Here is a 144,179-nt window from a genome sequence, read left to right as displayed (position 1 = left end):
TTGAGGTGTTAATTTGCGAGGGTGAATAGTGGTTGGTGGAGCAACAGAGTCAAGAGCAGAAGTAAGGGATGCATTGTATATGGAAGTGGCTTGTTCAGGGCATGAGAGAGAGAGAGAATAGGAGAGAGAAGTGAGTCAAACAGGGAGGAAAGGAATGTGGTGTCAATAGCCTCAATGTTACGCTTAGTGATGGTAGCCTTGGGAGGTAGAGATGGGGAATTCGAGAGAGATAGGTTAAAGGAGAGCAGGTGGTGGTCAGAGAGGGGAAAAGGGGAATTGGAAAAATCAGAAATATCACAGCGGTGAGTGAAGACCAGATCCAGTGAGCTCCCATTCACATGGGAGGGTGAGGAGGTCCACTGGGAGAGACCAAGTGAAGAGGTGAGGTTAAGGAGTTTAGAGGCAGGGGATTGTGTGGGGTTGTAAATAGGGATGTTGAAATCGCCTAGGATAATGGAAGGAATGTCAGAAGAGAGGAAGTGAGGAAGCCAGGAAGCAAAGTTGTCGATGAATTTGGAAGCAATGCCAGGGGGGGGCGGTAAATGACAGCTACTCTAAGATGGACTGGTTGGAAGAGGCGTAAAGTATGGACCTCAAATGTAGAGAATGTAAGGGATGGTTCTGGTGGTATGAGTTGGTAGGAATAACTAGAAGGTAAAAGGACCCCAACACCACCCCCATGGCGACCCCCAGGTCGGGGTGTGTGTGTGAATGTGAGGCCCCCAGCAGAGAGAGCAGCAGGAGAAGTAGTGTCAGATGGCGTAATCCAAGTTTCAGTAATGTCTAGTAGGTGTAGGGAGTTTGAAATGAAAAGGTCATGAGTGGGGACCAGTTTGTTACAAACAGATATGGCATTCCACAGGGCACAGGATAGGGGGTATGAGTTTGTGGGAGAGATGTAAATGAGATTATCAGGGTTGCTGTAGCGATGAGGAGAGATTAACTTTGAGGGCAGGGATGATGAGAGAGTAGTGATGGTGCGGGTGCCAGAGCTAGGAGGGGAAACTGCAGGAGGTGGGCAGGGAGGGAGGTCAGTGTGATGTGGATAAGGTTGTGGGGAGGTGACAGGGAAGGGAGAGAGGGAGCAGGGCTGAGTTGTGGAGTAGTAGGACCATGGGGCAGACGTGAGTGAAAGTGGGATAACAGGAAAGGAGGGGAAAGAATACAGAGATACTGATATACTGTACTTCAACTGCATCTTTGCCTCAACTGCTGATTCACTTCCCTACTCTGGGTAGGGACTAAGGGGGTAATTCAGACCTGATTGCTAGGCAGCTATTTTTGCTGCCCTGTGATCAGATAGTCGCCACCTACAGGGGGATGTAGAATTTTCCGTGCAAGTGTGCGCTCGGATTTGTAGCAGAGCAGCACAAAATGATTTTGTGCTGTTTCTGCTCAGCCCATGACTTACTCTGCCACTGCGGTTGTATCCTCCTGATCGGGACGTCAGACACCTTCCCTGAAAATGCCTTATCCCATCTGCATTTTTCAAGACACTCCTGTAAAATGGTCACTTGCCACCCACAAACAGCCTCTTCCTCTTAATCACCTTGCGAATGCCCGTGCGTTCAAATTTTTCGCACCTTCCCATCGCAGGGCGCCGATCCCCGTAGCAGTGGCCCGTTGCAACTGCACATTGCGGTGCATGCGCATGCACAGTTCAGATCTAATCTCACACTGTGCGAAAATGCACAGCAGCGATCAGGTCTGAATTGCCCCCTCAGTTCAATGTAGAGATGAGCGGGTTCGGTTTCTCTGAAACCGAACCCGCACGAACTTCATGTTTTTTTCACGGGTCCGAGCAGACTCGGATCCTCCCGCCTTGCTCGGTTAACCCGAGCGCGCCCGAACGTCATCATGACGCTGTCGGATTCTCGCGAGACTCGGATTCTATATAAGGAGCCGCGCGTCGCCGCCATTTTCACACGTGCATTGAGATTGATAGGGAGAGGACGTGGCTGGCGTCCTCTCCATTAGAATAGATTAGAAGAGAGAGAGATTGTGCAGACAGAGTTTACCACAGTGACCAGTGCAGTTGTTGTTAAGTTAACTTTTATTTAATATATCCGTTCTCTGCTATATCCGTTCTCTGCCTGAAAAAAACGATACACAGCAGTCACACAGTGTGACTCAGTCTGTGTGCACTCAGCTCAGCCCAGTGTGCTGCACATCAATGTATAAAAGCTTATAATAATTGTGGGGGAGACTGGGGAGCACTGCAGGTTGTTATAGCAGGAGCCAGGAGTACATAATATTATATTAATTTAAAATTAAACAGTGCACACTTTTGCTGCAGGAGTGCCACTGCCAGTGTGACTAGTGGTGACCAGTGCCTGACCACCAGTATAGTAGTATATTGTTGTATACTATCTCTTTATCAACCAGTCTATATTAGCAGCAGACACAGTACAGTGCGGTAGTTCACGGCTGTGGCTACCTCTGTGTCGGCAGTCGGCACTCGGCAGGCAGTCCGTCCATCCATAATTGTATTACAATATATACCACCTAACCGTGGTTTTTTTTTCATTCTTTATACCGTCATAGTCAGTCATACTAGTTGTTACGAGTATACTACTATCTCTTTATCAACCAGTGTACAGTGCGGTAGTTCACGGCTGTGGCTACCTCTGTGTCGGAACTCGGCAGGCAGTCCGTCCATCCATAATTGTATTATTATAATATATACCACCTAACCGTGGTTTTTTTTTCATTCTTTATACCGTCATAGTGTCATACTAGTTGTTACGAGTATACTACTATCTCTTTATCAACCAGTGTACAGTGCGGTTGTTCACGGCTGTGGCTACCTCTGTGTCGGCAGTCGGCAGGCAGTCCATCCATCCATAATTGTATTATAATATATACCACCTAACCGTGGTTTTTTTTTCATTCTTTATACCGTCATAGTCAGTCATACTAGTTGTTACGAGTATACTACTATCTCTTTATCAACCAGTGTACAGTGCGGTAGTTCACGGCTGTGGCTACCTCTGTGTCGGCAGTCGGCAGGCAGTCCGTCCATCCATAATTGTATTACAATATATACCACCTAACCGTGGTTTTTTTTTCATTCTTTATACCGTCATAGTCAGTCATACTAGTTGTTACGAGTATACTACTATCTCTTTATCAACCAGTGTACAGTGCGGTAGTTCACGGCTGTGGCTACCTCTGTGTCGGCAGTCGGCAGGCAGTCCGTCCATCCATAATTGTATTATAATATATACCACCTAACCGTGGTTTTTTTTTCATTCTTTATACCGTCATAGTCAGTCATACTAGTTGTTACGAGTATACTACTATCTCTTTATCAACCAGTATACAGTGCGGTAGTTCACGGCTGTGGCTACCTCTGTGTCGGAACTCGGCAGGCAGTCCGTCCATCCATAATTGTATTACAATATATACCACCTAACCGTGGTTTTTTTTTCATTCTTTATACCGTCATAGTCAGTCATACTAGTTGTTACGAGTATACTACTATCTCTTTATCAACCAGTGTACAGTGCGGTAGTTCACGGCTGTGGCTACCTCTGTGTCGGCACTCGGCAGGCAGTCCGTCCATCCATAATTGTATTACAATATATACCACCTAACCGTGGTTTTTTTATACCACCTAACCGTGGCAGTCCGTCCATAATTGTATACTAGTATCCAATCCATCCATCTCCATTGTTTACCTGAGGTGCCTTTTAGTTCTGCCTATAAAATATGGAGAACAAAAAAGTTGAGGTTCCAAAATTAGGGAAAAATCAAGATCCACTTCCACCTCGTGCTGAAGCTGCTGCCACTAGTCATGGCCGAGACGATGAAATGCCAGCAACGTCGTCTGCCAAGGCCGATGCCCAATGTCATAGTACAGAGCATGTCAAATCCAAAACACCAAATATCAGAAAAAAAAGGACTCCAAAACCTAAAATAAAATTGTCGGAGGAGAAGCGTAAACTTGCCAATATGCCATTTACCACACGGAGTGGCAAGGAACGGCTGAGGCCCTGGCCTATGTTCATGGCTAGTGGTTCAGCTTCACATGAGGATGGAAGCACTCAGCCTCTCGCTAGAAAACTGAAAAGACTCAAGCTGGCAAAAGCACCGCAAAGAACTGTGCGTTCTTTGAAATCCCAAATCCACAAGGAGAGTCCAATTGTGTCGGTTGCGATGCCTGACCTTCCCAACACTGGACGTGAAGAGCATGCGCCTTCCACTATTTGCATGCCCCCTGCAAGTGCTGGAAGGAGCACCCGCAGTCCAGTTCCTGATAGTCAGATTGAAGATGTCAGTGTTGAAGTACACCAGGATGAGGAGGATATGGGTGTTGCTGGCGCTGGGGAGGAAATTGACCAGAAGGATTCTGATGGTGAGGTGGTTTGTTTAAGTCAGGCACCCGGGGAGACACCTGTTGTCCGTGGGAGGAATATGGCCGTTGACATGCCAGGTGAAAATACCAAAAAAATCAGCTCTTCGGTGAGGAGGTATTTCACCAGAAATGCGGACAACAGGTGTCAAGCCGTGTGTTCCCTTTGTCAAGCTGTAATAAGTAGGGGTAAGGACGTTAACCACCTCGGAACATCCTCCCTTATACGTCACCTGCAGCGCATTCATAATAAGTCAGTGACAAGTTCAAAAACTTTGGGTGACAGCGGAAGCAGTCCACTGACCAGTAAATCCCTTCCTCTTGTAACCAAGCTCACGCAAACCACCCCACCAACTCCCTCAGTGTCAATTTCCTCCTTCCCCAGGAATGCCAATAGTCCTGCAGGCCATGTCACTGGCAAGTCTGACGAGTCCTCTCCTGCCTGGGATTACTCCGATGCATCCTTGCGTGTAACGCCTACTGCTGCTGGCGCTGCTGTTGTTGCCGCTGGGAGTCGATGGTCATCCCAGAGGGGAAGTCGTAAGCCCACTTGTACTACTTCCAGTAAGCAATTGACTGTTCAACAGTCCTTTGCGAGGAAGATGAAATATCACAGCAGTCATCCTACTGCAAAGCGGATAACTGAGTCCTTGACAACTATGTTGGTGTTAGACGTGCGTCCGGTATCCGCCGTTAGTTCACAGGGAACTAGACAATTTATTGAGGCAGTGTGCCCCCGTTACCAAATACCATCTAGGTTCCACTTCTCTAGGCAGGCGATACCGAGAATGTACACGGACGTCAGAAAAAGACTCACCAGTGTCCTAAAAAATGCAGTTGTACCCAATGTCCACTTAACCACGGACATGTGGACAAGTGGAGCAGGGCAGGGTCAGGACTATATGACTGTGACAGCCCACTGGGTAGATGTATGGACTCCCGCCGCAAGAACAGCAGCGGCGGCACCAGTAGCAGCATCTCGCAAACGCCAACTCTTTCCTAGGCAGGCTACGCTTTGTATCACCGCTTTCCAGAATACGCACACAGCTGAAAACCTCTTACGGCAACTGAGGAAGATCATCGCGGAATGGCTTACCCCAATTGGACTCTCCTGTGGATTTGTGGCATCGGACAACGCCAGCAATATTGTGTGTGCATTAAATAGGGGCAAATTCCAGCACGTCCCATGTTTTGCACATACCTTGAATTTGGTGGTGCAGAATTTTTAAAAAAACGACAGGGGCGTGCAAGAGATGCTGTCGGTGGCCAGAAAAATTGCGGGACACTTTCGGCGTACAGGCACCACGTACAGAAGACTGGAGCACCACCAAAAACTACTGAACCTGCCCTGCCATCATCTGAAGCAAGAAGTGGTAACGAGGTGGAATTCAACCCTCTATATGCTTCAGAGGTTGGAGGAGCAGCAAAAGGCCATTCAAGCCTATACAATTGAGCACGATATAGGAGATGGAATGCACCTGTCTCAAGTGCAGTGGAGAATGATTTCAACGTTGTGCAAGGTTCTGATGCCCTTTGAACTTGCCACACGTGAAGTCAGTTCAGACACTGCCAGCCTGAGTCAGGTCATTCCCCTCATCAGGCTTTTGCAGAAGAAGCTGGAGGCATTGAAGAAGGAGCTAACACGGAGCGATTCCGCTAGGCATGTGGGACTTGTGGATGCAGCCCTTAATTCGCTTAACAAGGATTCACGGGTGGTCAATCTGTTGAAATCAGAGCACTACATTTTGGCCACCGTGCTCGATCCTAGATTTAAAGCCTACCTTGGATCTCTCTTTCCGGCAGACACAGGTCTGCTGGGGTTGAAAGACCTGCTGGTGACAAAATTGTCAAGTCAAGCGGAACGCGACCTGTCAACATCTCCTCCTTCACATTCTCCCGCAACTGGGGGTGCGAGGAAAAGGCTCAGAATTCCGAGCCCACCCGCTGGCGGTGATGCAGGGCAGTCTGGAGCGACTGCTGATGCTGACATCTGGTCCGGACTGAAGGACCTGACAACGATTACGGACATGTCGTCTACTGTCACTGCATATGATTCTCTCAACATTGATAGAATGGTGGAGGATTATATGAGTGACCGCATCCAAGTAGGCACGTCACACAGTCCGTACTTATACTGGCAGGAAAAAGAGGCAATTTGGAGGCCCTTGCACAAACTGGCTTTATTCTACCTAAGTTGCCCTCCCACAAGTGTGTACTCCGAAAGAGTGTTTAGTGCCGCCGCTCACCTTGTCAGCAATCGGCGTACGAGGTTACATCCAGAAAATGTGGAGAAGATGATGTTCATTAAAATGAATTATAATCAATTCCTCCGCGGAGACATTGACCAGCAGCAATTGCCTCCACAAAGTACACAGGGAGCTGAGATGGTGGATTCCAGTGGGGACGAATTGATAATCTGTGAGGAGGGGGATGTACACGGTGATATATCGGAGGGTGAAGATGAGGTGGACATCTTGCCTCTGTAGAGCCAGTTTGTGCAAGGAGAGATTAATTGCTTCTTTTTTGGGGGGGGTCCAAACCAACCCGTCATATCAGTCACAGTCGTGTGGCAGACCCTGTCACTGAAATGATGGGTTGGTTAAAGTGTGCATGTCCTGTTTTGTTTATACAACATAAGGGTGGGTGGGAGGGCCCAAGGATAATTCCATCTTGCACCTCTTTTTTCTTTTCTTTTTCTTTGCATCATGTGCTGATTGGGGAGGGTTTTTTGGAAGGGACATCCTGCGTGACACTGCAGTGCCACTCCTAGATGGGCCCGGTGTTTGTGTCGGCCACTAGGGTCGCTAATCTTACTCACACAGCTACCTCATTGCGCCTCTTTTTTTCTTTGCGTCATGTGCTGTTTGGGGAGGGTTTTTTGGAAGGGACATCCTGCGTGACACTGCAGTGCCACTCCTAGATGTGCCCGGTGTTTGTGTCGGCCACTAGGGTCGCTAATCTTACTCACACAGTCAGCTACCTCATTGCGCCTCTTTTTTTCTTTGCGTCATGTGCTGTTTGGGGAGGGTTTTTTGGAAGGGCCATCCTGCGTGACACTGCAGTGCCACTCCTAGATGGGCCCGGTGTTTGTGTCGGCCACTAGGGTCGCTAATCTTACTCACACAGCTACCTCATTGCGCCTCTTTTTTTCTTTGCGTCATGTGCTGTTTGGGGAGGGTTTTTTGGAAGGGACATCCTGCGTGACACTGCAGTGCCACTCCTAAATGGGCCCGGTGTTTGTGTCGGCCACTAGGGTCGCTTATCTTTCTCACACAGCTACCTCATTGCGCCTCTTTTTTTCTTTGCGTCATGTGCTGTTTGGGGAGGGTTTTTTGGAAGGGACATCCTGCGTGACACTGCAGTGCCACTCCTAGATGGGCCCGGTGTTTGTGTCGGCCACTAGGGTCGCTTATCTTTCTCACACAGTCAGCTACCTCATTGCGCCTCTTTTTTTCTTTGCGTCATGTGCTGTTTGGGGAGGGTTTTTTGGAAGGGACATCCTGCGTGACACTGCAGTGCCACTCCTAGATGGGCCCGGTGTTTGTGTCGGCCACTAGGGTCGCTTATCTTTCTCACACAGTCAGCTACCTCATTGCGCCTCTTTTTTTCTTTGCGTCATGTGCTGTTTGGGGAGGGTTTTTTGGAAGGGACATCCTGCGTGACACTGCAGTGCCACTCCTAGATGGGCCCGGTGTTTGTGTCGGCCACTAGGGTCGCTAATCTTACTCACACAGCTACCTCATTGCGCCTCTTTTTTTCTTTGCGTCATGTGCTGTTTGGGGAGGGTTTTTTGGAAGGGACATCCTGCGTGACACTGCAGTGCCACTCCTAGATGGGCCCGGTGTTTGTGTCGGCCACTAGGGTCGCTTATCTTACTCACACAGCGACCTCGGTGCAAATTTTAGGACTAAAAATAATATTGTGAGGTGTGATGTGTTCAGAATAGGCTGAAAATGAGTGTAAATTATGTTTTTTGAGGTTAATAATACTTTGGGATCAAAATTACCCCCAAATTCTATGATTTAAGCTGTTTTTTAGGGTTTTTTGAAAAAAACACCCGAATCCAAAACACACCCGAATCCGACAAAAAAAATTCGGTGAGGTTTTGCCAAAACGCGGTCGAACCCAAAACACAGCCGCGGAACCGAACCCAAAACCAAAACACAAAACCCGAAAAATTTCCGGCGCTCATCTCTAGTTCAATGTCCACCAACTTCTAGTGGTGCTCTGCAACTTTCATATTGACAGTCCTATCTGTCCCATGTCCAGTCCAACTGGAACCTTTGACCCAGGGGAGAGCCTGCTGGATTTCTAGTGGTGCATCTTCTAAAGAACATATGAACATAGCAGTATGGGCATCCCTGCCTTATGACATTTAAGAACATGCACAAGGTTATAGAATACAAAAAAATCCTAAATCTACACATGGGACAAAATAAGTAATAATACACACAGTATCCAGTATCCAGTGAGCTAAAAATATTTCCTCAGTGCCTGATATCAACACACCTATCACAAGTAATTCACTAGTGGCAATAACCATCATCAAAATCATCCACTATTTTCACCTATCATTGACCACCCACAAAAAAAATATCTTTCTTAGGTGCAAAGGTGTCTTTGCCCCTACCTTAGAAACAGAATTTGACAGCCAATAAGAACCACCTGGCCCATTTAGTTTGCCCTAAACACAACATGCACACACTTACACACCACAGTTTTTAATTTTTTGTCAGGAACAAATTAACCTACCAGTGTATTGGATTGTGGGAGGATCTGGAATACTTGGCGGAAACACATGCAAGCACTGGGAAACTATACATACTCCACACAGTTAGGGCCGTGGTGGGAATCAACCCCATGACCTCAGTGCACTGAGGCAGCAATGCTAACCATTACACCATTTGTACTACCTTCATTGTGTGAAAACATATTTACTGTACTCAGTCTACATTATAATGCACAGAACGAAAGGTACATCAAAACAATTTGCATAATACTCCCTCAGCATCAAGCCCATTGTGTCCAACAGCCAAACAGAGATGGCAACAATTAGTACAGTTGTGTTCACTTGGCAACTGTACAGATGCGGAAACAGTTACGTTTAGTGGGACCAGCAAACAAGCCGAGATGTTAGAGTGTTATTAAAACTGCCAATGTAAGCACCTTACCAACAACAAAAGGAACAGTAGATGTTAGCATGACTATGGGACTATTGGAACACTATACTTAACAGATGGAATTACTACCTCTAAAGTGTCATATGTTATTTATAAAGTTGTACTAGTATATGTCATCAAATGTATCTTATTAATACAGTGCTTTTTACATTCAATGCAATGCCTGAAAACCAATCTCCTTATTGTTACTCTGGAAGGTCTTCAGTTCTGAACAATATTGCTTATTAGTTGAGAACAATAGTGATGGATTTTTGTTGTTCCACAAATTATTCTGATCTTGTACAGTGTTATTGGTAAAATGCCCAGAGTCACATTTGAAGAATATGCATGGCCTAGTGTATGAACTAACATTGCTATGCCAGGTTTGCAAATTAGAAAATAAAAGCACTATCCTACCAAATGGATAAAAGTGCTTGAAAAAAATGTCCGTTCTTTTAATTCTGTATGTTAAAAGTAATGACAATGTATGCCTCTAGGGCCTTGAAAAATGACGAATGAAATTGTATTGCTTCAATTTCAAAAGGTCTCTGTTAAATTTACCAACAAGGGATGTGTTATCACAGGGCAGCAGACGCAAATCAGTAAAATCCAACAAAGTAGTTTGCTACTGGAGTTTTTAATGAGGTCAGCCACCTAGTCCTGTAAAACAATTAATTTCTACAGCACCTTGCTGCATGTGTTTCAGCAGAGATGAATGTTCCTTTCTCCCCTCTGATTTACTAGTTCTTCATATTCATGTACGGACAAATTGTCGCAGTGTCGCATAGTGTGCCCATTTATCCCTGTTTTGCACTAATGAGGGCAATCTGTGTTTTTTCCCTGTGGAAATGATAGAGAATGGGAATGCTGGATTATGTGAAACAAACATATACAGTACTGTAAAACACCTGCAGACATAAATTTATATGTGTTGTATCTTAGGTATACTTGATGCCTATGGGAAAAAGAAACCATTATTTTTTTCTTTTCGAAAGAAATTGATGTATGGTATGAGCATAGAAAAGACCACAGAATCACCAGCATCGCACATCCACAAATGTGTATACACAACTACAATAGCACTATATGGGGAAGATAAATGTTCTTGCATTAATATTACATTTCCATTATTGTTTGAAAGCAAATTGTGCTACTTCCATATATTGTGCAGGTTTTGTTACAGTTTTATACTCTTTTCCACTTTCGTACACATTATTTACAGTATGTAGATGTTTTGGGTCATATTTACTAATTATTGCGTTTTAGACCTGACATTTAAAATGTATTATTACAGCTTTTCGCAGAAATAAGAAATTATTATTCAAATTAAAGTACTAACAATTACACGCAGGGAGAGTGCTCTGTAAAGATCCCGTCCTTGCAATATGAAAAGTCATGGGCCGTTCTGCGCACATGCGGTCTGCTGACCATCCATGTGCGGTAGCCATTGTTGGATAGGGTTTCTCTGGAACCCTCTCCCGGTAATTTTGGCAAAATAGTAGCCCATAGGCTACTATAGGGTAATGCTGTCAAGAGAGGGCATTATCATATCCGGTCAAGCTGTGCAATCAGTAGCAATCCGAAGCTTGGTAAATCCAGCAGAAACTTTTCAAATTTTTTGCCACTGGGATGACTTAGTTATTTTTTTCAGTTTGCAATATGCGATATTTGAAATAATTTTCTTATTTTCAAACAAGAAAACATTATAGGGGTTATTAAGAGACAGACGCAGATCTGCCTGCTGCAAGATCTTGCATCCACCTACTCACATGCTGGTGGCTGCTCAGCACAGGGAAGGCTGCCCAGCATGTGTGTGATGCTGTCTCGTGATGCATTTGCAATTTAATTGCAAATGCATTGATTAAAGGTTTACCACGGCCTGCTGGCGGTCTGGAGCCAGTTTTTTATATTGTAAAGAAATAATTAAAAGTTACGTTTTACAAATTTTCTTTGATGCCCCTACTTTCTAGACTGTAATCCTAAGGTATACAAGAGTGCCCAGATCCAGGAGAGTCTTTTCCCGTGTCTTTGTGGCTTTTTGTTTGCAGTTCTTCCCATAAATGTGTGTTAAAGTAAACATGTAAGAAATGTACTATTGTTCATTGGGACACCTGCTTGTGCTTATCCCCCAGGCTTATTATGCTTTCAAAGGAAAAATATTATTATTCCAAGTGTGTTTCATAAGTAAATTCAAATGTGTTGCATTTTTTTATGTATTTTATCATCTAAAATAATCTTTTTAACAAGTATTTGATCATTTTAATTATTCATATACAGTATGTGTTGATACCACATACAGATTAATGATAATTAAATGCATAAATCTGTGTCCAGCTCATTTTTATTTCAAGATTATAAAGAGGTTGGCATCAGAGTTTGCACTTACAGTATTTCATGTAAAACAGCATGTTTGGAAAATAATGTAAAACTTATGGCTTTTGATTTGCATAACATTTGCATTACATTGTAAACCTAATAAATGATAGAAAACTCTATTATTAACATTAACTGAGAAAAATAAACTTTTCTGTTTCAAAAAACTTTCATCTTACATTTCTATGGTATAGGTATCCGGACTATAGATCTACACTAAAAAGGTCTACAGTCAATAGTTCTACCACTAATGGTAGACATGCATTAGGTCAACAGGGTCAAATGTCAACAGGGTCAAAAGGTAGACTTGTAAAAGGTAGATACACATATGTGGGCAAGTTTTTTTAATTTTTTAATAATTTTTAAAGTTTTTAAAACTTTACCATCCACGGGGACTACAATCGGGAATAGTAACCTGCAGCGGTAGTAGAGCAAGGCACCTTGCCTGAAGCATGGCGAGCAAAGCTCGCCATGCGAGGGGACGCAGTACACAAATGGGGTTTGTTTGTGGCAGAAAAGTGACAAAACACCCCAAAAAACACCACTTTTTTGTGTCAAACATTTCCATGTCGACCTTTTGACCCTGTTGACCTTGTGACCCTGTCAACCTAATGTATGTCTACCATTAGTGGTATACCTATTGACTGTAGACCTTTTTAGTGCAAATCTAATAATCCACACCCATGGTATAGACGGAATCTTATACATTGGGGTACACTAGCCCTTGCATATGTGTTTGCTTATCCAATGGCAGCTTATACTGTATGCATGGATGACACTTAAGTCATAACCGCCTTTTTTACTATTATTAACAGTTTCTTATATAGCGCAGCATATTCCGTTGCACTTGCACCTGACCTATAGCTGGTTGTTTTTACATGAGTCACATTTACGGTAGATGAGAATAGTCTCACAGCACTAAGCCTACATCAGACATCCTATTCCCATTCCTATTCCTCACAAGACACAAGTGCCGGATACTCACAGGTCTATAATCACGCCTACTATATAGTATGCAAGCATTTTCTTTGTGAGCATATGCAGAGTGATGTGACGCAGGTTACGTTATGCACACTGCGGTAGTTCGCACTCTGCATTAGCCCCAAAGTCCTTAAAATGAGCTGACAAAATTAGATCCCCAGCAGCAAACTGATAAGTGCCAGACTTACTAAATATATAAAACTTTCTCCCAATGTTTGAATTGGGAGAAAGTTGTCTTAGGCAAGAGAGATACAATTTTAGCAGAGGTACCCAACATGTGGCCATCTTGTCTGTTGTGGAACTACACATCCCAGCATGCCCTGCCACCGTTTTGCTGCCATGGAGCGTATGCTTTGGGTATCAGCAAAAGTAATAGCGTTTATAAACAATTTTCTTGGTACAGATGTATTAATAGCTGCTAGATCTAATAATTAATTATTATTTATTTATTAACAGTTTCTTATATAGTACAGCATATTCCATTGCACCTTACAATTGGAACAACAGTAAAAGAACAAAACTTGGCAATAACAGACATAAGGGGCCCATTTATCAATGGTCGCATTTGCAATATTAGCGAGATATTAGCATCCTAGATTGCATTGCAGAATGTGATCACATCAGGTGACTGTATCACCTGGCCCAGACAGAGACAGTAGCTCCTAAAGCAGCCAGTCTATGTAATGTGCTGAGTGGGCATCTAGGCCTTCTACACATGCACAGTCAGCTCACCACCGCACACAGGGGCCTTTTTCGGCAGAGGAGTTCCTGAGGAACCCTGCCGGAACTACATTCAGCGATGTTTAGCCTATAGGCTAAAATGGGTAGCTGCAGGGGCCAATATATTGATACTTAAGGCAGCATCGCAATCCCCATAGAAACCTATGAGGGGTGTTGCTGCTGGTGGCAATGGAGGGGTCGCAGCAGGTGTCTGGTACCTGCTGCAATCCCACCTTTATACATTGCAGGGATACATAGTATTTGCGTCTAACCCGAGAAAAACAGGTGTTTTTGGGGACATACTGTAGCCGCAAATATTGTTTGATAAATGGTCCCCATAGAGGTAGAATGAAATGATGAAAAAACACAATAACACACAATAACACAATACATACAATACACATCTGTTTATATTAAATAAAAAAAGGATTCTGGATATTATTTGAATTACAAAACCATTTATATCATTTTCAACCTCTGAACATGCATAAAACATACAATTTGCAACTTATTTAATGCAGCAAAATGCTATGTCCATGATAGAAAAGAGAACCTAGACACCAATTAAGAAAAGAGGCTTTAAGTAAATACGTGGTAGTGCACTAGGCCATCCCTTACAATTTCTGACATTATTTGATCATTGCATAGGTGTGCCACTTGGAAATCCCTTTATCCATGATATAATTAAAATGGTTTGTGAAGTCTGCAAAATGTATTATTCAAGCTAAGTCTACAGTATGTGCTAACTTTAATCTCAGTCTTACTTCAATGCCTATCTCACTCCTACTAACTGCACAGTAGTATTGTATTGACAGACAATAGTTGTGGATAGGATGGCATCAAGTTTAGTTAAGCTGCACAGCATGAGCTAAGATAGATCCCTGCTTCCCCAGGTTAACTCAGGTTGTCTGGCAAAATCACGCTGCTGGGGAAAATGAAACTGTTAAACAAGTACTGTATTTTACTCAACAGTACAGCATGATGTACTAAAATACTGTGTTATTGTTTCTTATCCATAATTGATGTTATTTGAACTAAATCTCCAACCTTTTCTCCACCAAAACCACCCCAAATCATGACATGACCATCACCATGTTTAACTGTATGATTTTTACAATTATCTATCTTCGACAATTCTTTGAACATACTGATGTATCCTAGTTCCGAAAAGTTCAAATTTGGCCTCATCGGTCCAAAATACTTTTTTACACTGTTCCATTGTTGCATTTTTTAATATTGGTGTTCTTTGGTCCACTGGAAGTGTTTTACTTTATTTACAAAAAAATTTCTGCAAGCTACAGTATGCAACCATTTAGACCTCTTATATCTAAACTGATACTGGAGTTTGTCTAACTTTATTGAGTTCTTCTTTGATTACAGTTGCTGGGAGTTTTCAGTTTCGCTTACTCATTATTATAATGTATTTATCTTCATTTTTTATTGTACACCTGAATCTTTCAGAATTTTTTTTAGTCACGTTTGAACCTGTTTCTTTGCATTGAGCTAAAGTATACGTTACACTAGACCGTGGAATTTTTATTTTTTTAGCAATTTGTCATTGAGTATAGCCTTTTTGCAGAAAGAGTTTGAATGTTGCCACGCTATATATTCATGTCTTTTATTCATTTTTAAAAAGTTATGTTGGTATTGTTGATTTTAACACTGTAAAAAACAGAAATACAATTTTAAAAAGTAAGATAAAATATTTAATTAATAAAAATAAATTTTATACAAAAAATATTATTGAATTTAATTTATCAACATACATACCAGATTTATTTATGACCAGCTGTAAATGTCATATTTTAGCTTATCAATAAACTCTTGGGACTAAGATGAATAAATTCATCATGCCATGAGCAGTGGGAGCCAAGGCACAGGCCTACCTCTGACTTCTCCTTTTACTGTTGAGACATGACAGACAGGGAGGTTGCCAGACAAAAAGTATACAAGGCTCAGAATGACAGAGGATGGGGCATGGCAGGGACAGAGGGAGAAGTGGGACAGAGGAAGTAGAGGATGGGGAGAGAATGAAGACAGGAATGGGGATGGATCAGGAAAAGACACAAATAACTACCAGTGATATAACATGGAGATAATAAGGATTTTATTATATTTGGCAATGATGACGTAAGTTGAGGCAGTGCTAGTATAACATAGGAGTGGTACTTTGTAGTTGGGGTGTTGATGATTAATTGTTTCCATCTTTTAGGATGTCATTAATCACAATGCTGACAGAACTGAGTTACCCAAGAGTGAATAACATTTTAAAGTAACAATATTTACTTTTGGACATATGAAAGGACAGGATCAAGACAGGATGGGCCAAAGGACATGTGTCTTGAACAACCACATGCGAAGCCCCTGGTGTTCCATTGGTTGGTGTAGTCACAGACTAACTATGCCCACCATGTACAGCCACATCACGCTTTGAGTTACAGTAATATAAAACTGTATCCGCAAATGACATGATGCAGACCATATCAGTGTTAGCAGTCTGTGAATTTTACTGACACTTTGTACCTACTATAGCAGCTGCCACTCAGTGTCCCTCGGTTATCACACAGTGTCTCCCACAGTGTTTCCCAAATGCTCCCAGTCTCCCCCCACTCTTCAAAAATAATTGTTTCTAATAAATGAGACACTCATTCCTACTAGGAAGCTCCTATATATTGCTTGTGATAACCCGATTAATAAAGTGAAGTTAAAACATACACTATTGCTAGTGAAAACATAACTTTTCTCCAGCAAATAATCAGCCCCTGTTTTTAATATTGTGTACTCAAAGCGGGTGTGGATCATAGGGTCTACAGTAGCTAGGTTGACAGTCATTAGGTTGACCACTATTGGTCGACAGTGAATAGTTAGACACCTGAAATAGGTCGACATGGACATTAGGTTGTCATGGAATATGTCGACATGGAAAAAGGTCAACATGAGTTTTTTATTTAATTTTTTTAGTGTCCTTTTCTTCATAAAGTGTCAGAGAACCCCAATTAGTGCACCAGTTCGCTCGCCATGCTTCAGACAAGGTTACTTTTCCCAATCATAGTCCACGTGAATTGTAAAGTATGAAAAAGTTTAAAAAATGAAAAAAAAGTGAAAAACTCACGTCAACCTTTTTATTTGATGACCTTTGCCATGTCGACCCAGTGACCATGTTGACCTATTGACCATGTCAACCTAATGCATGTCGACCAATAGGTCAATACTCATTAGGTTGACCACTAAGTGCTGTCGACCTAAAGACCGGATCCTCTCAAAGCACTATATCCACACTGACACTTCACAATAACAGTTACAAGGAGTCACACCAAAAAATAAAATCGTTTTCTGTTTAGAGAACCAAATGTTAGGGGTGCACTCACTGGGTAGTTTATATAAATGAAGGGAACTTTAAGAATCTGCAGTTTGTGTTTTGAGAAAGGTTCTTATATTAGACTGAACCATCAGATCTTTGAAGTGACAGGTATCTTCACACCTGGAGAGTGCACTCAGTTTTTGTTCTCTAATAAGGAAATTCTCTCTTTTTCTTTCAGTATGTATGTAAATAGATACATAGATTGATTGACATCAGCCATCTCCAGCTTTCTCTATCTTACGTTGGCATCTGCTGTATTTTCCTATTAGCTGTCTCCTTTTTACAACCTATGTTGCTTTGTTCAGATTCAGATTAGTTGCTATAGCTTTGCTGAGCTCATTAATTCCCCAAGTGCCTGACAACATTTACTAGTTTTATAACCCTTCTAATAAAAAATATAAGAATAATATACTGTTCTGTACATCTGTCACTTCCTTCACAAATAGGTCATAAGGCATTATTTTAACATGTTATTCACTAATATTTCTTTATACTTAAACTTTGCAGTAAGACTAAAGTTTCAAGGGGTATACATAGGTTATTGTTAATATACCATGAGTGAGAAATGTAGGATTCCAGTATGATATACCTGCGGCCGGGATGCTGGCCGTCAGTATACCGACAGCAGTATCCCGACCGGCAGTATGCCGGAAGCGGGGTGAACTCAAAGATTCCGCCTGCGAGCTCACTGCGCTCGCCACTCTGTGTTCGCCACTCTGCACTCACCACTCTGCACTCGCCACTCTGCATTCACCATGCTGCAGACTCAGTGGCTTGCTGCACTCACCACAGGTTCTCTTACAACTGTACATGTGTTGTGGACACTCACGAGTAGGAATAGTCCTTGTGCGCTGGTATTCCGGCTGCCGGCATTGCCAGCTGTCGGTATCCTGGCGTCGGTATCCTGACCGACGGGATCCTGACAGCCATCAAATTAAACCTATACCATTAAATCAGTTTGAATTCTCTTTCTATAGAGAACAGGAAAATACAGCAGATGCCAGAGAGAAATTATAACAACAGAGTAAAAGCTGCAACAATGTAAGCACTCTCATATTCACAGATGAGAAGGCAACTATCAGCCTGGAGGACTAAAGTGATTGTGATTTTTATAATTCTCATGCCGAGCAGCTATAAATAAATACAACACCTATCAGTCCCATCTGCAAGGTAGAGACAATTTTTGAGAACTCTATTTAATACATAGATCATTCTAGTGACCGATATATAATATATAGAGGATTATAGTAATTGATATACAATACAGGGAAACTTCTAGTGAACTAAATAAAATACAGGGAGTATTGTAGCAATTTATACACAATACAGGGAGCATTCTAGAAACCGATATACCATTCTATTAAATGATATACAATAAAGGCAGCATTATATTAACCACTAAATAATAAAAACTACTCACTAAGGATTTATATATAATACGGAGACAATTAGTAACTGATATACAGTATAGAGAGTATTATTATGTAAGTAAACACTGCACAAGTCTACGGCACTGTAGAGAGGAGAGGGCCCATACAAAGTCTGCACTCAGGCTCACTCCTCTGCTTATCTGCCCCTGATCTCAGTGACCAATAAACAATACAGAGAACATACAACTAATTGTCATACAATATAGTGAGCTTCCCAGTGACCACCACACATTACATGTAGTATCCCAGTGACTTACGCACAATAAAGAGAGCATCCCAATGACCACAACACAATAAAGAGTACATTCCGGTGACTGCTATACAATACAGACAGCATCCTAGTGACTGCAATAATACAAAAAACATTGTGCCTGCTATCATAAACATATTTATCATTGCAATAAACCCCTTAAACATCATTCACCACTGTCTAATCATCAACACCCTCATCACCATTATTAATAAAACACCATATAATAATTTCCATTCATATTTATTAAACCCTTCATAAACTTCCTGAGGCTCATAAAAACTTGTTATGTGAGCCAACTGTAAGCATGAGCCTAGAGTTTATCCCCCAGGAAAATAATTCTTCTACCAAGTAATTAGTACCCAGCATTTCTCTACCTATATATTTATGTCCAGTGTGTCTCTCCATATAAATGTGTCCTCAGCATGTCTCTTCCTACAATTGTGAGACCAGAGTGTCTTTCTCTTTAAATATGTGCCCAGCATGTTTCCCCTTAAATGTGTGTCCAATGGCTCTGTCATTATAAAATTATGCACAGAGTGATATGCCTAATAAATGTGTGCCAAGGGTATTTTGATGATCTGTATGTGATATCGCCACATGGGATGCCAAATGTCATGATACCAATATTGTAATCCTGTGTGCCAGTATGCCGCTGGGGGAGGGGGGGAGTTCAGCGAAGCCCCTTGTTGTCTCGGTGGCGAGCTTTGCTCACCACAGGTTCTATTCTCCCACTATGAGTGTTGTGGACACCCATAGAGGGAGAATCACCTACCTCACCGGTATTTTGGCAGTAGGATAATACCCCAGTCGGGATCCCAGTATCGGTATTGTGACAGCCGGGATCCCAATGGGCAGTATGTTAACCCCATACCGTATTTTGTCCTATGATTTCTCAGCAAATTTTATTCTGTAAATTCAGTATTTGCCCAACAGATGTGTTCCTAGTCTCTTCCTACAAATGTGTGCCAGTGTCTCTCCCTATAAATGTACAGTATGTCCAATGTGTCTCCCCCTATAAACTCCCTACAAGTGTATGCCCAACGTGTCTCACCCCATAAATGTATACCCAGCGTTTTTCCCCTATACATGTGTGCCAGTGTCTCTCACTATAAATGTACAGTATGTCCAATGTGTCTCCCCCTACAAACTTCCTATAAGTGTATGCCCAGCGTGTCTCCCCCATAAATGTATACTCAGTGTTTTTGCCCTATACATGTGTGCCAGTGTCTCTCCCTATAAATGTACAGTATATCCAATGTGTCTCCCCCTATAAACTCCCTACAAGTGTATGCCCAACGTGTCTCACCCCATAAATGTATACCCAGCGTTTTTCCCATATACATGTGTGCCAGTGTCTTTCACTATAAATGTACAGTATGTCCAATGTATCTCCCCCAACAAACTCCCTACAAGTGTATGTCCAATATGTCTCACCCCATAAATGTATACTCAGCGTTTTTGCTCTATACATGTGTGCCAGTGTCTCTCCCTATAAATGTACAGCATGTCCATTGTGTCTCCCCCTACAAACTCCTACACATATAAGTGTATACACATATAAGTGAATGCCCAGCATGTCTCCCCCAAGAAATGTATACCCAGTGTTTTTCCCCTATAAATGTGTGCACAGTGTGTATTTTTTCGCTCTAATTTTTTTCACAGCATAATTCACCTTAGAAATGTTTGTCCAGCATGCTGCATCCTGTAAATTCAGTACAGTATGCACCCAGCATACTCTTCCTATGATGTCTCTCCCAATACAGTTTCTAAACATATAATCAAGCGGCCATGGTGAAGACAGTGGCCCTTATTCTGAGTTGATCGCTCACTGACGTTTTTCTCAGCGCAGTGATCAGGTTACTACTGCGCATGCGTATGCACCGCAATGCGCACGTGCATCGTACGGGTACAAACAGCATCGTCGTTGTGTAATCCATTTGCACAACCAATCGCAAGGAGATTGACAGGAAGAGGGCGTTTATGGGTGTCAACTGACCATATTCTGGGAGTGGTAGGGAAAACGCAGGCGTGTCCAGGTGTTTGCAGGGCGGGTGTCTGATGTCAATTCCGGGACCGGACAGGCTGAAGTGATCGCAAGGGCTGAGTAAGTTCAGACATACTCTGAAACTGCAAAAAACTTTTTCATACTGCTCGGCTACACATGCAATTGCACACTTGCAAAGCAAAAATACACTCCCCTGTTGGCGGCGACAATGCATTTGCACAGCTGCAAAAAGTAGCTAGCGAGCGATCAACTCGGAATGAGGGACAGTGTTTTAATAAAAAAACACCCTTTCCTTTTGTGAATCCATTCAAAGCCACAAAAAGCAAGGTTATTATAGAGATAGCCCAACAGTTCATGCCACAGAGTAAGGCAGGGTGAGGGGTTTCACCTTTACATTAGGAAGAAAGAAGCCACTAGATATTAGGTAGGGGCCTGTGCACCATAAAAATTGGCTGTGAAGCTCCTACCTTGAAAGGAAAAGAGTGGGATTTAAATATAGCCATGCCACCCCCTTCCACCAGATGAAAAAATAAAGTTGGTGTTTTTTTCAGCTTCAAAAGAAAATAACAGGCATTAGGAAGCATCTGGGTGGCACAATGAGACTGTTATTGAAAGCAATTTGACACAATTTAAGTTTTTATTAAATTAATTATATTATTAATGGCAAATTACTTTGCAAATACCTAGCCATAAAAACATATAAAAAATTAAAATTAAATAAATATATTGGGACAATAAGGGAATTGAACTGGTGGTGATAAGGTGATGAACAGGAGCCCTAACCATTAGGGTATAAGAGCCCCACTGTTTCTATGTGTTTCTGAATATATTTGTATTAAACTTGACAGGATGTTGGTATACATGTGATACCACGGATTTATAAGAATAAAAAAAAAACTTTTCTCTGTTAAGCAAATGAAACAAACTTCTGCTACATGGTTTATTTTTGTGTTTCCTTATGCACTGCTATTTGGCTATATTGTAGCACACTGGATAGTTTTGATGCTCATTTATATTGTCAAGTGCACCACCGATCATTATTTACGGGCTAAAATAAAAAATAAAAATTTAACTATGACTGTAATTTCCTGGATAATAGGGGAATCGAACTGGTGGTGCTGAGCCGCTGAATGGGAGCTCTAACCATTTCGGTATAGAAGCTCCACTTTCTCCATGTGCTTTTGAATATATGTATTAAATTTGACAGGATGTTGGTATACACGCGATACTATGGTAATAAAATATTATTTTTTTCTAATAAGTAAATGAAACAAGTTTTTTTGTAATTTATATCATATTTAAAATATTACTAACTATTGCTTTCTTGAAATGTGCTGATCAATTTAAATATATGCTTATACTTGTCTTTGTGTATATGTGTTTTATGCACCTGTTGATTAGAGCACACCTGTACCATATAATTAAATGGATAGTCCCATTAGAGGGTGTCATGCTTAAATAGAAGGATAGTGTCCTAGTGATTTAAACACCTTCTGAGGAATCCATCACACTCAAAGGAATGATAAAAGCATGAAGGGATTGTCACCCTGATCCTGCACCATAATTCATTCTGCGCTTGGATCCGCTGCCTTCCACCGGAAAACGCTCTCCCTCTGCATTACGGACTCTGCATGCCACTGCTGCTCAGCTGGGCTATCATTGATGTTCTCCACGGGATACCTCTCTTCCTGGTAAAAATGGACATTGCGCCACGCTTGGACCAGGTAGTTCATATCCGGCTATTTGCTGTAATACTAACCGGAGAACAAGCTATATGTGACCTGGCAGTGCTATTGTTTCATACCTACCGTATATAACGGACAGAGATTGGAGAACAACCCTATTTAGAGACATTGGGGGTATACTTGTTTGCAGCATCTAATTGAATAAGAGGTGGAGCACGGCACTGTCCTACATACCTGTTGGTGGATTAAGTTAATTAGTGGCAGTGATATACAATTCCTTTTTTAGGATATGCCTATATTGCTATATATCCATTGATCAGTTGGTAATATTGGTGCAGTACAAGGGTGCTTGTTTTATTATGTAAACATAATGTTACATCTTTTTAATTGGTATTATAATGTATAATAAAGTGTTCAACTGCTAAGCGCTCTCTTTATATATTTAATTTCCTGTGTAAACCATTTCAGATTATCTTTTGGGAGCAGCATACAGTTGGTAGTAAATGATCAGCACACATTTTAATATATATGTTTTTTTAATACTTTTATACTTTTGCGCCTGAATTTATTGGGAGGTTTTATAGGTGTGAGTGTGTAGGTGCCTTGATTTTATTGTCACTGCATACACATACATTTGAGTACCTTTGCATATTTTTTTAGCCATAAAAAAAATGGGAATGCATAGTTAAGATTTTAGAAATATCTGGAAAAACAGAAAAATCAGCAACACTTTCTTATTTATTTTAATGCTAGGAAAATCTTGCCCGAGGGAACAGTTGTGTTTACCGCATGTACCTTTTCCTTAAGTCCTACAGCTGGAAGTCCTCAGCTGTGTTTCCTACAGTCCATATGCTTGGATGGCTTGTTGTCTCTATGACAGAAGCTGACTGTAACTGTGATCCTTTATCAGTCCTGAGAAGCATTGATCTTTGTGAAGGCTATAGTAGTGATTTTGGTGGAGCTAAATGCATTGCATGCACCAGACAGTGGCCACATCAATTCTACACTGGGCTGCAGTGTGCAATATCATAAGCAGCAGTGCAGTTAATTTTTAGGTAACATTCAAACAAGTGGTGGTGTCCCAGTATTCCATCCTTAGGCAGTCCACATCCAGCCAAGGTAAGAGATGCCTCCTTTGCCCAATCTTATATCATTCTATATATGATTAGTTTAAACAGATTATATTCTGCCTTATATTATGCAAATAGACACAGCATATGATGTCATTTTAAGTATAATATCTAAGTGTAAGTGGTTGATAACAGCCATGCAACAGTGGTTTAAAGTCTGTACCAGTGCACGGAAAAAATCTCTATTAGAGAATTTTAAAATGCTTTTATCTATTTAAAAAAATTAAAAAAACACATTTTGTCCCAATATTGTTATGAATTAGACATTGGGCCTATTTCAGAGTTGATTGCAGCAGCAAATTTGTTAGCAGTTGGGCAAAACCATGTGCACTGCAGGGGTGGCAGATTTAACATGTGCAGAGAGAGTTAAATTTTGGTGTTCAAACTGAAATCTAAATTGCAGTGTAAAAATAAAGCAGCCAGTAATTACCCTTCACAGAAACAAAACAACCCACCCAAATCTAACTCTCTCTGCAAATGTTATATCTGCCCCCCCCTGCAGTGCACATGGTTTTGCCCAACTGCTAACAAATTTGCTGCTGCAATCAACTCTGAATTGCCCCCAATGTGCAAAATACGGCATGCCGCTTTTGTACCTGAGAGCACTGTGCTGCACATTTAGGGGGTAATTCCAAGTTGATCGCAGCAGGAATTTTGTTAGCAGTTGGGCAAAACCATGTGCACTGCAGGGGAGGCAGATTTAGCATGTGCAGAGAGAGTTAGATTTGGGTGTGGTGTGTTCAATCTACAATCTAATTTGCAGTGTAAAAATAAAGCAGCCAGTATTTACCCTGCACAGAAATAAAATAGTCCACCCAAATCTAACTCTTTCTGCACATGTTTTTAGTCCACATGTTTATTTACAAGATTCTGTTGCTTATTTTTATTTGCACTACTTTAACGTACTGTATAATATCTTCAAAAATGTTTGTGTTTTTGTTGCAATAAAGATAAATGAAAGCTGATAATGCATGGAAAATATCAATTTGAATCAGAAGCAACATTTCTACAATGTGCAGTGTCAGGGGAGGAGATTTTAAACTTGATCTCTTAATCCTCATAGTGGTAGGGAAATAAAAACGTTGAAGTGTACTGAAATGACTTTTATTTTGTAGGCACAGAGCCCATGCTATTTAATTTCATTACCAGTCGAAACTGAGCAGCCTAAAGGCCAGTACTCACCAGCCGATGTCAGAGAGATGTGTGCTGAGCGAACCGCTCAGCACACATCTCTCCCGGCGCTCAGCACAGCGCGATCTGTGCTGAGCGTGCGGGGGGAGACGGGGGGGCCGCTCACTTCACCCAGCGGGTGAAGTGAGCGACCCGCTAGATTGGCCTGCATGCAGGCCAATCTAGCAGCAGCGATAGCGATGCGCGGGGCTGCGCATCGCTATCGCTGAGGGGGCTACACACGGAGCAATCGTGCTTAAAATCTAAGCAATCTAGTCAGATTGCTTAGATTTTAAGCAACGATCGCTCCGTGAGTACCCCCCTTAAGATCTGCAAGTACTTCAGGCAATGCTAAAAGATGATAAGCATTTCATCATGGTGCTAAACACATTACATTTCTTGCTATAAATTGTATCAGCAACATTTTCTTGATACTAAGAAAAATTTTGTTCCAGTTCCTATTTGTTCTGTGGTATATAAGAGCACCTTACCAAAGTGGGTCAAGATTTTATAAATTCTTTGTAATTATATAATGGAAAATTCCACAACATTAGAAAAAATAAGGGAAAGACCTTATTCACAAAATATAGAGGGCACAGTCTAAATATGTGGTATATGGTGAAACAGGGAAACAAGGCAGCGCAGAGATGGAGCTTATGTCCAATATAGGATCAGGGTCATGCCCCACATAAAAGTAAATGGAATTCAGGGCACTTCAGATTACATGCACATTAAAATGGCATTTATCCCATTATAATAAGCTGCAGTATTTCAAGTCAATTAGATTCTTTTTCATCCATGTTTGAAAATGAGTCTGATCAGCTCAAAATGTCACAGCTTGAGCACACTTATAAAATAGTAATTGACTTGAATTATTGCAGCACATTTGCATGGAGTTTAGCGTGCACTGGGTTATGTTTATTCCTCTATATCTGTGTGTCAAGCATGGGTCTGTAATGTGAAGTACCAGGACCGGATCTAGACCATGTGGAGCCCTGTACGAAAAATTTCCTTTGGCACCCCTCCTCCTCCAACCCCATTTTACCATAACTCTAATCTATAATACAGAACACTGTACACCAGTCTACAGTACACACATTACAAACAGTATATAATCTAGTATACAGAGCACTGCACAGAGGTCTACAGTGCACAGTACATAATTAGAATACACTGTAATGCATACAAATCTGTAGTGCACAATATAGATCTATAATAAACTGATAGAATGCTATACAGTATACAGTACATATTAGGAATATAGTAAACTGCAGATTCTGCATGAGAAATACACACTTATCCTTTTATAATCCTATACTATATACTCCCTTCCCCTCCACCTCCCGGTCCTCACCTGTAAATTAATGAAGACTACTAGTCTGTCCTGGAGGTTGTAGCCAGGTGTGAGTGTCATACACACAACACACTGGTGTCAGTCACAGCAGCAACAGTCAAACTGACAGTCAGACCAGCCAACAGGGGCAGCTCTGAGCAGCCACTGGCACTGTGGCATGTGAGGCAGGCATGTAGCAGCCGCTGCTTGATCTCCTATCGACCAGGGCAACCTCTAATTGACAAATTTAAACAGTCCCCTATAGTGGCTGTAGTATAACTTGGTGGGGCCGGCACGCCAGATACTGAGGCATGATGACATCAAGCCCAACATTCTGGGAGAAGAGTCCTGACCCGACTTATATATCCTAGTGGCAGTGGGTGGGTGGGCGTGACCTTATCAGTCAATGATTAACTGGGATTGTGAGTGTTGCTGTACCCCCAGCCGCTAGACCAGATGTCACCAGTGGGGTGACTGTGCAGTATACTGCCAATGGTGCAATCTGTTATGTAACGGTCACAATGTTGTGCTATAATATGTACTAATCTTAGGACATTGCTGCATATTTCTCTTGGGTCTCTCCTTTATGGACATGGGGCCTCATACAATATACTGGTCATGCATCTTTGTAACATTAATGATTTTATATGCTGGCATTGGGGCAGGTACTATGTGTACATAGGCGGATCCAGGGAGGGGGCACTCGGGCCCATGCCCCCCTGTCGTTTCAGACTTTTTTTTTCAAAAGGAGAACAGCAGAACACTACTGCTATTTCCGTCACTCAGATTTGATAAAAGAGTTGGCAGGCACTAGGACCCGCCGCTGCTCTAACAGCAAGTCCGTGTGGTAACCAATGGGGATGCTGGAGCTGCAGCTACAGCCTCCCTCTGCTCACACGGCAACCTACCTCCCCCACTGCCAGCTGGCCAGAGTCCAGCCAGGCGCGGGGTTCAAATGCCAGCATGGAGTAAGATTGTTACTTATGATGGTGCAGAAGGCTTCATTAGCCCTCACTGCACTGCACAGTATCCCAGCGCTTCCTCCTCCACTTCCTTTACCACCATGCTAGGTGCAGTCACACTCAGCCTCAGCTTTGAGAAGGCGGCCTGTGTGATTGTGACAGGGCTGTCCTGCAGATGTCTTATGCTGCTTGTTGGAGATCCAGCTGGCTGCTTCTGCTAATCAAAGATGGGCAGTTCATGTCCTGCAGTCTGAGTCTCAGTGCAGAGCCCAAAACAAGGTATGCTGCACCTGCCACCACCAACTAAAAACTATAATAATTCTATTGTGCTGGGGAGGTGCCTTCCAGGCTCCCATAACTAATGGAACAGGTGACCAACATTTCAAGGCCCAATCAGCCTTTTCATCAGGGTGAAACATTGGCAATAAACCATGATGCGCTCCTACAGCCAATCATTACCTGATGGCGTATTCTGTGAGGCCACGCCCCCTGTGATACCACATCCCTTATCTGGGAGCACGTGTGCCTTAGGTGCATGTAAATACAACTATTACCGTTTCTCTATCATGGTGCCCCCCTTTCATTTTCATCTGGATCCGCCCCTGTATGTGTAGACCATGGTGCTGCTTATTGTAAACTAGTCATGGGGCACTCAAAAATACAAGTATATGTTTTTTATTAATAGGAGCTTAATGGGGCTTGGCACTATATTCTGGTCATGTAGCTGTGTTCCATATACCGGCCTTACCCATCTTGTGATGCTCATTTTGTGTAAGTCTGTAGGTACTGTAAACAACTATCATGCTTTACTTTTTACTTCTGGCAAGAAAAATATAACATTATTTTACTGTGCTTCACCTGCCTCTACTGATAATAAATATAGTTAAAATGGGGGCATAATAGTTGTAGCATAGTGGCAATATAATAAGATGCAAGGGTCATAGTAGTCACAATGTTTCAATAATGCATTAAATAATAATCACATGGTTTAATCACAGATTTTCTTGGTGTGACCAAAAATGATAATTACCATGATTACCTCAAAAATATTGCATTCAATACTACTCTGGAAACTATGGCTAATTGAATCACCCCATTAACAGTTTACAGGATTAATTCTGTGCTTAGTATGATAAGCAATCTTTTTCATTTTCTAACCAAACCTATTGAACCCCAGATTCATACAGGGAAGACTTCCTTCATATGCTATACTTTCTGCTTGCAAAGCTATTAGATCCTGGTTCTAATTGGTATTTTGACCTATACTCACTTTGGGGGTCATTCAGACCTAATTGCACGCTAGTTTTTTTTTGCTGCGCAGCGATCAGTCCTGAACTGCACATGCGTATGCACCGCAATGTGCAGGCGCGTCGTACGGGTATAAAGCGGATTGTTGCTGTGTGATGGGATTTACGAAGAATCCATTCACACAACCGATCACAAGGAGATTGACAGGAAGAAGGCGTTTGTGGGTGGCAACTGACCGTTTTCTGGGAGTGTTTGGAAAAATGCAGGTGTGTCCAAGCGTTTGCAGGGCGGGTGTCTGACGTCAATTCCGGCACATGACAGGCTGAAATGATCGCAAGGGTCAAGTAAGTTCTGAGCTACTCAGAAACTGCACAAATATTTTTTGTGCCGCCCAGCTGCATATGCGTTCGCACACTTTCAAAGCAAAAATACACTCACCTATGGGTGGCAACTATCTGCTTGCAGCAGAGCAAAAAAACCCTAGCGAGCGATCAGGTCTGAATTAGGCCCTTTATGTTACAACACCATGGCTCACTGCTTGTCTTCATGATCTCAAGTATGTGCACAAACTGCTTCTCAGGGCCTCATTCTGGCCCACACAGTAAACGGCTAGGCATATACAGTAGAAGGTCTATTGTCTGTATACAGAGATGCGATAACTACAACACTTGCCCTAATACAATAAACTGTTAGGCATACAGAAATTATTTTAACCCACTGGTAACATACCACCATCTGATTTATGCATTACACATACAGTATATCAATCATGATCCTATTACAATGTAAAAATCTGCATTGTACGACATTTCATTACATAGAACATAACCATATTGACTGTAACAATGTAAGAATATAAATACTATAATTACACATGATTATATAAAAAATATTAGTTACTTATAAGGTAATTTATGTTGGAAAAGTTCAGTTCAATAATGTCTTGGAAATAATGGTGAATGTGTATATCCAACCAATAAATGTCTGAAGTTCAATTTTCCCTAACAATGTAGAAGTAATTGTTTGCTAGGCCATCAGTCTTGTACAACTGTTATGTCTTCATACGCTCTTTCTATTTCTTATACAAGAAACTACTCTCTAACCATTATTATTATTATTATTATTATCCTTTATTTATATGATGCCACAAGGGTTCCGCAGCGCCCAATCTCAGGCATCTCAAATAAGTTCTCTCATCTCCTCTTTCAACCACCATAAATTTAACCAGCCTATTGGCTTAAGAAAAATAGACAGTTTGAGATAAAACATTACACAAAATCAAAATAAACAGTTCCTTATCCTAATGCTCTTCTGGGTGTGGTATACAAGATCTACATGGATTAGGTCTAAAATCGTAAGGTCGACTCCATATGATTAAAAGAAAACGTTGACACTGACAAAAAAGGTTGACATGGACAAATGGGTGACACTGGAAAAGATCGACATGGACAAAAGGTCAACACAGTCAAAAGGTCAACATGACAATGGTTGACACAAAATAGTCAACACACTTTTTTAATTTTGGGGTTAGTGCGGCTTGTTATTTCATCTGGGACCATAATTTGTTGAAATACGTCCCCTTGCGGGCTTGCTTTGCTCACCATGCTTCAGTCAAGGTGTCTTGCTCCGCTTCGCTCGCCACAAGGTTTCTAAAGGTTATGATTTGTGACATGGATAGTTAATTATAGAAAAATTCCAAACACATGAAAATCCCCCCAAACACATGTGTCAGCCATTGTCACTGGTAACATTCCTACCATAGAATGTGCTCCATTTACTACAACTATCTGTTTCCTATTCTGCAACCAAATTCTTATCAATTTAACTGATTTACAATCAAATTCCATGCTTTCGAGTTCATTTAGCAGTCTGTGATGTGGGACAGTGTCAAATGCCTTACTAAAGTCTAGATATGGTAAAGATATGGACCTCCCTTGATCTTTTATTTTAGTTTATTTTAGTTGTGGAGTCAAAAAAGTCAATAACATTTGTTTGGTATGATCTTCCCCAGTAAATACATTCCATTTGGGATCCTGTAAGATTTAAGTTATCCCATTACTCTGTATTTTAATAGTGTTTCTATTACTTTGCCTACTACTGAGAAACTTGCTTCTTCTTCCTTGCTTCCAATTTTGTGCAGTGGAAATGCATGCAATATTTTCCAGTCATCTGGAATTGCACCTGTATCTAGTGACTGGTTCAATAATTCTGTTGATGGTGCTGTCAGCACAGTGCAAACAAACTGATTAGGAATCCCATCGTAAATTTGTCTATTCTCTCTATTTCCAAACTCTGCATTGCTCTTGATAATAGCAACTCTTTGATCTGTTGTAATTCAATTATGTAATAATTCATAAATTCTGTGTCATTTTGAAGCATAATTAAAGACATCCATTACATGTATTTAAAAAGACTTCAGTCCGGTTATCAATTGACACTTTACTGCAGCTGCAGTTTGGTCAGGGTTAACCAAACTAACATTCCAATCTGACCATCTACCCCGTTAGACATATTTTCACAAATGATCACTGTTGCTAACAATGCAATTATCACCTTTGCATACACTGCTGCAAATTGAAAAATTTATACTAAATATCAACATTTCACCAAAATGATCAAACTTTAGTGCAATTTACTGAATGTCATTCTGCCAGCTACGCCAGTTGTAATCCTTCATCACTTTTTTTCTATGCCAATCAGTAAATATACTCTGAAAGTCAGTGTTATGTCAAAATATAGAAATACAGTTTATTGGTGCATATAAATGATGTTAACAAAACAGTATGGAATTCAAGAATGAAAAGGAATATTAGAATCACCCGACCAATCCTTTTTTAGTAATTGGCTGAGACTGTACATATACAGTATGCAACACCATTGTTATTATATAATATAAAATATTGTATAATTACTGTAGGACAAATAAATGTATACATGCATGTTGGACACATTTCACATCAAAATTGCAGGTGTATAAGTTAATATTGCATCCAACATGGCAAATATTGCATAGCATTGCTTCATGCCATGCATAACATGAGCATACGTGTTTGGCATGACAGTCAGTGCTAATGTGACATTACTGAATGTGTACACCAAATAATACTATAACCATGTGTCTAGACAGTGCTATTAATAAATTGGAAAGTCACATACATGTATACTATGTCAAATAAAAGTAAAAACTATCCATTATGATCTATTTAAAAATCTTAACAGGCTCAGTGTTAATGAAAATATCAATTACATAAGATGAATAGGTGGCCACAACTTCCTATAATATAGCAGCCACACAAGTGTTTTATTTATCAGTCGGAGTAGTCCACTCACAATCAATCAATCAGAAGTACTGTTGCTGCCTGCCAATCATCATCATCATCATCATCATCATCATCAGTCAGTATTTTCCACCAGAGTTCTAGCACTTGCAAGACATTCTCCTTCTGAAAGGTATTGCATTAAAAATACCTTACTGCCCTTGTCCTGTATTTACCTGTCCCTTTAACATCCTAATTCAGCCTCTCTAATTGTAGAGAGTCACAAGCTTTAAATACAGTATCAGTCTTTTTTGTATGTATATGCATTATGGAAATGTATACATACTGTACATCCAACTCTACATGAGCCTCATAATGTATATACACTGCTCAAAAAAATAAAGGGAACACTAAAATAACAAATCCTAGATCTGAGTGAATGAAATATTCTTATTAAATACTTTGTTCTTTACATAGTTGAATGTGCTGACAACAAAATCACACTAAAATTATCAATGGAAATCAAATTTATTAACCCATGGAGGTCTGGATTTGGAGTCACACTCAAAATTAAAGTGGAAAAACACACTACAGGCTGATCCAACTTTGATGTAATGTCCTTAAAACAAGTCAAAATGAGGCTCAGTAGTGTGTGTGGCCTCCACGTGCCTGTATGACCTCCCTACAATGCCTGGGCATGCTCCTGATGAGGTGGCGGATGGTCTCCTGAGGGATCTCCTCCCAGACCTGGACTAAAGCATCCGCCAACTCCTGGACAGACTGTGGTGCAACGTGGCGTTGGTGAATGGAGTGAGACATGATGTCCTCAATTGGATTCAGGTCTGGGGAACGGGCGGGCCAGTCCATAGCATTATTATTATTATTTTTTATTATTATTATTATTATTATTATTATTACCAGTTATTTATATAGCGCACACATATTCCGCAGCGCTTTACAGAGAATATTTGGCCATTCACATCAGTCCCTGCCCCAGTGGAGCTTACAATCTATATTCCCTATCACATGTACACGCACACACATTCATGCTAGGGTTAATTTTGTTGGGAGCCAATTAACCTACCAGTATATATTTTTTGGATTGTGGGAGGAAACCGGAGTACCCGGAGGAAACCCACGCAAGTATGGGGAGCATATACAAACTCCACACAGTTAGGGCCATGGTGGGAATTGAACCCATGACCTCAGTGCTGTGAGGCAGTAATGCTAACCATTACACCATCCGTACTGCCTTCGTCTTGCAGGACCTGCTGACACACTTCAGCCACATGAGGTCTATCATTGTCTTGCATTAGGAGGAACCCAGGGCCAACCGCACCAGCATATGGTCTAACAAGGGGTCTGAGGATCTCATCTCGGTACCTAATGGCAGTCAGGCTACCTCTGGCGAGCACATGGAGGGCTGTGCAGCCCCCCAAAGAAATGCCACCCCACACCATTACTGACCCACTGCCAAACCGGTCATGCTGGAGGATGTTGCAGGCAGCAGAACGTTCTCCTTGGCATCTCCAGACTCTGTCACATCTGTCACATGTGCTCAGTGAGAACCTGCTTTCATCTGTGAAGAGCACAGGGCGCCAGTGGCGAATTTGCCAATCTTGGTGTTCTCTGGCAAATGCCAAACGTCCTGCACGGTGTTGGGCTGTAAGCACAACCCCCACCTGTGGACGTCGGGCCCTCATACCACCCTCGTGGAGTCTGTTTCTGATCATTTTTGTAGACACATGCACATTTGTGGCTTGCTGGAGGTCATTTTGCAGGGCTCTGGCAGTGCTCCTCCTGTTCCTCCTTGCACAAAGGTGGAGGTAGCGGTCCTGCTGCTGGGTTGTTGCCCTCCTACGGCCTCCTCCACATCTCCTGATGTACTGGCCTGTCTCCTGGTAGCACCTCCATGCTCTGGACACTACGCTGACAGACACAGCAAACCTTCTTGCCACAGCTCGTATTGATTTGCCATCCTTGATGAGCTGCACTACCTGAGCCACTTGTGTGGGTTGTAGACTCCGTCTCATGCTACAACTATAGTGAAAGCACCGCCAGCTTTCAAAAGTGACCAAAACATCATCCAGAAAGCATAGGAGCTGAGAAGTGGTCTGTAGTCACCACCTGCAGAACAACTCCTTTATTGGAGGTGTCTTGCTAATTGCCTATAATTCCCACCTGTTGTCTATTCCATTTGCACAACAGTATGTGAAATTGATTGTCAATCAGTGTTGTTTCCTAAGTGGACAGTTTAATTTCACAGAAGTGTGATTGACTTGGAGTTACATTGTGTTGTTTAAGTGTTCCCTTTATTTTTTTTTTAGCAGTGTATATATACTGTAAGTGTAATTTGAAATTTACACAGTGAGCCCATTATTTGCAAGTGAATAATTAATGTGCATTCTGATTACATTTTTAGGATTACTTGGTGTACAGTATAGCAATATAAATGTTTTCTAAGTGCTGTTCTACCACCTGCATTAATTAACTACAAGTCATATTGATCACTGACTTTATGTTGTGATAAACTATTGCATGATTTGATAAATTACTGTGCAATTTTTATTAAGTGAAGCTTTCTGTCTGGTTCTCTTCTCTATTTGCATTAATTTATACAAATAGTGCAGCTGTATAAATATATTTTACTGCTTCCTGTAGCGTGAACAGTTAGGCAACTCTAGAAAAGGTTATTATCCGACTTATGAAGGCTTCAGGTAAATTACATTCTGTAGCTTAATTCAGTATCAGAGCCATAACTAGAGGTAAACGAATGGTGAACTGCCGCCCAATGGCATTTATTTCTGGCTTGTGATGTGCCTGGAAAGCCACTTTGCTGCCTGGAGAAGTGCCTGACATGTATTTAGGATGAACCCAGCATTTAGAACCCATACCCTCTTCTGTGATATCACCTACAGTCAGGGCCGGATTAACAATGGGGCGGATGGAGCTGCAGCTCCAGGCCTCCCATTGCAAATAGGCCGACAGGAGACTGACAGCATTGACAGAAAAAACCTTTTTCCTGTCACAGACTGCCAGTGGCCTCCTCTCTCCCATGTACCTGCTTCTCCTCTGGCTCCAGCACTGAGCAGCACACTCTCACCTGAGATCCATGCAGGCAGTGTGTCCAGTCTCTCCTTCACTCAGGGTCCTGAGGCTGTTGCTCAAAGGCCCAAGCTCCACCCCTGCGGGCATTATTATGAGTATAAGCGGTACTGCTACCGTGGGCATTATTATGTGTATAAGAGGCACTGATACCGTGGCCATTTCTTATGTATATAAGAGGCACTGCTACAGTGGGCATTATTATGTGTATAAAAGGCACTGATACCGTGACCATTCTTATGTGTATAAGAGGCACTGCTACAGTGGACATTATTATGTGTATAAGAGGCACTGATACCGTAGCCATTCTTATGTGTATAAGAGGCACTGCTCTACAGTGGGCATTGTTATGTATATAAGAGGCACTGATACTGTGGCCATTCATATGTATATAAGAGGCACTGATACTGATGGGATTATGGGTATAAGCGGCACTGCTACCAGGGGCATTATTATGTGTATAAGTGGAACTGCTACCGTTGGCATTATTATGTGTATAAGAGGCACTGCTACAGTGGGCATTGTTATGTGTTTAAGAGGCACTGATACTGTGGCCATTCTTATGTATATAAGCGGCACTGATACCGCTGTCATTATGGGTATAAGTGGCACTGCTACCATGGGCATTGTTATGTGTATAAGCAGCACTGCTACCGTTGGCATTAATATGTGTATAAGAGGCACTGCTACAGTGGACATTGTTATGTGTATAAGAGGCACTGATACCATGGCCATTCTTATATGTATAAGTGGCACAGATACCGCAGGCATTATTATGTGTATAAGTGGCACTGCTACCATGGTCATAATTATGTGTATAAGAGGCACTGCTACCGTGGGCATTATTATGTGTATAAGAGACAGTGCTACCGAGGCCATTCCTATGTGTATAAGAGGCACTGCTACAGTGGGCATTGTTATGTGTATAAGAGGCACTGATACCGTGGCTATTCTTATGTGTATAAGTAGAACTGATACTGTGGGCATTATTATGTGTATAAGCGGTACTGCAACAGTGGACATGATTATGTGTATAAGTGGCACTGCTACTGTGGTCATTATTATGTGTATAAGAGGCATTGCTACAGTGGGCATTGCTATGTCTATAAAAGGGACTGATAACATGGCCATTCTTATGTGTATAAGCAGCACTGCTACCGTGGACATTATAATGTGTATAAGAGGCACTGCTACAGTGGGCATTATTATGTGTATAAGAGGCACTGATACCATAGCCATTCTTATGTGTATAAGAGGCACTGCTCTACAGTGGCCATTATTATGTGTATAAGAAGCACTGATACCATGGCCATTCATATGTATATAAGAGGCACTGATACTGATGACATTATGGGTATAAGCGGCACTGCAACCGTGGGCATTATTATGTGTATAAGTGGAACTGCTACCGTTGGCATTATCATGTGTATAAGAGGCACTGCTACATTGGGCATTATAATGTGTATAAGAGGCACTAATACCATGCCCATTCTTATGTGTATAAGTGGCACTGATACCGTGGGCTTTATTATGTGTATAAGCGGTACTGCTACTGTGGGCATTATTATGTGTATAAGAGGCACTGATACCATGGCCATTTCTTATGTGTATAAGTAGCACTGCTACCGTGGGCATTTTTATGTGTATAAGCAGCACTGCTACCGTTGGCCTTATTATGTGTATAAGAGGCACTGCTACAGTGGACATTGTTATGTGTATAAGAGGCACTGATACCATGGCCATTCTTACATGTATAAGTGGCATGGATACCGCAGGCATTATTGTGGGTATAAGTGGCACTGCTACCTTTGTCATTATTATGTGTATAAGAGGCACTGCTACCGTGGGCATTATTATGTGTATAAGAGACACTGCTACAGTGGGCACTTTTATGTGTATTAGATGCAGTGATTCTGTGGCTATTCTTTTGTGGTAAAGTGGAACTGATACTGTGGGCATTATTATGGGTATAAGCGGTACTGCTACAGTGGACATTATTATGTGTATAAGAGGCACTGCTACTGTGGTCATTATTATGTGTATAAGAGGCATTGCTACAGTGGGAATTGCTATGTCTATAAAAGGGACTGATACCACGGCCATTCTTATGTGTATAAGTGGCACTGATACTGAGGCCATTATTATGGGTATAAGCTACCATGGACATTATTATGTGTATAAGAGGCACTGCTACAGTGGGTATTATTATGTGTATAAGAGGCACTGATACCGTAGCCATTTTTTTGTGTATAAGAGTCACTGCTCTACAGTGGGCATTGTTATGTGTATAAAAGGCACTGATACTGTGGCCATTCATATGTATATAAGAGGCACTGCAACCATGGGCATTATTATGTGTATAAGTGGAACTGCTACCATTTGCATTATTATATGTATAAAAGGCACTGCTACAGTGGGCATTATTATGTGTATAAGAGGCACTAATACCATTGCCATTCTTATATGTATAAGTTTCACTGATACCGCCATCTTTATTATGGGTATAAGCAGTACTGCTACTGTAGGCATTATTATGTGTATAAGAGGCACAGATACCATGGCCATTTCTTATGTGTATAAGAGGCACTGCTACAGTGGGCATTATTATGTGTATAAAAGGCAATGATACAGTGACCATTCTTATGTGTATAAGAGGCACTGCTACAGTGGGAATTGTTATGTGTATAAGAGGCACTGATACTGTGGCCATTCTTATGTATATAAGCAGCACTGTTACCACTGTCATTATGGGTGTAAGCGGCACTGCTACCGTGGGCATTGTTATGTGTATAAGCAGCACTGCTACCGTTGGCATTATTATGTGTATAAGAGGCACTGCTACAGTGGACTTTGTTATGTGTATAAGAGGCACTGATACCATGGCCATTCTTACATGTATAAGTGGCATGGATACCGCAGGCATTATTATGGGTATAAGTGGCACTGCTACCGTGGTCATTATTATATGTATAAAAGGCACTGCTACCATGGGCATTATTATGTGTATAAGAGACACTGCTACCGTGGCCATACTTATGTGTGTAAGAGGAACTGCTACAGTGGGCATTGTTATGTGTATAAGAGGCACTGATACTATGGACATTCTTATGTGTATAAGCAGCACTGATACTGATGGCATTATGGGTATAAGCGGCACTGGTACAGTGGGCATTATTATGTGTATAAGCAGCACTGCTACAGTGGGCATTGTTATGTGCTTAAGAGGCACTGATACAATGGCTATTCTTATGTGTATAAGTTGCACTGATACTGCTGGCATTACTATGGGTATAAGTGGTACTGCTTCCATAGACATTATTATGTGTATAAGCGGCACTGCTACCATGGTCATTATTATGTGTATAAGAGGCACTGCTACAGTGGGCATTATTATTTGTATAAGAGACACTGATACCGTGTCCATTCTTATGTGTATAAGAGACACTGCTGCAGTAGGCATTGTTATGTGTATAAGAGGCACTGTTACCATGGCCATTCTTACATGTATAAGTGGCACTGATACCACTGGCATTATGTGTATAAGCGGCACTGCTACCATGGTCATTATTATGTGTATAAGAGGCACTGCTACAGTGGGCATTATTATTTGTATAAGAGACACTGCTACCGTTTGCATTATTATGTGTATAAGAGGCACTGCTACAGTGGGCATTGTTATATGTTTAAGAGGCACTGATACCGTGGTCATTCTTAAATGTGTGTCATAGATACCGCAGGAATTATTATGGGTATAAGTGGTATTGCTACTTTGGGCATTATTATGTGTATAAGTGGCACTGCTACTGTGGACATTATTATGTGTATAAGAGGTACTGCTACAATGGGCATTATTATGTGTATAAGAGACACTGCTATCATGGCCATTCTTATGTTTATAAGAGGCACTTCTACAGTGGGTATTGTTACGTGTATAAGAGGCACTGCTACCGTGGCCATTCTTCTGTGTATAAGCACCACTGATTCTGATGACATTATGGGTATAAGTGGCACTACTACCATGGGCACTTTTATGTGTATAAGCGGCACTGCTACTATTGGCATTATTATGTGTATAAGAGGCACTGCTACAGTGGGCATTGTTATGTGTATAAGAGGCACTGATCCCGTGGCCATTCTTATTTGTATAAGTGGCACTGATACCGCGTGCATTATGGGTATAAGCGGTACTGCTACCATAGGCATTATTATGTATATAAGAGGCACTGCTACAGCGGGAATTGTTATGTGAATAAGAGGCACTGATCCCGTGGCCATTCTTATGTGTATAAGTGGCAATGATACCGTGGGCATTATTATGGGTATAAGCAGTACTGCTACCATGGGCATTATTATTTGTATAAGAGGCACTACTACAGTGGGCATTATTATGTGTACAAGAAGCACTGATACCGTGGGCATTATTATGTGTATAAGATGCAATGATACCATGGGCATTATTATGGGTATAAGCGGCACTGCTAACATGGCCATTATTATGTGTATAAGCAGCACTGACACTGCGGGCATTATTATGTGTGTAAGAGGCACTGAAACTGCGGCCATTATTGTTCTTCGCTGCAGTGTGAATGGGTCTGAAATGCACATGCGCGCTGGACGCATTGCTCACGCGCATCATTGCCTTGTGACGACGCCGCCAGTGACAAATGTGATCACAGCGGCAATCGCAAGAAGATGGACAGGCGGGAGGCGTTTCCGTGGTGGATACTCACCGTTTCCAGCCATTTTCGGGGAGTGGTAAGAAAAACACAGCCGTGCCCAGGTGAATGGAAGCCGGATGTCTGACCTCAGGACCGGGACCTTAATCAATGGAGTCGTCGCACAGGGTAAGTAACTCCTACCCTGGTCTTGTTTTGCCGGAAACTTTTTTTTAGCATAGCAGGGCTGCACAAGCGTTTGCAGCCCTGCTATGCTAAAATACACTCCCCCATAGCCGGAGATTACTTGATCGCACCAGCAGCAAAAAGTTGCTTGGTGCGATCAACTCGGTCCTCTTTCTCATGCCATAATCGGCCCTCTTTCTCATGCCATTTTCAAGAAGTCAAATCCAACATGGTCATAGTGCTTACATCAACATGGTTATGGATTTTATCTTTTACTATTCCTGGATAAAACTATCCCTCATATTCTACAATAACACAGTCATTAATATGAGGGTGTTTTATAGGGTTATACATTATCTCCCTTGCTTTTTGTAGTATACATGCTACCACTGAGTAAAATAATAGGACGTCTTTATTTACTTCTTCTACGCAGATGATACACAGCTGTACTTGTCCTTTGCTCCAGGTATTGAGAACCCAATAACAACCCTAAACTGCTGTCTAGCTGAGCTCCTGGAGTGGATGAGTGCCAGTTGGCTGTGACTGAATCCTGATAAAACAGAGGTCTATTTGATAGGTTAAATGACTAAACTGCAGCAAAGACAATCAATTGAACTTATACTTGTGGGTTCAAACACTGAACATGTGCAGAATCTCAGCCTTTTCCTGGATAGTGGCTTGACACCTAAACATTGGGTATAGGCCACAATCAAATAATCATCCTTTATTCTGAGAACAAAGTCTCAAGCACTTAATTCCCTTAGAAGATCTGCCTAAAGTCATACATGCATTTGTATCATCACTCCTAGACTATTGTAATGCCCTCTACATACAAAATGCAGCTGCCAGGCTATTAACCAACCAGCTCCATTCCAGCAACATAACACACATTCTCTACTCCTTTAAATGGCTATCTGTAAGATGGAGAATCTATTTCAAGATTGGCTTACTGACATTCAAAACCCTATATGATCAGGACCCAAGGTATCTGAAGCAGCTTCTGATTCCTTGCTGTCCCACACAACTACTTCAATCTGTAGATAAATGACTATTAGCAATACCTAGGATCTCACGGAATTCATCTAAGGGTCTAGCATTTAGCTTTACAGCTCTGTCTCTTTTTTATGAAGACTGCTCCAAAAGCCCTTTAATACATTGGAGTGAAACTAAAATAATGTGAAAAAGGTGTGAAAACATCCTTTTTTTCACAGTATTTTAGTAAAAAAAAAAGCTTGATAAATCGGTCCCTAAATAAGAAGCATCATTCAACCTCTTAAGTTTCCTACACTCTAGTCCTACCCAGTCTTGCCCAGCAGCTCCAGTACAGTGTACAAAACAAACCTGAATCTGACATTTTTGTTTTCATTTTTTGTGTTATCTGTTTATCATTGGCTTTCAAATCAAAATAAAATTCCATTTTGTGGATGTACACTAACAGCAAATTGTGAAGAAAAAAAATGATTGCAGTTTTTTTCTAATCTGCCCTAGGTGAATGCTTATATGCTCTCTTGGGTTTTATGTGCTGTTGGCTCATCCTTCCTTGTAATGTTTGGAAAATGAGGTATACCTATGACATATTGCTTTCTGTATAGAGTAGCCCCGCTGTGATGTCTTGACTTGCACTCTCTACAGGAAGTATTATTAGCATTTGAGGTCCTATGTTAAGGTTCCAGGTTTTTTTTCTAGCTGTATTCTCAGGTTTTTTTTGTACTGCTTGCACCTTAGTCAAACATTATAGGGGGATGTTTGAACCTAGTACTCATTTGAGCTTCTATTCAGCGTTAGTGGTTGCTCATCTTCAAGGAAGACAATGTGCTCAAATCTCCACATTGAAAGAGGGAGGTACAGTAAAAATAAGATTAAAAAAATAGATTCAAATGTATTGATTTAGAGTCCTGGAAGGGTATTGCAGTGGGCTCTCATACCATAAAAGTATCTGCCTTTGCGGATGATCTTTTACTATATTTCAGCGATCCTATAACATCTTTTCCCTCACTATTGACTACTTTGCGGAATTTCAACTTATTATCAGGATTTTTGATTAATTTCGATAAGACGGAGGCACTGGCGTTAGGTGGAGATGCGAGGGGGGGATGGGATGGTGCTTTCCCATTTAAATGGGCTCATAACTATATAACATATCTTGGTATACGTGTATCATCTAGTCCCTCGGAATTGTATTCTTTAAATTTTTCTTACTACATTAATAGGATAATTGAGGACTTTACGAGGTGGCAACACCTGCCGATCTCATATTTGGGTAGGTGCCATTTATACAAAATGGTGTCTTTTCCGCGTTTGCTTTATCCGATACAGATGCTCCCATTCTTGTTATCCAAAAAGGATATCCATACATTAAATAAAGCCATTACTAAATTTATATGGGCGAATAAACGTCCTCGAATTGCATTGTTTAAATTAAAACAACCACCCTCACTTGGGGGAGTCAATCTCTCCTGCCTGGAAGATTATTCTTTAGCGGCTAATTATAGATGTGCCTTGGACTGGATAGGTGATGGGGACAATTTTGTTAACAAGGAACTAGAACAGGCTTTGTTCCCTAGTCATGATTTGCTAAAGATATTACATTTCCCGAATTCCTCCATATCGCAGGATTTAAAATCAATTCCATTATTATATGCTCCCTACAAGGCATGGCATCACATTAGAAAACGTTCTAAACTCACTCTGACACATTCCCTGTTCCAGCCTTTATTAGGGAATCCGGCTTTTCAGGGAGGGGAGGCAGGTGAGATTATACACAGTTGGCACCTCCAGGGACTCCGCTCATTATTTCAATTCTTAAATGATGACTGCTCAGCGGTATTATCATTGTCCCAATTACGGGATAGATACCCGACTTTACACTTCCCTTTTTTTGTGTATTTTCAAATGCGTAGCTTTGCAACATCCGTTTTAGCCCACTCACAGTCCACTGATCTTGCTTTTCCACTGGATGGAATAGTACGACGACGTCTAGACTCCCCTCACTCTACATCTTTAATATACACTTATACCAGACGAAAGATTGACTATACTAAAACCACCGCAGGCATAGCTAAATGGAAAGATGTCTTTGCGGGAGTAGATATACACACAATTATTAAATGGTCTAATTTGCTCACTAAACAGTTGGTATCTTCCTCGTATGCGGAGATGCATTTAAAAATTCTGCACAGAGCTTATTATACTCCTCGACTGCGGTTCCTTACTGGGGCTGCAGATGACTCCTTATGTTTCAAATGTCGATCCCCTGATGCTGATATTATACATTGTTTATGGTCTTGCCCAGTTATACAATCATTGTGGGATCTAGTACAGATATACATTAAGACCAACTTGGGTATCCCATTTACATTAACAATGGCATGGGCCTTCTGGAACTATATAGAACCCCAAACCCCTGTACTAACCAAAGGTATACGACTGCTTCTGGCTCGCATCACAGCTGCAGCGAAGAAAACAATACTGTCCCAATGGATACAAAAAGACCATATCCCTATTTCTCTTATGTTGCCACGGTTATTACTCCTATTCCAAATGGATTGGACTGAATGTGCTTTAGATGTTGAATCCCGTGCTGCTGGGTTTTTTGAGATTTGGCTTCCTTTCTTACTCACATTGCCTATTGATACCAAAGAGAATATCCGTAAAGTGGTTAGATTAACAACTTGGTATAATGTAACAACTCTTACTGATGGGTCGCCACCGTTTTAGTTTCTCTAAAAAGGGACTCTCACTATTGGATATTTACCATTCCACCCTCACTCATTGTCACGCTTTGGCGTAGCTGTTATGTATTATTATACTATACTTTATGACCATTGGGGAATTAATTACTTTGCTTTGCAGTATTCTACAAATAAACATATCGCTGTGATGAACGGAAAAAAAAAATGTATTGATTTTGAATGCCTGTACATTCAGGTTAATGCAACTACAGTACAACCTGCAGAAAGTTAACATGGCTGCTGTAGAAAAACATGATGCCACAATTACATCCTTGGTTACTGGATGTGGTCCTGTAAAGATATAACTTTTAAAGATAATTTGTTTGTTGGTGAGAAGTGCTCTTAAAAAATATGTATTTTGCTATACAGAGGCATACACATACATCTAGCCTCAATATGTCATGCAGCGCGAGACGCCTGGTGCTCACTCATGCCAGGTCCCGTGCAACTCTGCTAACTTCAGGCGTCTTATGTGACTAGGACGTATGAGGAGACTGTGCTGATTAATTTGATACATGACACCTGTATATTGTGTGACTGAGTCTATATACAGAATAGAACAGCGCTTGTTTTGGAAAAGAACTGTGGCTGCTACATTGTAGCACTTCGTATACAGGTTCAGAGACTCAGTCACACACAGATATACAAGTGTCATATGTCATCTGAATCAGCACTGTCTCCTCATGTGTCCTAGTCATATTGGGCTGTGACTGAGGGGTACATTTACTAAGCAGTGATAAGAGCGGAGAAGTGAGCCAATGGAGAAGTGCCCATGGCTGATTGGTTGATTGGGAAATGTCTCCACTGGTTCACTTCTCCGTTCTTATCACTGCTTAGTAAATGTACCCCTAAGTTACAAAAAAGATGTGAGATGCTAAAAGATTCTCTTGCTACCTGGCGTGTCAAGAGGGGATGATTATCATGACTGCAGCAAAGATGAATGAGGACATAGTTGTATATTGCAGTGACATAGAACTCATTAATAGCCACAATAGTTGATTTATCTTGGTTCCTTGCTCACCGAACATCTGCAGTTCTAAGGAAACTGTACAAATAAATTCTCACTTTTTCACAGACGTATCTCTTATTTGCATATAACACACTTGAATAAAATAATAAAGCAGGATAAATTAACACTTTATTTTACGTCTCATATGTCTATTCCAAGGTACAAATATTAGTTGTGTGGAGGCATTTCATTTCAACCTTTTATTTTCAGCTAATATGATTTTGAACATAACTTTGTTTGCAAACTTCACATGAGAACTGGCTAATTCTTGATGAATGGCTGCAGATAATCTTTTGCAATGACAAGTGGTAAAAAACCCCCAGTGCTGGCAGGTTCTAATCATACTGTTTTCTATGATTGAAGCAACATCTGGTACTGAATGTAATCCCTCTCTCTGTTTCTCAGTGTGCAGTTCTTTTTTACTAGTAAGTTATTACTTGGAATACCACCCCTTGGTTTGTCCGTCTGTTGAAATCATAATAGCCATCTGCAGAAATATATATACTACATATATATATATATATGTATATATATATAAATAAGAGATGTGCGGCGGCCACTTTTCGGGTTTCGTGTTTTGGTTTTGGATCTGGATCTCCATTCGTGTTTTGGATTTGGATTGTTTTTGCCAAAACCACCCTTTCGGGTTTTGGTTTTGGATCTGGATTTTTTTGAAAAAAACATAAAAAGAACTAAAGTCAGAGAATTTGGGGGTAATTTTGATCCTACGGTATTATTACCCTCAATAACATTAATTTCCACTCATTTTCAGTCTATTTTGTAAACCTCACAACTCACAATATTGTTTTTAGGCCAAAAGGTTGCACCGAGGTAGCTGAATGAGTAAGCTAAGGGACAAAAGTGGGTGGCACAAACACATGGCCCATCTAGGAATGGCACTGCAGTGGCAGACAGGATGGCAGTTTTAAAAACTAGGCCCCAAACAGCACATCATGCAAAGAAAAAAAGAGGTGCATCGAGGTTGCTGGTTGACTAAGCTAAGCGACACAAGTGTGCGGCACAAACACCTGGCCCATCTAGGAGTGGCACTGCAGTGGCAGGCAAGATGGCAGTTTTAAAAACTAGGCCCCAAACAGCACATCATGCAAAAAGAAAGAAAGAGGTGCACCGAGGTCGCTGGGTGACTAAGCTAAGCAACACAGGTGTGTGGCATAAACACCTGGCCCATCTAGGAGGTACACTGCAGTGGCAGACAGGATGGCAGTTTTAAAAACTAGGCCCCAAAAAGCACATCATGCAAAGAAAAAAAGAGGTACACCGAGGTCACTGGGTGACTAAACTAAGCGACACAAGTGTGTGGCAAAAACACCTGGCCCATCTAGGAGTGGCACTGCAGTGGCAGACAAGATGGCAGTTTTAAAAACTAGTCCCCAAACAGTACATACTTGACAATGTATTTCACTTTAATTTAATTTAATTGTCACTTGACAATGACTTCTGATAAATGCGCTGCACGTGACGTATAAGGGAGGATGTTCATAGGTGGTTAACGTCCTTACCCCTACTTATTAAGGATTGACAAAGATAACACTCATTTGACAACTGTTGTCCGGATTTGAGGAGAAATAATTCCACACTGAAGAGGTGGCTTTTTTGTATTTTGTCCAGGCATGACAATGGGCTTATTCATCCCATGGACAATAACTGTCTCCCCTGGTGCCTGATTTAAACAAACCACATCACCATCAGAATCCTCCTCATCATCTTCCTCATCAGTGCCATCAACACCCATATCCTCATCCTGGGGTACTTCAACAGTGACATCTTCAATTTGAATATCAGAAACTGGACTTTGGGTGCTCCTTCCAGCACTTGCAAATGGTGGAAGGAGCCACCTCTTCCCGTCCAGTGGTGGGAAGGTCAGGCATCGCAACCGCCAATACACTTAGACTCTCCTTGGGGATTTGTGATACCATCTTAGAACACACAGTTATTTGCTGTGCTTTTGCCAGCTTAACTCTTTTCATTTTTCTATCGGGATGATGAGGGCTTCCATCCTCATGTGAAGCTGAACCACTAGTAATGAACATAGGCAAGGGCCTTAGCTGTTCCTTGCCACTCCGTGTCATAAATGGCATATTGGCAAGTTTACGTTTCTCCACAGATGATTTAAAAAAAAATTGGGTCATTTTACTTAAGTTTGGCTTTTTTGATTTTACATGCCCTATGCTATGACATTGGGCATCGGCCTTGGCAAATGACGTTTATTGCATTTCATCATCTATGTCATGACTAGTGGCAGCAGCTTCAGCATTAGGAGGAAGTGGTTCTTGATCTTTCCCTATTTTATACTCCAAATCTTTGTTCGCCATTAATTTTCTGGAGTTATATGACAATATGCGGCACTGAAGAGCTTATCCATACACCACACAGGGCAAACCCTGTAAAAATTATTTGGATAATAACCCTTTTATTTGGAGTTATTATAATAATATGCAGCACAGGAGAGTATACCCCTAAACCACATACACACGGCAAAGCCTGTAAAATTATTTGAATAATACTCCTTTTATGTGGAGTTATTTGAATAATATGCAGCACAGGAGAGCGTTCCCCTAAACCACACACGGGGTAAAGCCTGTAAAAATTATTTGGATAATAACCCTTTTAATTGGAGTTATTACAATAATATGCAGCACAGGAGAGCGTACTCCTAAACCACACACAGGGCAGAGCCTGTAAAAATTATTTGGATAATACCCCCTTTATTTGGAGTTATTTGAATAATATGCAGCACAGGAGAGTATACCCCTAAACCACACACACACGGCAAAGCCTGTAAAATTATTTGGATAATACTCCTTTTATGTGGAGTTATTTGAATAACATGCAGCACAGGAGAGCGTTCCCCTAAACCACACACAGGGCAGAGCCTGTAAAAATTATTTGGATAATAACCCTTTTATTTGGAGTTATTATAATAATATGCAGCACAGGAGAGCGTACCCCTAAACCACACGCACACGACAAAGCCTGAAAAAATTATTTGGATAATACCCCTTTTATTTGGAGTTATAATATTATGCAGCACAGGAGAGCATACAGCTACACCACACAGGGAAAACCCTGTAAAAATTATTTGGATTAAATAATAATAAACCCTTTATTTGGAGTAATACACAGCACAGGACAGCACCACTGGACTTATACGGCAGTACCGCTGGAGTTATACGGCAGTACCGCTGGAGTTATACGGCAGTACCCTTGGAGTTATATGGCAGTACCCCTGGATTTACAGATGGGTCCATGTTTATCTTGACCTTTAATAGGATTAATTGAGAATGGGCAGTCTGACTTAATCCCCTGCTGTAATGACTTAATTCCCTGCTGTATTGTTCTCTGTATTGTATTGCAGCTGAGAACAATAGATGAAGGGTTTATGTTAATAAACCTTGTGCCTAGGTGCAGTAAACTAGCCAAGATAACTGTGGACCCATCTGTATATGGCAGTACTGCTGGACTTATATGGCAGTATCCCTGGACTTGTGATAATGTCGATATTATCTTAGACCGTAAAGCTATACCTCTAGATACACTATTACCGTGGAGCCTTTGGTCTGCGATATCTACTACTTTTCTCCTTTGTACCTTAATCAATGTTAACGTGAGCAAGCCACTCTCACGCCACCAAGTGTCCACTCACTTGGTGTGGTCTCCTACGGGATCCCGAATTCCCTGGGTCCACAAAACCTTTATTGTTTGCACACTCAAGCTCGTTCACTCATATACACTTTGGTTTTTCTGTACAGAAAATTAACTTTCATTCAGATAAAACAGCTTTAGTTCCAGAGGTAATACAGTAAAAAAGGTTTTTAAACTAAATATTGGACACTGATCAATTTGTGCTATTATCGCGTGGTTACCGTCTCGTGCCTAAACTAAAACAATGCTATTGTGTGATTTGTACTTAGCGGTCGTGCTTTTACGCACGTTGCGTGAACACGCCACGTGTGTATGCCTTTACGTTGTGTACGCAGTCCCGTACTCTGTCCGAGACACGTGTACAAAGGCCGTACGTCCGCAGTACTACAAATCCCACACTTCTATAAATGTAAGCGATATTTAACTATAATCGCTTACTTAACACAACACACAGTTTCTACTGTATAAACCTTTACAACTAGGCCAGGCTGCGTGTGCGTCTTACACTTACTTCCTTAACTATTAACTCTATATTTTAACTAAATAGCAACAAATTTTCTCAGTACAGGTCAAAATGAATCTAGTAATCAATGCTTATGGCAATAATGCGAGCAGATATGCAAAGTACAAAATACAGGTGTATATGTGTGTTGTGTGCGCATTTGGCGCCAAACAGAAATTTGCAGATTTTAAAAATAGCTTTTGCATTCTTACCTTACGGATCCCTCCAGCATCCCTTCAAACCATGCAGGGCAGACGCTTATCTAATCAGCACTAGTGTATCCACCAACCAAGAGAAGGTTTACAGGGGATACCTTTCCGCCCTTTGCTGATAGATAAAGTCTGTGTAAACCTGCTAGGCTGCGGGTATGAGGAAGAACCGGACGAGCCCCCAATTGATAATGTCGATATTATTTTAGACTGTAAAGCTATACCTCTAGATACACTATTACCATGGAGCCGCTATGGCCGCTAGACTGAATACACGTGCTACGTACTTTGTACGCTATTTGCATACAGAATCCCGCACATGGTACGTACTTGGCATACACACGCCGCGCTGAGTGTACAGAGTACTCACAGCGCACGCACACACATTTGATAACCTAACCTTGTTAGTGATACAATGCAATGATATGATTACACTTTAAACCCTTAGCAGCAAAGTACTGCAACGATGTAATACCTTAAACTTTAAATAGCGCTGACGGTATAAAGTACCCGCAGTGCGTACACCTTATGAATACTTATACACCTTATACAGATAAATACACTTTAAAACCCTTGCAGGAAAGTGAAGACACAACACCGATTTGTAGTTGAAACCACAGGGTTCTAAGGCCACCGTGGATTATTCCAAAAGGTAAAACAGTACAAATCATACACTACAGGCTAACAAGATAAATCTAAACAGAATAATGGCTACAGAGAATGTACATACGTGAAAATGTTCGCAAGTGCAACCCAGCCAGTCCTCCGCTAGTCAGATAGAAAGCGTTCAGAGTCTTCTGACCGGCCAGGCAACAATAGGCTTTTTATACACAACTTACATACACAATACAATGGTCACTGTAATCTCATTGTCCATTGGACACAGAGATGTGTCTTTTCATTACAGAAGAGGTCATAGGTTGATTTGAATAGATGGGCGATGTCTTTCCCCAACTGTTTTTGTGGGTGGTATCCTCTGGATTCCCGCCGCATACATAATATACAGTAAATACAGTTAATATCTATATTCTACTTCTGCACATAACTATACGCTGGGACATGCAATCTTTCTCTAACCAACACCAGAATGTTACCCTCAAAATACCCTACAACTGGATACTAGACATCACCTTCAAACCTTTATCTGACCCTTCCTATCATGCAAAGGCGAATCTCTTAGTCCTGGAACTGTTTCAACTATTAATACTCGCTGATGTGGTGCAAGGGAGTTATATCTAAAATGTACACTATTTGGGTTAAATATGTAATGTTCTAATAACCCTCTACGCGCTCACAAACTCCACCATAAATTCCTATATCACGCGCATGATCGCCGGAGCGATCCTATGCAAATTGCGGATATGTGCATGCACGGTGGACTGAGTGCACGAGCAGCAGGCATGTGCATGGGGTTAGTACAAGGCATATACATTACAATATTTTTTGACTTTGACACTTGTAAGGCAGTACCCCAGGATTTATACGGCAGTACTGCTAAACTTATATGGCAGCACCACTGGACTGGACTTATATGTCAGCACCACCGGACTGGACTTATATGACAGTACCGCTGGAGTTATATGGCAGTACCCCTGGACTTATAAGGCAGTACCTCTGGACTTATACGGAAGTACCCCTGGATTTATACAAAAGTACCCCTGGACTTTTATGGCAGTACCGTTGGACTTATATTGCTATACCTCTGGACGTATACAGCAGTACCCCTGGACTTTTTGGCAGTACCCCTGGACTTATATGGCAATACTGCTGGACTTATTTGGGAGCACCACTGGATTGGACCTATATGGCAGCACCACTGGTCTGGATTTATACTGCAGCACCACTGAACTTATGGCAGCACAGGACACCACCACTGGACTTATGTCAGCACAGGACATGATCACTGGACTGATGCAGCACAAGACAGCACCATTGGACTGGACTTATACAGCAGCACTGGACTTCTGGCAGCTCAGGACACCACCACTGGACTTATGGCAGCACTGGACACCACCACTGGACTGATGCAGCACAAGACAGCCCCACTGGACTGGACTTATGGCAGCACAGGACACCACCACTGTGACTGGACAGATGCAGCCAAAGATAGCTCCATTGGAATGATACAATAGAGCAGGTCGCCACCTCATGTGCCATGCCACTTTCCAGCACAAAATCTAAGGAGACATGTCCTCTCGTTACACTCTCCAGGACTGGAGTAAAATTAGCAGTGGCGCACGGCTCCTTATATGGAATACAAAACCTGCGAGAATCTGACAGCGGGATGATGACATTTTGCCTCATTCTAATTTCAACGTCTGGCAGAAAAAACCTGAGTTGGACTCAGATCCGGACTCGGAAAATGAAGTTTGGGGGGTGGTTCGGTTCTCAGGGAACCGAACCTGCTCATCTCTAGTTTGTTTCTACAGAGGCAAGATGTCACCCTTCAGTGTTTACATCCTCATCCTCTGAGAGAAATAATATTTAAAACAAACCACATCATTTAGGTGTCAGTGGACTGCTTACGCTATTACCCAAAGTTTCTGAACTTGACAATGACTTATGAATGCGCTGCAGGTGACATATAAGGGAGGATGTTCCTAGATGGTTAACGTCCTTACTCCTACTTATAATAGATTTATTATACGACAGTATCCCTGGACTTATACGGCAGTAGCGTTGGACTTTTATGGCTGTACCACTGGACTTAGATTTACAAAGGCAACAGATGGCTTGACACCTGTTGTACGGATTTGTGGAGAAGTAATTCCACACCGAAGAGATGGATTTTTTGGTATTTTGCTCAGACATGACAATGGGCTTTTTCATCCCATTGATAATAACTGTCTCCACTGGTGCTTTATTCAAACAAACCATATCACCATCAGAATCCTCATCATCAACTTCCTCCTCAGCGCCAGCTACACTAATAACCTCTTCATCCTGGTGTTCTTCAACAGTGACATCCTCAATCTCAATATCAGCAATTGGACTGGTGGTGCTCCTCCTAGAACTTGCAGGGGGCATGCAAATGGTGGTAGAATCCTCCTCTTCCCATACAGTGTTGTGAAGTCAGGCCTAGACATCGCAACCGTGGACACACTTGTACTCTCCTTGGGGATTTTTGATATCTCTGAATGCAAAATTGTTTTTTCCTGTGCTTTAACAGGCTTTATTTTAAACATTTTTTTGAGAGGGACGAGGGCTTCCATCTTCATGAGAAGCTGAACCACCAGTCATGAACATAGGCCAAGACCTTTACCTTTCCTTGCCACTTCGTGTTGTGAATGGCATATTTTCAATTTTCAATTTGTTATTAGATCATTTTTTTGTGGTTCTTAATTTTTGCTTCTTGTATTTTAAATTCCCTCTATGAAATTGGGCATTGGACTTAGCAGACAATGTTGATAGAATTGCATTGTCAATGTCATGACTGGTGGCAGCAGCAGCTTCAGCACTAGTACTAGGAACTGGAAGTGGTTCCTGATCTTTCACTATTTTTCCTCAACATTTTAGCTCTCCATTTCATAGGACAGCACCCATTAATTACAGCAAACAAAACAGTGCCCCTTTATTTTCACATCACCCCTGAATTTTTACTGCATACAAGAAAGGGCCAGTGTAAATTAATTTTCACAGCACCCCTGTATTTTTACAGCATATAGGACATTGCCTGCACTCCTGCATTTTCACAACACACCTGTAATTTTACAGCATACAATACAGGGACAGCACTCCTGTATTTTTACAGCATACAGGACAGGGCCAGTGTATATTTATTTTCACAGCATCCCTGTATTTTTGCAGCATACTGGACAGTGTCAGCACCCTTGTATTTTTACAACACCCCAGTAATTTTACAGCATACAAGACAGGGCCAGCGCCCCTTTATAATAACAGCACCTCTGTATTTTTACAGCATACAAGACAGGGCCAGTGTACATTTATTTTAACAACAGCACCCCTGTATTTTTACAGCATACAGGACAAGGCCAGTGTACATTTTCACTGCACCCCTGAAGTTTTACAGCATTCAATACAGGGCCAGTGTACATTTAATTTAACAACAGCATCTTTGTATTTTTACAGCATTCAGGACATGGCCAGTGTACATTTATTTTCACTGCACCCCTGAATTTTTACCGCATACAAGACAGGGCCAGTGTATATTTATTTTCACTATACCCCTAAATATTTACAGCACACAAGACAGGGCCATTGTACATTTATTTTCACTGCACCCTTGAATGTTTACAGCATAAAAGATATAGTCAGTGTATGTTTATTTTAACAACAGCACTCCTGTATTTTTACAGCATACAGGACAGGACCAGTGTACATTTATTTTAACAACAGCACCCCTGTATTTTTACAGCATACAGGACAAGGCCAGTGTACATTTTCATTGCACCCCTGAAGTTTTACAGCATACAAGACAGGGCCAGTGTACATTTATTTTTACAATAGCACCTTTGTATTTTTACAGCATACAGGATATGGTCAGTTTGCATTTATTTTCACTGCACCCCTGAATTTTTACAGCATACAAGACAGGGCCAGTATACATTTATTTTAACTGCATCCCTGATTTTTTACAGCATACAACACAGGGCCAGTGTACATTTATTTTCACTGCACCCCTGAATTTTTACAGCATACAAGACAGGGACATTGTACATTTAATTTCACTGCACCACTGAATTTTTACAGCATGCTAGACAGGGCCAGTGAACATTTATTTTAACAACAGCACACCTGAGTTTTTACAGCATACAAGACAGGGCCAGTGTACATTTATTTTAACAACAGCACACCTGAGTTTTTACAGCATACAAGACAGGGCCAGTGTACATTTATTTTAACAACAGCACTCCAGTATTTTTACAGCATACAGGATAGGGCCAGTGTACATTCATTTTCACTGCACCCCTGAATTTTTACAGCATACAAGACAGGGCCAGTGTACATTCATTTTCACTGCACCCCTGAATTTTACAGCATACAAGACAGTGCCAGCACCCCTGTATTTTCACAGCATACGGGAGGACAGTGCCCTTGCCCTTGTCCAACATAGTGAGAGCCAGGACAGCCATGTAGCACTGCAGCACCCCTATCATCACATGAAACACCAGTGACAGCCAAGATAGCACCTCTAACATCACAGGGACACCACAGTGACAGTACCTCACCCCTAGAGAGCACACACTGACCCCACCCAATGCCACCACTTACACATGGAGACAGAGGTCTGTCTCCCTCACTCTCCAAGTCCGGAGTGAAAATGGCGGCGATGCTCAGCTCTTTATATGGAATCCAAAACCCGCGAGGAATCCAACAGCAGGATGATGATGTTTTGCCTCGTTCTGGGATCAGAGTCTGGTGGGAAGTCACGATCCGTGCTGGGAACCTGTCAAGCCGTGGCATTAACCGCTGCGGCGGCGGGTCCTGGTGTCTATCCAGGTCTGGTCGGATGGCTGTAGTGCTGGGCTGTGGGGAGTGCGGCGCAGTCGGCAGCAGGAGTGACTGCTTCCGGGAGGCAGGAGTGAGGACCTAGTGGCCAATGCTTCCATGTGTGTCTGCAGTATGGGGGCAGCCATGTTAGAGACCAAAGTGCAACACCAATGAGCGTGATGGCTGAGTGACAGCCAATCCTGATCCCCTGCTGCCTATAAGTAGGCTGGGATTTTTGCATTCTGTGCCATTGCTTTGTTGTAGTTACTCTGTGCCTTAGCTCTGTGCTCGCACAGCTTGTTCTGTGTATCTCCAGTTAATTGGTACCATCTGGATCTCCGAGTTCTCTGCTGACTCTAACCGTACAACACCCGCCAGCACTTCCATGTGCGGTCACAGTAGCCTGCTCTCCCACCGGTGCCTTCGGATTCTGCAGGACCCTCGTGGTGGTTCGCCAGTGTCCTGTTTTCACAGTTCTTCATCCACGTCTTAAAATCATCCAGCATCCAGTTTTCACAATTCTTCATCCATGTCTTCAAATCATCCAGTTTTCACAGTTCTTCATCTACGTCTTCAAATCATCGAGCATCCAGTTTCACAGTTCTTCATCCATGTCTTCAAATCATCCAGCATCCAGTTTTCACAATTCTTCATCCATTTCATCTAATCATCCAGCATCCAGTTTTCTCAGTTCTTCATCCATGTCTTCAATCCATCCAGCATCCAGTTTTTACAGTTCTTCATCTACGTCATCAAATCATCCAGCATCCAGTTTTCACAGTTCTTCATCCACGTCTTCAAATCATCCAGCATCCAGTTTTCACAATTCTTCATCCATGTCTTCTAATCATCCAGCACCCAGTTTTCCCAGTTCTTCATCCATGTCTTCAATCCATCCAGCATCCAGATTTGACTGTTCTTCATCTACGTCTTCAAATCATCCAGCATCCAGTTTTCACAGTTCTTCATCCTCGCCTTCATACCCTCCAGCAACCAGCCTTCACAGCTCTTCAACCTTGCCATTGCATCATTCTACAAACTCGTCTTCACAATTCATCAGTCTCGTCCTTATATCAACCTACGAACATCCTTCACAGTTATACAACCTCGGCTTCTTATCACTCAGTGACTCGCTTCCCAGCAGTTTCCCAGTCCTGAACTAATTAGCCCCAGCGCCCTGCAGTCTCATTTATATCTGTTGTCCTCAATAAATATATGAAAAGGAACTACCTTCGTCCTCCTTGTATCCAGCACTCAGGGGCATCTGCTCCTTCGGTTGGACTGAGTCCAATGGCTCCACAAACACCACCTGCCCTGACAGAACTGAGTCCGGCTCGTGACTTCCCGCCAGACATTGATCCCAGAAAGAAGTTTGCCAGTTGACCCGACCTCTGAGTTTAAATCCGAGTTAGATGATTTCCTCAGTTCAGCTTTATCTGAAGGGCTTATTTCTCAAGGCATATTTAATAAGTTATGTTGCAGGGTCCCAGTCACCCCCATATTCTACGCCATCCCTAAGCTACACAAAAACGCCCAACACCCCCCTGGCCGGCCCATCATTTCTGCCAGGGGTTCATTATGTGAGGCGTTGGCCATTTTCCTGGATGCATATCTTCAGCCCTGCATCCAGGCCACCTTCACCCACTTGAAGGACTCCAATACGCTGTTAAGGAGGCTGGTTGAATTTGGGCCGGTTGACCCAGACACTACACTACACACGTTAGACGTTACCAGCTCATATACGTGCATTCCGCACCAAGCTGGTCTCACGGCAGTAAGACACCTCATTACCAACAATCCTCGTTACACCGGGCCTGACATAGATTTTTTCATCACGTTATTAGAGTTTACACTCACACATAATTATTTTCTGTTCAATGGCCGGTTCTTCATACAGAAGAAAGGTTGTGCAATGGGGTCGGCAGTGGCTCCGTCACTGGCCAATGCCTACATGTGGGAAATAGAACGTGGCCTGTTTTTTGATCAGACGGCCATTGCTGACCACATTTCTCTATATTTTCGATATATAGATGATTTATTTTTACTTTGGACTCACGACCCCCGTGTACTCCACATTTTAATAGAAGAACACAATGGATCAACCAGCCCGGTCAAATTCACACTTACTTCACACGCTACAGAAATCTGCTTTCTGGATATTAAAATCACTGTGAAGAACGGCATGATTCACACATCACTGTATAGTAAACCCACCGATCGAAATTCCCTGCTTCGTTATGATAGTTTCCACCCCAGATCGTTGGTCAGAGGCCTGCCGTTTTCTCAGTTCCTCAGGGTTCGCAGAATCACCAGCGACCCTGAGGATCTTGAACACCAGCTAGATCAGATGTCTGACAAATTCCGCCAGAGGGGCTACCCTAATGACATTTTAAAACAGGCACGTAAAAAGGTCATGGCCCTTAGCAGGTGTGAGGCTCTAAAAGAGAATAACCCCAAGGCTAACACTGATAGAATTACATGGGTTAATGAGTTCAACACCAACAGCTCCAGGACTAATAAGAGGGTCAAACAGATGTGGCCCATCATTAGTACTGATCCAGGCTTACCATCTTTGAAACATTCCAGAATCATGCCGTGCTATACTCGCAGCGCCAACATCAAGGACCTTGTGGTCAAGAATGATATTTCGGGATTTCACACAGCCAAGACAGCCAAACATTTCTTAAGCCGGAAACCCGGCTGTTTCAAATGCTTAGGCTGTACGACCTGTAGCTATATGCTCACGGGAGACTTCATTCAGCACCCCCACACAGGGAGAAAAATAAGTATTCGATGGCCACTGACATGTAGCTCTTCCTATGTGGTATATGTGCTGGTCTGTCCCTGCAGCCTATACTACGTCGGTAAGACACAATGCCTCTTTAAGGAACGAATGGCCCTCCACAGGTCGGCCATCAGGGCTGCCCTTAACACTGGCAAAAGCGACCAACCAGTCGCACGCCATTTTGTCCAGATGCGACATAGTCTGGCCACGGTCAGGTACAAGATAGTGGACCAGGTCCCGGCCTCCACCCGAGGAGGGGACAGAGCGGCTCAATTATTACAATTAGAGGCCCGCTGGATCTTTAAATTAGACACCATCTATCCCAGGGGCCTCAATGAACAACTGAATCTACAATGTTTCCTGTAGCCAGGATTGACATCTGCAAGCACGTGCCCAGTCACCATCCTGTTCTCTAGAATTCAGTGTAGGCAGGCTCAATTCTTAAGGAATAATATAGATAGTTGGGCTGCAGGGATGAGATGGGCTGGACATCAGCCGTGCATTGTATGCCTTATGTACAATGATGATTGAAACTATTTTTATTTCATTATATATTTATCTATTTGAACTCTGATCAGAACAGTTTCGTTGTGACAGGACCCAACATGGTCCAATGTGGACCCTGCAGGGTTATTAGTAGTTTTTATCTTGCATAATCTTAAAGATTTTCACTTATATATTTGCAGCGCGTGTTTGTTTTAACACTTATGTTTTATTGACTCGTCATTTTTCAACTAATTGTTATTTATACTACTGCATCACTCTTGTTTTGTATGCACTATTCTTATGTATTCATGCACAGTAGTTATGGCTGGCTCTAATGCCTACAGTACATGTCACAAATAGTTGGCGAGGCGGCGCAGCGTTGCGACGCTGCGTTGCATCTCCATGGTTACCGTTTTCCCTTCGTCAGCAGCCACGTCACTGGGAGGTCCGAGACACGGGATGACGCGACTTCCGGATATTGCATGCCACACGCTGCCGGAAGCGCGGGCTCCATGCACCGGACGGCTGGGACGTGGAGGCGGACGCAGGTTCCCGGTACAGGTAAGGTATTTAAGTTGTTTTTTTGCACAGTCACTAGTTTGCAGTGTCCTGAAGAAGGGGGTTCGTCCCTCGAAACGTTGACAAATAAAATGCACTTTTTGCTTTGATTACCTGAAAGTGAAAGTCTCTGAGTGCCGCCGCCTCCCCCTTGCTGTACATATTGGGGTTGCCATACCCCTAGGAGGGCACCGGAGCGATACCCCACCGGGGACAACGGAGTGCCGGGCTGCTTCCATGTTCTACATATAGTGGATCCCAGGTTTGCACCAGTGGCTCCATCACAGCCAAGGCACCTGTGCAGTTTTCACCCAATTTCAGTCAAGCAGGATTACAGCTTTCTCCCTACACTGGAGATTTCTCTTTTGCACTTTTTTGCTTATTTTGCACAGCAAGCACTTGCACTTTTTTGCACTATCACGTTTATGCATCATTGTGGGCTTTGATTTAGCCACACAGAAAATACCTGTACACAACGTCTGTCTCAGTTGGCATCATGTCGGCTGCCGACACGGACACAGGAGACGCCATGTCTTACATTTTACAATGTGACACATATGATACGCTGAGCTTCTCAGATATAGAAGCGGATCACATTCTGATTAAGGAATCAGCATTTGATGAGCACACAGGCACTTCAAATGAGGAGTTATACCGTGAACTCTATAAATTAAGGAAACGAGAAATAGATTTCATGTTCCATGGCCGCACATTATCGGACTACTTCAGAAACAAGCAAATACCCAGGGGGTTCCGAGTGCAGAACTCACCCACCATTGGGCGGCACAACCCCACCTTTTGTAAAAGGTGGATTGCAGTCCTCAACAAGTGTGCGATGGACCTAATGCTGCTTGTTATCGAGGAGTCTACCAGAGAGGTCACCTGTACGCGGGATAAATTGAAAACATTTGAGGAACAACACATGAATACCCTCACGGGAGACAAGACTACCAATTGGCTAGACAAGTTATCAACTCAGATAGAGGTGTACCGCACCGAGTTAATTAAGTTCAAAAAGGACAAATTAAAAAAGGTGCAGGCCGACTATGAGCAACATCGTGTCTACACGTGGTTATCCAACACCCCAGCTCCCTCTGGACAACACAGAGGTAGAGGTTTCCGAAGACAACGTATCCAGCACTCACAACGCAGTACGTCGGCCAGCGAAACCGATGATGCACCTACCGTTGACCATACCCCTTCTTCACAGGGGGCCCCTTTAGGGGCAATCACCCGTGCAGTGGCCTCTGGCAGAAGAAAACGCCCACCCGTAGGGGCGGGCAGTCGAGGCGGCAAAAGGGGCGGCCGCCCCCAAAGGTAGATACAGATGCCATCTTCAATTTGTCCTCGATGCCTCTATCCCAGGCAGAGACTTCTGTTTTAGCCAAAGGATTGGCATATGTCCCCACCAAGTCCCCTGACAAATTTAAGTGGAAAGTAGAGACTTACAAGTTTAATAGAACTCTCAAACTACGAGAACATTTTGACAAATCCACCGTGCCCTCAGCTACACCTAGTCTGCCACCACAGATCATGAAACTTGGCACGGCCTCTAAGTTTGATCCTATTTCCACGAATCCGTCTATCAAGACCTTTTCTCGGATCATGGACGGTTTCCAGGATGTACCTGCCCCCCGGACCAACAAAAATCTTACACAAGATGAACAGTTGGCCCTTAAGTCTCTTCAGGGACGGCGGGACATAGTCATAAGGGGGGCTGATAAAGGTGGTGGGATTGTCATTTTGGATACAGATTTCTATATTGCAGAATGTGACCGCCTATTGTCGGATAGTGAGACATATAGTGCATTGCCAGTTGACCCGACCTCTGAGTTTAAATCCGAGTTAGATGATTTCCTCAGTTCAGCTTTATCTGAAGGGCTTATTTCTCAAGGCATATTTAATAAGTTATGTTGCAGGGTCCCAGTCACCCCCATATTCTACGCCATCCCTAAGCTACACAAAAACGCCCAACACCCCCCTGGCCGGCCCATCATTTCTGCCAGGGGTTCATTATGTGAGGCGTTGGCCATTTTCCTGGATGCATATCTTCAGCCCTGCATCCAGGCCACCTTCACCCACTTGAAGGACTCCAATACGCTGTTAAGGAGGCTGGTTGAATTTGGGCCGGTTGACCCAGACACTACACTACACACGTTAGACGTTACCAGCTTATATACGTGCATTCCGCACCAAGCTGGTCTCACGGCAGTAAGACACCTCATTACCAACAATCCTCGTTACACCGGGCCTGACATAGATTTTTTCATCACGTTATTAGAGTTTACACTCACACATAATTATTTTCTGTTCAATGGCCGGTTCTTCATACAGAAGAAAGGTTGTGCAATGGGGTCGGCAGTGGCTCCGTCACTGGCCAATGCCTACATGTGGGAAATAGAACGTGGCCTGTTTTTTGATCAGACGGCCATTGCTGACCACATTTCTCTATATTTTCGATATATAGATGATTTATTTTTACTTTGGACTCACGACCCCCGTGTACTCCACATTTTAATAGAAGAACACAATGGATCAACCAGCCCGGTCAAATTCACACTTACTTCACACGCTACAGAAATCTGCTTTCTGGATATTAAAATCACTGTGAAGAACGGCATGATTCACACATCACTGTATAGTAAACCCACCGATCGAAATTCCCTGCTTCGTTATGATAGTTTCCACCCCAGATCGTTGGTCAGAGGCCTGCCGTTTTCTCAGTTCCTCAGGGTTCGCAGAATCACCAGCGACCCTGAGGATCTTGAACACCAGCTAGATCAGATGTCTGACAAATTCCGCCAGAGGGGCTACCCTAATGACATTTTAAAACAGGCACGTAAAAAGGTCATGGCCCTTAGCAGGTGTGAGGCTCTAAAAGAGAATAACCCCAAGGCTAACACTGATAGAATTACATGGGTTAATGAGTTCAACACCAACAGCTCCAGGACTAATAAGAGGGTCAAACAGATGTGGCCCATCATTAGTACTGATCCAGGCTTACCATCTTTGAAACATTCCAGAATCATGCCGTGCTATACTCGCAGCGCCAACATCAAGGACCTTGTGGTCAAGAATGATATTTCGGGATTTCACACAGCCAAGACAGCCAAACATTTCTTAAGCCGGAAACCCGGCTGTTTCAAATGCTTAGGCTGTACGACCTGTAGCTATATGCTCACGGGAGACTTCATTCAGCACCCCCACACAGGGAGAAAAATAAGTATTCGATGGCCACTGACATGTAGCTCTTCCTATGTGGTATATGTGCTGGTCTGTCCCTGCAGCCTATACTACGTCGGTAAGACACAATGCCTCTTTAAGGAACGAATGGCCCTCCACAGGTCGGCCATCAGGGCTGCCCTTAACACTGGCAAAAGCGACCAACCAGTCGCACGCCATTTTGTCCAGATGCGACATAGTCTGGCCACGGTCAGGTACAAGATAGTGGACCAGGTCCCGGCCTCCACCCGAGGAGGGGACAGAGCGGCTCAATTATTACAATTAGAGGCCCGCTGGATCTTTAAATTAGACACCATCTATCCCAGGGGCCTCAATGAACAACTGAATCTACAATGTTTCCTGTAGCCAGGATTGACATCTGCAAGCACGTGCCCAGTCACCATCCTGTTCTCTAGAATTCAGTGTAGGCAGGCTCAATTCTTAAGGAATAATATAGATAGTTGGGCTGCAGGGATGAGATGGGCTGGACATCAGCCGTGCATTGTATGCCTTATGTACAATGATGATTGAAACTATTTTTATTTCATTATATATTTATCTATTTGAACTCTGATCAGAACAGTTTCGTTGTGACAGGACCCAACATGGTCCAATGTGGACCCTGCAGGGTTATTAGTAGTTTTTATCTTGCATAATCTTAAAGATTTTCACTTATATATTTGCAGCGCGTGTTTGTTTTAACACTTATGTTTTATTGACTCGTCATTTTTCAACTAATTGTTATTTATACTACTGCATCACTCTTGTTTTTTATGCACTATTCTTATGTATTCATGCACAGTAGTTATGGCTGGCTCTAATGCCTACAGTACATGTCACAAATAGTTGGCGAGGCGGCGCAGCGTTGCGACGCTGCGTTGCATCTCCATGGTTACCGTTTTCCCTTCGTCAGCAGCCACGTCACTGGGAGGTCCGAGACACGGGATGACGCGACTTCCGGATATTGCATGCCACACGCTGCCGGAAGCGCGGGCTCCATGCACCGGACGGCTGGGACGTGGAGGCGGACGCAGGTTCTCGGTACAGGTAAGGTATTTAAGTTGTTTTTTTGCACAGTCACTAGTTTGCAGTGTCCTGAAGAAGGGGGTTCGTCCCTCGAAACGTTGACAAATAAAATGCACTTTTTGCTTTGATTACCTGAAAGTGAAAGTCTCTGAGTGCCGCCGCCTCCCCCTTGCTGTACATATTGGGGTTGCCATACCCCTAGGAGGGCACCGGAGCGATACCCCACCGGGGACAACGGAGTGCCGGGCTGCTTCCATGTTCTACATATAGTGGATCCCAGGTTTGCACCAGTGGCTCCATCACAGCCAAGGCACCTGTGCAGTTTTCACCCAATTTCAGTCAAGCAGGATTACAGCTTTCTCCCTACACTGGAGATTTCTCTTTTGCACTTTTTTGCTTATTTTGCACAGCAAGCACTTGCACTTTTTTGCACTATCACGTTTATGCATCATTGTGGGCTTTGATTTAGCCACACAGAAAATACCTGTACACAACGTCTGTCTCAGTTGGCATCATGTCGGCTGCCGACACGGACACAGGAGACGCCATGTCTTACATTTTACAATGTGACACATATGATACGCTGAGCTTCTCAGATATAGAAGCGGATCACATTCTGATTAAGGAATCAGCATTTGATGAGCACACAGGCACTTCAAATGAGGAGTTATACCGTGAACTCTATAAATTAAGGAAACGAGAAATAGATTTCATGTTCCATGGCCGCACATTATCGGACTACTTCAGAAACAAGCAAATACCCAGGGGGTTCCGAGTGCAGAACTCACCCACCATTGGGCGGCACAACCCCACCTTTTGTAAAAGGTGGATTGCAGTCCTCAACAAGTGTGCGATGGACCTAATGCTGCTTGTTATCGAGGAGTCTACCAGAGAGGTCACCTGTACGCGGGATAAATTGAAAACATTTGAGGAACAACACATGAATACCCTCACGGGAGACAAGACTACCAATTGGCTAGACAAGTTATCAACTCAGATAGAGGTGTACCGCACCGAGTTAATTAAGTTCAAAAAGGACAAATTAAAAAAGGTGCAGGCCGACTATGAGCAACATCGTGTCTACACGTGGTTATCCAACACCCCAGCTCCCTCTGGACAACACAGAGGTAGAGGTTTCCGAAGACAACGTATCCAGCACTCACAACGCAGTACGTCGGCCAGCGAAACCGATGATGCACCTACCGTTGACCATACCCCTTCTTCACAGGGGGCCCCTTTAGGGGCAATCACCCGTGCAGTGGCCTCTGGCAGAAGAAAACGCCCACCCGTAGGGGCGGGCAGTCGAGGCGGCAAAAGGGGCGGCCGCCCCCAAAGGTAGATACAGATGCCATCTTCAATTTGTCCTCGATGCCTCTATCCCAGGCAGAGACTTCTGTTTTAGCCAAAGGATTGGCATATGTCCCCACCAAGTCCCCTGACAAATTTAAGTGGAAAGTAGAGACTTACAAGTTTAATAGAACTCTCAAACTACGAGAACATTTTGACAAATCCACCGTGCCCTCAGCTACACCTAGTCTGCCACCACAGATCATGAAACTTGGCACGGCCTCTAAGTTTGATCCTATTTCCACGAATCCGTCTATCAAGACCTTTTCTCGGATCATGGACGGTTTCCAGGATGTACCTGCCCCCCGGACCAACAAAAATCTTACACAAGATGAACAGTTGGCCCTTAAGTCTCTTCAGGGACGGCGGGACATAGTCATAAGGGGGGCTGATAAAGGTGGTGGGATTGTCATTTTGGATACAGATTTCTATATTGCAGAATGTGACCGCCTATTGTCGGATAGTGAGACATATAGTGTATTGCCAGTTGACCCGACCTCTGAGTTTAAATCCGAGTTAGATGATTTCCTCAGTTCAGCTTTATCTGAAGGGCTTATTTCTCAAGGCATATTTAATAAGTTATGTTGCAGGGTCCCAGTCACCCCCATATTCTACGCCATCCCTAAGCTACACAAAAACGCCCAACACCCCCCTGGCCGGCCCATCATTTCTGCCAGGGGTTCATTATGTGAGGCGTTGGCCATTTTCCTGGATGCATATCTTCAGCCCTGCATCCAGGCCACCTTCACCCACTTGAAGGACTCCAATACGCTGTTAAGGAGGCTGGTTGAATTTGGGCCGGTTGACCCAGACACTACACTACACACGTTAGACGTTACCAGCTTATATACGTGCATTCCGCACCAAGCTGGTCTCACGGCAGTAAGACACCTCATTACCAACAATCCTCGTTACACCGGGCCTGACATAGATTTTTTCATCACGTTATTAGAGTTTACACTCACACATAATTATTTTCTGTTCAATGGCCGGTTCTTCATACAGAAGAAAGGTTGTGCAATGGGGTCGGCAGTGGCTCCGTCACTGGCCAATGCCTACATGTGGGAAATAGAACGTGGCCTGTTTTTTGATCAGACGGCCATTGCTGACCACATTTCTCTATATTTTCGATATATAGATGATTTATTTTTACTTTGGACTCACGACCCCCGTGTACTCCACATTTTAATAGAAGAACACAATGGATCAACCAGCCCGGTCAAATTCACACTTACTTCACACGCTACAGAAATCTGCTTTCTGGATATTAAAATCACTGTGAAGAACGGCATGATTCACACATCACTGTATAGTAAACCCACCGATCGAAATTCCCTGCTTCGTTATGATAGTTTCCACCCCAGATCGTTGGTCAGAGGCCTGCCGTTTTCTCAGTTCCTCAGGGTTCGCAGAATCACCAGCGACCCTGAGGATCTTGAACACCAGCTAGATCAGATGTCTGACAAATTCCGCCAGAGGGGCTACCCTAATGACATTTTAAAACAGGCACGTAAAAAGGTCATGGCCCTTAGCAGGTGTGAGGCTCTAAAAGAGAATAACCCCAAGGCTAACACTGATAGAATTACATGGGTTAATGAGTTCAACACCAACAGCTCCAGGACTAATAAGAGGGTCAAACAGATGTGGCCCATCATTAGTACTGATCCAGGCTTACCATCTTTGAAACATTCCAGAATCATGCCGTGCTATACTCGCAGCGCCAACATCAAGGACCTTGTGGTCAAGAATGATATTTCGGGATTTCACACAGCCAAGACAGCCAAACATTTCTTAAGCCGGAAACCCGGCTGTTTCAAATGCTTAGGCTGTACGACCTGTAGCTATATGCTCACGGGAGACTTCATTCAGCACCCCCACACAGGGAGAAAAATAAGTATTCGATGGCCACTGACATGTAGCTCTTCCTATGTGGTATATGTGCTGGTCTGTCCCTGCAGCCTATACTACGTCGGTAAGACACAATGCCTCTTTAAGGAACGAATGGCCCTCCACAGGTCGGCCATCAGGGCTGCCCTTAACACTGGCAAAAGCGACCAACCAGTCGCACGCCATTTTGTCCAGATGCGACATAGTCTGGCCACGGTCAGGTACAAGATAGTGGACCAGGTCCCGGCCTCCACCCGAGGAGGGGACAGAGCGGCTCAATTATTACAATTAGAGGCCCGCTGGATCTTTAAATTAGACACCATCTATCCCAGGGGCCTCAATGAACAACTGAATCTACAATGTTTCCTGTAGCCAGGATTGACATCTGCAAGCACGTGCCCAGTCACCATCCTGTTCTCTAGAATTCAGTGTAGGCAGGCTCAATTCTTAAGGAATAATATAGATAGTTGGGCTGCAGGGATGAGATGGGCTGGACATCAGCCGTGCATTGTATGCCTTATGTACAATGATGATTGAAACTATTTTTATTTCATTATATATTTATCTATTTGAACTCTTATCTGAACAGTTTCGTTGTGACAGGACCCAACATGGTCCAATGTGGACCCTGCAGGGTTATTAGTAGTTTTTATCTTGCATAATCTTAAAGATTTTCACTTATATATTTGCAGCGCGTGTTTGTTTTAACACTTATGTTTTATTGACTCGTCATTTTTCAACTAATTGTTATTTATACTACTGCATCACTCTTGTTTTTTATGCACTATTCTTATGTATTCATGCACAGTAGTTATGGCTGGCTCTAATGCCTACAGTACATGTCACAAATAGTTGGCGAGGCGGCGCAGCGTTGCGACGCTGCGTTGCATCTCCATGGTTACCGTTTTCCCTTCGTCAGCAGCCACGTCACTGGGAGGTCCGAGACACGGGATGACGCGACTTCCGGATATTGCATGCCACACGCTGCCGGAAGCGCGGGCTCCATGCACCGGACGGCTGGGACGTGGAGGCGGACGCAGGTTCTCGGTACAGGTAAGGTATTTAAGTTGTTTTTTTGCACAGTCACTAGTTTGCAGTGTCCTGAAGAAGGGGGTTCGTCCCTCGAAACGTTGACAAATAAAATGCACTTTTTGCTTTGATTACCTGAAAGTGAAAGTCTCTGAGTGCCGCCGCCTCCCCCTTGCTGTACATATTGGGGTTGCCATACCCCTAGGAGGGCACCGGAGCGATACCCCACCGGGGACAACGGAGTGCCGGGCTGCTTCCATGTTCTACATATAGTGGATCCCAGGTTTGCACCAGTGGCTCCATCACAGCCAAGGCACCTGTGCAGTTTTCACCCAATTTCAGTCAAGCAGGATTACAGCTTTCTCCCTACACTGGAGATTTCTCTTTTGCACTTTTTTGCTTATTTTGCACAGCAAGCACTTGCACTTTTTTGCACTATCACGTTTATGCATCATTGTGGGCTTTGATTTAGCCACACAGAAAATACCTGTACACAACGTCTGTCTCAGTTGGCATCATGTCGGCTGCCGACACGGACACAGGAGACGCCATGTCTTACATTTTACAATGTGACACATATGATACGCTGAGCTTCTCAGATATAGAAGCGGATCACATTCTGATTAAGGAATCAGCATTTGATGAGCACACAGGCACTTCAAATGAGGAGTTATACCGTGAACTCTATAAATTAAGGAAACGAGAAATAGATTTCATGTTCCATGGCCGCACATTATCGGACTACTTCAGAAACAAGCAAATACCCAGGGGGTTCCGAGTGCAGAACTCACCCACCATTGGGCGGCACAACCCCACCTTTTGTAAAAGGTGGATTGCAGTCCTCAACAAGTGTGCGATGGACCTAATGCTGCTTGTTATCGAGGAGTCTACCAGAGAGGTCACCTGTACGCGGGATAAATTGAAAACATTTGAGGAACAACACATGAATACCCTCACGGGAGACAAGACTACCAATTGGCTAGACAAGTTATCAACTCAGATAGAGGTGTACCGCACCGAGTTAATTAAGTTCAAAAAGGACAAATTAAAAAAGGTGCAGGCCGACTATGAGCAACATCGTGTCTACACGTGGTTATCCAACACCCCAGCTCCCTCTGGACAACACAGAGGTAGAGGTTTCCGAAGACAACGTATCCAGCACTCACAACGCAGTACGTCGGCCAGCGAAACCGATGATGCACCTACCGTTGACCATACCCCTTCTTCACAGGGGGCCCCTTTAGGGGCAATCACCCGTGCAGTGGCCTCTGGCAGAAGAAAACGCCCACCCGTAGGGGCGGGCAGTCGAGGCGGCAAAAGGGGCGGCCGCCCCCAAAGGTAGATACAGATGCCATCTTCAATTTGTCCTCGATGCCTCTATCCCAGGCAGAGACTTCTGTTTTAGCCAAAGGATTGGCATATGTCCCCACCAAGTCCCCTGACAAATTTAAGTGGAAAGTAGAGACTTACAAGTTTAATAGAACTCTCAAACTACGAGAACATTTTGACAAATCCACCGTGCCCTCAGCTACACCTAGTCTGCCACCACAGATCATGAAACTTGGCACGGCCTCTAAGTTTGATCCTATTTCCACGAATCCGTCTATCAAGACCTTTTCTCGGATCATGGACGGTTTCCAGGATGTACCTGCCCCCCGGACCAACAAAAATCTTACACAAGATGAACAGTTGGCCCTTAAGTCTCTTCAGGGACGGCGGGACATAGTCATAAGGGGGGCTGATAAAGGTGGTGGGATTGTCATTTTGGATACAGATTTCTATATTGCAGAATGTGACCGCCTATTGTCGGATAGTGAGACATATAGTGTATTGCCAGTTGACCCGACCTCTGAGTTTAAATCCGAGTTAGATGATTTCCTCAGTTCAGCTTTATCTGAAGGGCTTATTTCTCAAGGCATATTTAATAAGTTATGTTGCAGGGTCCCAGTCACCCCCATATTCTACGCCATCCCTAAGCTACACAAAAACGCCCAACACCCCCCTGGCCGGCCCATCATTTCTGCCAGGGGTTCATTATGTGAGGCGTTGGCCATTTTCCAGGATGCATATCTTCAGCCCTGCATCCAGGCCACCTTCACCCACTTGAAGGACTCCAATACGCTGTTAAGGAGGCTGGTTGAATTTGGGCCGGTTGACCCAGACACTACACTACACACGTTAGACGTTACCAGCTTATATACGTGCATTCCGCACCAAGCTGGTCTCACGGCAGTAAGACACCTCATTACCAACAATCCTCGTTACACCGGGCCTGACATAGATTTTTTCATCACGTTATTAGAGTTTACACTCACACATAATTATTTTCTGTTCAATGGCCGGTTCTTCATACAGAAGAAAGGTTGTGCAATGGGGTCGGCAGTGGCTCCGTCACTGGCCAATGCCTACATGTGGGAAATAGAACGTGGCCTGTTTTTTGATCAGACGGCCATTGCTGACCACATTTCTCTATATTTTCGATATATAGATGATTTATTTTTACTTTGGACTCACGACCCCCGTGTACTCCACATTTTAATAGAAGAACACAATGGATCAACCAGCCCGGTCAAATTCACACTTACTTCACACGCTACAGAAATCTGCTTTCTGGATATTAAAATCACTGTGAAGAACGGCATGATTCACACATCACTGTATAGTAAACCCACCGATCGAAATTCCCTGCTTCGTTATGATAGTTTCCACCCCAGATCGTTGGTCAGAGGCCTGCCGTTTTCTCAGTTCCTCAGGGTTCGCAGAATCACCAGCGACCCTGAGGATCTTGAACACCAGCTAGATCAGATGTCTGACAAATTCCGCCAGAGGGGCTACCCTAATGACATTTTAAAACAGGCACGTAAAAAGGTCATGGCCCTTAGCAGGTGTGAGGCTCTAAAAGAGAATAACCCCAAGGCTAACACTGATAGAATTACATGGGTTAATGAGTTCAACACCAACAGCTCCAGGACTAATAAGAGGGTCAAACAGATGTGGCCCATCATTAGTACTGATCCAGGCTTACCATCTTTGAAACATTCCAGAATCATGCCGTGCTATACTCGCAGCGCCAACATCAAGGACCTTGTGGTCAAGAATGATATTTCGGGATTTCACACAGCCAAGACAGCCAAACATTTCTTAAGCCGGAAACCCGGCTGTTTCAAATGCTTAGGCTGTACGACCTGTAGCTTTATGCTCACGGGAGACTTCATTCAGCACCCCCACACAGGGAGAAAAATAAGTATTCGATGGCCACTGACATGTAGCTCTTCCTATGTGGTATATGTGCTGGTCTGTCCCTGCAGCCTATACTACGTCGGTAAGACACAATGCCTCTTTAAGGAACGAATGGCCCTCCACAGGTCGGCCATCAGGGCTGCCCTTAACACTGGCAAAAGCGACCAACCAGTCGCACGCCATTTTGTCCAGATGCGACATAGTCTGGCCACGGTCAGGTACAAGATAGTGGACCAGGTCCCGGCCTCCACCCGAGGAGGGGACAGAGCGGCTCAATTATTACAATTAGAGGCCCGCTGGATCTTTAAATTAGACACCATCTATCCCAGGGGCCTCAATGAACAACTGAATCTACAATGTTTCCTGTAGCCAGGATTGACATCTGCAAGCACGTGCCCAGTCACCATCCTGTTCTCTAGAATTCAGTGTAGGCAGGCTCAATTCTTAAGGAATAATATAGATAGTTGGGCTGCAGGGATGAGATGGGCTGGACATTAGCCGTGCATTGTATGCCTTATGTACAATGATGATTGAAACTATTTTTATTTCATTATATATTTATCTATTTGAACTCTGATCAGAACAGTTTCGTTGTGACAGGACCCAACATGGTCCAATGTGGACCCTGCAGGGTTATTAGTAGTTTTTATCTTGCATAATCTTAAAGATTTTCACTTATATATTTGCAGCGCGTGTTTGTTTTAACACTTATGTTTTATTGACTCGTCATTTTTCAACTAATTGTTATTTATACTACTGCATCACTCTTGTTTTTTATGCACTATTCTTATGTATTCATGCACAGTAGTTATGGCTGGCTCTAATGCCTACAGTACATGTCACAAATAGTTGGCGAGGCGGCGCAGCGTTGCGACGCTGCGTTGCATCTCCATGGTTACCGTTTTCCCTTCGTCAGCAGCCACGTCACTGGGAGGTCCGAGACACGGGATGACGCGACTTCCGGATATTGCATGCCACACGCTGCCGGAAGCGCGGGCTCCATGCACCGGACGGCTGGGACGTGGAGGCGGACGCAGGTTCTCGGTACAGGTAAGGTATTTAAGTTGTTTTTTTGCACAGTCACTAGTTTGCAGTGTCCTGAAGAAGGGGGTTCGTCCCTCGAAACGTTGACAAATAAAATGCACTTTTTGCTTTGATTACCTGAAAGTGAAAGTCTCTGAGTGCCGCCGCCTCCCCCTTGCTGTATATATATATATATATATATATATTTATTATTATTAGTTTTACAGAAAAATTATTTACAATATATAGATCAACACATAATGGATACATGCAAATTTATATACAAAATGTAAATTATAAAACATCAACTGACAATGGAGTAGCCAGAAGTGTTATGAGCAGAAATAGCTGAAAGTGGGCATGTACTGTACCAGCAGATAGCCGGAGAACTATGTGACCAAAAGATGAAAGAATAAACCATTCAAATAAAACATGGGATTTGTTGGGATGAGGGGGGGTGCAAAGGAAAACACGGTAAAGAGTGACATCCTGATCATTAACAATTTAAGATACTGTATAAAGTCTGCTGATGCATATAAGGATTACTTAGTTGAAATTAACATGAGAGATCTGAGAGAAGAATTTACAACATTAATGCACAAGATTCTAATGACTTAAATACCAGTCTATTGATTAAAAATATTCGGTTTTGGGTTATGTTATCTAAAAAGTCTATAGAGTGAGTCTGATATGTCAGATTGCCATGATGAGATACCGCCTGTCAACAAGACTTTAAAAGGTGAGAATACAAATATTTAGTTTGAAAGGGGATTGTGGTGATCAGTCTTAAGAGAGAGCAAAAGGTTGCAGGTTGTAAGATCTAGCGTGGATACAGTATATAGTGATAAACCTTCAGATACATGAAAAATTGTTTTTTCGGAAGTTGATAACTTTGTTCAAGCTCTAAGAATGAAAGCAAGAAGGCCTCCCAGATGTATATAGGATAGTCCTTGATCCCTCCAGCCTAGGAAATTAGAATTAGACAGAGAGTGGGAAAAAGAAGGGATTCCCCATAGGAGAATATAGGAACAGCTATGGGGATTTCTGTGGAGTTTCCTATTACTAGATAGCTAAGCATGGTCCATATCCTGAAATAAATAATATGCTTATGACACCTCCCTTTAAGTCTGAAGCTTTCATTCCTCCTTTGCCATACATCATTTGTTGCTTAGTCAAAGTGATTTTAGTCCGCTTGTTGTGCCTTAAGAAACAAGACAGTGCCCAATTAAAACTCTGAACCTCTGTATGTGACAAACTAATATGCAACAGTTGCATGAAATAAAATATTTTAGGAAAGATAAGGATTTTAACCAATGCCATGCGACCCAGCAAAGAGAGGGAAATAAATTTGCAGTTATCAGTACAGCGACTATCTTAATTTGTGTGGGGGAAAAAAATCAGCTTTATACAGTTGAGAATAAGTTTATTAGAAGCTAAGCAGAAAGTTGCTAAGTTAGGTATAGTCTGAAAAGTAGCAGAAATCCACTGATTTCAGATTTAGCAACAAAATTTTGCATCCAGAGCAAAAGCCAAATGACATAATGATATCAATTACTGCTAGGATCATAGTTATAGTAACAGTGAGGAATAGCAGCATATCGTCTGTGAATAAAGCAACTTTTAGTGTAACGTTGACCAAAGAAATCCCCCTAACAGTGGTAGAAGCATGTATCGCCACTGCCAGTGGTTCAATTGCTAAAGCAAATAGGAGCAGAGAAAGAGGGCAACTTAGGCAAATGCCCTTTCATATGGGAAATGACGAGGATAAGTAACCATTACATGAAACTTGTGATTTAGAATCAGAGTACAGAGTATGAATAGGATCAATAAATGACTGAAAAATGCAAAGTTATGTAGTGTAGCGAAAAAATTATATATGTGCCGTATGGAAAAGATGTGATCAGACTAAAGGCAAGATGCATCATTGCTTGGAAAGTGATAAAATGGAGAGTGAAAAAGTTCCAGCCAATCAGCTCCTAACTGCCATCTTTCAAACACAGCCTGTGACATGGCAGTTAGGACCTGATTGGCTGGTACTTTTTCACTCTCCATTTTATCACTTTCCAAGTGATGATACATCTAGCCCTAAAACTCTTCTTAACATCCAAGGCTAAAATAACACTAAGATCAGGGCTACCAGAGCAGTATAAATGTTAGATTGCTGACAAGACTCTTTGAGTATAGACCACAGAGTGGTGATTCCAAACAAAGCCTGTCTTGTCTGCATGTATTATTTATTGTAAAATAGGTTTCAGATGGTCTGCAAGTATTTTAGTAAGCAATTTGTAATCAGTGTTCAGTAAAGTTATAGGTCTGTTTGAGCCAGGTTGAGGAAGATCTCTTCCTGGTTTAGGGAGAACTTCTATGATGGTAGAATTCAAATAAAGAGGAATAGTATTATTAGTCATAATTTAATTTCATACTGAGAGCAGAATTTCACCAATTCTAGGAGCCAAAATTTTATAAAAAGATACTAGAGATACCATCAGGCCTTTGGCTTTCACATGTGTTACAGTACTGCAGGTTCTGAGTAGCATTATTAACTTCATCTAAAGTGATTGACTAATACAGGAAGCACAGCAGAAGGTATCTGTGGGAGAGTTATGCTACTCCATTTAGAGGCACCGGGCAAGTAATCTATGGATGGGAAGGAGGAAGCTGGCAGTGGAGTGGTTAAAGTGGAAGAAGAAGAAGTAGGTATTATAGAAGATGAAGTGGAGGAGCAATATAGAAATTCATAAAAGTATTGCATGGCCTCGACCTCTGTGATTTGGCAATCGGAGGTGGTGTGGGAGCCATTAGAAAGTTGGAGTGGGTGAAATACCATAAGAGAGCAGGTCCCATTCAGCAGATTAGTTAATAATTTCCCATTTTGTTCCCAAATTTATGAAACTGTAATTCACTGAGAACAGATACCAATCTCCTATGACTTGCAAAAACTTGTCAAAATGATAAGCAGATATACACTTATTGGTAAGATTGATACAGCGCTCTCCAAACATCAATTACCTGAAGACTTTTTGAAAATAAAGAGACAACCAATTTATGCAGAATGGAGGAACAGCCAGAGGGATAAGAATGATCCAATTAAAATAGGACACTAGATTAAAGTCATTACATCTCACTAAGGACTCGTGAGAATGACCACTCGATTTAGAGAGAATAGATTGGGAAAACTTTCTTATAGACATTGGGGACCTAAATATTACACAATATATATTTACAATTGTTAGCATGCTCTGTGGTGACAGCATAGCTACCATTCAGGTCCGGGTCTTATATTTACTATTTTAAGATTAAGGTGTCTTTTAGCCAAGATAACAAATCCCCTAGAATTTGGATTGAAAGGGTCATCAGCAACTAAGAACCAATGAAGCATCTGCAATTTTTATATTTCTGCCAAAACTAATTGAGTCTTCTGTAGAAACACTAAACCAATGTGCTGCTAAGAGAGACACTTGAGGATTTTCCATATTTATGCCAGGGAATTTATAAAGCAAACATTCCACTGCCAGAGCAAATGAAGCTGCAACGCAGTGGCTGCAACAATGCTACAGCCCAAAAATGGTAATTAGATGCCACTAGGTTTTTCATATGCCCCTAGGCATTTGCTCATAGTGCCTATGCCTCGAGCCATTTCTGCATCCCTGCCACTGGTGGCCTCCATCACTAAAAGGCTTGCAAACTTTACTGTACTGATGCCAACCCTCCTGCACACCTGCCCCTTTGCTGACCTCCATATGCATAACTGAAAGGCATGCTCATCCTTCTACAGTACTTCTCTCTGCCATCCTGGTAGCCTCCATAAAACATTGGTGAAAGACATTATAACCCTCTTGCACCTCCATTCCTATTTGGTGAACCCCATAAAACATTCATATAAAGGCCTGCTAACCTTCTGAATCCTCCTACCTTTTTGGTGTGTCCCACTAGATATCACTAAAAGTCATGCCAACTCTTCTGCACCTCTCTGCTGAACCCAATAAGGCATTACTTAAAACACATGCCTACCCTCCTGCACCACTCTGCCTCTTTGGTGACCACCATAAGACATCAGTAAAATTATTTATGCCTCTAACTCTTTGGTGACTTCCACATAATATTAGGTAGGACAATACACCTCTCTCTGAACCCAATGCCATTTTTGGTGAAACTGATAAATAATTTTGATGCCATGCTTTATTCCTCATGCTAGTTGAATCTACACCACTGGTAAAAGCTAAATGTACACAATATTATTTTTTTTTGACCCATCAATTTATATACTGTAATTGTCATTGACATTCATAATAGTGAGTAATTATGAATACACATTAATATGAAAGCAAACCTTTGTTAAGTCTTTTAACTTTTAGTGAATGCATAGCTAAAATACCATGCCTAGCACATAATTTCACCATAATTTAAAACATTATTGTGGCACCTCCAACCTATTACAGGTTGAGTATCCCTTACTGTATAGTCATACAGGTTGGGAATCCCTGTATTAGCTAGAAATGCTTGATTGTTAATAGAGCAAGCATGAAAGAGTTAAGCCTGAGAACAAGAAAGTTAGTGATATGATTATGCTTCTTTCTGTATAATAAAGATAAAATCTGTTCATCAATTTAGCGATCCAAGTCATTTCTGCAAGAAGAGTTTGAATCATTCACAAGGATAAGTAAAATGTTCAATCTATATAGCTTAACTCCAGACACTTAAAATATTATATGTGTTCATTATTGAAAAATACAGCTATTCACATGTGACAATGTGTTTTCACATATACTGTACTGTAAGAAGTTCTTATTTTAGGCACACAGCATGAGGCCATTCTGAAGAAATAATACCAAGTGAGCATTTAATATAGAGACTTACACTGTAAACTAGTTACATATTTTCTTTAAATAGTGCACGACCTTCAATCATTCCTTTGTTTTGATGTGAAATGCAATTTTCTTATATTTTATAGCAACGTTATTGAAATAAAATGACAGAGGGCATGCAGTTTATTTGCTAAATTTACAGATGTGGCAGTCCACAGTATACTCGTCCCTGTGGAGAACGGCATCATAGGAAAGATTAAGAGCCAGAAATGCAAGTAATAATTGTAAAGGAATGGTGCACTTGCTGTCCTACTTTTGTTCTGTTGCCTAGGGATTCCGTGTGGTTGCGAGCAACATTAACATTAGCTTATTGTCATGAATGTCCTCCTTTAATGTAAATATATTTGTTTTGTACAGCTGTATTTGTTACTGTTGACAACTGTCTGACATTTAATAAAACTTTTAATATTAGTAGAATGGCTTAAAGAAACAAAACTGACATATGGAAATGGCTGAGAAGACGGATGAAAATTCACCCATTTTTCTTACCTATGTTTATTTACTCTTCTCATGACTTTTCCATCAAGGCAGCAGAGATTTATTTCGCTCTGTTGAAGACAATGTGCATTTTATTAAGAAGAGACAAGTGATACAGGATGCCAGCTATGGATTAGGGAGAAAAAGCCACACTGCATTTTACCAGTCACATAAAATGTGTGTATACAAATCATCAAAACCGAGGAGAGGTTCTAGTACAAGGAAGTATGGGGGTCATTCCGAGTTGATCGCTAGCTAAAAATGTTCGCTGCGCAGCAATGATGCAAAATAACGGTACTTCTGTGCATGCGTATGTGGCGCAGTGCGCACACGCGACGTACTTTCACAACAGGTGAAGTATTTTTACAAAAGTTCTAGCAACGCTTTTCAGTCGCAATGGCAGCCACAGAGTGATTGACAGGAAAGGTGCGTTTCTGGGTGTCAACTGACCGTTTTCAGGGAGTGCTCGAAAAAATGCAGGCGTGCCAGGAAAAACGCAAGCGTGGCTGGACGAACACAGGGCGTGTTTGTGACGTCAAATCCAGAACTAAACAGTGTGAAGTGATTGCAAGCTAGGAGTAGGCCTGGAGCTACTCTGAAACTGCACAATTTTTTTTGTAGTCGCTCTGCGATCCTTTCGTTCGCACTTCTGCTAAGCTAAAAGACACTCCCAGTGGGTAGCAGCATAGTGTTTGCATGGCTGCTAAAACTGCTAGCGAGTGATCAACTCGGAATGACCACCTATATTCGCAAACCTCCGTCATTTTTTTAATAGAACTATTTTATATAAACATGATTTCTTTAAGTTAGAGAAAAGTTTTGAAATTGTAAACTGCATTTATAAATCCATTTCATGTTAATCGTCTGTCATTTTCCATCATATATGTTATTTTATTATTATTCTTTCAGCCCTGGGGTTGTGATATTTTTATAGGGAATTATAAACAGTGTTAATCCCACCAAAATATTGTGACAATTCTAGATGATGCACACTGGAGATCTTTCAGAGCACAAAATAGGAAGTAAATTAAGCTTGTCAAAGCATGGAAGAGCATGTTAGCAGTGTCAAGAATATTCACAGCTAAAATACCAATTAATGTTAAAATTAAATAATCCTCAAAGGATTTAAAGGAAAAGAGCATTTCCACTTTGGATTATCAAAATGTTCAAGTGGAAATAAGAAGTAATATATCAATATTAACACGTTCATATCCTGCCCCGAGTTAAAATAAAGATATGTGCCCAAAGGGTCCTGGTTCTGTAGGTTATACTCATTTCTCAGAAGCTATTCTTACTCGGTGCTGTTCCAATTAAATTAACAGATTTTCATTTACACTGGTAAAACATATTGCATACATAATAAAGGAGAAATGGGATTATTCACACCACCATAAAATGATATTTTGCACACTGCAATATGTATTTTTATATTATCAGTATTGTATATACAGATGTGTCCTCATACACTGTAACTTCAGTAATGCCAAACAGCCCTGGTGACTTGGTCACACCGAGCATCTTTCTCACTCAAATTGTGAGCACCTGTGTCTTATTCACACAAATAGAACATTTGTGGTATAGAAGATCTACATGCATTAGATCTACAGTCATTAGGTCAACCCCATACAGACAGAAAGTCGACATATAACAGGTGAACATTGGAAAAGGTTGATAGGTACAAAAGGACAACAAGATCGCCATGCTGCTGGCACGGTGGCTCGTGACAAGATTTATTCTCCCTCTGTGGGTGTCGTGGACACCCATAGAGGGAGAAAAGTCTGTGGCGCTGGGATTCCACAGGCGGTATTTCACCGCTAATCGGGATTACGGCATCTGGTATCCCGACTAGCGGTATGGTAACCGCTTCCCAAATAAAGTCTACTTTCTGTTGAGGTAATAAACTCGAGGCAAAATACATTTTGTTGAGTTATTAAATACTGCACATAATATATGACAGATTGTGCACATGACTATAACTGACAGCAATGGATGATATGTTCTGTCTCAGAATTAATGATGTTCATTATATTATCTTATAGATACTATCTTTATGTAGTATTGTGCTTATGATTACATACTAGATTCAGTCTGTCAGTCTTATGGTAAAAATCCCGTGTGGTAACATTATAATTGGACACAATTCTGTCACTAAAAACTGACAAGGGAAAAATCTAAATTCAAATATTATTAGTGCAAAAATATATATTAAAAGAAACCCAGAATATGGAAACCTAATCAAAAGTTAAACTTGTGTATTCATTTTGAAATGGGACATCTTTCAAATTAGTTTCAGAAATGTTATGCAGATATTCCTACCCCTTTTTACATTTATTTGAGAAAATCAATACTTTTCCTGACATTGGTGTAGACATTATACGATTTGGGTAAGAATGAATGACACTCTCAGAAGCAGTGAATGTTACTTGCTTAAAAAAAATTGCAAATGGACTACCAATCAGAAATGTCCTTTCATTACTCAATACTTGATATGCATTCTGCCATATTGCCGCCAATATCCGGAAATATTGGAACATGAACCTGAAAAAGACAGAGATGCCTGACAACAAACCGAAAATTATTTTAAATATTTTTGGACATGTACATAGTACAGCAGGTTGCTGCTATTGGACTGTGCAAATCGTCATCTGTTGATTGCTATTATTGGTCCAGGTCATGCCTCAAGTACTTGAAGTGCTCAAACTAAAGAGCCAAAAAGCTCTGCAATGCAATTTGTCAGGATGAGCGCATATACCGGTACCTGACAATTTCAGAACTTGTAGATGTGATGTACAATTCCAGAACGCACATCATGTACATTGTGAAAAATTGAATCATTGCCTATGAGTGGCTTTAAATTAAGAAATTGATTGTGTTGCTTGAAGACAGCTAGATCAACCAAAACTAGTTAGTTGGGAAACTACATTTGTCATTTGTTCTTTGCTGCAAACCCTCATGCTTCTCTTCTACTTTTAACTAAAACTAACTAATTTACAGTTGAAATACTGTAGCTAGAGTAATACTATAACAGAAGTTATGAGAATTACCTTCAGGTACTGTATGTCTAATGAGCAAATATGCCTGTGTGTCTGTATGAGGGAGCCAAAATGTTATGTACCTACAGTACATACTTCAAGGGTGGGGGTCCTGGTTTTTCCAATCACTAACTAAATTAAACTAAATTGACCTTGGACTATCCCAAAATGGTTTTGCAAGTTTAACCCCTCGCATAGATAGTTTGTTGTCACACCACATTCAAAGAAGTTGTGTTTTTCCCGTGCATTGTAAAAATGCTTTGTTCAAAAGCAATGTGCTTACTTCAAATTTTTAGTTAAAATGAACAAAATGCTCACCAAATCTTGCTGTATGATAACCGAGTCTTACGGAGCATATTGTATGTCATGTGCATGTGTGCTTGAGCACACAATAGATTTAGTGACAGTCATGAGGATGTCAAATATAATGAACATACCGGAAAGTCTTACACATCAAAAACAAATGAAAATTAAAAAATGTAGAACATTTTTCAAATTGTTCATCGACTCAGCATCCAAATGATAGAAGAAATGGTAAAAATTGAAACGTCCTGCTGGATTAAAGTCAGTCAGCAGGGACTGAAAGAAAAGTAATGCTGCAGTGAGCCTGCAGCCATTCAGGTTTACTAATGACTCTACCTCAGACTACAGCTCAACAGATGCAATTTCACCAGACCTACACAGCCACGGACTGGGAGAATGGAGCTCCTCCACCTGCATTTTCAGATTGAGAATGTAGGTGATGTGATTGAATACACTCACCTGGATTATTTACACTTTATGACTATTTCTAACTAGAGATGAGCGGGTTCAGTTCCATGAGAACCGAACCCTACTGAACTTTACTACCTGAGCCCAGATCTGAGCTCGGCTCGGGTTTTCCTGCCTGACTAGGAAACCAGAATGAAGCAAAATGTCATCATCCCGCTGTCAGATTCTCACGGGGTTTGGATTCTATATAAGGATCCATGCGTCACCGCCATTTTCACTCAGGCATTGGAGAGTGTAGAGAGGATGTGTCTCTGTCCTCAGTGTCCTGCATCAGTTCAGTGGTAGTGTCTTGTGCTGCATCAGCCCAGACACAGTGGTTGTGTTCTCTGCTGCCATATGTCCAGTGCTGCTGTATAAGTCCAGTCCAGTGGTGCTGTGTTGTCCTGCATCAGTACAGTGGTAGTGTCTTGTGCTGCATCAGTCCAGTCACAGTGGTGGTGTCCTCTGCTGCTATATGTACAGTGCTGCTGTATAAGTCCAGTCCAGTGGTGCTGCGTTGTGCTGCATCAGTTCAGTGGTGGTGTATTGTGCTGCATCAGTCCAGTCACAGTGGTGGTGTCCTCTTCTGCCATATGTCCAGTGCTGCGGTATAAGTCCAGACCATTGCAGTGGTGCTGTGTTGTCCTGCATCAGCACAGTGGTAGTGTCTTGTGCTGCATCAGTCCATTTTCAGTGGTGGTGTCCTCTGCCGCCATATGTCCAGTGCTGCTGTATAAGTCCAGTCCATTGCAGTGGTGCTGTGTTGTTCTGCATCAGTCCATGGTGGTGTTCCTGTGCTGCCGTATATGTCCAGTGGTATTGCCGTATATGTCTAGTGATCCTGCTGTATATGTCCATCGGTACTGCCGTATAAATCCAGTGATACTGCCGTAGAAATCCAGTGGTACTGGTGTATAATTCCAGTGGTACTGGCGTATAAATCCAGTCCAGTGATACTGCCGTATATGTCCAGTGATACTGCCATATATGTCCAGCGGTACTGCTGTATAAATCCAGTGATACTGCCATATAATTCCAGTGGTAGTGGCGTAAAATCCCAGCTGTACTGGTGTATAAATCCAGTCCAGTGATACTGCTGTATATGTTCAGTGATACTGCCGCATATGTCCAGCAATACTGCATTATAAATCCAGTGATACTGCCGTATAATTCCAGGGGTACTGGTGTATTATTCCAGCAGTAATGGTGTATAAATCCAGTCCAGTGATACTCCCATATATGTCCAGTGGTACTGCCATATAATTCCAGTGATAATGCCGTATAATTCCAGTGATCCTGTTGTATAATTCCAGTGGTACTGGTGAATAAATCCAGTGATACTGCCGTATAATTCCATTGCTACTGACATATAATCCAGTGGTACTGGCGTATAAATCCAGTCCAGTGATACTGCCGTATATGTCCAGTGATACCGCCGTATATGTCCAGTGACACTGCTGTATAAATCCAGTGATACTGCCGTATAATTCCAGTGGTACTGTCATATAATTCCAGCGGTACTGGTGTATAAATCCAGTCCAGTGATACTGTCATATATGTCCAGTGGTACTGTCGTATAATTCCAGTGATACCGCTGTATAATTCCAGTGATCCTGCTGTATAGTTCCAGTGGTACTGGCATACAATTCTAGCAGTACTGCCTTATAACTCCAGTCCAGTGATACTGCCGTATATGTCCAGTGGTACTGCCATATAATTCCAGTGGTACTGCCATATTATTCCAGTGATACTGCCATATAAATCCAGTGGTACTGGCGTATAATTTAGCAGTACTGGCATATAAATCCAGTCCAGTGATCCTGCTGTATATGTCCAATGGTACTGTCGTATAAATCCAGTAGTACTGCCGTATAATTCCAGTGATGCTGCCGTATAATTCCAGTGATCCTGCCGTATAATTCCAGTGGTACTGGCGTATAATTCCAGTGATACTGCCTTATAATTCCAGTGGTACTGCCGTATAATTCCAGTGATACTGCCGTATAATTCCAGCGGTACTGGCGTATAAATCCAGTCCAGTGATTCTGCCGTATATGTCCAGTGATACTGCCATATATGTCCAGCGTTACTGCCATCAAAGTCCAGGGGTACTGCCATATAAATCCACTCCAGTGGTGCTGTCTTGTGCTGCATCAGTCCAGTGGTGGTGTCTTGTACTGCATCAGTCCAGTGGTGGTGTCTTGTACTGCCATAAGTCCAGTGGTGGTGTCCTGTGCTGTATATTATTCACTCCAAATAAAAGGCTTTTATACATTACTTATATTACTATCCAAATCATTTTTACCGTGTTTGCCCTGTGTGGTGTAGGGGTATGCTCGCCTGTGCTACATATTATTATAATAGCTCCAAATAAATGGGTTATTATTATCCAAATTAATTTTACAGGCTTTTCTGTGTGTGTGTGTGTGTGTGTGTGTGTGTGTGTGTGTGTGTGTGTGGTTTAGGGGTATGCTCTCCTGTGCCACCAATATTGTGCGTGTATTACATCTGGGCAAATTCCAGCACATCCCATGTTGTTTGTGCCGCACACTTGTGTCGCTTAGCTTAGTCATACAGCTACATCATTGCACTTCTTTTTCTTCTTTACATCATGGGCTGATTGGGGCCTATTTCTTAAATCTGCCATCCTGTCTGCCACTGCAGTGCTACTCCTAGATGGGCCAGGTGTTTGTGCCGCACACTTGTGCCGTTAGTCGTCCAACTACCTTGGTGCAACCTTTTGGCCTAAAAGCAATAGTGTGAGGTGTAAGGTGTTCAGAATAGACTGGACATGAATGTTATTGAGGATAATAATACCGTAGGATCAAAATTACCCCCAAATTCCATGATTTTAGCTGTTTTTATGTTTTTTTTCAAAAAATAATCCCGATCCAAAACCATAACCAAAACCCAAAAGGGTGGTTTTGGCAAAACCAATCCAGATCCAAAACACGAGGATGGAGCCAGAACCAAAACCAAAACACAAAACACGAAAAGTGCCCGCCGCACATCTCTATTTCTAACCATCTCTGAGATTGCAATTTGAACATTTTATACTTAAATACTTTTGTTGAACTCATATGACATTTTTGATACAGATGTAGCCATGCTCATCTTTCTGTGATGCAGCATTCTGCATGGCACGCCAGGCTGTGACTATTCACAGCTGGTGATTGCTCCATTAATTAAATTAGGAACTAATAGAGTGATTGCCATTTGCAAATATTCACATTCCGCCATGCCATGCTGCTGCTGCCGGACAATTTTATACTGCTTTAACACTGCATCTTTCAGCTGTCATAAAGTATTTCTTTAAATTCAGACACTGGTTTTGGTGGTGGGCAATGGGTAACTTGCCCTAACCTGTGGCCACTGGAACATATCACCCCCCCCAGTGCTTTCTAGACATACAGTATCCCCCATCCCAGGTACACTTATTACCCAACCTGTTCCCCCTGCCCCATAGATCTAAACCACCCTTGGCCTATGGGACATAAACTCCCCACCCTACCTATTGCCTATTGGGTCCATGGACATGCACTCCTACCCCCGCCCCCCCCCCCCCCCCCAGCCTTCTAGACATTCAGTACCTCCCAACACAGGGACTTATATAACCTGTCCTAACACATTGACCACCATACCAATGGACAAACCTACCCACCCACCCTGCCCTCCTCCCCTCCCAAGAGACATACACTCTCTATCATACACTCACTCTCATAAGATACTTAGTTTTGAGTTAACATTTGTAACTACAGTATTTACTTTTTTTTTCTATCCTCATGATACTGTGCATTTTGTTATCTACAATATGCATGTCAGTTAAGGTTATATTTACAATGCTGAGGCATTGCATTTTATTGCTATGAAATACAAATTTAACAGAACAAATTCCACATTAGTAAAACAATGATAAATGATCAGACATTTCAAAGCAAGCATAGGCTGTTAGACATTATACACATTTCCTGCTCTGCATTAAGCCAAATTGTACCGCCATGCAAAAACAAGTCGATATGAAATCTTTTTACAGAGATAGAGATGCCAGTGCAACAGTTTTTATTAATGTTTATTAATTAATCTAGTCTTGCAGGGTGTCACGATCCGGGTATCTGGACACCATTACTTACCCTTCAGATGCCTCCTGAGGCTGGCTCAGCGTTCCAGGACCGGATCCCATCCGTTACACTGATGTCCACATTCCTGCCTCCTCTCCTGTCACTCTGAGACGCGGTCACCGCGGCGCCATGTAACATCTGGAATGGCGTTCCCCGCGGCCTCCACCGCTGTCCCTGAGTTCCTGCATGCAGAGTGTCAGAGTGGCGATTACGTCAGCCGCGGCCTCCGCTGTGCCCGCGTGGTTTAGATGTGCAATCATCAGTCTGGCGTCTCCTGTCTCCTGTGGCCGGCGCCGCCATTGCTGTTTCAATTCTCACATGGATTACAAACCAAACTTCCCTCCAAGTGTCTGCATGGGCGCAGCCATCTTGGATTTTGTCATCTGATCATTTCCACCAATCTGCTGTCTGTATTGTTAATCTGCATAATTGCCTAGCCAACCCCTTCCTTGCTGCAGGTATAAGTAAGCTGTGCCTGAGCAAGGAAGGCGTCAGTGCTTTGGTTGTCTAACCTAGTTCCAGTTTGTCTCTCTCCTGTGGTTGTCTTCCAGGTTCCAGCTCCTGTCTCCAGACTTCTGCTATAGAGACCCGCACCAGCATTCCATCTGCGGTGTAGCCTGACTCTCCGATCCATTCTGGACTCACCTGTTTCCAGCTACAACAATCACCTGCTTCCAGCCCAGCTTCCAGCAGTGTACAGCTTCTCTTAAAGGGCCGGTGCCCTTTCTGCAGTTTACCACTCTCCACCGGTATTATTATTTCACCGCTCTCAAACAATCACCTGCTTCCAGCCCAGCTTCCAGCAGTGTACAGCTTCTCTTAAAGGGCCGGTGTCCTTTTCTGCAGTTTACCACTCTCCACCGGTATTATTATTTCACCGCTCTCAAACTCCAAACTTCATTATTATTTCATCGCTCTCAAGTTCGTTTATTATTTAACTGGTTCCAGCCAGTATCCACTCCGTACCAACAACAGTCTGGTTCCAGCCAGTATCCACAGCAGCCGTTTTACCTTCAGCAGCCCAGCCTTTCCTGGAACATCAGCTGGTACGATCCTGGGTTCTCTCCATTGCTACAGTCAGGCCTGGTAAGGACTTTCCAACTAGAAGATTATAAGAACTGTCTCACACTACCAGTGCCTGTGGCCCTTGCCACCCTGTAGTACCCAGGAATTGTATTTATCCTCTGTTGACTTTTATGTTTCCTTTTACTGCTGCTGTGTTACGGAGTTTGTCATAATAAACATCATTGACTTTTATCCTGGTTGTCGTGGTCACGCCTTCGGGCAGTTATTCTACATGTTACTTACATGTCTAGGGGTCTGATACAACCTCCCAGGTTCCGTTACATCTCAGCCCCTACAACTGAGGCTGCCTCCCGTCAGCTCAGGCCCTCAGTTGTGACAGTAAGCACTGACCTAATGAATCCAGCCGGAGACCAGGATCAAGCGGCCAGGCCGATGCAAGAACTGGCAGCCCGACTTGAACATCAGGAGGCTGCACAGGGCCACATCATCCGCTGTCTCCAGGATCTCTCTACACGGCTGGATGGGATTCAAACGACCCTCCATGGACCTGGCACGTCCGGTGCGTCCACTACAGTGACACCAGCTGTAACCCCACCCACCTTACCCATTTCCAGTCCACATCTTCATCTTCCAACGCCAGCAAAATTTGATGGATCTCCAAGGTTCTGCAGGGGATTTCTCAATCAATGTGAAATCCACTTTGAGCTTCTACCTGGCAATTTCTTCAGTGACCGTACCAAAATTGCCTATATCATCTCCCTTCTCAGTGGCTCAGCCCTTGACTGGGCATCACCTTTATGGGAGAAGTCTGATCCCCTGCTATCCTCCTATACTGACTTTGTAGCTACATTCAGGCGCATCTTCGACGAGCCAGGCCGGATAACATCTGCTTCATCTGAGATTCTCCGTTTACGCCAGGGAACACGTACTGTGGGACAGTATCTTATACAGTTTAAAATCCTGGCATCCGAACTGGCATGGAACGACGAGGCCCTGTATGCTGCATTCTGGCATGGCTTATCAGAACGCATCAAGGATGAGTTAGCTACCAGAGACTTGCCCTCTAAGTTGGATGAGCTAATTTCTCTTTGCACGAAGGTTGATCTACGTTTCAGAGAGAGAGCAACCGAGCGAGGAAGATCATCTACTCCTAAATCTTCTGCTCCTCCTCCTCGTCAACCATCTCCATCCAAGGATGAGCCTATGCAAATTAGTCGTTCCCGTCTATCTCCCGCTGAGCGCCGAAGACGTCTCTCTGAGTCTCTCTGTCTCTACTGTGCAGCTCCGTCGCACACTATCAATGCCTGTCCCAAACGTCCGGGAAACTCCAGATCCTAGCTCGCCAAGGAGAGGGCCGGCTAGGAGTAATGATCTCCTCTCCATCTCCTTATGACTGTAACCTCCCAGTGTCGCTCCAAATTGCTCAACGTTACAGGAACGTCATTGCCCTCCTTGATTCCGGAGCAGCTGGGAATTTCATAACCGAAGCTTATGTTAAACGGTGGTCCCTACCCACCGAGAGACTGTCCTCGTCCATCTCTTTGACTGCCGTGGATGGCAGCAAGATTTTTGACGCAGTCATTTCCTTAAGGACTCTTCCAGTTCGTCTGAGAGTGGGAGTTCTTCATTCTGAGTATATTTCTTTTTTAGTGATTCCAAGGGCCACACATCCAGTGGTTTTAGGCCTTCCATGGCTTCGTCTCCACAACCCATCAATTGACTGGACGACTACGCAAATACTGGCATGGGGTCCCTCCTGTGCTGAGACTTGTTTAGCCAAAGTTCTTCCTGTTTGTTCTTCCTTCCCCAGGTCATCTGATGTTCCGCCTCCTCCATATCAAGACTTCACGGACGTGTTCAGTAAAGCCTCTGCTGATATCCTTCCTCCTCATAGAGAATGGGACTGCCCAATCGACCTCATTCCAGGGAAGGTTCCACCGCGAGGCCGAACTTATCCGTTGTCTCTGCCTGAGACACACTCCATGGAAGAGTACATCAAAGAGAACCTGGCGAAGGGTTTCATCCGACCATCTTCTTCTCCAGCCGGCGCAGGCTTCTTCTTCGTTAAGAAGAAAGACGGTGGTCTGCGTCCGTGCATCGACTACAGAGGTCTGAACGACATTACCGTCAAGAACCGATACCCTTTACCCCTGATTACCGAGCTCTTTGATAGAGTTAGTGGTGCAACTATTTTCACAAAGCTGGACTTGAGGGGTGCCTACAATCTCATCCGAATCCGTGAGGGTGACGAGTGGAAGACCGCCTTTAACACCCGTGACGGACATTATGAGTACCTCGTCATGCCCTTCGGATTGAGCAACGCTCCAGCAGTCTTCCAGCACTTCGTGAATGAGATTTTCAGGGACATCTTGTACCGCCATGTCGTGGTATATCTAGACGACATCCTCATCTTTGCTAATAATCTCGAAGATCATCGTTTCTGGGTAAAAGAGGTTCTTTCCCGTCTCCGTGTCAATCACCTCTATTGTAAATTGGAGAAGTGTGTGTTTGAAGTTAAAACCATTCCGTTTCTAGGTTACATTGTGTCCGGTTCCGGACTAGAGATGGATCCTGAGAAACTCCAAGCAATCCAGAATTGGCCTATACCCTTAAGCCTCAAAGGGGTCCAGAGGTTCTTAGGGTTCGCCAATTATTATAGAAAATTTATACGAGACTTTTCCACCATTGTGGCGCCTATCACTGCATTAACCAAGAAAGGTGCTAATCCGTCCAAGTGGTCCGAGGAAGCTACACAGGCCTTTCACCTTCTGAAGCAACGGTTCATCTCTGCACCAGTTCTGAAACAGCCCGACACCGACTCTCCTTTTATCTTAGAGGTAGATGCCTCCTCCGTTGGAGTAGGAGCAGTGTTATCCCAGAGGGCCAAAGATGGACATCTACATCCTTGCAGTTTCTTCTCCCGGAAGTTCTCCCCAGCTGAGCGCAACTATGCCATTGGCGATCAGGAGTTGCTAGCCATCAAGCTCGCTCTGGAGGAGTGGAGATACCTGTTGGAGGGAGCTTCCCTCTCAATCACCATACTTACCGACCACAAAAATCTTTTATATCTCAAAGGCGCACAATGTCTGAATCCTCGTCAGGCCAGATGGGCACTTTTCTTCTCTAGGTTTGACTTTAAACTCCAGTTCTGTCCGGGTTCTCAGAATCGTAAGGCCGATGCCCTTTTCCGCTCATGGGAGCAAGAAAATGAGTCAGAGTCTGCAGACAAGCATCCTATTATTAATCCGTTGGCATTCTCCACGGTAGGGATGGACTCTACGCCTCCACCAGGGAAAAGTTTTGTTAAGCCAGTTCTAAGGAAGAAGCTCATGCATTGGGCCCATGCTTCCCGTTTTTCTGGACATACAGGCATTCAAAAAACCCTTGAATTTATTTCTAGGTCCTACTGGTGGCCAACTCTGAAGAAGGACGTTATGGAATTTATTGCCTCCTGCCCAAAGTGTGCCCAACACAAAGTCTCCCGCCAGTCGCCTGCGGGGCAACGGGTTCCATTATCTGTTCCCCGTCGACCTTGGACCCATTTGTCGATGGACTTTGTTTCCGATCTACCTATCTGCAACAAGTTTAATACCATCTGGGTGGTAGTTGACCGGTTCACCAAGATGGCACATTTCATCCCTCTCACCGGTCTTCCGTCAGCTTCCAAGTTGGCTCAAGTGTTTATACAAGAGATCTTCCGACTTCACGGTCTTCCTGAAGAGATCATCTCGGATCGTGGAGTACAACTTGTAGCCAAATTTTGGCGAAGTTTGTGTCAAGCCCTCCAAGTCAAGTTAAAGTTTTCCACGGCTTACCATCCTCAGACCAATGGTCAAACCGAGAGGGTGAATCAGGACTTGGAGGCCTTCCTCCGTATATATGTGTCTTCCTCTCAAGATGACTGGGTTCAACTCCTTCCTTGGGCCGAGTTCAGCCACAACAATCAATACCATTCCTCATCTTCTTCTACACCATTCTTCATTAATTATGGATTCCACCCTAAAGTCCCAGAATTCCAACCGCTTCCCGCAACTTCTGTTCCAGCAGTGGATGTCACCTTGCGTCAGTTTTCAAATAACTGGAGGAACGTCCGCGCAGCCCTGCTTAAAGCCTCATTCAGGTATAAGAAGTTTGCCGATAGGAAGCGTAGAGCGGTTCCTGCTCTCAAGGTGGGTGATCGTGTGTGGCTGTCCACGAAGAATTTGAGGTTGAGAGTTCCCAGCATGAAATTTGCACCTCGCTACATCGGACCCTTCAAGATTGAACAAGTCATCAATCCTGTTGCCTACAGGTTACAGTTACCATCCTTCTTGAAAATACCCAGGACATTTCATGTTTCTTTGTTGAAACCGCTGATCCTGAATCGGTTTCATTCCGCACTTCCTCCAGCTCCCAAAGTTCAGACTCAACGGGGAGTCGAGTACGAGGTGGCCAAGATTTTGGACTCACGTTTCCGTTACGGTCAGTTACAATACCTCATTGACTGGAAGGGCTATGGTCCTGAAGAACGCTCTTGGACCAATGCCTCAGACGTCCATGCTCCTGCCTTGGTCCGAAATTTCCACGCAAAGTTTCCTTTAAAGCCTAAGAAGTGTCCTGGGGCCACTCCTAAAGGGGGGGGTGCTGTCACGATCCGGGTATCTGGACGCCATTACTTACCCTTCAGATGCCTCCTGAGGCTGGCTCAGCGTTCCAGGACCGGATCCCATCCGTTACTCTGATGTCCACATTCCTGCCTCCTCTCCTGTAACTCTGAGACGCGGTCACCGCGGCGCCATGTAACATCTGGAATGGCGTTCCCCGCGGCCTCCACCGCTGTCCCTGAGTTCCTGCATGCAGAGTGTCAGAGTGGCGATTACGTCAGCCGCGGCCTCCGCTGTGCCCGCGTGGTTTAGATGTGCAATCATCAGTCTGGCGTCTCCTGTCTCCTGTGGCCGGCGCCGCCATTGCTGTTTCAATTCTCACATGGATTACAAACCAAACTTCCCTCCAAGTGTCTGCATGGGCGCAGCCATCTTGGATTTTGTCATCTGATCATTTCCACCAATCTGCTGTCTGTATTGTTAATCTGCATAATTGCCTAGCCAACCCCTTCCTTGCTGCAGGTATAAGTAAGCTGTGCCTGAGCAAGGAAGGCGTCAGTGCTTTGGTTGTCTAACCTAGTTCCAGTTTGTCTCTCTCCTGTGGTTGTCTTCCAGGTTCCAGCTCCTGTCTCCAGACTTCTGCTATAGAGACCCGCACCAGCATTCCATCTGCGGTGTAGCCTGACTCTCCGATCCATTCTGGACTCACCTGTTTCCAGCTACAACAATCACCTGCTTCCAGCCCAGCTTCCAGCAGTGTACAGCTTCTCTTAAAGGGCCGGTGTCCTTTCTGCAGTTTACCACTCTCCACCGGTATTATTATTTCACCGCTCTCAAACAATCACCTGCTTCCAGCCCAGCTTCCAGCAGTGTACAGCTTCTCTTAAAGGGCCGGTGTCCTTTTCTGCAGTTTACCACTCTCCACCGGTATTATTATTTCACCGCTCTCAAACTCCAAACTTCATTATTATTTCATCGCTCTCAAGTTCGTTTATTATTTAACTGGTTCCAGCCAGTATCCACTCCGTACCAACAACAGTCTGGTTCCAGCCAGTATCCACAGCAGCCGTTTTACCTTCAGCAGCCCAGCCTTTCCTGGAACATCAGCTGGTACGATCCTGGGTTCTCTCCATTGCTACAGTCAGGCCTGGTAAGGACTTTCCAACTAGAAGATTATAAGAACTGTCTCACACTACCAGTGCCTGTGGCCCTTTCCACCCTGTAGTACCCAGGAATTGTATTTATCCTCTGTTGACTTTTATGTTTCCTTTTACTGCTGCTGTGTTACGGAGTTTGTCATAATAAACATCATTGACTTTTATCCTGGTTGTCGTGGTCACGCCTTCGGGCAGTTATTCTACATGTTACTTACATGTCTAGGGGTCTGATACAACCTCCCAGGTTCCGTTACATCTCAGCCCCTACAACTGAGGCTGCCTCCCGTCAGCTCAGGCCCTCAGTTGTGACACAGGGTTTGCAGACATTAGGGATTATTCAGGTTTGTTAGCAAACCTAAAAAGTTAGCAATTGGGCAATGCCATGTTGCTCTGCAGGTGGGGCAGATGTAACATGAGCAGAGAGATTTAGATTTGGCTGGGTTATATTGTTTCTGTGCATGGTAAATACTGGCTACAGTACTTCATTTTTACACTGCAATTTAGATTTCAGTTTAAACACACCCCATCCATATCTAACTTTCTCTACATGTTACACCTGCCTCTCCTGCAGTTCATCATGGTTTTGCCCAATCGCTAACTTTTTAATTTGCTAACAAACCTGAATAAGGCCCATTGTCATTTATGCTCATTCTTTTTTGTGGACAAGGGAAAGTATGAATTTGCTGCCCAACATCCCATTGGAGCACACTTGTATCTAATCCAAACTGTTCATCAGGGCCAGTGCTAGGGTGTTCGTGCCACCCCTGCAAACTATAAATTTGCGCACTCCCAAACTTTACAAAGGGACAGGGCGCACCTTTAGTACACACTAAAAAAAAGGAGTGTGGTCTTACACGGAAGGGGCATGGCCACACAACAGTACCCCCATTTCAAATTAAACCACAGTAGCACAATCTTATTCACATAGCACCGCACGTAGTAGTGCTTCTTATACACAAAATCCTCCCTGTAGTAGTGCCACTTACACAAAATCCCCCATGTAGTAGTGTCGCTTGCAAAAATTCCCCCCTGTAGTAGTGCCACTTACACAAAATCCCCCCTGTAGTAGTGTCGCTTGCAAAAATTCCCCCCTGTAGTAGTGCCACTTACACAAAATCCCCCTTATAGTAGTGTCGCTTACACAAAATCCCCCCTGTAGTGGTGCCACTTAGACAAAGTGCCCTCTTAGTAGTGCTGCTTACACAAAATCCCCCTGTAGTATTGCCGCTTACACAAAATTGCACCTGTGGTAGTGTCGCTTACACACATTTTGCCCACCCAGTCATACAGATACACTCACATACACACACATAGATACACACACATACACTTTCTTAAGCTCACTCACTCTCTTTACATCTACTTACCAAAAGGAATTCTGGCTGGCCGGAGCTGTCCATCCTCCTGTTCCTGTTCCTCCTCATGATCAGCCTGGTCCCATGTAGCTCTGCCCCTCCATTCCATGTAGCCTTATAATAAGAATAATGGAACATTAAGGCTATGTTTATTTCATTTACTACATGTTGTAACTGTATTTGTATATCTTTTATGCACAGGGATCCGGTCATGTGACCGGCGCTTGGGATCCCGGCGGTCACCATGCGGACGCTGGGTTCCCGAGCGTTCACAGGCCTGACAGTCGGGATGCCGACTAACTGCTGTCTACCACACCCATATTGGGAATAGAACCACCAGGCCCGCTGCGAGGTGAGCGCAACTAGCCTGCAAGGGGCTCCATTCTCCTCGCCCCACCCCCCTGCCAGCATTCTGCTGTAGGGATCCCAGGGTCGGTATGCTGACCGCTGGGATTCCCAGCATTGGTCTCAGCTACCCAACCCTATACACATAGGTTGGTATTGATATATATGGGCAGGAGTTTGGTAGTTGTGCGAGATGCCGACTTAATTCAATGTTTTTTTTGAAAGAGGCAATCATGTACAAAGCATGGTTTAGCCATGTTTGGCCATAATCACATTCGGCTCCCCGAACTAGGACTTCACTCCATCCTGGCTATGATTCGGTTTATATTTTTTGAGGTCCACATAATGTATATACTGTATGTGTTTCTCAATTTAAATTGCATTAAGAAGATGATACAAGAGGTAATGGTGATTGCCTAATCCTTTCTTAGATATGAACAAAGTTTTGATATTTCTTGTGCATCTATGAAGTTTCTGTGAGCATTAGCTAAACCCAGAATGACTGCCACAATGGGGGTAATTCCAAGTTGATTGCAGCAGGAATTTTGTTAGCAGTTGGGCAAAACCATGTGCACTGCAGGGGAGGCAGATATAACATGTGCAGAGAGAGTTAGATTTGGGTGGGTTATTTTATTTCTGGTCAGGGTAAATACTGGCTGATTTATTTTTACACTGCAAATTAGATTGCAGATTGAACACACCACACCCAAATCTAACTCTCTCTGCACATGTTAAATCTGCCTACCCTGCAGTGCACATGGTTTTGCCCAATTGCTAACAAAGTTCCTGCTGCGATCAACTCAGAATTACCCCCATTGGACAATGGTTGTGTTGTACCAGAATGCTGAGTCATCCAATAATAGAAGTTTTAATTTCCCAATGTCCATCAAGTTCCATCCAACAAATGGGACAAGTTGCTTTAAGCACAGGAACTTTTTAAACTTTTACCAACCTGTTAATAGTGTCGGTGTCTGACCTACAGATCCTATAAGATATAACATTGTGTGTCTATAATGCAGTAAGAAATGAAAGATCAGCCCTCAAAATAAAAACTTTTTTTTTACGTTTGTTATCTGCATTATTATTATTATTATTATTATTATTATTATACTTTATTTATATGGCACCACAAGAGTTCCGCAGTGCCCAACTGCAGACTACAAATAATCAAAACAGGAAAACAGCAGTTGAAGACAATATAGGACAAGTACAGGGTAAATAAACATAGCTACATCAGCAGATAGCACTGAAATAAGTATCAGGTGACAGAGGACTGCTGGAGTTGATGCAGTTGAAGATTATTAAAGTGTGAGAAAGGTTAAGCACATGAGGGAAGAGGGCCCTACTCGTGACAGCTTACATTTTAAAGGTGAGGGGTAGACAGACAGGGGTGTCACAGACAGGGTACATAGAGAGCGTGGAACAGAGGGTTAGAATGAGATTTGGCTGGGTTTGGTGGAGAAGCCCATTTGAAGTTTTGTAGAGAGGTGGAGAGTCTGAGGGGGAGAGGTAGGGAATTCCAGAGAATTGGAGCAGCACGTGAAAAATCTTGGAGGTAGGGGTGGGAGGAAGTAATCAGTAGGCAGGGGAGTTGGCATGCATTAGCAGAGTGAAGAGGACAGGTGGGAGTGTAAGGAGAGATAAGGTCTGAGATGTAAATGGGAGAGGAGTGGGGGAGGGCTTTGTAAGTGAGTGTGAGAAGCTTGAAATGGATTCTGAAAGGGAAGGGAAGCCAGTGAAGGTCTTGTAGGAGAGGAGAGGTGGACTTAGTGTGTTTGGTGAGGAAAATGAGCCGGGCAGCAGCATTGAGGATAGATTGGACTGGAGAAAGGTATTTGTCAGGAGTGCCAGTCAGAAGGAGATTACAGTAGTCAAGTCTGGAGATGACCAGTGAGTGGATAAGGGTCTTAGTAGCATCCTGGGTCAGAAAGGGTCTGATCCTGGAAATATTTTGTAGATGAAAACGGCAGGTTTGTGAGAGGTGCTGAATGTGTGGTTTGAAGGAGAGGGAGGAGTCAAGGATTACTCCAAGACAGTGCACTTTAGTAAGAACTGTTCCTTGATAACATCCTATTACTACTATTCACACAACTGTTTGAAGATTAATGACTTTCCATGAACAATCACAACCTACAATTGTAACAACTTGATTAATGAAATTATGTTTCAAAACATTCTGCACAATTAATCCCCAGTTGTATAAATCCAAACCTCAAAGGGTCATGTAAGGTAAAAAAAAAAAAAAAACAGAGAGAGAGAGAAAGGCAAAGTTTAGCATTTTATTTGTCATGTCAGAAGACAGAACTTTCCAAAAAAAGAACTACACATTACCAAGAAGTAAAATAAAAACAAACACTTAAAGATAACACCAGGGACATTTCTCATCCCCCAATCCACACAAGAATGTGTTTTTATCTTTACTGCTCACATGTGAGAGAAGTGTCCATAACTCACAAGTAGCAATGTTTACATGAGTTGTAAAGGCTGCCCCCTTAGGAAAAAGCATTCAGCATAAATCCTGATCTGCACACAGATGTGCATTTTGTTTATGCTAGGAATGGTGTATAAAAGAAAACAAAAATCTTAGTACTATCTTTTGTGTTCGCCTTGCTTTTTTCCATCTACAGATCTTGTCCTAACAACCTATTTATATTCCAGTCTCACTAGAGATAAACGTAATCGCTGTAAAATTTGTTACTAATCGAGTTTTGCAGTGGAACAGGTAGTTTTGCAGAAGTGCCAAGTTCTGTTGCTGCTCCGCTACTCTGCAGAATACTAATTCACACTGCAAATTTATATACACCCTATGAAGAGAGTTACAGTAGGGTGGTCAATTAATTCTGCTTTGTGATGTGAGAGGATTGAGGACAATAAAGACCAAATTCCACTAGTGAAACAAACAAAACAATTTTTCATGTTAAGCTTACTGTACTTCTGCATTGAAGCTTAGTGGCTCAGGGATCTTATGTCCTGTTACATGCACAAATAAGGTCAGATTTTGAGCTGGGAGCACATGAAAAGACAAGCAATTTTGTATCTGGAACAAGCCACGTTGAAGTGCAAGAGGTGAAAAATACATTTATTGTTTTTACCTGCAGGCTAAATACTAGATGCTATTGCATGTAGCCCACAAATACTGGGCAGCTTTATTTTTTCATTGCAATGTAGTTTTGAGCTTGAACACGCATCTCTCAAATGTAAATCTCTCTGCACCTTTTTAGTATGCCCCACCAGCAGTGAAAGATGGTTTTAACAAGATGTAATATTACTCAATTTTTTTTGCTTTACTGCTATTTCAAAATCAACCTCATAGTGCACAACAATATCTAAGAGGCAAGATAAGAAGATCAAAACTGATAAAGTATTGTCATGTCTAACATTGTTATTACTTCCTATTTAAAAACTCTAATTATAGAAATGGACTTTTTTATGTTAGTAATATATCTGTGTGTGTGTGTGTGTGTGTGTGTGTGTGTGTGTGTGTGTGTGTGTACAGCTATGTCTCTATGTATGCATGTATATATACATCAATCAGCCATAACATTAAAATCACTGTCAGAGGAAGTGAATAACATTGATTAGCAGGTATTGGCAGTGTTGGATGAAGGAAATATGGGTTAGCACAAGGATCTGAGCAACTTTGACAAAGGCCAAATCATGATGGCTAGACAACTGGGTCAGAGAATCTCCAAAACAGTAGGTCTTGTGGTGTGTTAACTTAACCGTATGCAGTGATTAGTAGTACCTATCAAAAGGAGTGCAAGGAAGGAACCCCGTGAAGTGGTGACAGTAACATGGGTACTGCAGGCTCATTAATGTGTGTGATGAGCAAAGGCTAGCCGATCTGATCTGATCCCACATAACAGCTACTGTAGCACAAATTGCTGAAAATGTTAATGGTGGATTTGATGGAAAGGTGTAACTCAAGGAAGGGGGGATGGGAGATCTTGAGCACTAGTAGGCTGAGGAAAGTTATTCAAATAGATAATATGATATGTGTATGATAAATCTACTATGTATAACAGTACAGTTACACAAGTGGAGGTGAATCCCTGAGAGTTAGGGTGACCCCACAAAGAAGAGCGTTCTTTTCTCCCCTGCTCTGTGATTTGATAGAAAGGTGTCAGAACACATGGTGTATCGCTGCTTGGTCACATATTGATCTGACCCCTGTCTGACATCAAAAGTGCCTACAATGGGCATTTGAGTGTCAGGACTGGATGACAAAGCAGTGTAAGAAGGTGGCCTGGTCTGCTGAATCACATTTTATTTTACATTGTGTGCATGGCTGGGTGTATGCATACTTTACCTGAAGAAGAGATGTCACCAGGATGCACTATGGGAATAATGCAAGCCATCTGAGGAACTGTGATGCCCCGGGCAAAGTTCTGCTGATAAACCTCAGGTACTGTCATTCATGGCCATATTACTTTGACACTTACCACCTACACGTCATGGCTATGGTATTCTCACAATGGCAGTTGCCTCTTTCAGCAGGATAATGTGCCCTCCCACACTGTAAAAATTGTTCAGGAATGGTTTGGGGAACATGACAAAGTTCAAGGTGTTGACTTGACCTCCAAATTCCTTAGATCTCAATCCAATTGAGCATTTGTGGGATGTGCTGGATAAACAACTCTAAGCCATTGAGGTTCCACCTCACAACTTACAGAATTAAAAGATCTGCTGCCAACATATTCGTGCCAGACACCACAGTAAACCTACAAAGGTCTTGTGGAGTCTATGTTTTGATGGGTCAGAGCTATTTTCATGGCACAAGGGAAATATATACTAGCTGAATAACCGTTCTTCGCTACGGAATTTCAAGTATTTCTGTGCATGTAACTTTAATTTTGAAGGACTTCCTGGTAAACTACATTTTTAGTCTTTCCTTCAGGCTGGAGAATGGCCAGGCTGCCAGAGGTGCTGGCTCTGGGATAGGCAACATACAACTGGCCATGGGAGAAGCAGTCACTACTCAGATCCACACCAGCCACTTTCAAACTCTTCCCCTGAGCTTTGTTAATGGTCATGGAGTAGCAGACTTTTACCGGAAACTGCAGCCGTTTGAACTAGAAATGGTAGTCTGATGGGATCAGAGGAATTTGTGGAATTAAGACAGTTTCTCCCTGGCCAATGCCTGTGAATATTGGGTCTAATTCAGACCTGATTGCACATCTTCGAATTTGCAAAGGTTTGCGATTGGATGGTCGCTGCCCATACAGAGTGGAAAACTTCCCCGTGCAAGTCTGTGTACACCGTGCAAAAATTTTAGCAAACGTCGGCCAGCTGCAAATCCGTTTGCAACTTACTCACCATCGAATGTTTTTATCCGGTCTGTGCAGTCTGTGAGTAGCCCAGGACTTACTCAAACAGTGCGAAAGAAACAGGCTGATCGGGCTGGAGTTGACGTCACACACCCACCTTGAAACCGCTTGGAAACATCTGCTTTTTTCCTGACACTGCAAGAAAATGACCAGTTACCACCCCCAAATGTCCGCTTTCTTTCAATCAGCCTGAGTTTTTAATTAGGCCCATTGTCATCAAATTGCATCCACTCTGTACAGTCCACACATATCCTCACATGTCTTCTCATTCTTCACTTTCCCCTCCTCTCGACCCCGGTTCATCATTGCTATATGACCATATTATACAGCCCACCAAGAACCTTTGCAATCTGGTGGACAACTAAGCAATAGATAGCACCTTTCCTTGTGTACACATGCCTATTTCCCTATAGATTGTAAGCTTGCGAGCAGGGCCTTCCTACCTCTATGACTGTTTGTTATCACCCAGTTTGTTATATCATTGTTATTTCCAATTGTAAAGCGCAACGGAATTCGCTGAGCTATATAAGAAACTGTTAATAAATAATAAATAAATAAATAATTACATGTTTGTGCAGAGTATTCACCTGCAGCCTGGTACCATTGCACAGTTTGGGTGGATTGAAGTTGTGTAAAAGCCTTATGAGAGCACCAACCTTGAGATACAGTACATGACGTGGTATTCCGGGTGGGTTTAGAGTATGCAGAAACTCTACAGCAGGCATTCCCAACCACGGTCCTCAAGGCACACTAACAGTGCAAGTTTTAGTGATATCCAGGCGATGTTAACCCTGCGTAGTCATTTGTGATGTCACAAGCCCTGCAGCTAACTGCTGTTTCCTGTGAAGGGGGGCTGCAACAGAAGGGGGTCAGTGCTGGTAATCTGAGACTGGCTTTGTGGAATGTCCCAATCTCACACATCCTATACTAACAAGTAAACATTATATTACAAACTATAACATAATATTCAATACCTTATGTATAAACACTCATAGACATTCTATAACACACATATCAAGCTAGAGATTTTGTTTAACAATAGGCACAATACTTATATAGGAAGAATGATTATTTCTTACATCTAAGGCATATAGCAAACTGTAATGTATCTAGTAAATGACAAGTCAGAGATAAACCACATACTGTCCAGTTAATGTCCGCCACATTAGGCAAGGTAAAGCTCCATAGTCACTGCAGGTAGTGTGCGGCATACTATAACGTACAGTTATAGTCTCCCACTATACACACTTACGCACTGAATACAGGCAAAAGTACTCCTCACGAGCCAGCTGGGCACTGGGTCCATGACACCAAGTCCGTCCCATAATCATCTATGCTGCCATCTGCTAATATGTGTAATACAAAGATGATTTTTTAATAGATTCAGTTAGATTAAATTCATAGTAAATACACATCTCAAAAGAGAAAAACATCATTCTTATTTTATGGTGCTTGTTTTACCTACAACCCTTTCCTAGGATACAAGTTTAGGGCCTAATCCAGATCTGATCACAGCAGCAAATTTGTTAGCAATTGGGCAAAACCATGGGGGTAATTCTGAGTTGATCTCAGCAGGAACTTTGTTAGCAGTTGGGCAAAACCATGTGCACTGCAGGGGAGGCAGATACAACATTTGCAGAGAGAGTTAGATTTGGGTGGGTTATATTGTTTCTGTGCAGGGTAAATACGGGCTGCTTTATTTTTACACTGCAATTTAGATTGCAGATTGAACACACCACGCCCAAATCTAACTCACTGCACATGTTATATCTGCCTCCCCTACAGTGCACATGGGGGGTTATTCCGAGTTGTTCGCTCGTTATTTTTTTCTCGCAACTGAGCGATTAGTCGCTAATGCGCATGCGCAATGTCCGCAGTGCGACTGCGCCAAGTAAATTTGCTATGCAGTTAGGAATTTTACTCACTGCATTACAAGGTTTTTTCTTCGTTCTGGTGATCGTAATGTGATTGACAGGAAGTGGGTGTTTCTGGGCGGAAACTGGCCGTTTTATGGGTGTGTGCGAAAAAACGCTACCGTTTCTGGGAAAAACGCGGGAGTGGCTGGAGAAACGAAGGAGTGTCTGGGCGAACGCTGGGTGTGTTTGTGACGTCAAACCAGGAACGAAACTGACTGAACTGATCGCAGATGCCGAGTAAGTCTGGAGCTACTCAGAAACTGCTAAGAAGTGTCTATTCGCAATTCTGCTAATCTTTCGTTCGCAATTTTGATAAGCTAAGATTCACTCCCAGTAGGCGGCGGCTTAGCGTGTGCAAACCTGCTAAAAGCAGCTTGCGAGCGAACAACTCGGAATGACCCCCATGGTTTTGCCCAACTGCTAACAAATTTGCTGCTGCAATCAGATCGGAATTACCCCCTTACTCCCAGAGTCACAAAATGGATTCAAAATGCAACTTATGATTTATGCATTTAAAATGGAAACGTTCCTTTATCAGAAATTAGGCCTACCTTTAAGTTGTTATGCACAGTACTTTTTATGACATTAAATAAATGCATAGATGTAGTATATTAAAGAACATTTTAATCTTAAAAATACATATAAAGAGGAGCAATTTCAGGCATTGTAATGTAATGTCATATTGTCTAGAAACAATTTGTGATATTTTTTGAAGCAACATTTTCCCTACTTCAGAAGTCCTTCCAATTTATCCTTGCTGCACTCAGCCTACTAGACAGAAATGGCAACCACAGTCCTGCTACTATGTTATGTTTAATATAATAGGAGAGAACGCTCATTAAAAATGCATGAGCCCATATTGTCTGCCAGCATAGAACACACAGACTCCTGCCTTTACACTGTAGACAGCTAAAAAGATCAAAGTTATCAGACAGCTTTCCTAAAGGGCAAAGACCGAAAAAAGGGCTTGTCTTCACTTTTCCACTGTCACGTGTTTAAAACAACCTTAACGTTAAATAACCACCTGCAGAAACATTTTCATTAACACATTAGCTCACTGAATCATAGACTTTAAGTTCACTGTAGATCCATATGTTTTATTACTCCAAAATTATTTATTTACAGCCACTTGTTAGGTAGTGTACCCAAAGCATGAAGTTCCAAATGCCATTAACAGTATTTATACTAATAATAAGATCTGCCAATTTGGTACACAATTGATTTTAATTGTGTTTCAGGATAGACAGTAAAATAGTCATATTATATATACAGTACACTATACAACACCAGTACTGGCACTTGTAAGCTCACCAGTCCCCGCACAGCTCTTGCTCAGTCTGGGGGTAGAGGACACCAGTAGTCACCAGCAGCTGGCTGGAGGGGCCTGAACTTGTCCTGTGTGGGGTGTGGGAGGAGCAAGCACGGGAGCCTGCCCTCCACCGGCATGCAGTATATATAAGGCAGTAAAGCCAATTATCTGCCTCCTCACCAGCATCACCTGCAGCCCCGACCCCCCCATAATTTCCTTCCTTCCTTCCTTCCTTCCTTCCTTCCTTCCTTCCTTCCTTCCTTCCTTCCTTCCTTCCTTCCTTCCTTCCTTCCTTCCTTCCTTCCTTCCTTCCTTCCCCGTCCTTCCTTCCTTCCTTCCCCTTCCTTCCTTCCTTCCTTCCTTCCTTCCCCTTCCTTCCTTCCTTCCCCTTCCTTCCTTCCTTCCCCTTCCTTCCTTCCTTCCTTCCTTCTTTCCCCTTCCTTCCTTCCTTCCTTCCTTCCTTCCTTCCTTCCTTCCTTCCCCTTCCTTCCTTCCTTCCTTCCTTCCTCCCTTCCTTCCTTCCTCGAGACCATCTTGTGGTTCCTACATCCATTGCCTGGTTACTGCTGCTACTTGTTGCTGAGTCACGCGATGGCAAGTAACCTGAGTTTGCAGAATAGTATATGAAGGAGAGGGTGCAGAGTATGCGGTATATTGCAGAAGCAGTACATGGAGGAGGGATGTGCCCTGTATATAGGGGGCACTATATGGAGGGGTATAAGGGTGCAGTGTGTATACAGGAGCAGTATATGGTGGGGATTGCAGTGTACATAGGGTGTGTGTGTGTCCTTGTCCCTCCAGTGGCTGCCAGCGGCACCACAGAGATGAGGAGCAGCACTAGATTAATGTAACCGTAAGTGTAAATCAAACAAAAGGATAGAAATTCCAGTCAATGTTGAATATGAAAGGTTGTTATTAATAGCAAATGCCAAACCAAAAACCTACCCCTACCCCAACTCTCTCTCCAGCATCCCTCCTCCATATTCAGCAAGTGTGAAACAGGTCAGTGTTTTTAGCAGCAGGCTGTAACATCTCCCTGCATGATCACTTTCATCTTCATTTGGTCTGTGTGACGGCCTCCACTGGCCACCAGTGCACATAAAAGAGATGAGGGGCAGTTAGCCTTTTATTATATGGGATACAGTAGAATTTTTTTTTAAATGGTTTCTGGGGGATATTTCTGTGTATATTTCTTTTCTTGATACTACTAGCTTTCTAACACATACTCCATAGGCCTTATTTAATCTTATACACTATTAGTAAATTAAACTAGCATCTTCAGCTTCACCTAGACTGCCCTGCCATGCCCTCTCCCCATCCCATTATACTTATCCCTTCCCGGTCCTCTTCTGTTCCATCATTGATCATATTCATGTCACACCTACTGTATTACTATGTATGGTGAGCGCAGCAGATGTTATGCTATCATTTTCCTCAGTGTTTAACAAACTAGTTCTAAAAAACAATTATGCAAAATGTTATCTTTCCAAAACAAAACATATTTCTCAGACATATATTCTGGAAAGATGATGTTTTGTCTCATTTCAGATCTAAATTTGGAAGAACCGCAAAGACCAGTGTAAAAACACAGTGCTGTTAAACATAGCATTCTGAAGTCCTCACATCTATTTTTCAGAGTACTGTATGCATAAGTGTATCACATGTGCAATAAATCCCCATTTTTCATACCAAATAGGTCTTTACTGTGCATGTACAGGCTCCCTTGCAAGCTCACAAAGAACTGAGTGAGGGGCAAGATTCTTTGCACAAACAGGAACCAGTTAAAACTTTGTAAAAGCATGAAACATTACAAAGTAGTTCAAAGGAGTGTTATCACACCAAGGACAGGGTGATGTCGAAGTTCTGAAATAGAGGAGTCAAAAGGATGGTGCAGGGGTTGCGGACTTCACCAGGCTGTCACACTACCGGAGATTGACACCAAAATACAGATTCCTCGGCAGTGACTGGGAGCCATGTGCTACAATGTGACATTATCCTTCAATGCCAGGCTCCTGTCACTGGGAAGGAGTGTGGGAGAGATTCTGGGGATATCCCAGCATTTCCGGTGATGTTGGGCATGCCCCTGGAGAGATACAGATGACCAAATTCCCAAAAGGCTACATCCCAATAATGATGTCAGCATGGGACAACCGGTAAGGCCATTCCCCTTCCTGCAAGGTCATGACCCATTTTCAGGCATACAGTATGGGGGAGGACTATAGGGTATACCACTGACCCTGGAGCCACCACTGATCTGATGGATTCCATCTCATCAGCTGCTGGACCCAGAGACTTCAAATGTCAGTTACCAACTTTGTTCTTCTTTTTGTGATCTCTGTTGCCACAACTACTATGGCCATAGGAAAAAAGCATTCTGCCTCTAGGTCTTGCAGAAAGTATGATGCCAAAGATGTATACCAGGTAAATAGTTACATCAAGCTGGCAGAAAATAACAAGAGTGCTTATGTAGCACAATGTAGGAATCCATCTCCAGAATCAAAATCAGTAGTAGGTATGGATAAGATCAGAGGTTAAAGTGAGCCGCAACGGGTCAGAACTACATTCCGTCAGTTCCAATTGGAGACAGAACGCAGTTCCATCTCCTCTGGATCACCTAACCCAGAATGTGAGCCCAGGGCCACATGGGGATGCTGGGCACCCACTGAGGTTGTAGTACCAGCAGGCACCAGCACCTTCCCCTCAGCGGCAGCTGGAGCTCAGCGTCTGCTGTGTGTGACTGTGCAGCGCTATGGGAGAGACGTCATTACATCTCTCCCATAGATCTGAGGAGTGGGCGGCCAGGCAGAGGTCAGCTGTCCAGAAGCAGCAGGAGCAGAGCTGGTGAGTATTGTGTGTGGGTTTTTTTGTGTGTGAAGCGGCGCTACTTGGGGGCAGCTTCTACTGGTGGCAGCTGTACTGGGGGCATAACTACAGGGAACATTTGTACTGGGGGCAGCTTCTGCTGGTGGAATAACTACAGGAGGCATCTGTATGGGCAGCAGCTTCTACTGGGGTCAGCTTCTACAGGGGGCATCTGTACTTGGGGCATAACTACAGGGGGCAACTGTATGGGGGCAGATTCTACTGGGGACAGCTTCTACAGGAGGCATCTGTACTGGGGTCAGCTTCTACTGGGGGCAGCTTCTACTGGGGGCATAACTATAGGGGGCATCTGTACTGGGACATAACTACAGGGTCAGCTTCTGCTGGGGGCAAAACTACAGGGTGCATCTGTACTGGGGCATAACTGCAGGGGGCATCTGTACTGGGGGCAGCTTCTACTGAGGGCAGCTTCTACTGGGGGCATCTGTACTGGGGAATAACTACTGGGGGCATCTGTACTGGGGGAAGCTTCTACTGGGGGCATAACTACAGGGGGCATCTGCACTTGGGTCAGCTTCTACTGGGGGCAGCTTCTACTGGGGTCATAACTACAGGGGGCATCTGTACTGGAAGCAGCTTCTACTGGGTGCATCTGTACTGGGGGCAGCTTCTACTGGGGGCATATCTACAGGGGACATCTGTACAGGGGACATCTGTACTGGGGTAAGCTTCTACTGAGGGCATAACTACAGGAGGCAGCTTCTACTGGGGGCAGCTTCTACTGGGGGGCATCTGTACTAGGGGCAGCTTTTACTGGAGTCATAACTACAGGGGGCATCTGTACGGGGGCAGCTACTACTGGGGGCAGCTTCTGGTGGGGGCATCTGTACTGGGGGCATAACTGCAGGGGCAGCTTATACTGGTGGCAGCTACTACTGGGGGTATAACTGCAGGGGGCATCTGTACTGGGGGCATAGCTACAGGGGGCAGCTTCTACTGTGGGCAGCTTCTACTGGTGGCATAACTACAGGGGGCATTACTACAGGGGGCATCTGTACTGGGGGCATAACTACAGGGGGCATCTTTACTTGGGGAATCTGTACTTGGTGTGGCTCTACAGGGGGCAGCTCTACATAATTTAAATTGGGGATACTATTGGTTGACCACGCCCCTATGGTGCGCACAATCCCTTTAGAGCTGGGGCGGAAGGGTGAGTTCCACCACCTCTCCAGGACCACTTTAAGCACTGAATAAGATACATTGTAAAGGGAGCCATAGGGGAAAGTACATGACTGTCTTAGCATTTCTACAATGATCAGTTCATATTATTACTGTATCATATTCCAAATGAACCACACCGCACCACCAGTGGTTGCACCAAAATGCCAGCCCTCAATGGCATCTTGTGTATTGGAGGCTGATAATACTTCTGCCATGCAGCAGCCACACAAAATTTTCCTCACCAGCAGTAACAATTGTTGTTCCACTACCTTATATATCAAGTGCAATGGCACAACTAGGGGGTGTGGATGGTGCAGACCACACCGGGTGATACCACCAAAGGTGGTGACACCAACAGAAAAGCAGCAGGTTAAAAGATGCTATAAGTATTCGCACAGAAAGAAGAGAAAGAAGATGAAGAAGTACAAAAACAGAGTAAAATAAAACATTCACCTGAAATCATTCTGATTACGCTCTTAATAATTTCCAGTTACAGTATATGCTTCAGTAGGTTTCAATTCTGGAAGTCTTGTACATACAGATGTAGCCAGGCTCATTGAAGCTATGAAGCAGCCACACAGGTACTCCTGGCATGCCTAGTCACACCTGCGCCAGGCTGTTCCAGGCTGCTGCTTTGTCTTTCAATACAATGTTAATGCGTGCAGGCATGACTAAGATGCATGCGCATACCTGTGTGTGCGTGCATCGCGGAAAATGAGTCACACTTGCGCCTATTCACAGGCACAATGAGCGTGGCTACATCTGTATATATAAATAGAAAAACACTGTCCATAATGATCTTGTTATTTTTATTTTTCTGTCTTAGCATATAAAGCAGCATGAATTTAAGCTTTACTATTGTACAGTTAGATGCATACATACTGTAGATAGATAGATAGACAGATAGATAGATAGATAGATAGATAGATAGATAGATAGATAGATAGATAGATAGATAGATAGATAGATAGATAGATAGCAATTTGATCTTAGCTGATGTGGGTGGTCATGTTTATTTGCACTGGTCATATACTGATGCAACATGTTCAGGGCCAGTGCAAGGTTTCCCGGGACCCTAGGCAAAACTTCTGCCTACTGCCCCTTCCCGCCCTTCAGGTGAAAGGCATGCTGCTGCTCTCCCCCACCCCCAGTCTGTTGCATGGCTGCTCTCTTTTCCCCATCTCCCCAGTCTGCGTGGGTGCCTGCTGCTCTCACCACCCCCCCTCCCCTCACTCTGTTAAATGTCTGCTATTCTATTCCCCCCACCATCTGTGTGCATGTTGGTGCTCATCCCCCCAGACTGTGTGCATGCCTGCTGCTCATTTATGCCCCCCCCCCCTTCCCCTTCCTGACTGTTACTCTCCCCCTCTTTCCTTATCAACTGCAGAGAGTGCACTGTGCAGCCACCTTACCTGCAGGCTGCGATGCAGAGTTGGGACTGAGTAGACTGTGAAAGAACCTGGAATGAAGAGCAGCGCCGCATGTCACCCCTGGCCAAGACTCCAGGAGCTGTCAAAGTTACTGCCTGTGACTGGAGTCTGCAATACGGGAGCTTGGCAGTTGCTGCTACTGTAAGATATGAGTGCCGGGGGTGTTGCAGCACCTGTGGGAGGTAGGACCATGCTACATTTTTCAGGCATCTGCAGCAGGCCGCCCCCTCAGGTTCCGGCGCCCCTAGGCAGCTGCCTAAAGCTGCCTAGTGGAAGCTCCAGCCCTGAACATGTTCCCCACATTAAAAGCACTGAGACTATGCAGGATACAACACTTCCTTAAACAATTGCAGTTCTTTTTATTCATTTCTAGATAAGACAGACATTTTCTATATTTGTATATAAATACAGTTTATGTATTTTGCCTATATTTGTTATATAGTATATTATTTAAACCAATTTTCTATTAGAGGAACATATAATCTAATTCACATAACCAGTAGCTAGTAGCATGCCATAGAAGTGTACACAAAGCATTTCGATGCGCTGACTACTCATAACTGTTCTATTATTTACTATAAATGTTGAAATTCAACACATTAATGTGTAGCTTGAATAGATAACTGTCTATCCCTGCCACCTACCCTGATCCCTTTTAGCACCAAATCATCATTGCAATCATAATGAACACTAGACTAGAACTCTCTTGTATTAGAATCTCCCATGGGCATCACAGCATGACAATATATTCGACTTTGAATCTCAAATCATAACTATTTGCTCTTAACTTCATGTCAATGCAATGTCATGTATGAATACTGTTTCTATTGTGTGGCAAAATAGAGAACCCAAGAGATAAGTGTCAGCTATATAAGCTTAAAGAAAAAAATGTTCAAATAATTGACACTACTACAAAATGATGCAAAACAAAGCTGCTACATTTCATCAAGGGAGCAATTTTCATATCTGTGCGTGTGTGTGTGAAGGGTTGCATAAGTATTGAAAAGGATCTCAAAAGCTCCATATTTCATGCAGTCACAAAATGTGGGCATCCTATGAATATATAAACAGGCTAAAGAAAAAAACAACAACTTGCCAATGCTCTAACCTTTTAAAATGAGAAATTGTGCGGAAATAATTATGGCATTTAGTGGCGATCATTAGGACTGGAATATGTTAGGCAGCTCATAGGAGATCTGTTGGTGGTCTCAAACAATTTCTTCAGTGGACAGATGTCCTCCCTTAACTAACCATTTACTGAGCATTAAAACTGACCTACTATGTAACATTTTCTGGCCCATTTAATCACAAGGAACAAGCTGCAGTGACACAGATGTCAACAGAAACAGTTTTGAATTGATTCAACAAACCCAAAAGCCTCACATTACGGACTGAGAAAATAACATATTAATATAACAAATTAGCATAAACAGTGAGAATATCTCTATTTACAGTATACAGCTTTCTGTAATGCACAGAATGTTTGTGTCTCGTCTTCAGATGGAGAAATCATATTAAATATTTCTCTGTTTTCATGAATTTGAATATCATGAATAATTTACACAATAACTATTTTAACTTAAAATTAATTTATTTTTTCTGAACGAAATGTCTGAGCATAAAAAATTTATTTTTTAAATGTGTAATGTACTGTAGTTAATGTCTCCTAACAAATACCGATCCTATGCAATCAATAAAAAGGCTACTGTTTCAGGTAAGAAACTTCAAAGCAATATCTCTGATGAAGATAAACATAACCAACGTTGCTCTGATCTTATTCTTGCAACAGGGTTTTGGTTCATAATGGCTTGACATTCAAACTGCACAAGCATCAACACAGAAAAACGCATTAAAACTGTATTGGCAAGTTGCCACCTTCAGAGGTCTCACTAACTCCAGGCAAATCTATCATCAGGATAGTTGGGAAGAGCAGCTGCACAGATCTGCACTAGGACAGGCAAACACAGGATTTCTGGAGGGAGGTTCCAAATATTTGATTTTAGAGTGATTTTCGCCTGCTTATGAAGTAGGATGCAAAATTAACATTCAACAAGCTATAATCTGCCCTAAACAATGAGCAGTTTATGTAATACAGGAGCAGATTTATTAAGCCTGGAGAAGTAATAAAGAAGTGATAAAGCAGTGATAAGTGCAAGGTGATAACACAGCAGCCCAAGGGCATAACTACAATAGGTGCAGGAGGTGCAGCTGCTATGGGGCTCAGGCAGCCTCAAGGGCCTGGCCCTCCTCCTGCACCTAGTTGTTGAGCCCCATTGCTTTTACTTCTCAGCAGGGTGCTGCTGCTCTGGTGGCCATCTCCGTCTCCTCAGTCCTAACTGATGCTGGTAGAAAGTGTGGCTGAGCCTGCAGGGACATCCCCGGACCGTGGCCAAGCCTCCTCCCAGCGTCAGTAAGGAGAGACGAGACGGAACCAGCCGGGACGGAGAGCGGAGCAGTACACTGCTGAGAAATGAAAAGCAGGCAGCCGGCTGCAATGGTGAGTGCTGGCCTGCTGGCACTTGGGGTGGGGTCTTGGTTAGTTTATGGGGTAGGGTGTCTCCGTGAGCAATCCACGGGGGTGGGTTGCGGGGGAAGGGGGAAACTTCAGTGTTTGTGAGTAATCCATGGGGGGAGAGGGGAGCAGTCTCAGCAGTCAGCCAGGGGGGCCACATGGTGATTGTGCTGTGGGGCCCCCATTGGTATAGCTACGCCTCTGCAGCAGCCAATTATTACGGGTTTGAAAAATGACAGGAGCTGATTGAATGGTGCGTTATCACCTTGCACTTATCACTGCTTTATCACTTCTTTATCCATTGTCCAGGCTTAATACATCTGCCCCACAGTACTTTAGACATATGCAGGACCAAACGTTCCAGATTCATTGTCTGGTGCAATGATTAAGCACTCAGATCCATAGACACACACACACAGCAAGCTTGGTAGGAAAATCTTCTCCACTGGGCATGTGTAGCAGCTCCATTCCACCCTTTATACTGCATGTAGTGGCTGCTGGCATGGCATTGGGTAAGGTTGGATTACGGGCAACTGGAAACCCCCTGAATTTGCCTTTGAGCTCAGTTTAGTTGTGATACTAAAGAGGCATTATTTGGATTATATTTACTAAGCAGTGGCTTTTAAAAATTAAAAGCAGCACTCACATTCTGTGCATAAAGCATGCCAGCCTTTACACTGAATGTGAATGCTGCTTTAAAGTTAATTTAAACACTGCTGCTTGTAAATATAGCTCTTTGTATGTTTATACCCAATCTTGTTTTATGACTGCATTTGTCTTCAGTTGTAAAGCACTGAAGTATATGCTGGCACTATATAAATATTAATAATAAATTAAAATAGCATTGCACTGACCAGCCTATGGTCTAGTAACCTTGCATAGGAGAACACCACCCTACAAGTTAGTTAGTGGTGGTAGTTGTAGAATTTGTCATTGCAACTAGAGATGAGCGGGTTCGGTTTCTCTGAATCCGAACCCGCCAGAACTTCATGTTTTTTTTCACGGGTCCGAGCGACTCGGATCTTCCCGCCTTGCTCGGTTAACCCGAGCGCGCCCGAACGTCATCATGACGCTGTCGGATTCTCGCGAGGCTCGGATTCTATCGCGAGACTCGGATTCTATATAAGGAGCCGCGCGTCGCCGCCATTTTCACACGTGCATTGAGATTGATAGGGAGAGGACGTGGCTGGCGTCCTCTCCATTTAGATTATAAGAGACTGAGAGAGATTTACTGGAGCTGACTAGGAGGAGTACTGTTACTGTAGAAGTGTAGAGACTGAGTGGAGAGAGTTTACTAGTGAGGACAGTGCAGTTTACTTTATAATCCGTTCTCTGCCTGAAAAAAGCGATACACAGCACACAGTGACTCAGTCACATACCATATCTGTGTGCACTGCTCAGGCTCAGGCCAGTGTGCTGCATCATCTATTATCTATATATAATATTATATATATCTGTCTGACTGCTCAGCTCACACAGCTTATAATTGTGGGGGAGACTGGGGAGCACTACTGCAGTGCCAGTTATAGGTTATAGCAGGAGCCAGGAGTACATAATATATTATATAGTGAGTGACCACCAGACACACAGTGCAGTTTATTTAATATATCCGTTCTCTGCCTGAAAAAAGCGATACACACAGTGACTCAGTCAGTCACATACCATATCTGTGTGCACTGCTCAGGCTCAGGCCAGTGTGCTGCATCATCTATATATATTATATATCTGTCTGACTGCTCAGCTCACACAGCTTATAATTGTGGGGGAGACTGGGGAGCACTACTGCAGTGCCAGTTATAGGTTATAGCAGGAGCCAGGAGTACATAATATTATATTAAAATTAAACAGTGCACACTTTTGCTGCAGGAGTGCCACTGCCAGTGTGACTAGTGACCAGTGACCTGACCACCAGTATATATAATATTAGTAGTATACTATCTCTTTATCAACCAGTCTATATTAGCAGCAGACACAGTACAGTGCGGTAGTTCACGGCTGTGGCTACCTCTGTGTCGGCACTCGGCAGCCCGTCCATAATTGTATATACCACCTAACCGTGTTTTTTTTTTCTTTCTTTATACATACATACTAGTTACGAGTATACTATCTCTTTATCAACCAGTCTATATATTAGCAGCAGACACAGTACAGTGCGGTAGTTCACGGCTGTGGCTACCTCTGTGTCGGCACTCGGCAGCCCGTCCATAATTGTATATACCACCTAACCGTGGTTTTTTTTTCTTTCTTTATACATACATACTAGTTACGAGTATACTATCTCTTTATCAACCAGTCTATATATTAGCAGCAGACACAGTACAGTGCGGTAGTTCACGGCTGTGGCTACCTCTGTGTCGGCACTCGGCAGCCCGTCCATAATTGTATATACCACCTAACCGTGGTTTTTTTTTCTTTCTTTATACATACATACTAGTTACGAGTATACTATCTCTTTATCAACCAGTCTATATATTAGCAGCAGACACAGTACAGTGCGGTAGTTCACGGCTGTGGCTACCTCTGTGTCGGCACTCGGCAGCCCGTCCATAATTGTATACTAGTATCCAATCCATCCATCTCCATTGTTTACCTGAGGTGCCTTTTAGTTGTGCCTATTAAAATATGGAGAACAAAAATGTTGAGGTTCCAAAATTAGGGAAAGATCAAGATCCACTTCCACCTCGTGCTGAAGCTGCTGCCACTAGTCATGGCCGAGACGATGAAATGCCAGCAACGTCGTCTGCCAAGGCCGATGCCCAATGTCATAGTACAGAGCATGTCAAATCCAAAACACCAAATATCAGTAAAAAGCCTCTTTTTTTCTTTGCGTCATGTGCTGTTTGGGGAGGGTTTTTTGGAAGGGACATCCTGCGTGACACTGCAGTGCCACTCCTAGATGGGCCCGGTGTTTGTGTCGGCCACTAGGGTCGCTAATCTTACTCACACAGCTACCTCATTGCGCCTCTTTTTTTCTTTGCGTCATGTGCTGTTTGGGGAGGGTTTTTTGGAAGGGCCATCCTGCGTGACACTGCAGTGCCACTCCTAGATGGGCCCGGTGTTTGTGTCGGCCACTAGGGTCGCTAATCTTACTCACACAGCTACCTCATTGCGCCTCTTTTTCTTTGCGTCATGTGCTGTTTGGGGAGGGTTTTTTGGAAGGGACATCCTGCGTGACACTGCAGTGCCACTCCTAGATGGGCCCGGTGTTTGTGTCGGCCACTAGGGTCGCTAATCTTACTCACACAGCTACCTCATTGCGCCTCTTTTTTTCTTTGCGTCATGTGCTGTTTGGGGAGGGTTTTTTGGAAGGGCCATCCTGCGTGACACTGCAGTGCCACTCCTAGATGGGCCCGGTGTTTGTGTCGGCCACTAGGGTCGCTAATCTTACTCACACAGCTACCTCATTGCGCCTCTTTTTTTCTTTGCGTCATGTGCTGTTTGGGGAGGGTTTTTTGGAAGGGCCATCCTGCGTGACACTGCAGTGCCACTCCTAGATGGGCCCGGTGTTTGTGTCGGCCACTAGGGTCGCTTATCTTACTCACACAGCGACCTCGGTGCAAATTTTAGGACTAAAAATAATATTGTGAGGTGTGAGGTATTCAGAATAGACTGAAAATGAGTGTAAATTATGGTTTTTGAGGTTAATAATACTTTGGGATCAAAATGACCCCCAAATTCTATGATTTAAGCTGTTTTTTAGTGTTTTTTGAAAAAAACACCCGAATCCAAAACACACCCGAATCCGACAAAAAAAATTCGGTGAGGTTTTGCCAAAACGCGTTCGAACCCAAAACACGGCCGCGGAACCGAACCCAAAACCAAAACCCAAAACCCGAAAAATTTCAGGCGCTCATCTCTAATTGCAACTTGCACTTTTGAATTAATTCACAGATGGATTCTGCTGGTGCTTATTCAGTTTTTTTTTTTTTTTTTTAAGGTATTGATGTCTGTAATGTTTCACTAATGTTTTTTCATTCAACTTGTTTTAACTGTGTCCATTCCTGACTCCCACTGAAGTGCATACTGTATGTATGACTTTAACATATGATTTTGCATGTGAAAATGGGTACAAAAGGAGGGGGAGGCTGCGCTCCAAGAGGAAGGAACAATATCACTCACTAAATGTGTAAATTTTAAAACAATTTAATAAAAAATAACTCATTAAAAGACAACAATATTCTGTGCAATAATTTTATGCCATATGCATACATAAAAGGTTAGAGTTTACCCAAAGTGTTGGTTCAGGACATATATTATGTACAATCTGTAGGATCCGTTCCGGGTATTGCCCTTAAGTAATATATGTGTCCAGTATTAATCCACTATGAAGAGTCTCTTTTGAATGATATTTAGAGAGTCCAATAAAGATTTCATATGCCGCTAGAGCAGGGGTGGGGAACCTCCGGCCCGCGGGCCGTATAAGGCCTGCGAAGCCGTATGGTCCGGCCCACCCGCTCCTCTCAGTGAGAAACGCCACCGCACAGTCCGGCGGCAGCGTGTCTCAGCTGTCACCACACGGAGGAGAGCGCGGCTATTGTCGGGCGGCGGTGTGTAGGACTTGAAACCAGCCGCCGGTTCATGAGCCAATCAGAGCTCGCGGACCGGCAGCCAATCAGGAGCCGTGGCTGACGGTCCGCAAGCTCTGATTGGCGCTCAAACCGGCGGCTGGTTTCAAGTCTTACACGCCGCCGCCCAACATAGCCGCGCTCTCCTCCGTGTCCCCGCCGAAAGGAGCGGTAAGCGGGACGGGGGGACGGGGACAGGGGGGGCATCTGTATACCTGGCACTGTGGGGGGGCATCTGTATACCTGGCACTGTGAGGGGCATTTGTATACCTGGCACTGTGTGGGCATCTGTATACCTGGCACTGTGGGGTCATCTGTATACCTGGCACTGTGGGGATATCTGTATACCTGGCACTGTGAGGGGCATTTGTATACCTGGCACTGTGCGGGCATCTGTATACCTGGCACTGTGTGGACATCTGTATACCTGGCACTGTGGGGGCATTTGTATACCTGGCACTGTGGGGGCATTTGTATACCTGGCACTGTGGAGGCATCTGTATACCTGGCACAGTGAGGGGCATTTGTATACCTGGCACTGTGGGGACATTTGTATACCCGGCACTGTGGGGGCATTTGTATACCTGGCACTGTGGGGTCATTTGTATACCTTGCACTGTGGGGGCAATTGTGGATCTGGCACTGCACTATTGGGGGCATATGTGTATCATGTCCCATTTTAACTGGCCACACCCATTTTTTGGGCGCGTGCGGGGGCAGACTTGTATTGCCCCCGAAGGATTTTATAAATATCCAAATGGCCCTCGGTAGAAAAAAGTTTTCCCACCCCTGCGCTAGAGGATTGAATAGTGTGTCCCATAAATGATGAGTACCTCATGCAGTGTGGTGATTGGATGGTGCCTCTCTAGGACTCCTCTGGAAAGCTGGAAGATGATGAGGGCTGGTTCGGATCCAATTAGAGATTGTCCTGCTCCAAAGGGTAAATTTCTGATGCGTTTCGCTGCATAAGCCTTGCAGCTTTTTCAACCTTTGAAAAAGCTGCAAGGCTTATGCAGCGAAACACGTCAGGCATTTACCCTTTGGAGCAGGACAATCTCTAATTGTATCCGAACCAGCCCTCATCATCTTCCAGCTTTCCAGAGGAGTCCTAGAGAGGCACCATCCAATCACTGCACTGCATGAGGTACTCATCATTTATGGGACACACGATTCAATCCTCTAGCGGCATATGGAATCTTTATTGGACTCTCTAAATATCATTCAAAAGAGACTCTTCATAGTGGATTAATACTGGACACATATATTACTTAAGGGCAATACCCAGAACGGATCCTACAGTTTGTACATAATATATGTCCTGAACCAACACTTTGGGTAAACTCTATCCTTTTATGTATGCATATGGCATAATATTATTGCACAGAATATTGTTGTCTTTTAATGAGTTATTTTTTATTAAATTGTTTTAAAATTTACACATTTAGTGAGTGATATTGTTCCTTCCTCTTGGAGCACAGCCTCCCCCTCCTTTTGTACCCATTTTCAGTGTTATATATTGGGAATGACTTCCTTCTAAACATTGGCTGCTGCTTAGCGGAGCACCTCGTCTCACAGCGCCCGAATAGTCTTGGGTATTACCCATTACCCTCTTATGATTTTGCATGTACCTTCTATTGCAGAATGTTGTAATATTATGATATGCAAAGATTTTTAATCACTCTTTATCCTTTTAGCTTTGTGTTTTCTAGTAAAACAAAAAAGGCCAATCTGAAATATGTATCATTCAAAAGACAGATATTCACTATTTACATACACATGTAGACTTTATTATAACTTTTCCTGATCTGTGAATCACTTTTTTGGCACAAATAAATCATGGCACTAATTCAAGCTATTGACGGCACATCTTGAAACACATCGCAGGCATACTGCTAATATATGCAACTTGGAAAGCAAACTCAAACTATCGTTGTCAGTGTAAAGAACATACATTGATCTTTTTACAACAAAATAATCTAACTTTATTTTGGCCACATATAAAATGATCCTTGTAAAGTCCAGTGACACATCTGAAATGTATTTTGGAGTAATGATTAGCGATGCTGAAACTAAGTCCTGGGTCAAACAAAGCTTCCGAATTTATGCTGAGCAAAAGGTATGAACAAACAGAATTGCTGATTTATTATTGAAATCAATATTTTGTTTTGATTATTAACAGAGTGTATCATGCTGTATTTGTCCATTATACTGTCACGCGTGGCCAGTCACTAAAATATCAGTGCACAGGCACTTTTGCCTTAATGCATTTTTCTGCCCATTTCGAAGCACCTGTAGTTTCTTTTTGCTCCTGGCTATGCAATCTTTTTGTAGACAGGTACTGTGTGGGCCGCCACTAATGATGGCATGCAGGAGTGAGCAGGGAGGCTTACATTTATAAGGTAAAAATCCTTAATGGCATCAGTTCAGCAAACATCATGAATAATAAGGGATAGTTTGCACTGAATTTACAGAAACATTAGCAGTCTCCTTATAGATCCATGGCCTCTAAAGCCCCCTGTCACTCGCCGGTGCATGCACAGAGTAGACTCTGGCACTGTGACAGTCTAGTGTGCACACAGGAAACTACAGGAAAATGGTGCCCACCCCACTTACCAAGTGACTTCTGTACTGCGCTTACAGTATGCAGGTCTTTGTGAAAATGGCACTGCACTATTTTCCTGGTGATTACACTGGTGTTAACGTATTAGTCTGGGTGTAGGGTGTTCAGTGTGGGCCCTCCCTGGGCCCAGGGGCACTGCTCCCATTATAGATATCCCCATGCTACACATCTCTGATACTTCCTGCAGAGGAGTGTATCGAGCCAATCACATGCTACATGGTAATAAAGATCTTATTACCATATGAGCAAGATTCATTCTCTGGTCACTCTAAAGGTGGATGGCAATTAAGATTCACAGAGTAGGCAATATGGAGTCACTTTGTGTTTTCATCTAGTTACAGAACTTGGTTTACCTGACTAGCACTCGGGAGTACATTACTCCACAAGCCACGCAATATTACTTGTGTGTTGCATTCTACCTTTGTAACTAGTATAAACCAGTTTAATGCATAAATGGACTTATGCTGAGTTTGAATGTACTTGAACCTAATATGCCAAATGTAAAGTGAATTCTTTAGAAGAATGTAATTGTGCACACAGGCAAAGTTACAAAATCCGAGGGTGCATACAAGTCTGCATGGGTGGTCTTCAGTTTGCCGGCTGTCGGGATCCAGGCGCACAGTATACCAGCGCTGGAATCCTGACAGCTGGCATACTGACACTTTTGCTCCCTCTTGGGGGTCCACAACTCCCCTGGAGGGAGTATAGATAGCATGGTGCATGTAGCAAGCCACCGTTCCCGCATCGTGGCAAGTGCAGTGAGCCCGCAAGGGGCTCATTTGCACTCGCCCAGCTGTCGGTATGCCGGCGGTCGGGATTCCGGTGCTGGTATGCTGGTCGCCGGGAGCCCGGCCGCCGGCATACCCTACTCACCCGTCTGCACTAGTAGCAATTGCAAATGGATCATGTATCAGATATGCTTAAACCCATTTGGGGCAGATGTTTTAAGCCTGGAGGAGTGATAAAGAAGTGATAAAGAAGTGATAAGTGCAAGGTGATAACGCAACAGCCATTCAGCTCCTGTCATTTTTCAAATCTGTAATAATGGCTGGTGCGTCATCACCTTGCACTTATCACTGATTTATCCCTTCTCCAGTTTAATACATCTACCCCATTGTTTTATATATTTCATAGCAAAAATATGCAGTGCTGTTGCTTGGAATACAATTTAAAAAAAATCTCTAAAGAAAATTCTAAACCACACTCACAAAATAATGCAATTGTCTGTTATGAGTAGAAGACTCTGATCTATTAAGTAAGATTTGCTGTTGTGTGGGTCAGAGTCTGTTGCACTGGTGATCTTTGCCATGGACTCCTGAAAGGAATTTTGATAATTGCTGTGACTGCCCGCTGTTCCTGTTCCTAGTGTCATGAATATAAGAGAGTCTCCAGAACATGGAGCATTAATGAATAGCCACAGGGAGTAAACTGAGAGTGGTGAGAGAATGAGCCAAGTCAATGCCAGGCGATCACTATAAATGGGACCAAAGCAGCAGGACAAAGAGAGAGCTGAGCAAGTCGGGTCACAAACAGGAACAGTGGATGACTTCAGTATACAGGAGTGCTGGAGACTGAGTACTGTATGTGAACTTAATGCACTGGTAAGTTGCTGCGCATTGAGGCAGGTTTACTGTACATACAGTAGGTTGACTAATTAAATATTGGTGACAAAATAACAATGGCAGACTTACTGTACTTAGAGATGCATATACACCTGTCAAAGTCCAATCATTTGCAGGCACCTGGGGACTTTTGCAGATGCAAGGTGCTGATGAAGAGGATGATGATGATGATGATGATGATGATGATGATGATGGCACTCAATGTACTTTTAATCATCTGACTGCAGATTAGCAACAGAAACTAATAAGTTCTTTCTTTATTGCTGGTGCATGTATTATTGTTACAATCAGCCAACAGCCAGTGCTGGGTCCTCTGCCGCTTGTCCCTGCACTGTCAGACAGCTTCCCATTCTCCACTTTGCCTCATCCTCTCCCAGGCAGCAACCCTTTGCACTCCAATGTAGCAGCAGATGGGTGCACATCTTTTGCTGGCTTTATGCTTGTAGTCATACAGTACGTCTGCATCTGTATACCAATGTATTCAACCTATGTTAGGCTGCCCCTTATCACCCAATCTGCCTCTACAGATGCAAGCAGATACAAGAGTTCAGCGTTGTAAAATATTGGAATTAATATGGCTACTTATAGAAAGATAGATCACAGACACATAGCTGATGCTTAAGGTACAGATTAAATTTAAATATGTCCAACTGGAAAAAGATTGTTACAGTATATTATTCTTATTCTTATTCTTATTATTATTACATGAAATATAAAAATAATGTCCAGTAATTACTGACACAGTGTGTGTATGCGCCTTTTCTGAAATTAGGTTTAAAATATATTGCCCTTATATAGTGGACAATAAACATATTACCCTTATATAGTGGACATGGTAAACTGAAACACATTGTAATTTACTGTTACTTTATTTCTTCCCCTGTGTGTAATGGAAACATGCAGGGGTGCTTTAAGAGAGAAGGAGGCCCGTGTGCTGCCTCCTACGTATGGGCTGCCTCCTCTCTGCAGGAGCGCTGTAGAGTCTGAGCCCTAGAGGGCTCAGACTCTACTGAGCATGCACAGATTTCCAGGAAAATGGCGCGGCGGACATTTTCCCAGCAATTTCTGTACTGTGCATGCGCAGAACTCCGTTAAAATTGCTGCTGTGCCATTTTCACTGGGTTTTAACTAGTGATGAGCGGGTTCGGTTTCTAGGAAACCGAACCCCCCCGAACTTCACCTTGTTTACACGAGTCCGAGGCAGGTTCGAACCTTCCCGCCATGCTCGGCTAACCCGAGCGCGCCCGAACGTCATCATCCCGCTGTCGGATTCTCGCGAGATTCGGATTCTATATAAGTAGCCGCGCGTCGCCGCCATTTTCACTAGTGCATTGGAGATGATAGGGAGAGGACGTAGCTGGCGTCCTCTCCGTTTATTGTAGAAGACAGTTGATTGGTTGTTTATTGTTTAATTGTGGGGAGGATTGGGGAGCAGCTGTTAGGAGTACAGTGCAGAGTTTTGCTGATAAGTGACCACCAGTTTTTATCCGTTCTCTGCCTGAAAAAAATGCTCCATACCATATCTGTGCTCAGTGTGCTGCATAATATATCTGTGCTAAGTGCTCACACTGCTTAATTGTGGGGACTGGGGAGCAGCTATAGCAGGAGTATAGTGCAGAGTTTTGCTGACAGTGACCACCAGTATACGTTGTCTGCCTGAAAAACACTCCATATCTGTGCTCAGTGTGCTGCTTTATTGTGGGGACTGGGGACCACCAGTATAATTAATATTATATAGGAGGAGTACAGAGCAGAGTGCACTGCTGTACCTACCTCTGTGTCGTCATCCATTAAGTATACTATCCATCTACATTCTATACCTGTGGTGCATTTTAGTTTTGCAGTTTGCTGACAATGTCCACCAGTATACTATATATAGCAGTACGGTAGGCCACTGCTGTACCTACCTCTGTGTCGTCACTCGTCATCCATTAAGTATACTATCCATCTACATTCTATGCCTGTGGTGCATTTTAGTTTTGCAGTTTGCTGACAGTGTCCACCAGTATACTATATATAGCAGTACGGTAGGCCACTGCTGTACCTACCTCTGTGTCGTCACTCGTCATCCATTAAGTATACTATCCATCTACATTCTATACCTGTGGTGCATTTTAGATTTGCAGTTTGCTGACAGTGTCCACCAGTATACTATATATAGCAGTACGGTAGGCCACTGCTGTACCTACCTCTGTGTTGTCACTCGTCATCCATTAAGTATACTATCCATCTACATTCTATACCTGTGGTGCATTTTAGTTTTGCAGTTTGCTGATAGTGTCCACCAGTATACTATTTATAGCAGTACGGTAGGCCACTGCTGTACCTACCTCTGTGTCGTCACTCATCATCCATTAAGTATACTATCCATCTACATTCTATACCTGTGGTGCATTTTAGTTTTGCAGTTTGCTGACAGTGTCCACCAGTATACTCTATATAGCAGTACGGTAGGCCACTGCTGTGTACCTACCTCTGTGTCGTCACTCGTCATCCATTAAGTATACTATCCATCTACATTCTATACCTGTGGTGCATTTTAGTTTTGTAGTTTGCTGACAGTGTCCACCAGTATACTATATATAGCAGTACGGTAGGCCACTGCTGTACCTACCTCTGTGTCGTCACTCGTCATCCATTAAGTATACTATCCATCTACATTCTATACCTGTGGTGCATTTTAGTTTTGCAGTTTGCTAACAGTGTCCACCAGTATACTATATATAGCAGTATGGTAGGCCACTGCTGTACCTACCTCTGTGTCGTCACTCGTCATCCATTAAGTATACTATCCATCTACATTCTATACCTGTGGTGCATTTTAGTTTTGCAGTTTGCTGACAGTGTCCACCAGTATACTATATATAGCAGTACGGTAGGCCACTGCTGTGTACCTACCTCTGTGTCGTCACTCGTCATCCATTAAGTATACTATCCATCAACATTCTATACCTGTGGTGCATTTTAGTTTTGCAGTTTGCTGACAGTGTCCACCAGTATACTATATATAGCAGTACGGTAGGCCACTGCTGTACCTACCTCTGTGTCGTCACTCGTCATCCATTAAGTATACTATCCATCTACATTCTATACCTGTGGTGCATTTTAGTTTTGCAGTTTGCTGACAGTGTCCACCAGTATACTATATATAGCAGTATGGTAGGCCACTGCTGTACCTACCTCTGTGTCGTCACTCGTCATCCATTAAGTATACTATCCATCTACATTCTATACCTGTGGTGCATTTTAGTTTTGCAGTTTGCTGACAGTGTCCACCAGTATACTATATATAGCAGTACAGTAGGCCACTGCTGTGTACCTACCTCTGTGTCGTCACTCGTCATCCATTAAGTATACTATCCATCTACATTCTATACCTGTGGTGCATTTTAGTTTTGCAGTTTGCTGACAGTGTCCACCAGTATACTATATATAGCAGTACGGTAGGCCACTGCTGTACCTACCTCTGTGTCGTCACTCGTCATCCATTAAGTATGCTATCCATCTACATTCTATACCTGTGGTGCATTTTAGTTTTGCAGTTTGCTGACAGTGTCCACCAGTATACTATATATAGCAGTACGGTAGGCCACTGCTGTACCTACCTCTGTGTCGTCACTCGTCATCCATTAAGTATACTATCCATCTACATTCTATACCTGTGGTGCATTTTAGTTTTGCAGTTTGCTGACAGTGTCCACCAGTATACTATATATAGCAGTACGGTAGGCCACTGCTGTACCTACCTCTGTGTCGTCACTCGTCATCCATTAAGTATACTATCCATCTACATTCTATACCTGTGGTGCATTTTAGTTTTGCGCAGTAAATATAGTAGTAGGCCATTGCTATTGATACTGGCATATAATTCCACACATTAAAAAATGGAGAACAAAAATGTGGAAGTTAAAATAGGGAAAGATCAAGATCCACTTCCACCTCGTGCTGAAGCTGCTGCCACTAGTCATGGCTGAGACGATGAAATGCCATCAACATCGTCTGCCAAGGCCGATGCCCAATGTCATAGTAGAGAGCATGTAAAATCCAAAACACAAAAGTTCAGTAAAATGACCCAAAAATCAAAATTAAAAGCGTCTGAGGAGAAGCGTAAACTTTTTTGGGGGGGATTTTTTTAGTGTGGGTCACTAGTGGACCTATCACTAAAAGAGGCTTAGTGTGTGGCGCACTCTTTTGAAATGATTATTGTGTATTAAAATATTTCAAACTTTTATTTCCATATTTAAATGAATTTTTTGAATATCTCGAGCAGGAATTCTATCCTATCTGTAGGCCTGAAAAGTGCAAAAATGATAATTTTTATTTTATTTTATATATATAAGTGTAAGATTCATGTATTTTGCCTATAGAATTGGGTCGTCAAAATGATGCCAATTATCAGTAAATTGGTTATTCAGGCAAAAAAAGGGGGAAAGAAATTGTTATTAAATAAGCATTGTGAAATTTAATAAAAATTGGTCAGTGCTAGTTTAGCTACTGCTGTGCTCTCTTGAGAGACTGTAAATACTGCGCTCTTCAGTGGAGGGAGAAATGAATGTAAGTCCCTATCCAATTAGCCCGTAATGGTTACCCAAGACACATATTACTTGTACAAATACCAATCAAGAGAACAAATCCAAGTAACAAATGGAGAAAGCACGATGAATTACATAAGAGTTTTTGTAACATATATGCACTCTTTACATCAGTCCACTGTTCAGGACTGCAGTAATAGTGTTAATGTAATTTGATACAGTTTCACATTCACCATTCTGCAACAGTGTATAATAAATAAAACAGGTCGTACTGGAGATCAGGTAATAATTGCACTGTCTCAAGTATACTTGTCTGGAAAAAGAACAGAAAAGAATTATAGCACAAGTAGGATTTGAACATTCATATTATATCCTGTTCTAATTGCTAATCCTTTCTCTTCAGAAAGAAAGGAAAGAAGGTTGTTTGTACCATTATTCAAATTCATATAAAGACTGTGAAAAATATCTCCTTGATGTAAGATTGTAATTCATTGAAATCTTTCCCTGGGACATAATTGAGGCTAATTGTCGGCACATGGGTTAGTTAATTCCTATAACCATTTGTGGTAGGTATATTCATATCATTTCATTTACCAGGGTACAGATACCAACGATGAAAAGGGAAGGAAAAAGAGTCCCAGGTGTGTGAAGACAGATTCCCTTTCTGCTTTTGTCCCATGTGCCGCTTTAGGTAGTGAATGGGAACAACGAGAGCAGGGAAGAGCCGTCCACCTGGGGCTGAGGGGAAAGAACAGTGCGGGCTGCTTCTACTGTCCACGCTTGGTATCCCCCACCCCTGTTATCTAGGAGCATTGCAGCGGGGCCAAGATACCATGCAGTGGATGAGAGGGCAGCCCTGAGTACCTGATAAGCGTTCGCCCGGTGTATGGTAGGCACCCTTGTCACGTTCACCTCCGTGTTCTAATGCCACTACAAGTAAGATCTCTCCATTTAGCAGTCTCAATAAGAGATGGGCGCCGGGTCAAGTGATTGTATATCCGTGTCCCGCTGTTCTATAAATGCTGCAGGGACTGGACGTCAGATCAGGATCTTCCCATGCCTGGTATATCATGTGCGCCCATGTGTAGTATTCACCAAGGGTGGAGGCCCTCAGTGTCCTGGTGCCGCTACAGATAAAGTCTCTCTTTGGAGCCTCAGCGGGGAAGGGGGACGCCGGGTCGGGTGATTCCCGTACCACGTGTTAAGTGGACGTCCGTGTCCCGTCTAGTGTCCTGGTGCCGCTACTGGTAAAGTCTTTATTTGGAGCCTCAGCGGGGATGGAGGACGCTTGGTCGGGTAATTCCCGTATTACTGAGTTAAGTGTACGTCCGTGTCCCGCTATTCAGTGGATTCTTTAGAGCCTCAGCGGGGAGGGGGGACGGGGGAACGCCGGGTCGGGTAATTCCCGTACCACCGTGTTAAGTGTACGTCCGTGTCCCGTCCAGTGTCCTGGTGCCGCTACGGGTAAAGTCTCTTTTTGGAGCCTCAGCGGGGAAGGGGGATGCCGGGTCGGGTAATTCCCGTGCCGCCGCGTTGAATGTACGTCCGTGTCCCGCTATTCAGCGGATGACGTACGTTTCACAAAAAAGCTTGGTCACATCCGTAGCGTCAGGGTGGCTGAGATCTCATTTAAAGCCGAAGCCATCGGCGTCATAACTAATTAATTAGTTAATTAGTTTAGGATAATAACTACTATTTTTCTGAGGAGGAGTTTAATACAATACTATTGGTCAAAGGCGTATATATGTATGTAAAGAAAGACAAAAAATGTAATAAAAAATAAAAAATTATTATACAACTTAAGACTTTGTCAGAAACTGGATCATTAATGTGAATTAATTGGACTTCTGCATCAATAATGAGGTGTGTAATTAATGAGCTGCTAATTAGTGTGTCTCTGAGAGTCATATTAATTGCTAGAGCCACAACCCATATATACGTTTGCACACAAGCAATACATGATACAGATTCTCATACTTTGTGATATATGGGATCCTCCAGTGGTGCAATAGTATCCTAATTCTTATTAAGGTATATATAAACACATAAATAAATAAAATAAAATAAATGATATATAAATATATATATATATATAACTGGAAATCTGATATGAAGTTCATGCATCCGTTAACAAATAGCTAGTACAACTATTCTGTAGATCCCTGTGGGTTCTCTGCGCATTGTTTTGAATGATCATACTATCTATGTGATACAGTGTTGTAAGTTAGATGTAAGGTTTGGTGATAATCCAGTGTGGTGTGTACAAATTCTTATGATATGTCCTCAGAGTGTTACGGGAGTTTTAGATAAAAGTGACTGTGCAATAAATTCAGGATGTTCGATTCTCATATTTCCATATTTTAATATTCTTACTAGTTTTATGAATAATTTAACAATTAGCCTACAACTTTTCTCTCCACTGACTCAATTATTCACATTTATCTATATTACTTAATTTTACATGACGATTAAGGGAGGCTCTATTTTTACATTTCCCTTCTGTCTATTATTCTTACTTATCACATATCACTAATCTATATCCCCACTCACAATATCTCCTATATCACATTTTTCTTAATTTATAAATTTTGCCGATTTGTTTAATTATTACATTTTATAATACTACACAATTATTGCACAGTCACTTTTATCTAAAACTCCCGTGGATTATCACCAAACCTTACATCTAACTTGCAACACTGTATCACATAGATAGTATGATCATTCAAAACAATGCGCAGAGAACCCACATGAATTTACAGAATAGTTGTACTAGCTAATTGTTAACGGATGCATGAACTTCATATCAGATTTCCAGTTATATATATATATATATTTATATATCATTTATTTTATTTTATTTATTTATGTGTTTATATATACCTTAATAAGAATAAGGATACTATTGCACCATTGGAGGATCCCATATATCACAAAGTATGAGAATCTGTATCATGTATTGCTTGTGTGCAAACGTATATATGGGTTGTGGCTCTAGCAATTAATATGACTCTCAGAGACACACTAATTAGCAGCTCATTAATTACACACCTCATTATTGATGCAGAAGTCCAATTAATTCACATTAATGATCCAGTTTCTGACAAAGTCTTAAGTTGTATAATAATTTTTTATTTTTTATTAAATTTTTTGTCTTTCTTTACATACATATATACGCCTTTGACCAATAGTATTGTATTAAACTCCTCCTCAGAAAAATAGTAGTTATTATCCTAAACTAATTAACTAATTAATTAGTTATGACGCCGATGGCTTCGGCTTTAAATGAGATCTCAGCCCCCTGACTCTACGGATGTGACCAAGCTTTTTTGTGAAACGTACGTCATCCACTGAATAGCGGGACACGGACGTACATTCAACACGGCGGCACGGGAATTACCCGACCCGGCGTCCCCCTTCCCCGCTGAGGCTCCAAAAAGAGACTTTACCCGTAGCGGCACCAGGACACTGGACGGGACACGGACGTACACTTAACACTGTGGTACGGGAATTACCCGACCCGGCGTTCCCCCGTCCCCCCTCCCCGCTGATGCTCTAAAGAATCCACTGAATAGCGGGACACGGACGTACACTTAACACGGTGACACGGGAATTACCCGACCCGGCGTCCTCCATCCCCGCTGAGGCTCCAATGAAAGACTTTACCAGTAGCGGCACCAGGACACTAGACGGGACACGGACGTCCACTTAACACGGTGGTACGGGAATCACCCGACCCGGCGTCCCCCATCCCCGCTGAGGCTCCAAAGAGAGACTTTATCTGTAGCGGCACCAGGACACTGGGGGCCTCCACCCTTGGTGAATACTACACATGGGCGCACATGATATACCAGGCATGGGAAGATCCTGATCTGACGTCCAGTCCCTGCAGCATTTATAGAACAGCGGGACACGGATATACAATCACTTGACCCGGCGCCCATCTCTTATTGAGACTGCTAAATGGAGAGATCTTACTTGTAGTGGCATTAGAACACGGAGGTGAACGTGACAAGGGTGCCTACCATACACCGGGCGAACGCTTATCAGGTACTCAGGGCTGCCCTCTCATGCACTGCATGGTATCTTGGCCCCCCTGCAATGCTCCTAGATAACAGGGGTGGGGGATACCAAGCGTGGACAGTAGAAGCAGCCCGCACTGTTCTTTCCCCTCAGCCCCAGGTGGACGGCTCTTCCCTGCTCTCATGTTCCCATTCACTGCCTAAAGCGGCACATGGGACAAAAGCAGAAAGGGAATCTGTCTCCACACACCTGGGACTCTTTTTCCCTCCCTTTTCAGCTTTGGTATCTGTACCCTGGTAAATGAAATGATATGAATATACCTACCACAAAGGGTTATAGGAATTAACTAACCCATGTGCCGACAATTAGCCTCAATTATGTCCCAGGGAAAGATTTCAATGAATTACAATATTGCTTAGATCTCTTACATCAAGGAGATATTTTTCACAGTCTTTATATGAATTTGAATAATGGTACAAACAACCTTCTTTCCTTTCTTTCTGAAGAGAAAGGATTAGCAATTAGAACAGGATATAATATGAATGTTCAAATCCTACTTGTGCTATAATTCTTTTCTGTTCTTTTTCCAGACAAGTATACTTGAGACAGTGCAATTATTACCTGATCTCCAGTACGACCTGTTTTATTTATTATACACTGTTGCAGAATGGTGAATGTGAAACTGTATCAAATTACATTAACACTATTACTGCAGTCCTGAACAGTGGACTGATGTAAAGAGTGCATATATGTTACAAAAACTCTTATGTAATTCATCGTGCTTTCTCCATTTGTTACTTGGATTTGTTCTCTTGATTGGTATTTGTACAAGTAATATGTGTCTTGGGTAACCATTACGGGCTAATTGGATAGGGACTTACATTCATTTCTCCCTCCACTGAAGAGCGCGGTATTTACAGTCTCTCAAGAGAGCACAGCAGTAGCTAAACTAGCACTGACCAATTTTTATTAAATTTCACAATGCTTATTTAATCACAATTTCTTTCCCCCTTTTTTTGCCTGAATAACCAATTTACTGATAATTGGCATCATTTTGATGACCCAATTCTATAGGCAAAATACATGAATCTTACACTTATATATATAAAATAAAATAAAAATTATCATTTTTGCACTTTTCAGGCCATCAGATAGGATAGAATTCCTGCTCGAGATATTCAAAAAATTCTTTTAAATATGGAAATAAAAGTTTGAAATATTTTAATACACAATAATCATTTCAAAAGAGTGCGCCACACACTAAGCCTCTTTTAGTGATAGGTCCACTAGTGACCCACACTAAAAAATTCCCCCCCAAAAAATACTACAACTTAGCTTAGTGGCGCACCTCCAACCCCTATTGATTCTTACAGGGATCTTCTAGTGGCCCTTACTTCAATATTTTCTCTCAAATGGTTGGTTTCTATTGACATTTTTCAATTTTCCAAATTACCAGTGCAGTGTCTTTTGGACCTTGTGTCCTCTTTCTAGAGAAGCGTAAACTTGCCAATATGCCATTTACGACACGGAGTGGCAAGGAACGGCTGAGGCCCTGGCCTATGTTCATGGCTAGTGGTTCAGCTTCACATGAGGATGAAAGCACTCATCCTCTCGCTAGAAAAAAGAAAAGACTTAAGCTGGCAAAAGCACTACAAAGAACTGTGCGTTCTTCTAAATCACAAATCCCCAAGGAGAGTCCAATTGTGTCGGTTGCGATGCCTGACCTTCCCAGCACTTGACGGGAAGAGCTTGCGCCTTCCACCATTTGCACGCCCCCTGCAAGTGCTGGAAGGAGCACCCGCAGTCCAGTTCCTGATAGTCAAATTGAAGATGTCACTGTTGAAGTACACCAGGATGAGGATATGGGTGTTGCTGGCGCTGGGGAGGAAATTGACATGGAGGATTCTGATGGTGAGGTGGTTTGTTTAAATCAGGCACCCGGGGAGACACCAGTTGTCCGTGGGAGGAATATGGCCATTGACATGCCTGGTCAAAATACAAAAAAAATCAGCTCTTCGGTGTGGAATTATTTCAACACAAATGCGGACAACAGGTGTCAAGCCGTGTATTGCCTTTGTCAAGCTGTAATAAGTAGGGGTAAGGACGTTAACCACCTCGGAACATCCTCCCTTATACGTCACCTGCAGCGCATTCATCATAAGTCAGTGACAAGTTCAAAAACTTTGGGTGACAGCGGAAGCAGTCTACTGACCACTAAATCCCTTCCTCTTGTAACCAAGCTCCTGCAAACCACACCACCAACTCCCTCAGTGTCAATTTCCTCCTTACCCAGGAAAGCCAATAGTCCTGCAGGCCATGTCACTGTCAAGTCTGACGAGTCCTCTTCTGCCTGGGATTCCTCCGATGCATCCTTGAGTGTAACGCCTACTGCTGCTGGCGCTGCTGTTGTTGCTGCTGGGAGTCGATCATCATCCCAGAGGGGAAGTCGGAAGACCACTTGTACTACTTCCAGTAAGCAATTGACTGTCCAACAGTCCGTTGCGAGGAAGATGAAATATCACAGCAGTCATCCTGCTGCGAAGTAGATAACTCAGGCCTGGGCAGCCTTGGCGGTGAGAAACGTGGTTCCGGTATCCATCGTTAATTCAGAGGCAACTATAGACTTGATTGAGGTACTGTGTCCCCGGTACCAAATACCATCTAGGTTCCATTTCTCTAGGCAGGCGATACCGAAAATGTACATAGACCTCAGAAAAAGACTCACCAGTGTCCTAAAAAAGGCAGTTGTACCCAATGTCCACTTTACCACGGACATGTGGACAAGTGGAGCAGGGCAGACTCAGGACTATATGACTGTGACAGCCCTCTGGGTAGATGTATTGCCTCCCGCAGCAAGAACAGCAGCGGCGGCACCAGTAGCAGCATCTCGCAAACGCCAACTCGTTCCTAGGCAGGCTACGCTTTGTATCACCGCTTTCCAGAATAGGCACACAGCTGACAACCTCTTACTGCAACTGAGGAAGATCATCGCAGAATGGCTTACCCCAATTGGACTCTCCTGGGGATTTGTGACATCGGACAACGCCAGCAATATTGTGCGTGCATTACATCTGGGCAAATTATATCACGTCCCATGTTTTGCACATACCTTGAATTTGGTGGTGCAGAATTATTTAAAAAACGACAGGGGCGTGCAAGAGATGCTGTCGGTGGCCCGAAGAATTGCGGGCCACTTTCGGCATTCAGGCACCGCGTACAGAAGACTGGAGCACCACCAAACATTCCTGAACCTGCCCTGCTATCATCTGAAGCAAGAGGTGGTAACGAGGTGGAATTCAACCCTCTATATGCTTCAGAGGATGGAGGAGCAGCAAAAGGCCATTCAAGCCTATACATCTGGCCACGATATAGGCAAAGGAGGTGGAATGCACCTGACTTAAGCGCAGTGGAGAATGATTTCAACGTTGTGCAAGGTTCTGCAACCCTTTGAACTTGCCACACGTGAAGTCAGTTCAGACACTGCCAGCCTGAGTCTGGTCATTCCCCTCATCAGGCTTTTGCAGAAGAAGCTGGAGACATTGAAGGAGGAGCTAAAACAGAGCGATTCCGCTAGGCATGTGGGACTTGTGGATGGAGCCCTTAATTCGCTTAACCAGGATTCACGAGTGGTCAATCTGTTGAAATCGGAGCACTACATTTTGGCCACCGTGCTCGATCCTAGATTTAAAACCTACGTTGTATCTCTCTTTCCGGCAGACACAAGTCTGCAGAGGTTCAAAGAACTGCTGGTGAGAAAATTGTCAAGTCAAGCGGAACGTGACCCGTCACCATCTCCTCCTTCACATTCTCCCGCAACTGGGGGTGCGAGGAAAAGGCTAAGAATTCCGAGCCCACCAGCTGGCGGTGATGCAGGGCAGTCTGGAGCGAGTGCTGACATCTGGTCCGGACTGAAGGACCTGCCAACGATTACTGACATGTCGTCTACTGTCACTGCATATGATTCTGTCACCATTGAAAGAATGGTGGAGGATTATATGAGTGACCGCATCCAAGTAGGCACGTCAGACAGTCCATACGTATACTGGCAGGAAAAAGAGACAATTTGGAGCCCCTTGCACAAACTGGCTTTATTCTACCTAAGTTGCCCTCCCTCCAGTGTGTACTCCGAAAGAGTGTTTAGTGCAGCCGCTCACCTAGTCAGCAATCGGTGTACGAGGTTACTTCCAGAAAGTGTGGAGAAGATGATGTTCATTAAAATGAATTATAATCAATTCCTCCGTGGAGAGATTCACCAGCAGCAATTGCCTCCAGAAAGTACACAGGGACCTGAGATGATGGATTCCAGTGGGGACGAATTAATAATCTGTGAGGAGGGGGATGTACACAGTGAAAGGGGTGAGGAATCGGAGGATGATGATGAGGTGGATATCTTGCCTCTGTAGAGCCAGTTTGTGCAAGGAGAGATTGATTGCTTCTTTTTTGGTGGGGGCCCAAACCAACCAGTCATTTCAGTCACAGTCATGTGGCAGACCCTGTCACTGAAATGATGGGTTCGTTAAAGTGTGCATGTCCTGTTTATACAACATACGGGTGGGAGGGCCCAAGGACAATTCCATCTTGCACCTCTTTTTTCTTTAATTTTTCTTTGCATCATGTGCTGTTTGGGAACTATTTTTTTGAAGTGCCATCCTGCCTGACACTGGAGTGCCACTCCAAGATGGGCCAGGTGTTTGTGTCGGCCACGTGTCGCTTAGCTTAGTCACACAGCGACCTTGATGCGCCTTTTTTTTCCTTTGCATCATGTGCTGTTTGGGGACAATTTTTTTGAAGGGCCATCCTGCCTGACACTGCAGTGCCACTCCTAGATGGGCCAGGTGTTTGTGTCGGCCACTTGTGTCGCTTAGCTTAGTCACACAGCGACCTTGGTGCGCCTCTTTTTTTCTTTGCATCATGTGCTGTTTGGGGACTATTTTTTTGAAGGGCCATCCTGCCTGACACTGCAGTGCCACTCCTAGATGGGCCAGGTGTTTGTGTCGGCCACTTGTGTGGCTTAGCTTAGTCACACAGCGACCTTGGTGCGCCTCTTTTTTTCTTTGCATCATGTGCTGTTTGGGGACTATTTTTTTGAAGGGCCATCCTGCCTGACACTGCAGTGCCACTCCTAGATGGGTCTGGTGTTTGTGTCGGCCACTTGTGTCGCTTAGCTTAGTCAAACAGCCACCTTGGTGCGCCTCTTTTTTTCTTTGCATCATGTGCTGTTTGGGGACAATTTTTTTGAAGGGCCATCCTGCCTGACACTGCAGTGCCACTCCTAGATGGGCCAGGTGTTTGTGTCGGCCACTTGTGTTGCTTAGCTTAGTCACACAGCGACCTTGGTGCGCCTCTTTTTTTCTTTGCATCATGTGCTGTTTGGGGACAATTTTTTTGAAGGGCCATCCTGCCTGACACTGCAGTGCCACTCCTAGATGGGCCAGGTGTTTGTGTCGGCCACTTGTGTCGCTTAGCTTAGTCACACAGCGACCTTGGTGCGCCTCTTTTTTTCTTTGCATCATGTGCTGTTTAGGGACAATTTTTTTGAAGGGCCATCCTGCCTGACACTGCAGTGCCACTCCTAGATGGGCCAGGTGTTTGTGTCAGCCACTTGTGTCGCTTAGCTTAGTCACACAGCGACCTTGGTGCGCCTCTTTTTTTCTTTGCATCATGTGCTGTTTGGGGACTATTTTTTTGAAGTGCCATCCTGCCTGACACTGCAGTGCCACTCCTAGATGGGCCAGGTGTTTGTGTCAGCCACTTGTGTTGCTTAGCTTAGTCACACAGCGACCTTGGTGCACCTCTTTTTTTCTTTGCATCATGTGCTGTTTGGGGACAATTTTTTTGAAGGGTCATCCTGCCTGACACTGCAGTGCCACTCCTAGATGGGCCAGGTGTTTGTGTCGGCCACTTGTGTCGCTTAGCTTAGCCATCCAGCGACCTCGGTGCAAATTTTAGGACTAAAAATAATATTGTGAGGTGTGAGGTGTTCAGAATAGACTGGAAATGAGTGGAAATTATGGTTATTGAGGTTAATAATACTAAGGGATCAAAATGACCCCCAAATTCTATGATTTAAGCTGTTTTTTGGGGTTTTTTGAAAAAAAACACCCGAATCCAAAACACACCCGAATCCGACAAAAAATTTTCGGTGAGGTTTTGCCAAAACGCGTCCGAATCCAAAACACGGCCGCGGAACCGAACCCAAAACCAAAACACAAAACCCGAAAAATTTCCGGTGCACATCACTAGTTTTAACAGTGTAGGTGACAGTGGCGCGGGACTCCGGAGGGGTGAGTATTCAAAAAAATGGATGCAGTGTGTGTGGTGTGGGCCCCCTCTGAACTCAGGGGCCTGTATGCACCGCAAACACTGCCCCCATTATAGAAACACCAGTGGTAACATGTTATTCATAGAACAGAGGGAGTGTTTACATTTTCTGGGTGGATGCAATAACGCTGCTGTTAGGCTTATTAGAAGTTCTAAATACATCGCATCCACTGTTTTTTCTGCATGTGATTATATAAATAGATTTATAGCGTAGCGTATGGTTTCTTAATGTTTCATTTTACTTTAATGGTTTATTACAAGTACTGTATGTTTTTAAAAAGATATGAAATAGCACAGCTATGATTATTACTGTATATAGTTTAGATATTATGCATGGACATTAGTGGTAGTATTGCTACTGTACCCCTTCACCATTATGTATCATGCAAAGAGCAATTATAAACCTTGACATTTGGTACAGCTAGTAATACCCAACTTTTCTTAGCAGAGATCCAGGAACTGCGTGTGGCAAAGTCACGTGAGACTGGGAAAGAAGCATTGCCTCAAGAGGGAGGGGCATGGGCTCACAGCACAGACCAGTTTTCCGGCATTTTGGAGGCATGTTCAGTGCTCCACAAGCAGCTGGGCAGCCTCCAGCTCACCTTCCCACACTGGATAGATGCCCAGATCTCCTAAGAGCTTTATTGGTGCACACTGGGACATGCCACCATTACTGTACTAAGTGTAGCAGTGTGTAAACAGATATATAAAATCTCCAAAATTGAAAAAAAAAAGTTATTTTTACTTTTGTATACAACTTGTGTGTGGTGTACATGCTGTCCTCCACTGCGTTTGATCACATAAATCCTGTATAAGTACTGCAACTCTGCAGACTGCACCCTACAACTTCACATAAATATAAGTGCTGAGACCACAGTGTTCATTTATTTGTACAACTGTTGCATGCTGTACTGTACCACACTACATTTGTTCACAACTTCACATAAATATAACTGGAGAATCTACAGTAACTTGTCAGTAATTTTCAAAAATAATCAAACTAATTGTTTATCGATATGGAAAATGATAACGATCAGAGTGTTGATCAGTTTGCTCAGGTGTGTTTGCAGAAACGAGTTCAGTGTTTTTGTGTTGTCTTTGGAAATTATATCCACGTTTGGCTGATGATGTATTTGATTGAATGTCCTAATACACCTGTGTTTGTTTTTTGGTAAATTACTGTGTTTGGAAAAATGGCAAAACACTCCCATGTTTGCCAACTTGGAAAAACACGGAGCTTAGTAAATTTACCACTAACTGTGTATAGCTTATCAAATAGGTTGCTAGGTTGGCGAGATTGTGGGTCAGCCAGTGTGTCACTCAGGTGTATGGGGGTAATTCAGAGTTGATCACAGCAGCAAATTTGTTAGCAGTTGTGCAAAACAATGGGGGTCATTCCAACCTGCACGTACGCAGGCTATTTTTAGGGCTGTGAAGGGCTGCAATCGGTCGTGCAGAGAGCTGCACAAACAAAAAGTTTGAGCAGTCTCTGCACAGCTCTGGAGTTACTCACCCACTGCGATGATATGGCATTGACCTGACGTCAGGAACCCTCCTCTTCAACAGCCATCCACTACTGTGTTTTTCCGGACACTCCTCAGAAACGGTGAGTTGCCGCCCAGGTCCGCCTTTGTCCTGTCAATCTTCTTGCGTTTGCCACTGCGAATGCTTTCTATGGTTCCCTCATTGCTGCCTGGTGATGGCTGATGCCGGGCAACGATGCGCCTGTGCAATGATGCCAGCGTGCAGGCGCAGTTACGACCCATTTGCACAGCTGCAAAAAGTTGCAGCGTGCAAATGGGTCGGAATGACCCCCCATGTACACTGCAGGTGTGGCAGATATAACATTTGCAGAGAGAGTTAGATTTGGATGGGTTATTTTGTTTCTGTGCAGGGTAAATACTGGCTGCTTTACTTTTACACTGCAATTTAGATTTCAGTTTGAACACACCCTACCCAAATCTAACTCTCTCTGCAAATATTATATCTGCCACACCTGCAGTGCACATAGGCCCTCATTCGGAGTTGTTTGTTCGCTAGCTACTTTTAGCAGCAGAGTGTATTTTCGCTTTGCAAGTGTGCGAACGCGTGTGCAGCCGCGCTGGGCAAACAAGTATTTTGCAGTTTCTAAGTAGCTCTGGACTTACTCAGCCCTTGCGATCACTTCAGTCTTTTTGGTCCCGGAACTGACGTCAGACACACGCCCTGCAAACGTTTGGACACGTCTGCATTTTTCCAAACACTTCCTGAAAACGGTCAGTTGCCACCCACAAACACCCTCTTCCTGTCTTTTTCCTTGCGATCGGCTGTGTGAATGGATTCTTCATTAAATCCATCGCCCAGCAATGATCAGCTTTGTACACGTACGATGCTCCTGTGCATTGCGGTTGATATGCATGCACAGTAGTGACCTGTTTGCTTCGCTGCGAAAACCGGCAGCGAGCGATCAACTCTGAATTAGGCCCTATATCCAGCCTTAACTACTTTTACCCTTCACAGTTTGGTTGTGTAAGCAACAATATTCCCTACTTGCAGTGCAGTAGTATTGTGCATATTAAACCATATGTGGGACATTATATTAAAACTTATTTTAAATGTAGTGCTGTACTGTTTTCACTTGTCAAAAATATAAATTTCTTTAGTGAAACATTAGCAACAATTGTGCTCCATTCTAAAGTATGTGAAATAATAATTACTGTACATGAAACCAGAAAAATAGAAGTAATAATGTTCCAAGAATCCTTACCCACTTAATTATAATAAATAGATGTTGTTTTGTTAATTAACAATCAATAAAACCCATATAGTGATTTGAAGCTATCATATGTACAGTTTCTGATGAAATAAATTAAGCCTTTAATGAAGAAACACCTGTTTCCAGTGTGTTCTGAATGAGTTTTATAATAACAAGATAAAAAATGGTATAGGCAAGGAAATATGGGGTTGGCTGTCAAGTATTGGGAGTAATAGGATTTTACTGCTGAATCTAGAAGGAGTGTATAACCTCTTAGTTTAAGCTCACTGTTTACAATCATTTTTTGGATTAGAACAGCCACAGGAGCTACAAGATCAACTCTTCAGGAATGAGATTAGAAGAACTGGGTAATGTGAATTATAGTGTTTTAAGAGCTATATTTTCTTCACTAGGTTTGCTTTTTCTGCTACTTCCAACTGTTATTTTTGTTTGCTGTTATTTGCTTTCATACAATATATCATTGTTTGGTATGAATTTATCTATGTGTGCTCCTATTTTACAGCTTGTATGTATTGCCTTGGGATAAAAAATATAATTCTTGAAAATAAATTCAAAAAGACATTGTTAATAAAATAGATCCGAGAGGCTTACTTCTTGTGTGGAAAGTCATATTTACTGTGTTAATAGATTTTGTAGACTGTATACGTTTTTTCTTAAAATTAATTATTTCATGTGGTTTATTGTTATATCTTCAAATGCAGTTTTATGTCTGTAGACATATACTGTTCTATTTTTATGGAGTCCTCCAAACAGCATAGTTAACTGTTAGCATGGGCATAACTATAGTGGGTGTAGGGAGTGCCATTGCAATGGGGCCCCAGAATCAACTCATATAGTCTACCAAGTTCCTGATATTGCCTAAAAGTTATTGGGTCCGGCCCATTGCCTCTCCCCAAAAAGGGGGAATCATCAGTAAAGCTCTACACTGATATGATCCACCTCCCACAATTCTGTCTTGTGAAGCATTGGGGTTCTGAGCTTATGATTGTCCAGAAAGGGAAAGTGTCCTTAAATTAAAAAGATCTCCACTCAGAATGAAATGACCTGCATTAAGAAGTATTTCCTCAGGTAGGAGGTGGTTGGTCCCGCCTCTTCTGTTGCATAATGTGAACTGGAGGCACTGTGTGGTATATGGGGGGTCATTCCGAGTTGATTGTAGCTGTGCTAAATTTAGCACAGCTACGATCATTCACACTGACATGCGGGGGGACGCCCAGCACAGGGCTAGTCCACCCCGCATGTCAGTGCCACCCCCCCAGAAGTGCAAATGCATTGCACAGCGGCGATGCTTTTGCAATTCAAGAGTAGCTCCCGACCAGCGCAGCTTTAGTGTGCTGGCCGGGAGCTACTCGTCGCACTCCGGCCCACAGTGGCTGCGTGTGACATCATGCAGCCACCGCAGCCCACTCCCCAATGGTCTGGCCATGCCTGCGTTGGCTGGACTGCGCCCCCTAAATGGTGGATTAATGCCGCCATCCAGCCCCCTCCCACCCAGCGACCGCCTCTGCCTCAGAGGCGATCGCTAAGCAATGACGGCTGGCAAGCGCCGGTGCAGTGTGGCGCTGGTGCATGCGCAATTCCGATCTGATCGCTGCGCTGCGAGAAACTGCAGTGAGTGATCGGGTCGGAATGACCGCCATTGTGAACTGGGAGAAAGACAATGTGGTATAACATATACTGGTGTTAATCTGTGGTATAATGTGAAGTAGAGTTCTTCAAGGGGCATAAAATGAACTAGTGCACTACTATGGGGCATAAAATGAACTAGTGCACTGCTATGGGGCATAAAATGAACTAGTGCACTACTATGGGGCATAAAATAAACTAGTGCACTACTATGGGGCATAAAATGAACAAGTGCACTACTATGGGGCATAAAATGAACTAGGGCACTACTATGGGGCATAAAATGAACAAGTGCACTACTATGGGGCATAAAATGAACTAGTGCACTACTATGGGGCATAAAATAAACTAGTGCACTACTATGGGGCATAAAATGAACTAGGGCACTATTACTGTAGGGTGCATAAAATGAACTAAGGAAAAATTCTGGGGCATAAAATGAACATCCACTGTGGAGACAAGTATCTCTCTAAAATCATTGGGGAGGGGCCCCTTCAATATTCTATGGAACCTACAAAGTTTGGCTACACCTCTGATGGGGTTGCACTGCAACAAGCACTTCTAAGCCAGTTTGTTTGTTTTTTACATTTGTTGTCTCTCTATTAAATTACATCTTGATGTTCATTTGATTCATTACATAAGATGGAAGTTTCCAAACAAAAAGAATGTTAACATTCACTTATAAATCCTGTTTGAATACACATATTGCCAAATATAAAAATAAAAATTCAACAAACTGCCGACATTCATTATTTGGCCACCCATAATGAAGTACACATTTTCCATTTCTCTTCTCAAATACTCTTTATGGTTCCCAGATTCAGTATGATTTACTGGTGTCCGGGATGTCGGCCGGCAATATTCTGACAGCGGCATCCCGGCCGCCAGTATGCCGGCAGTGGGGTGAGTGCAATTTTTTTTTACCAGAACTCTTCAGATATGTTGGCTTGAACACATATAAACTGGTGCAGAATTTGGTCATAAGACAGGACTTAATTTGAACTGGTGTGCCTACTTTCCAACAAAGTGCATGGGTTTAAGAGGTAAGATGACAAAGTTTGCTTACATTCTCCTGAATGGAGTTGGGTGAAGTGAAATTACTTTACTAAATGCTTGTACACCTATTTTGGGAAGAAAAATATTAAAATACTATAGAAAATAGAAAATATATTTTTAAGGTGTCTGTTCTTGGTACATGTAGTTATATGTCTTGCGTGGCTTTACAGCATTGACTGTGAGACTACTGGGGACTATAGTACTCACCTGTTCACTCAGTGTACTTTATTCACTTTTTATGTACAGTATGTGAAAATACACAATGGGTTTCCTGATTGGCTTGTGAAGATTTGTTATGGTTTTTCCATAATCATCTGAATTGATTAAGGGACAGGACTGGCAAGCAAGGAGGTGGTTCCCTTTTAATCCAAATAGGGTATACATTGTTTTTTCACCACCCAGTTTATCCTGAAAGTCCTTAAAATTGTCTTAGAAAAGTTTTGGCACATACTTGCTCATTTTCAGTGACTCCCGTATGAGACAACCAGGGCGGAAGTGTGAGAATGTGACTCTGTGATCTCATCATCACTGCCTCCAATCCAACCTCCATTGTTTTATTGTATTCTCTGCTTTTTGTGGGCAAAGCCATGATGATGCATTGAAAAGCTGTCATCAAGGCCCCAGACTGCCCACTTCACTTCGTGCAGCTAATTGGTCTACTCTCTTGGAAGTTCAAACAGTCAAAATGTAATAGTCTTCCAAATATCCTGGACAAGTAGATAAGTATGGATTTGTAGTAGAAGATCTATCCACTAATTTAAATTAGGGGAAGTATGGAGCATGTGACAGGATATAAGAGGGAAATTAATGCACTAAGGGGGTAATTCCAAGTTGATCGCAGCAGGAATTTTTTTAGCAGTTGGGCAAAACCATGTGCAGAGAGAGATAGATTTGGGTGTGGTGAGATCAATCTGCAATCTAAATTGCAGTGTAATAATAAAGCAGCCAGTATTTGCCCTGCACAGAAACAAAATAACCAACCCAAATCTAACTCTCTCTGCAAATGTTATATCTGCCCCCCCCCTGCAGTGCACATGGTTTTGCCCAATTGCTAAAAAATTTCCTGCTGCGATCAACTTGGAATTACCCCCTAAGCCAGAGATTGGAATCAAATAGTGCAAAGTACATCAGAAGATAATAGGTTATAGAGCTTTGAGCATCATTAATTACCTCAATGACTTTGAAGGAATTCTATTTAATGTAAACTGGGCATTAGATATTTCAGGATTTGGTATTGCTCTGTTGTGATGGGTGTGGATCATTGGAACGACAGTGTCTAGGTCGACAATGTTTGGGTCAACCACTATAGGTTGACAGTCACTAGGTCAACAGGGTTTGCAGGTTGACAGGGTTTCTAGGTCGACATGTTCTAGGTCGACAGGTCAAAAGTTCGACATTAGTTTTTTATGTTGTGTTGGTATAGTTTTCGCCGTACAGTGACCGGGAAGCCCAATTAGTGCACTGTGTCCCCTCGCATGGCACGCTTTGCTCGCCATGCTTCGGGCAAAGTGCCTCACTCCGCTACCGCTGCATTCGGTACATGTTACTATTCTCAATCGTAGTCCGCGTGGATCATTTAGTATGAAAAGGTTTGAAAAAAAAAATTGAAAAAGTAATATCGACCTTTTGACCTGTCGACCTAGAACATGTCAACCTAGAAACTCTGTCGACCTTGAAAACATGTCAACCTAGTGACTGTCAACCATTAGTGATTGACCAAAACATTGTTGACCTAGACACTGTCGATCTTCAGACCATATCCCGTTGTGATACATCTTGCTACATATTAACCAGTTTAATGTACTGCTGAATCATTTATATTCCAGACATTTTTAAATTTAACAGCCAATGAAACCTATAGTTATCTGGCCAACCAATTCTTGTTTGTTCATGTGTAAGCAAGATTGGAATGGTAAGAGCCATGAGCACATATAAATCTGGTGTGGAAAGATTGTGGAAGCAAATGCATTACTATAATCAACAAAGTTAATAATATGCAATCTTTTAGGGAATTTGTTTAGGGAAATATAGGTAACTGTAACATTGTTTCTTGTCAAAATGAGGATTCTAACAAGAGGATTCTAAGTTGAACCATGCTCCACTAATGTCATTTGGGGCTAGTGAACTGATAGTGTACAGTATGTTCTAATTTAGATAGTCTCAGCACACACATTAACAAAAATTACAGATGAAAGGTTTACTTTATTAGTATAGAGCATAGGGAAAATACATAAAAAGTCTACAGAGGAAATAAACAATTGGAATTGAAAGCTAAATTCTGTTCTGACCATAAACTGTTGTTATTGTCTGGCAACAAGTAATAATTTTGCAAATCATAGTACATCTGTCTATCTACAGTATGTATGCCATAAAAGTATTACTAAAACATGTTTTTGTAAATGGACCTGGTGCATGCCCTTTTATCAAATGAATAGCAAAACTGACTCTGATTTCCAAAGTTAGATTTTATTACTGTAAAAATTATTAAGTGAATAAGACATATCAAACATCAACAACATTATGTATGTACCCTATATTCTAACCCTCTTATTATTGATTTATTTTAGCTATAATTAGTTAAAAGTTAGTTTTGCTGACCCTGATGCCTTAGCAATGGACAGTCTGACTAATCATAGGGATACTGAGATGTCCGATAGTGTTACCGGTGTTTGTGTGATGCTGATTGTTTGTAGTATGCAATATGAGAAGCGGGCAGTAGGTTTCTCTGTACAAAAGACAGCACCTGTGACATTTGCATATCTTCACAAATCGGCTGCATATGAAAACCCAGCAGTAACGTGATTGGTGTACACCTCTGAATCAGGCCCAGAATCCTCAGCAGCTACTGCTATAAAGATAATCATGGCCATTAATAGCTGCTCCATTCTGGTGTTCTCATAGGAAGATTGCCTTTATATCACACTTGACAAGTGTCTCTCCCGGTCCTGATTTAGCTATGCCAATTGTAAGCACCTGACTGTCAGTAACAAAAATTATATCAGGAGCAGTTTTAAGGAGGAGAAGGACATCTAAATAAACTAAATACCTAAATAAATCCTGAAAATGAGAATAAATCATTATAAACATAAAACACGTTGCAGTTTGGCAGTCATGTCTAATCAGAACAACATGATTATTGTAATCATACTGGAAGTAACAAGTAGTTGGACAAGGTTTGAACCCTTATTATAGGGCCTCATTCAGACTTTACATACAAGTCTGATGGGGGTGGGGGTGGATGGGCATTCACAGTACTCATTCTACACATGTATAAAGTGGGTACTGCGAGCTTGTACAGAGTGCCCCAAAGCCGCATCATAATTGACATGCTGTGACCATTTTTGGGCAGGATTGGAGTGGCAATGGGAAGCATTTTTAAAAATGGGGGCATGTCACCCCTGATTTGTAAGTGTGACCAGGCCAGGGTCTGCATCTTCCAATGCAGACTCCTTGGCCCCCAGCTGAGCAGTTCTGCCGGTCCATTTGAGTAAGTCGATGGTCACATTGATGATCCGATGGTGCATCTTTGGACACAGCTCACGGATCTGTGATGCTGTCAGGGGGCGTCTTTTATCCTCAGACCATGACGTCTCCTGCAGCATTACAATATTTTCTCATTGTTGCTGTGTCCAAAGACATCCAAGGTCCATCTCTTAATCAGGCCCATAGTATAACTTTTCTGATAAAGTAGTTCTAAGACATTTTAAACCAGCTTTGTTTTCTGAATTTTGTGCTAGACTTGATTTATTTGTATCTTAGGCAATGATTCCCTTGTGTTATTACTTTGCCTCTAATATTTGTGTCTTGAGAACTTCAACTATCACAGTGTGCTCTGCTTTACTTTATTTCTGGGTCATAGTAAGTATGTCATTGTCTTAAAATAAAGGAAAAAGAACAAATGCAATTTTTCATTTAAAACATTCACTCTGTTAATCATTTACAAGCTCCAGTATTGACATCGAGTGTAGATGTCTTGTAGAACACATTACCCCTTTGATGTCACTCCGACTTATAAACTATAGAGATATTATTGTATTAGGGTAAGATGTGTTAATAGATTCATTGTGGAAAAATCACAGCTTCACAAAGATACATTTTAAAAGAAAACTGTTAGTTTTAGCTGCAATATTATTCTCAAATTGACCTTCTCCTTTTTTGTGTTAGAAAGTCACCAATATAAAAGTTATGATTTTTCTGCATATTTTTATCTGAATTAAAAAAAATCACAATGTTGTATTTTAAAATCCTTAATTTGCAAGTTATAGCTTAACTACTTTTAATAAAGATATTCTCTTAGAATCTGCATAATTCTCAGAATACAGGGAAAAGCAATTTCAAAATATAAATAATTTAAAATGAGCACTTTTTTAATGAAGATTAATAACTATGCTTAATTTAAGTCAAGTAGAGCACACTGCCCTTAAGCAAATAATGCTAGTTTACGAATGCACACATTTTAATTTAAACTAAATATTGAATTCTTTGATTTTATGTTTGCATGTTTTTTTCATGGGATATAAATGAGCAATGCACTCACCTTAGCACTTTCTTTGTAGAGTTCATTCCAATTAAATTTGAAAATACTAAGTAAGACTTGCTCGCACATTCTCAGGAAGCTATTTGGCGTATTCATGAATACTGCAGTATGTTGTCATTTAACATACATAAGAAATTGTCAATGGGACTGTCACTGTGACAGTACTAGGGGTGATTATTAGGTGATGTACCATTATATAAAGCACTATAGGAAACAAAAGACTTTATATTGCTACCAATGACATTAGCAATGGAATAAATAGCAGTTACATTGCTAGTACTGAGTTTGTGGCTAGATTTTAAATGTGACATGAAAATTGCTCAATTTAAGTTTTCACATTTTACTTTTATACTGGCATGGCTCTTATGCATTGCAATAATGTACAAATACAGAATGCTGATGGCCTAATGAAATCTTGGTTTATTTGTGAAAATTCATACAGTATGTACTAGGGATGAACAAAATGTTCAGAATTGTTCTATGCAATATTTGCTTAATTCTGGAATTTGCATGTTGTTATGATGGAAGAGGTGTTTAAGTTTGTAATGGTAGAAGTAGAATTGTTATGGTGGAAATTTGCATGTTCTTATTGCGGAAATACAGAAGGCTTTACATGGCTGATACAGCATTGCACACAAAACAGCCGCATTGTGTGTACAGAAGTACAGGATTCATCTATTAGGCTGCACCAATCTTTTCCATTCACTTGTGAAAGTAGCCATTATTACTATCAGCATACAGATGTGTCCTCGTACACTGTAGTTGCAGATGTGCCGAACGGCCCCTCTTGCAGCACCAGGTCCTGTGCGACTCAGTTCTACTAGCGCCAAGCATCTTTTTTGCTCAGAATGTGCATCTTATTCACAAAAATGAAACAATTCAAAATGACAAAACTGCTTTTCTAGATTACACCGCTCAATTTGTTGTGTAACATTTTATATCTGTGTGCAACTGAGGCTGAATCTGTATACAAAGTGTTACAATGCAGCGGGCACAGCTCTTTCTCACACCAAGGGTTTTATTTATAAAGAGTCCGGTTGTAAAACCCTTTATTTCTGAGCATGTTTATTCCAGAGTTTTAAAAGAGCAATGCTTTTACAAGCAAGCTAGTAAAAGCATTATCATTTTAAATATCGGTAGTAAACATCCTCAGAAGTGTTACAGCCCAACATTTCCTAAATGAATCCCCTAGTTTTGTTGTACTTCATCCATGACTTTGAACATGTTTAGAACTAAGGTCGAAATTTATTAAGCCTTAAAAAGTGATAAAGTGGAGACAAAGAGAAATAAAGTACCAGCCAATCAGCTCCTAACTGTCAGTTTTTAAACACCTCCTGTAACATGGCAGTTAGGAAACTGATTGGCTGGTACTTTATCACTTTTTATCAGTCTCCGCATTATCACTTTTGAAGGCTTAATACATTAGGGTCTATTTCCTGTGCAGTTACAGTTGCAGCTCATTGTCTCTAGTACACTTAAGTGGTGTTTAACTGCAACTGTGATGTAAATATGATGCTCTACATCTCTTGGAATGGCTCAGTCTCTCTGAGTGTCTGACATCATATGGCAGATTGAGGTGTATGAGGACCCATCTGTACAATTTAATTAGCCCTATCCTTTGTGCAAAAGACAGATCTCTGCATATGTTCTACTTTGAATTGCCACAACATATTCTCAAAATACTTACCTATAGCTGGGTACACACTGGAGCGGTATTGGTCCAATATGTTGTTTCCAGCCA

The sequence above is a fragment of the Pseudophryne corroboree genome, chromosome 2, assembly GCF_028390025.1.
Source record: "Pseudophryne corroboree isolate aPseCor3 chromosome 2, aPseCor3.hap2, whole genome shotgun sequence".
NCBI classification, from domain to species: Eukaryota; Metazoa; Chordata; class Amphibia; order Anura; family Myobatrachidae; genus Pseudophryne; species Pseudophryne corroboree.
Note: the sequence above shows the minus strand (reverse complement) of the source record.